The 144179-nt window shown below is 32.4% G+C and overlaps 5 protein-coding genes across 18 annotated transcripts in view; 2 read left to right on the plus strand and 3 right to left on the minus strand.

Moving 5' to 3' along the window:
* Nucleotides 1-6129: 6129 nt before the first annotated feature.
* LOC139512615 (small ribosomal subunit protein mS40-like) lies at nucleotides 6130-16212 on the minus strand. 2 transcript variants are annotated; one of them, XM_071300357.1, is made up of 6 exons: nucleotides 16105-16212; nucleotides 13196-13364; nucleotides 10670-10764; nucleotides 9367-9438; nucleotides 8521-8647; nucleotides 6130-6539 (listed from the first exon to the last, which is right to left on the minus strand). In XM_071300357.1, exons 1-6 carry the CDS (start codon nucleotides 16177-16179, stop codon nucleotides 6163-6165), a joined length of 915 nt encoding a protein of 304 aa, XP_071156458.1. In that variant the 5' UTR covers nucleotides 16180-16212; the 3' UTR covers nucleotides 6130-6162. The 2 variants fall into 2 exon arrangements, with proteins under 2 accessions (XP_071156458.1, XP_071156459.1); XM_071300358.1 differs by having other exon boundaries at nucleotides 13196-13358; nucleotides 16105-16208.
* Nucleotides 16213-20367: 4155 nt separating this feature from the next.
* Nucleotides 20368-45280, plus strand: LOC139512598 (serine/threonine-protein phosphatase 1 regulatory subunit 10-like). The gene is made up of 20 exons (XM_071300323.1): nucleotides 20368-20786; nucleotides 23799-23912; nucleotides 30856-30953; nucleotides 31288-31374; nucleotides 31610-31794; nucleotides 32451-32534; nucleotides 32782-33336; nucleotides 33610-33833; nucleotides 34335-34476; nucleotides 35999-36178; nucleotides 36536-36597; nucleotides 36942-36995; nucleotides 37322-37449; nucleotides 38020-38095; nucleotides 38770-38979; nucleotides 39434-39506; nucleotides 40244-40426; nucleotides 41367-41588; nucleotides 42362-43246; nucleotides 43701-45280. The coding sequence occupies exons 2-19, from the start codon at nucleotides 23910-23912 to the stop codon at nucleotides 42463-42465; spliced, it is 2670 nt and encodes an 889-aa protein (XP_071156424.1). The 5' UTR covers nucleotides 20368-20786; nucleotides 23799-23909; the 3' UTR covers nucleotides 42466-43246; nucleotides 43701-45280.
* A 2069-nt stretch (nucleotides 45281-47349) lies between these two features.
* Nucleotides 47350-101205, minus strand: LOC139512610 (axonemal dynein light chain domain-containing protein 1-like). Of its 12 annotated transcripts, none has more exons than XM_071300342.1 (28): nucleotides 101159-101205; nucleotides 94421-94509; nucleotides 93804-93982; nucleotides 93328-93428; nucleotides 92695-92803; nucleotides 85085-85170; nucleotides 84073-84129; nucleotides 83605-83713; nucleotides 82986-83060; nucleotides 82664-82758; nucleotides 82289-82381; nucleotides 81851-81917; nucleotides 81383-81541; nucleotides 80772-81040; nucleotides 75957-75971; nucleotides 73835-73916; nucleotides 73297-73479; nucleotides 72344-72395; nucleotides 65574-65790; nucleotides 62157-62250; nucleotides 61494-61684; nucleotides 58355-58441; nucleotides 52901-52997; nucleotides 52179-52367; nucleotides 50755-50796; nucleotides 50228-50377; nucleotides 48698-48807; nucleotides 47350-48215 (listed from the first exon to the last, which is right to left on the minus strand). In XM_071300342.1, exons 2-28 carry the CDS (start codon nucleotides 94491-94493, stop codon nucleotides 47924-47926), a joined length of 3273 nt encoding a protein of 1090 aa, XP_071156443.1. In that variant the 5' UTR covers nucleotides 94494-94509; nucleotides 101159-101205; the 3' UTR covers nucleotides 47350-47923. The 12 variants fall into 12 exon arrangements, with proteins under 12 accessions (XP_071156443.1, XP_071156442.1, XP_071156445.1 ...); XM_071300341.1 differs by lacking the exon at nucleotides 75957-75971 and adding an exon at nucleotides 79233-79253; XM_071300344.1 differs by lacking the exon at nucleotides 75957-75971 and adding an exon at nucleotides 79679-79705 and having other exon boundaries at nucleotides 65631-65790.
* Nucleotides 101183-110596, plus strand: LOC139512616 (surfeit locus protein 2-like). Its single transcript, XM_071300359.1, has 6 exons — nucleotides 101183-101337; nucleotides 104056-104207; nucleotides 105172-105275; nucleotides 108599-108751; nucleotides 109287-109489; nucleotides 110544-110596. The coding sequence occupies exons 1-6, from the start codon at nucleotides 101227-101229 to the stop codon at nucleotides 110577-110579; spliced, it is 759 nt and encodes a 252-aa protein (XP_071156460.1). The 5' UTR covers nucleotides 101183-101226; the 3' UTR covers nucleotides 110580-110596.
* A 9169-nt stretch (nucleotides 110597-119765) lies between these two features.
* LOC139512613 (mitochondrial-processing peptidase subunit alpha-like) overlaps nucleotides 119766-144179 on the minus strand; it is a 35696-nt gene continuing 11282 nt past the window's right edge. The window contains exons 7-12 of one of the 2 annotated variants that reach the window (XR_011662312.1): nucleotides 131085-131366; nucleotides 129151-129362; nucleotides 128330-128420; nucleotides 125591-126027; nucleotides 123746-125400; nucleotides 119766-119970 (exon numbers count right to left, since the gene is read on the minus strand). Coding sequence is in view for 1 of the 2 variants with exons in the window: in XM_071300355.1 (XP_071156456.1) it covers nucleotides 119801-119970; nucleotides 123746-123890; nucleotides 125965-126027; nucleotides 128330-128420; nucleotides 129151-129362; nucleotides 131085-131366 (963 nt within the window). In the remaining variant the exon portion in view is untranslated. The remainder of the gene's footprint in view (nucleotides 119971-123745; nucleotides 125401-125590; nucleotides 126028-128329; nucleotides 128421-129150; nucleotides 129363-131084; nucleotides 131367-144179) is intronic. The other variant, XM_071300355.1, reaches the window with a different exon arrangement.

The following is a 144179-nucleotide window of genomic DNA, read 5'->3' on the forward strand; positions in this document are numbered from 1 at the left end:
ATTTAAAACAAAACAAATAAAAAATGTGTTTCTTTGTTTAAAATTATTTTAGTTAGCAGTTAACAATTGCTTTAATGAACGTGTTTTCTCAGGAAATAAACTGGAATGGAGACACTCTAACTCATAAATTGAAGACAAGCTGACAACACCATGACAAAAACACGAAAAACAATATACCAAAACTATTGACCACCGGAAGAATTCCTTTTTTAAAATGTTTTCTTCTTCATATCTTGTATTTGCACAGATAAACTTTATAGTATTTTCCTTAATGTACAATACATGGTAATTAAGTTTCACTGAATTATGTACGCATACAAATTCGTAAAATTACTCATTTGCTCACTCACTGAAAAGGATGGAAAAAGTATTCCATATGTTGTACAGAACATCTACTTATTCAAAGATTGTAATTTTCAGCAATTAGTTTTTTGTGTTTTTTTTTGTTTTTTTTTTTATAATACTGTATAACTTAATAAAGTTTTAAATTGCCTACAATGTTTAAGTTTTTCTAATAATTTTTGCAGTTGTAAAAATATTGTTTTATTTTAAGAAAAGGCAAATTAACATCAACCCTTAAATGATTTTATGTTACCAAACAGAAAACTTTCAATAACCAATAAGTCAACAAATCTTATCAATATTCGCATGTTTACAGGATGTCTGGATGTTTAATAATTGTAATATTTTGTAACATCATTAGAATATCATTTATATCGAAAATATGACTCCACCTGCAGAAATAAATAAAGGCGTTATTTCCTTGCCAGTTTTTTTTCACAGATGTAGTATTTATAATAAAGTAAATGTCATCAAAAAAACCAATTCAGTTTGAAAGTTTTATTCCATCTGCAGTTCGTGTTAATTTACACCCACATTTGTAATTCAAACTGTATATCCAATAGGCTAATTAATAAGATGACGTGTTGTCTTTAGATTTCTGTTAAGAGTACAAAAGGCAAAGTTCATCGAGTACAAAAGGCAAAGTTCATCGAGTACAAATTTATATTAACATAGAGGGTTGAGTTAGAAAAAAAATTTAAACAAAAGTGAAGATTTCAATTGTGAACTTTTCATTTTACTGTAGCAGTATTCCAGCAGCGCCTGCATATGGAGTATATACATTTGTATATCCTATTTGATACGGTTTTACAGAGCTAGAAACTAATATCATGATTTCCTTGACCGAGGGATGCTGATAACAAGGAAGCTATAGAACTCGGAGTACAGAGCGATGAAGTTGCAATCGTCCATTCTAAAAATTTACGTACGCAATCACGAATTAGTTGACCGATATGGATTATACGTTTCACAGATGACGACAGATATGTTTCAATTGTCATAACAACAATCCTGTCCTCTTTTTCTCGAATGTCGAATCAATGGGTTTGTACTTACATAAGCAATAAGACGGATGCCACATGTGGAACAGGATACTATTACTGTTTTCTACCTCAGGAATAGATTACCTAAGCTTTATTTGGCAAAAATTTTATGAATTTTTGGTCCTCAATGCTCTTCAACCTCGTACTTTATTTGACATTTTTAACATTTTTTTATTCAAACGTCACTGATGAGTCTTTTGTAGACGAAACGCGCGTCTGCCGTAAATATTAAATTTCAATCCTGGTATATATGATGAGTTTATTTACAACACAGGGTCGATGCCACTGCTGGTGGAGATTTATTTCCCCGAAGGTATCACCAGCCCAGTAGTCAGCACTTCTGTGTTGACTTGAGTTATCATTGATATATTATGTTCATAATTATAAATTAACTGTTAACAAAACTTTCATTTTTTTAAATACTAAGGCTTTTCTACCTCAGGAATAGATTACCTTAGCTGTATTTGGCAAAACATTTATGAAGTTTTGGTCCTCAATACTCTTCAACTTCGTACTTTACTTAGCATTTTAAACATTTTTTGATTCAAGCGTCACTGATGAGTCTTTTGTAGACGAACGCGCGTCTGACGATCAATGCATTTGAATGGGGACATATAGTTGGAACACCCCCTGTTATTGGCCGATCAATGCATTTGAATGGAGACATATAGTTGGAACCCCCCCCTTTTTTTGTCCTGGGTTGGGACCCCCCCCCTTTAAATGGCTGGATACGCCCTTGCTGGTATCTATGATGAGTTTATTTACCCTACCGGAACATTTGTGGCATTTGTGATTCATCACGGTTTTTTGGTGGGAGTTGTATTGCTCAGTCTTCAGTGGTTTGTGTTGTGTGAGGAATACTGATATTTGTCTTCTTGTGTTTATCAATGGCATTGTCAAGATTGCTTTCGAGTTTTGCGAGTTATGGACTCCAGTCCGTCTGAATATAAGAATATCAAAAATACATTGAGTATACAATTATATATTATCAAATCAGAATTTCAGTAAAAAAAAATACCTTTAGACAAAAACCAGCAGTCAATTTCATCAATGAATGTTTGTACATCTCTCAATGTTTAATTAATTATGCTTTTTCTTGTCTTCGTACCTAGACATTGTTGTTTTAAACTATATTGAAACCACTGCAGTTTAGTATTTTTGTAACAAGAAAAGGTAATTTGAAAATTTGCCCCTTTTAATTTTCATCTGAAATTAAAATTCCATCTTCTTTTTCTTACCCTTTCGACTATATTTGTTTCTAATTAATAGTGAAAAAAGTTCTTAAGTTTCCCTCGATCTTTTTTTTTAAATCTTGGCAAATGAAGGATAAAATTGAATGGATACTTTCCAATTATCAAACACATAGCATTTACAGCAGAAATTATGCCATTATATATCTTATTACTATTGTTAATATTAAATCTGGCTTCTAGCTGTTTCAAAGCTGAGAATTTTTCAATCATCTGATACAGTGTCATTAGAATACACCTTTATTGAACATGTTGTTTTAAAATTAAATTGTAGTGCTGGCTAATTCTCTATTTTCATACTTTTGTTCATTCACGATGGACAGGACTTGACAAAAAATATTCCAACATTTACAACAATAATGTACCATGCATGGAAAACATCATGCCAACATCTATTTTACATATTATAGTTGATTTATGATAAATAGAACCATTACCACATCTTTATGTTATTTTAGTTTTTAAATTAGTTAAAATTAAAAATAGACTCAATTTATACATCAATCAAAACTGGCATACAGTTTCTAGAGAGCTATATCAATTAATTTGAGTATATATATCTCCTAATGATACGAAAGTGTGAGATGTTTTTATTGTAAAGTTAAAGTCATTCTTTCAAAAGTCTTATGGATACCATCATAAATTGATTGGGCGTTATGAAATGGTTCATTCTCAGACGCAAGGGTTTTATAAAATTTATGTTTTCTGCACAATTTGTTTGTGAACTACCGGTATTGTGTCTCTTAACATTTTTTGTTTGTCGTGGTAATAATGATGAACGTCTTTCGTGACTTTTAATTGGTATCATGTTATATTAGATAATTTTAATATTTGATAGGGATAATTGAGCATGTAAAAACGAATCTTGTTTAAATAGCAGTCTGGCTAAGAATCATGCAAAATGATGAAATAGTGATACACACTGTATCACAGAAATCAACAATACTTTTTGTGTTGAAAGGTCTTGATAAGTAAGAAATAAATTTGTAATATTAAACCATTGAACACATAGACGGATAACAATTGCTTGTTTATTTTTAGCAAGTATTAGTAATTCCGATTGAGTGTGCTATTCTGATCACTGATTTTTTTTCCTTACGCTATTCCTGTTATTGAAGGTGAGTACTTCATTGTACATTGCAGATATGGTCCTTTTACAGTTATAAAGTAGTTTATTGCTCAACATCATTAGTGCTCTGCACAAAACAGACTTGAAATTTTGAACAATTCCTGCAGATATTTTGACAGTGAAATCTCTGTATATGATACAGGTGTTTCTAAGTATATACATGGCATTAACAGACTTTGACTTTCACTTTTCAAATCCAACAGTAATACTGAGCATAGATCATTTTAAGACCTTGATATTAAAGTGTCATGGAATTTAATCTCCATACTAAAAGTAGTAAACATCCACTCCTTATAAATATTGTCTTTTCTTATTTAAATGTGATGGTAACCTTTACTTCACCTTGGAAATTGTACTTTTTCATAGTTTTGATATGCACATGTTAGTAGTTTTGTTTGAGAATTCAATAGCTGTAATATTTTCCTTATCAATTTTTTTCCTAAAATTAAATTTAACAATTAATTTTTCAAAAACTAGTAAAGTTGAATGAAAATTAAATGATTTCCACCTGCATATTATAACCATTTTTTTATTTGCAAGACTTATCTAAGATAAAATGTATTTAAGAACCTGATGTTCAGTGGTTGTCATTTGTTGATGTGGTTCATAAGTGTCTCCTTTCTTGTTTTTTCTTACATAGATTAGAGTCATCAGACCATTGGTTTTCTTGTTTGAATGGTTTTACACTAGTAATTTTTGGACCCTTGATAGCTGGCTGTTTGGTTTGTGGCAAGGCTCTGTGTTGAAGACTGCACTTTAACCTATAATGGTTTACTTTTACATATTGTGACTTGGATGGAGAGTTGTCTCAATGGTACTCATACCACATCTTATTACAACTATTTATTAATTGTTAGTTGCAAAACAAACGAAAAACTTAATAGATCTTTGTGCAATATATCATTATTAATATACAAAACCCATTCATTATTCCAAGTATTCACTCAAGGTAAGCATGAAGCTAGTCTGACAGCATGAAATTGAGAATGGAAATGGGGAATGTGTCAAAGAGACAACAACCAAACCATAAACAACAGCTGAAGGCCATCAATGGGTCTTCAATGCAGCCAGAAATTCCCGCACCAAGAGGAGTCCTTCAGCTGGCCCCTAAACAAATATTTTACTAGTTCAGTGATAATGGACGTATATTCATGAGCCAGATGTAATAAGAGGCCAGATTTGAATCGTCTTAAGTTAGTTTTTTTTTCAAGCAGTCTCTGAACCATAAAAACAAGATCAAGGACAATAGACTTCTGACAGACCGAAACTTTATAAAAGAAGGTTTCTGCTTAAAAGGAATGTGGAGTCTTTGTCTTCTTCCTTCTAAAAATTAAAGTTTGAGACAGATAGTTTACATTGCCATCACCAGATGGTAATACCTATATCTTGTATACTGCAACTTTCCTCTTTGTCTCAGCCGGGACAAAAACTTCTGGAAATTCAGAAATTACTACCATGTTTTTATTATTGCAGAAAATCCACATTTTAATTTTTGTATATGAATTAAACGGGAATTTTCTCAATATCACAACAATTTAAATTGCATTTTAGTCTAAAAAAGCAAAATCACAATAATAGATGCATCAATAATTTCTGAATTTACAGCAAGTTCTCAACTCTGTATGGCAAAGGAGTAGGCGCATTAAGGCCTGGTTTTGGACCAAGAAAATAAAATGTTTGATAACTTTTTCAAATTGGCACATAATCTTTAGAATTGCATAGGGTCAAGAAATATAAATGAAAAACATTAAGATACTTATGTGAGGACGTCACAATTACGTCATAATATGTACTGTTTTCACAAAAACGATAAAGTTCAGAATTTATGCAGTTTTCCATCTTTATTTCTGTTGTGGAAACATCGTGCGCAGCCAAGAAACAACAAAATAATTTAACTGAAGCTTTATTATTACTATTGACAAAATCTCACCAAATATAAAGTTGTTTCTTGGGTGCGCACATACTTTTCCAATCGAAAATATACTGAAAAATTTGATGAAAAACAAGAAAAATCACAAAATTTTACAAAATATGCAAATTAAGGCATGATTTGTTGCCATGATAACTTGTTCAATGTCAAAAACTGTTTTGTTTTTCTGAATTCCTTCTACCTGAGATACTTTTCAGTAATTTAAAAATATGTATGATAACTTTTAAATTTGCAGTAAATTTTGGGCCAAATAAGGGCCTTATTGCCCCTACTCCTTTCAACTTTGACTATTTGTATAAACCCTTATAGTTTTTACATTCTCAGAATTTATATTTTAGCTTTTCAAGTTCTTGGACTATAAAATGTATCCATAACATTAAATTTTACTCTCAACAAATATATCAATAACATTAAAAGACATCAAAAGACTGAAAAGAAATTGGATTATTTTAATGAATTAATCATATGTTAGCTAGGTTGATCTTCTGATTTATCTTTAGTGTCATTAGGAGGTCCAGAATCTTCTGATTTGTCTGAATCTGAGCTGGAATCCGAGTCAGATTCTGATCCTGAATCTGAAGAATCAGAAGAAGAATCTGATTGGTCTTCATCATCTGCCAATTTCTTTTGTTCATTATTCCTATCTTCTGAATCTTCAGAAGCAGCCATGTTACTTTCTACTGATGATGAAATATCTACTGGGGAGGCCATTGCATCCTCCAAGGTATCCATATCTGTACTTGTTGAATTAGACAAAAGTTTAGATTTCTCTTCTGATTCTTTTGCTAGATTATGGTATTCACTATAGTCATAATGTCTTTGTTTAAGGGGCATCTGTATAAAACCTGAAAAATAAATATTGGCGCACAAAAATTTTATAAACATATAAGAAACAATGACCTTTCAATCAAAAATTTGGGATAGGTTGAGGTAAAGTGGTGAACAAAACGAAACAGGGTATAGCACTATTGCACAAAGTTCATTTATTTTCAGTCATTTTGAAAGATTACAATTTGTTTCAGAAAAATGTTTGTACCAATGTCATCAGGTCTTTCAGGTGAGCTATTCTTTTATATTGCAACTAGATATTTCATCAAATCATATTTACAACTTATATTTTACATTTTTATTCAAACATAAAACATTTATCACATCAATTTTTCTTAAGAACTTAACATTTATCCTTTAGTTTCTGCATAAAGCAGGTTTTACAGTCTGGGAAAACATATGTTAGTTAAAATTGGCTTTGAACAAGCTTTTAATAAATGTGTACTTTGTGTCTTTTTGTCTTCTCTTTGGTTGCTGTAAAATCTAATGATTTAAACCCTTTCTAACTGATTTTTTAGGAGTTATTCTTATGTTGTGCAATAAAAAACAATTTCCCTGTTTAGAGTACGGTTGATATGAACATGTTTGACGCTACTTAATGTGTCTGTTCCAATTAGAGAGCCAATAATTCAAAGGTTGTTGTTGGTTGCTTTTATTGTTTTTAGTCCAAATTTCTTTATGAATGTTTAATATTGTCAAGCTGGGGCCTGATCTACTTTTTATAGCTGACTATATATATGCATAGGTTTTCCTCATTTTTGAAAGCTTTACAGTAACCCAGTTATTCCGATGCTTATCCCTTGGTACTTGGTGATTTTTTGTCTGATTGGGAATCATACCAAATCTCAACATTTTGATATTGACCTCATTTCAAGTGATCCTGTATGTTTGTGGATTAATTAAGTAGCTTGGAAATTATGAATTATAGGTAGTAAATGTTTTAGAAGGCACCATAATATTAGCCCATGTTCATGAAAACAATTGCTTTTCAATTTTGTTTTATAAAAAATGAAACCATTTGAATAAAAATGTATACAATTCCATGCGATCATGGTGGTGTTTTCCTTCAAAACTGTACAGCATTTTCAAGTGTTTTATAAAAAGGGGTCAAAAGTTAAATTTGTATTATTTCATACAAAATTTCATTTGAGTCAAATGTAAAATTAGTTAAAATATCTACTGTGGATTCATTTTTATCTGTGGAATACCAATTTTCGTAGGTTTCATGGGTCACAGCGAAGAATAATCCCGAGAAATGTGTATGGAGTCTGATGTTTATTTCCGGTTATGTTATGCAGTTCTAGTATAGTGTTGACTAGCGATAAACATGGTAACATAACACGCGTTTTTTATTGAAAGAAGATACAAGTATTTCAATTAAATCAATAATAAATATATCGAATATCAGTGATACTTTACTTTTTAAAACAGATTAAAACTGTTCATGGAAAATAACTGCAAGTTATTAATTACCGTGCCTCAGTTTGGTTTACTAGTGATTAAAAATCAATATGATTAAGTACGGGGATATAGTTTATGACAGGAACATTTTTTTCACACCTTTTACTTACATGATTGTTCATTATATCGTGATTAGGGAAATGAGCTTTTTGAAGTTTTGAATGCCTTATACAATTCCGACAATAATTTATAATTTATAAAACAAACAAATAATTAGGTGTTTCTGTCCATTATTGTAATAGTTTTCAATGAACACTTTAACCTAGAATGACCAAGCGAGGATTTTGACAATTCAAAACTTTTTCAATGAATACCTTCTTTTTTGTTTGCTTTATTAGTGATCAAACCAAGGAGGTTATATGACTTCCTAAATCAAAAAGATATCCACAAATTATGTATCTGAATTTTTTTTGTTTTACGTATACCCGAAACGTCTTTTTTCCTCTGTCCACGAAAAATTGATAACCACGAAAATAAATGAATCCACAGTATTTATAATGACTTTTCAAGTCAGATATATTGATTGAGATGATTTACCATAGTCTATAGCCTTTAATCTTTGTATCTGTAATTCCTTCAATCTTTGTTGACAAACTCCGGTCTTTAATGAAGGCAAAACATCACCAGTAAATGGATTTAAAAATTGTCTCAGTAATTTAATATTCTACAATAAAAAGACTTTTCACATTAGCTCTATATTCCGGTTATTAATAAAACACATGTTTTTGTTCAAAAACTCTTGATATAAGTTGAACTGTATTAGAAAAAATCATCATAGTCATACACGTGTCAAGTTCAATCTCATCAAAAGGTTTAAAACATTAATTGAAGTAATTTTCAACTATTTCCCTATACATATATTCCAAAACTGCTCTTCATCTTCATATACATCTTACAATAATTTCCAATGCCAAATAAAGTTGACCTATTGCTTATAGTATCTGAGAAACAGACCTCACCAGGAAAACATAACAATGAATCGGAATAGCTTATTAAACTCATTTATAAATCAAAGCATCCTAGTGAAATTTGAATCAAGTAGGATAACCTGTACTTTAGTTCCATCGCGAGAGCAGAGTAGTTAATCAATTTATCTTAAGTAGTAAATCGATTAATATGCACATAAGTTGACTGACTAACAGGTGGACAGGTTGAACCTAGAAAGGTCGACAAGTGTTTTTTTTTTTAAACTGTGATTTGTTTTCATTTGACCATGGGTTGTGCATTTATATTCATATTTTACCTTCCCTGTTGCTTGGAATCAAACTATTGAATTTAAATGCCCAACCCATGGTTAAATGAAAACAAATCTACAGCTGCCATCAATTATTTCTTAATGTAAAATATATATCTACATAATTGGTGCCAGTAATTTTGACTTACTCTATAATCCACAGTTAAGTATTCATCTCGACAAAGAGGACATGGACTTGCTAAACCAATTTTTCCTTGTCTCTGAAATAAAACCTCTCAATTAGTCTGGCTTAACATTAAAACAATAATCAAACAATTCCATAAATCAGATGCAAAACTTCAATATGTTTATAATCTACCTGTCAGACTGTGCAGCTTAAAAGCTGTCGGAGTCGATTACACAAAATAGATGCTGTATTTTGATAGTTTTGCTTAAAATCATAGTTCAATAGTCTGAAAAAGTGAATAAAAGAGACAGCTAACTTTTATTTAAATTGTAAAATTCATCTTAAAAATGCATCTATGTCATCAGATTGTCTAAACTACATCAAATTTAGCACCTAGTTTTAGTTGTGATTGTGTCAGAAAGATTTGTCGCATTTAAAACCATTTTTATAAGTAAACATACATTGCAAATTCTTCAAGAACTGATCATGCTTAATTTTGAGATTAGTTATATGTATATACAATTTAAGCCATTGTAAGCTATGGTTTCAAGTTGCAAAATATAGCATATAAATTTAAAACAGGGTTTAAAAAAATCTTTCCCCTCTGACTCTGTTTTTAAGATAGCAGTTTAATAACCTATTTCTGATTTCATGTACTTGTAAAAGACAGTGTTTTAGTTATACCACTGATAACCTTTATGCATGTTTTTAGAAATGATTCCATTCATTATGCAGTGGAAACTAACATTGCATTGTATACTTCAATTCTGCACAAAGGAAGATAATTCAAATTTTGTATATTACTTGAACAATTTCATCATTAATATTAGAAGAACGGATTCAAGATTCATGCACCATGCACAATTTATGTAATTTTCCTGACAAGCATGGCAATACACATACACATCATTTTGTAACTTGAATATCTGCGTATACATTTCACTGATATTAAAGTGTATTGATATATTGATAGATGGGATGTTTAGAATGTTGTGCTCAGTGTAATACTTTAATCCCAAAAGCAGTGATCAAGTCTTGAAAATTGATAACTATCATGCAATCCACATAAGGGTTTTGATTGGAAAAATACAATCTACAATGTATATCCCAAAAACAAAGATAACCCATTTGAAAATAAAGAAATAACTTTCTTTTCAAAATTTGATACCAGACATTATCTCTTAAACATAACATTTCTTCTGGCAAAGACAATGAAGTAACTTTAAATGAAGTCATCAATTTTTTTTATATGAAAATGTGATTAACTGATTTGAAGTTTGGTTATTTTCCAAACTGTTTCACAACCATATAACTTAGTTACGTACAATACATTTCTCTCTTGTTTCAGGTGCCATATTTCCTTTAAAGTTTCTTCTGTAATGTTTCCAAACAACATCATCACCATAAGTCTTTTTGTAAGCTAAAAAGAAAAACATTTTATGATAAGGGGACAGAGAAATATCCAGAGGCTTCAAAATGTGTAATAGATGTTCTAGTAGAATGTACTTCTTAAATGTCCTGTCCCCAATCTAACATACTAATGAGGTCAAAAAGGCTTGTACATGTATTGACATGAAAAAGGAGGAGTTTAAAATTAATGCTCCATCTTTGTCTTAAGTTTTTTTGTTGATCATCATGAATTTCAAGCTTAATTGTATTGTATCAATGCACATACTGAATAACAATCACCAAATATAGCTAGCAACGATAATCATACATTTTTGTCATACATTATTTTATATTTTTTTTGAATGGGAAAATCAAACTAAAAGGTCTTAAGAGCCTGTGTCGCTCACCTTGGTCTATGTGCATATTAAACAAAAGACACAGATGAATTAATGACAAAATTGTGTTTTGGTGATGGTAATGTGTTTGTAGATCTGATTTTACTGAACATTCTTGCTACTTACAATTATCTCTACCTATAATGAACTTGGCCCATTAGTTACAGAGGAAACTATTTTGTTAAAATTTATAAAAAATTTACAAAATTTATGAAAAATGTTAAAAATTGACTGTAAAGCCCTCAAGGGCAATAACTCCTTAAGGGGTCAACTGACTATTTTGGTCATTCTGACTTATTTGTAGATCTTACTTTGCTGAACATTATTGCTGTTTACAGTTTATCTCTATCTATAATAATATTCAAGATAATAACCAACCAGGTGCTCTGCAAGGCGCAGCTTTATACGACCCAGTGGTCAAACCCTGAACAGTTGGGGCAAATTTGGACACAATATTCAAGCTTGATAACGTCTGAATTTTGATTGTGATCAAATTTTTGACATAATATAGGTTTTTGCCACAAAATTAATGTGGTTCAAGATCTAACACATCTATTGCACAATACTGTGCAATTGAATATTTCTTATTGAAACTTTTCAAAATATGAAATTTGAAAAATGTTGAAAAAAAAAAAAATCCCTTACAAAAAATGGTAAACTGAGATCCCCCCCAATTTATTGAACCCCCCCCCCCCCCCCCCTTGGAGCAATAACCCTTAAACTCAATCCCATGCTTTCCTTTGTAATATTGAACCTTGTAGTTTGATTTCAGAGAGATCCATACACTTAAACACAAGTTATTGTCATGATTGTTTGGAAACTAGAAACATGCTTCTTTTTGGCCCTTTTTTGGCCCTTAATTCCTACATATTTTGGGCAATTAACCCAAAACTTAATCCAAGCCTCCCCTTTGTTATATGGTACATTGTGGTACAATTTTAGAGCGATCCATGCAATTACACACAAGGTATTGTCTGGAAACTAGAAAAATGCTTGTTTTGGCCCCTTTTTGGCCCTTAATTCCTAAACTTTGGCCCCATAACCCCTTAAATGAATCCAAACCTTCTACTTGTGATTTTAAACATTGTAGTATACTTTCAGAGCAATTGAAATACTGGTAAACAAGTTATTATCCTGAAACTAGAAAAATGCTTGTTTTGGCCCCTTTTGGGCCCTTACATGTAATTCCTAAATGGTTCGGACCATCATCCCCAAAATAAATCCCAACCTTCCTTTTGTGGCATTGAACCTTCTGAAAAAATTTCATTAAGATCTATTCACTTAAACTAAAGTTATTATCCGGAAACCAAAGTGTCTTCGGACGATGACGCAGACGACGACATCATACCATTATACGAACCCAAAATTTTTTTGGGGTCGTATAAAAACGGCAAAATTTCCTTAAAACTGCCAATTCAGGGGCAGCAACCCAACAACCTGTTGTCCGATTCCTCTCCTGAAAATTTCAGGGCAGATAGATCTTGACTTGATAAACAATTTAAACCCATGTCAGATTTGCTCTAAATGCTCTGGGTTTCAGAGTTATAATCATAAAATCTACATTTTACCCCTATGTTCTATTTTTAGCCATAGCGGCCATCTTGTTGGTTTGCCGGGTCACAGGACATATTTTTTTTAACTGAAAACCCAAAAGAAGATTGTAGCCAAGTTTGGTTAAATTTGGCCCAGTAGGTTCAGAGGAGAAGATTTTTGTAAAAGTTAATGACGATGGACGACTGGCGACGACGAATGCCAAGTGATGAGAAAAGCTCACTTGGCCTTTTAGGCCAGGTGAGCTAAAAACAATCAGCTCCAGCTATGCAGAACCTTTAATGATCCTACCACTTTGCATAATTGATATGACTGTGTTGGTTCATGCACATTTATTGTTAAAGTTGTATTGTTCCTGAATATGGCAGAAACATAATTCACTAGTTTAAGTGGATGTCAAACATTAATCAATCAATGAAAATCTAATTAATTTGCATTTTTAAAGCTACATTTATTGGAAAAAATTTCTATTCTGATTTTTCTAATTTATTCCATAATTAATCTAGCGTAACTTACAATCACTTTCTAAATATCTGATACTTGTATCCCATGATTCCTGTATGTATGGCCGTTTCTCATGAGCAATAACAGTATTATCTTCTTCTTCAAAAACTTTTTCACCCCTACGTATGAAACATAGCCTGCCAGTGATGCTAAGATTTCTTGACTGAACTACATTCTGAAACTACACAAATAAACTTTTCTTCAGATACAAATAGTAAAGTTATCCAGAAACATTAAAGCACTTCTGTCTTTAAATTGCTTCAGCTCATTTGATTTTCATAAAACAAAGTACATTGTAGTTGCTATGCAGTAAACCATACAAAATTTAATCTTACTTTATCCAATCATTAAGTTTATAAAATTGTCAGCACAAAGGCATATCTGGGCACATGCAGTGTTGTAAAACAAACCTCCAATCAATGATGATCATGACATGTATTAAAGTAAGGCATTTTAATTTGAAAGGACGATGATCATATTATTAACTTCAGCATAGAGTATATCTGTTTGCAGGCATTTCTTGTTTCCTATATGTTGGAAAAATATTTGTCTATACATGAGTAAAACCATGACTGGCATGAGACTAATCTCTTGTATATATTTTAATCATATCTAGCAAAAGATACTCATCTATGACAGTACATGCAGTATGTGTTAGTGTTTCTTTATCAGTGATTGCTTTCTCATTGATGTTGATCCCAAAGATCAACCTTTAGTTCTCAAATCCCTTTATGAGCAATAATGTTCATAATTATGGGTAACATACAATGTACATGACATGGTCTTTCCCTTATACTTCATTTTAAGTTTTAGGGTTGATTCAGTTTTTTTGTAAAGAAGCACCATTGGTGACTAGCCAGGTTAATTATAATAAAATGTAAAAGAAATTGAAACAGAAATAAAACGCTTTGCTGACATCAGCCTGATACTACCTCAGGGGTTGAACCCTGAACAGGTGTGGCAAATTCGGACACAATATATATTCAAGCTTGATTCTATCTGAATTTGGATTGTGATCAAATTTTTTACATAGTATAGGTTTCTGACACAAAATAAATGTCAAGATCTTACAAATTTATTGCACAATACTGTGCCCTTAAAGATTCTTTTTGAAAAATTTTAAATATTTGAACCCCTTAAAAAAATTGGAAACCCCCAAACTTTTTGAATCCCCCCTTGGAGCAATTACCCCCACACTCAAACCAAGCCTTTTCTTTGAAGTATGGAACCTTGTAGTAAGATTTCACAGAGATCCATATTCTTAAAATGTTAAGTACCAGTTATTGTCTGGAACTAGAAAAATGCTTGTTTTTGGCCCCTTATTCCCACATGAATTGGGCAATTACCCCCAAACTCAATCCCAGCCTTCCTTTTGTGATATGGAACCTTGCTTTACAATGTAAGAGAGATTCATACACTTAAAAATGTACACACAAGTCCTGATCCAGAAATCCTGGGCTTAAAAGCACAAAATCCTGAGGTCCCCAATTTAAATAAATATAAATCCCGACATCCAAAAATTCGAAGAAAAAAAATCCTGGATCCAGAAAGGGTCTATCCAAAAATCCAGAGCTTAAACACCTGATCCTGGAGTCCTGATAAAGGTCCTATCCCCCCTCATTCATATTAACATGGAAAACCAAAAAATTCTCAAACCTTCAGTTTTTAATTGCTGATGTGGCCTTGAACTTTTAGAAAGAGATATTGTCACTTAAAGTTTTAGAACAAAAAAGAAATTATCTCTATTTCAAAGCAATTAACCCTTTCACCGATTGCTGCCCAGAGAGAAGCTACTCTGAGACGATGGCTTCCCTGGCTACTATAACTCAAGTGGGAGATCTTCATAATAAATGTCAATAAAAACTTGTTTGTAGTTATTTGCGTATTTATTTCATTCACTAACACCATGTTCACAGTTTTGTTCATGTTTTGATAATTTTTTCTTCATAATTAAAATATTCAAATTTTCTAATTTTCGATATTATCTAGGTGAAATTCTCAAAATTCTGCTCTTAGATCCCAAATCGTAATTTTTAAACCCAAAACGGCAAAATTTGGAAATTTCTTATGAGGCTGTACAAATTCCTCACACTGAACGATGTCCATTCCAAGTGTTTTGTACATAAAACAACATTTTACGTCAAAAAAGTATACTAGTTTGGCTTCAATTCTTCCATATTCTTTCAAAAAAAATGTTCCCTCATTTCAAATTCTCGTAAATTCCGTAAATTTCGTCTGATTTTGACACGGTTTTCAACAAACGGAAGCGCCATGTTTACACTTTCATCCGGGTATTCATCAAAGAAAGATAACTCATGTTTGCAATGTTTTGAGCGGGAAACATAAAAGATGTATTCCGATCCCGGTAAAACGGGACTCATCGTCAGCTGTCTGAAGCGTGAATCCCGGTAAACCGGGACTCATCGGCGAAAGGGTTAAAGCATGATTAAACAATTGTTCAAACCATAACTTTCAAAAGGGATGCGAACAAATCAAGTGTGAGAGTGTGTGGGTGTGAACTTGAAAGGAAGCAAACAGATTTCTCACAAACTGGCCCCGATTCAGGATTGCCTGAAGACGTGAAGGGGTGCAACATTCAGATAACCATGACATTGATATTAATAACATTAGGTTTAAAATTTCAGACATGTCATTTCAATAAATTAGAAGATATGGAGCCAGGATAGAATGTTTGCCACACCTGACAATGTGTGGCCGTTACTTCTTTAGATCTTAGTGACTGTATGATATTTGATATTTATGTCAAAATGAATAATGAGAACCATTCCTCTATTTACTATAAAGGGGGTCCTCTAACAGTCTAAGTCTAATGTTTGGCTATTAATGTCTATTGCCATGTATTTAAGCGGTTATGTTATTGTCTCAGCACAATTAGACATTTGCATAAAAAGTGAGGTAACCTCTGAACAGTGTGCACTGTAAACAAAACTCCTACAGAACTTCGATATCTGCTTCAGTCGAAATAATTTGTCCATGTTGACTGTATCTGGTATCTGTCCGTTTTGAAAGTATCGGTAACCAGTTCTTCATATTTATTTGGACATTTCGTACTTAATTAAATTTTGTCCTTTTAAACAGACGCCCTAAATAAGACAAAGCCGGACTTATGAGTTCGAATCGAGTATGTTAAAAAATAAAGTTAAAAAAAATGTTACTATTACAGATTTTTCAACATGTTGAATGTTTGTGTAGTACTGATATGGAAGATGAAGACCGTGCAGGGAAAATATGCACAGACACCGGCATAGTTATCAATATGATTTAAAATGCAGATCCTGTGTCCATGCTCATTTAGCTTAATTTTACAAAGCATCTGATAAAAAGTAGTTTCCCTAGCATGCAAACACTAGAGATGTGAGTTCAAACCTCGTACATGACAGGTGCGTTCGACTCTGGTCTTAAATTTAAGGCCGGATTACCCGTCCAGTTTTCCGGTCAAATGTGATAAAATCTTTCCACCCGCACAATATATATATATAGTCAAGAGTGCAAGGTGGCGTTTAACAACAATCAATCAATCAATCAGATAAAGGATGACAACATTGGAATACATAAATATATACTTTATTACCAGCATAATTAAGCTTCACATATTTGTAACTGACAAAAAATAAGTTATAATTGCAATAACACATCATGTAGAGAATGCTAATATTTTTTTGTAAAATACTGTCCCTAATTTCAAAATCCAATATACTTTTTATTTCCCCTCAAAAGTCAATTACTTTACATTTTGTACACTAAGCAACTATATCAGTTTTAATCCGCTCGGCAAAAGTCAATTGCTTTACATTTTGTACACTAAGCAACTATATCAGTTTTAATCCGCTCGGTTTATACCAGTAGTAAATTGCTTTATAAACTTTGCCCGCAATGTCCCTTCATGCCAAACACACAAGGAGAGCAGTTGTGTAGTCCCACTGTAGTTAGCGCATCGGACAACAAACACAAAGGTCCCTGGTTCGATCACCATTTCGGGGAGAAATTTTCAGAGACTGAATTTTCGGCTCTCCCGCTTGACAACATTTGCGAGTATGATCTTTAGAAACGATGATAGTCCGTCGGAATGTGACGATATTATTATTATTATTATTATTATTATACAATATTTATATAGCGCATTATATAATTTGAAAAATTACCCTAAGCGCTTAACATGAATAAACAAAAAATAAGATACATAAGGTAAAAGCAAAATATACAATCACATAAATACAATTTCTGAGCAGTGGCGTGTAAAATGAAAACATTGATTGTCGGTTAAATAGAATAATATAAAAGAATGTACAACCCACACAAAAAATATCAAAAATTTAAAATTAATCAAAATGAAAGAAAAGTAAAAAGTTTCAAAAAAATAAAAATGAGTTAAGAAAAATTTAAAATTTCCTCTGTATAAATTTAAAATAATGATTATCATTAAACCACAGTGACTCAAGTATTAAAAATTATTAAGTAAAAGTTCACAATACAATCAACTGGTAAAACAAATTGTTCATAAATTTCAAAATTTACAAAAAATCAATGAAAGCACTTCGGAAAAAATATGTCTTAAGATCCTTTTTAAAAACGCCAACAGATTGTTCATTTCGTAAGGATGAAGGTAAGCTGTTCCAAAGAGTTGGTGCGGCAATATCGAACCGTCGTTCACCATAGCGTTTTGTCCTAACATCGTTTGGTAGTCGTAACAGCATGCTTTTCTCCGATCGCAAGGCTCTACCAGGTTTGTAATGTTCAACTAATTCCTGTAGGTATGATGGTGCCTTGCCATGAATTGCTTTAAAGTTTGTACTGACAACGAAAATGAACCGGTAACCAGTGCAATGAAATGAGAACAGGTGTTATTGAATCGTATTTTCTCTTGCGCGTTATTAGCCGTGCTGCTGTATTTTGCACACGCTGTAGTTTTGTTATTACACAGCTATTTGTTCCGTATAACAGCGCATTACCATAATCTAGTCGTGATGTAACGAGTGAGCACACTAGAGTCTTACATGCCTCATCTGTAATCAGGGATCTAATGCGACCAATATTTCGTATCTGATGAAAACATGCTTTTGTCGTTGCACTAGCTTGTTGTTCCATACTGAGTGTTTTGTCAAAATAAAATCCAAGATTTTTCACACAAGAAGCATCAGTCAATATAGTTCCATCGAATGTTAGTTGGAAACTGGATAGTTGCTTTAGTTGTTGTTTTGGTGCAAACACAATTAATTCGGTTTTGTCTTGGTTTAATTTAAGCATGTTGATACTCATCCATGCACTGATATCCGACAAACAGTTCTCAAGACGATTGGAGAGGTCCGACCAGTCTCCAAGAGGTTTAATGACTTGATACACTTGCGTGTCGTCAGCGTATGAATGGTAAGACATCCCATGTTGCCTGCAAATTTCTCCGAGTGGTTTGGCAAACATACAGAAAAGTTTTGGTCCCAACACAGAGCCTTGTGGTACACCAAAGCCGAGTCTGATATCATCCGATTGTACCGATCCGATAGAAACACGCTGAGTTCTAAATGGCTAACCCGTGTTAAAAGAGAACAATATTTCTTGCACGTAAAAGACAACCTTGTAGATTTTGAAAAAGAACATATCAGAAGTCCATTACTCTATTAATTATTCTAAAACCAGTCAGTTGGCATACGGATTATGTTCTTCACTGATATAGTATATGATGGCATGATACTTAACCCCTAACAGGAGGGATTATGCTTGATATTCATATGATGAATATCAGTTTAATTGAGGTCAGGAGTTGGCATGTCAGCAACTGCTAGTAGTCCTTTGTTAATTTGTGCATCATTGTTATTTTGTTTAGTTTCTTTTGTTACCTATTCTTTTTTATTTTTGCTTGTTTTTTTTTTTTTGGGGGGGGGGCTGTATTTTTTTAATAATAATATCTCTATGCGAATGCAAGATCGGAGCAAAGTTTTAAGCAAATGTGATGACATGATTAATCATATAATGGCGGATTTAAAAAAAAGTTGAAGCAAACAAAGTTGAACTGTTCACCTAATGCAGCAACATTACCCGGTTCCTACCTTCGTACTACAAGAGTTGCAGTGATCTATCTATATTTTTTGGCATATCTATCGGTTTTTCTATATTTGTTTAAAGATTGCATTTTTCACGCCCAACCCCTCACGGCATCATTAGGCAAAATCCTGAATCCGTCTTCATAGAGTATCAACTTGATAAACGTCGATCGAGAAGCACCGGTTAGCTTTTAAAATGCACATGACTCAAACTTGTTATGCATATGATAAAAATAAATATAGCACCCCAAAAAGAAAGCATGGATTCATTGGTCTGACTGGAAGTTGTTGCATTTTTCTTACATTATAAATTTAAACTAAAAATTATAAACTTATTCTGCTATTACTATAGTCAAATACGAACAAACATTTTCACTTTGGACATTTTGCGATGTCGGTATCATCTTGAAAGAAATGTAAATTAAATGATACGGTTGTGCAAATGCAGCAGTCCTTAAAAATTAAGGAACGACGTTGTAGGGGACGAAGTTGCCATAGATTCTAACAGGCGATTCCATTCTTTTATCAGAAAGTGGGTGCATTCACTGACTATTTCGTTTCTATAAATTGTAACTGTGAATAAAGCTATTTGATTTTTATGGTTAAAACTACCGATGTTATGGATGTAATGCGGAAAATACCATATATATAAAAGTAATAATAAAACACAACTGTTGAACAATATATTTCAGTTGCTCATATTTACAAGCTTCTCTTCCCTAATAAAACTATCAATGGAAGCTACCATATTATGGAGCTAGCAAGTCTGCAAAAAACAATGTTCAAACATCCAATATCATATTTATGCATATATCCGAGTAAGTTTCTAATGACCAAAATCATTAAACTGGGCATGCATTTACATGTTTAATTAAAATTTGTGTTTTATTATGCATGACCCATATTCCTTATCCGGAACAAAGAACCGAAAGGTGGTTTTTCAGTTTCGTAATTTTGTGAAAAGTAACCTTTACGTATATTGACACATATAATCTACTATTTCATTAGAAATTGAAACAAAAGCATCATTCAGAATAAATGTTATGTATTCCTAACTGTAAAAAACGTAGTATATATCAAAACATTTCACGATATTTAACCCCATAAAGTTCTCTGCAACCAAGGCCTATCTCTGACGTCACAATCTACCTGCCAACTGTCACATTCGAGCGCAGTTTGCAGATATGAGCTTTGAAACATAGTAGTTAAATATTTTACCAAAATTTTGATTTTTGCAAACTGTTAAGATTATAATTTCTTGCTTTAACGATTTACAACGCATAAAGGATCAGCATACGATACTTCAAAAGGAATAATCTACCGTTTATATCCTAAAACAGATCAGCATTTTTTTCTTGGCGAGGCTGTTATAACTCGCCACCGTTGACAGTTTACAGATTTTTTCTTTCATCTCGAACTCTACAAACCACTTATAAGTGGAACGTGATAATTCCACCTCTATCAGGGTTTTCATGGTAGATTTTAGGGGTTGTGACAGGGCTGAAATAAAGCTCGTGGACACCAGGAACAACACCATATTTATAAATGTAAGTTTAATCTTTGAAATATTGGAAATATAAGTTGTATTCATGTGTGTAAGCGTATGAAAGGTGTACATATTGAACTATATTTCGCCATAAATGGGTTTTGAGAGGAGAAAATGGTCGGTAAAAAAATCTCAACAATGATTCAAAATGGCGACCGATAGAATTCGAAACGAACTACTATATTTAGATTTAGTCACGTGACCACAATAAACAACAACACGTGTTCTTATAACGAAACTAACTTTGCAAAAGTTATGAGACACACAATTATTTGTTAATTATGCAATATATAACATAATCTGATATCTTTATTAAAACCATTATGATCTTCAAAGACAAAGTATATATAAAGATCAAAAATAGTTTTAGAGTGAAAGAAATTTGATTGTTGAAAAAGGGAGCCAGAGGTGATCAGAGGTAATGCAAGTCATTGGTCCATTATTAGCAAACAAATCAAAAGTTTTAATTATAATACATAGAAACCATAGATTAAGCAACACCTAGCCCAAATTCAGGTTCTTTTGAAGGGTCAGTACCTAGTGACACCTATACAGTGATATTTATAATTAAAATGCATTCAGTGATGATGCTTCCACTATCAAATTTAGCCCATAACTTACATCACCAAACATGGAAGTTCCAGGACAAGGATTAGGAATTAGTTAGACCATACTTTATTTGGTGGAGACCAAACTAACATAAAAAAACACTGAAAAACTAACAATTAAATCCCTATGATACATTGATAAATGTATGTTACATGTAGATGATTGTGAATGATGTACAAAAAATGTATGATCAGACAATTTTGACAGATGTAAAAATCCAGTATAAAATGGAAAAAGTGACCATGGAAATTTATCCTTTTAATAAATAAATTAAAACATAATATACACAATGTTTTTATTCATCAAATTAGGGCCCAAGGAAGGCATGTAACACACAAACAATAACATGTCACATTGAAAATCTAAGGCTTTTGAGTTAAATGCCACATCAGGGAAACTGACATGATGTTATAGATATATTAATATATGCAACTAAAGGGTTTTAAATGTTATGATGTTTTTACTATTTTCACTAAAATACAGCTGTCTCAGCATGAACTTTATTTGTTGAGGATTTGTAAGTGTACAAAATTAATAAATGTAATATGTATGTACATCGTGGGTTGAAATTATTTGTGGTTTTATTTCTGTGTTTATTTGTTTAAAAGAGTGATACTAAAGTACATCATGACATTGTATTAGTACAAATTTAAGAAATGTATTTAAATTCCTGTTAACATGGTTACGGCAATCTTATTTTCATGTACATGTATAAATTCTTTAATGTAATATATATTAAAGCTTTTTATTTTCATGGAAACTCAGAATTGTAAACCAAGGTTTAGAAATAATCCAACTATAAAGGGCAATCCATGAACCTACACTTTTCTTCTTCTAGGGCACATGGGAGGTTTGTTTTCCCTGATAATTTCTAAAAGGTAGCTTGTGGGTAGAGGCTGAATAAAAATGAATAAAATTTGCTAAGAAGTAGCTTAGTTATATTGTGCTTTTTTTTTTGTTAATTGTCAGATTTTCTTTATTTTCATTTTCCATAACATATCTGATGAAAAACATATAGGCATTGTCAGATGAAGCAGCTACATTTCATTGAAATTTGATATCTAGATGATAGATGATGTCTTTTCCAAAGATGCATTCACCCACTAGAGACCTTGAATTAAATAGTTATATATTGGATTGATGGTTCTGTACATTTTCATAAAGTCCTTTTTATAAATAAAAAAAAAATTGGGTATTCTAAATGTTGCTTGGTATGTATAGTATTGCCCACAGCAGTGGTGGATCCAGGGGGAGGGTTCCCCCCTTCGTCATTGGTTGGGAACTCCCCTTTTTTAAAGGGCTGGATCCGCCACTGCCACATGCTATGTTGACATGGGTGTGTCTCATCCTAATTTGAATCCTTACTCAAATTGAACAGCACATTTTGCTTGCTTATTGAATATCAAACACTGAAGAACTGAGACCAAACTAACCACCCCCACCACCCTAAAAAAAATAATGATACATGTATATACATTTGTAAAAAGGATAATTGCCAAAGTTTTAATTTTAACTAATGTTTTCCTAATTTTTACATTTATTCTAATTAATGTAAGAACCTTTAGTATATAATTAGCTTGTTTTGCTGTAGCTCATTTGATAAAACCTGTGACATTTGGCTTGTTCCTTTTTTTTCTCAATACTTTCTTGATTTTTATCAAAAAGTTCATCATATCCTTGGCTTAGTTGAGGTAGATAATAAACAGGCATACATTTATGCTCAATGCCAAAAATGGTGCAATACAAAAAACAGAACTACATAACAGCCCAAAAGGATAACATTGAAAAGGAAATGTTATTCAAGTTTTGGTTATTGTTTAAAAGACGACTTTAGCTACAATCTACAACATTTTGAAACTAAATATCAAAAGTTAAGAAGTAACCAAATCTTATGAATTGTGGCTATATATTATTAATTAAGCATCAGCTTCTACGTACATGTAGATACATGTACAAGAAGATGTGGTATGAGTGCCAATGAGACGACTCTCCATCCAAGTTACAATTTGTAAAAGTAAACCATTATGAAAAATTATAAAACCAAAGTATAGTTTTCAACAAGGAGCCTTGACTCACACCAAAAAGCAAGCTATACAGGGTGCTAAAAAATTGTTGTAAAACCATTACAACTTTGACTAATCTATAGAAAAAATCAGAAGTGAGAAACACGTATAAACCACATCAACAAAGGACAACTATTGAACATCTGACATGTGTAGGTACATGTATTGAACATTATTTGTCATTGTTTGTGGATTCAACAGAAATTTTGTTTATCTTGTGTCTTTATCTATGTGAACATGGTCATATATGTCATGTATGTATAATAAGATATGTTGAACACTTATATCACAGGATTAAAAACTGATTGTTTTGGTGATTATTTCTTCTGTTTTCATTTCAGATAATAAAGAAAAGTACCCAAATGAAAGACCAGTTAACCTTACAGAACTCTTTCGCCGTTTAAACCAGAACTACTTAAATTTTGACATAAATCAAAATTTATATAGATAAAATGGTAATGCTTTTATCAAGGCATAGAAAAAATGCTTTGTAATTTTCAGATAATGTTCATGGCATACAACTTAGAGGGATGATAATTTTAGAAAGCACACATAACCGGAGATGAATCAAGAATTAAATTACACCACCAATATTAGCGATAGTTATGACATCTGATCATCTTTTTTAGAACTTGCTGGGGCTAAGGGACATCAGAGGACAACCCATACTGAAAACATTAAAATTTCTTAACACATCATCTAAGGGCACCAAGTATCTGACTGGAAATACAGATTTATCTTCTTAAAAAAAATTCCTCTGTAGTACAAAAGTTGATTGGTGCAGTCATTGATTGATCACATGTCTGTCCCCCAAAAAATCAATATCGAAACTGAATTAAAACACAGGCCTAAAATAAAAAAATAAAAATGGTATCATAATACATCAAAACAATTTCTTTCACACTATTATAATTATAGAAAATGTTAATAACTGAAATGGGGTTTTGCAAAATCTGAAGGTTTTTAAATGGAACTCTTAATTTTAAATTGAAAAGGTGTTTTTTTGTTTAAAGAAATTTTGATCAACTAGGGTACGTTTTTTCTGGCAATGATGCTAACAAAGTATCAGTGTGTGATTGGATGAGTTTAAGGGGAACATAGTTGTAGGTCAATGATATTAAGAGAAACTTTTGAAAAGTTTTTGTTTAGATTGGTTTATACTATGAAATCACTTGATAAGACACCAATATTTTGTAATGGAGTTGCATAAGCAAATGGCATTTTTAATTCCAAAGGGATTTTTGGCCTTGCATTTTCAGTCGTGATTCATTGACTTTCTTTTTTGCTTATTAATTCTGAAAAAAGTGTTTTCTAAACCATCTTATGTACAAAAAACTGAACATTTGATGCCTGTCATTGCTTTTTTTTTTTGTTTAAAGGTTTTCTGTACTTTTGATTTAAATATATTTTTTTTTAAATTGTCAACAATGAATGAGTAACTGATATAAAAAAGAGATAGTTTTACAGCAAATTCAAAAATATCTAATAGTGTGGCAAAGCATGACCAAGATGATCTTCTATTCGTTTGTATTTTGTGCCTTCATTTTAAAAAAAGATTACTTATGAACAGTCCTGTAAATATAATGGATGTTTTCATATAGATCTATTCAAACTTTTTTTTAAAGAAATATCTATTCTCACTAGACATAATATAATTCCAAACATCATTTACAGCTGGTAGTCAACTATTTGGATCGGATGATCAACACATTTATCGTCATTCATGAGTTATTGGTAAAATGGGGTAACATTGAACCTTTAAAAAATTCTTCAATGTTTCTTTTGACCATAACAAATTTTATCAGTTTTTCTCAATTTGAAAGCTGAAACTTTTTACGACTGCAAAAAATTTTGCGGTCGTATATTGGTATTACGTTGCCCGAAGACGGATGGTTTGCGGATAATAACTTTAGTATAAGTAAATAGAAATCAATAATATTTTAACACAATGTTTATAACCACAAAAGGAAGCTTGGGATTGATTTTGGGGGTTATGGTCCCTAAGTTTTAGGAATTAGTGGCCCAAAGGCGCCCAAAACAAGCATTTATCTAGTGTCAGGACAACTTTAGTATAAGTAAATAGAAATCAATAAAATTTTATCACAATGTTTATAACCTTTAAAGGAAGCTTGGGATTGATTTTGGGGGTCATGGTCCATAAGGTTTAGGAATTAGAGGCCCAAAGGGGCCCAAAACAAGCATTTGTCTAGTGTCAGGACAATAAGTTTTGTATAAGTATTTCAATTGTTCTGAAATTGTACCACAATGTTAAATACTATAAGTAGAAGGTTAAGATATATTTTAAGGGTTATGGGGCAAACAGTCTAGGAAAAAAGGGGCCAAAAACAAGCATTTTTGTAGTTTCAAGACAATAAATTGGAGTTATCTTTCTTTGTCTAGAATGGTTGTTGAATCACCTAAAACCAATACTTTATGAAATCTTCTTTGAAATTTGGAGTTATCTTTCTTTGTCCTGAATAGTAGTTAAATCAACTTAAGTCAATGCTATATACAATATACTATGCAATATTCACTTCACTACCAACTGATAGATTAAAGCAATCTTTACCATTCAGTGATTACAAGCACTTTGATTACCATTCTAGAGTTATGCCCCTTTACAAGTGGAAAAATTGAAGAATTTTTTAGTTTCTGTTCTCTCAACTCAAGTTTGTCTTAACTAAATTTAAAGAAATGTGTATATAATGCTTATTAACTCTAAACTCAGTTTAAGTTTTTGGCTGCTTCACTTTTACAGTTCTAAAGTTGTGTCCCTTTATAACGTTATATGCTAGAGGGGGCATCGTCTGTGTCCAAAGACATTCCCCTATTATTTTTTTAGAAGTACCTATTAATTAATATTAATTTTAACCATGACTGACATTTTATATTTTAATATTTTATGATGTATCTAAATGAGTAGTTATTGTTGCAAACCAGGGGCGGATCCAGCCATTTTAAAAAGGGGGGGGGGGGTTCCAATTACATGTCCCCATTCAAATGCATTGATCGTCCAAAAAAAAGGGGGGGTTCCAGCCCCCAGAACCCCCCCTCTAGATCTGCGCCTGCAAACTCCATTAGTATTTAAATTAAGATCATTTTTGGAATAAAGGAAAGGGGGAGGTGGGAAAAAAAATTGGGGGGTCAATTTTTCTCATTTGAGATTTCAGAAATTAAAAAGAAAATTTCTTCAAATATTTTTGTTTTGAGAGGATTAATATCAACAGCATAGTGAATTGCTCAAAAGCAAAAAAAAATTTAAGTTCATTAGACCACAGTCATTCTGTTTCAGAAACCTATGCTGTGTCAACTATTTAATCACAATCCAAATTCAGAGCTGTATCCAGCTTGAATGTTCAGGGTTCGACCTCTGCGGTCGTATAAAGCTGTGCCCTGCGGAGCATCTGGTTCCAGGATGCTACCCTGCCAAAATTGAACCATTTCTTAGATAGCTGTGACCGAAGATAGAGACAAAATAGTCCTATACAATCACAGATCCTGTGCCAAAACTACTTATAAGGATCTAACAATGTGCTGCTCTACTTTGTTCTATAGACTTTCAGGATCCTCTGAATTTGTAGTAATGATTCACTTAATCAAAAATTTGAAGGCTGAATTTTCATTGGCTGATGTAATAATTACCAGAACCTTATAAGCAAAGCAGGGACATATGCTTTGTGTTTTAACCAGAATGGGTCATATAGAGTAAGACTGCATATCTAATGGTAGGGCCTTGTTGTTTTAAAGTCTGATTCAGCACCATTGCATGTATGGCCATTAAGCCAGCAACTATCAACCCAGAGTCAGATTTTTTTTTGGGGGGGGGGGGGGGGGGGGGGAGGTTTGGTTGCTTATATAGGGAATCACTGAAGCATGACCGGAGTGGGTCCCCACTTAAGAAAATTCCTGGATCTGCCACTGCAATTCATTATTGATAAAAAGGAATCCAGTAATTTATTTTTGATGGATGAATATGATGGCAACAAAATCTCAATTTTGATGAGTCACTTTTGAGTTTGAAAAAAAGTAAATGCAAAAAGATCAGAACAATTCTTTAATGGAACAGGCTAGACACTGAAAATAATTGGATTTGGCATAGAAACAAGGTGAGTGGTAAAGGCTCTCTTGTTCCTTCAGATTTTTTGGCTCACCTGGCATTGACATCACTTTGCATCTGTTCTCATTTTTCCTTCATTTTTCTGAAAGATTTGACAAACCTCTCATTGGATTGAATCTATATGATGTTTAAATTCAAGTTTTTGACTACCATCTAGGATGATCAACCAACATATCCACTAGCTATGATAAAGCTTGGGTGTCTTAAGTCTAGTTTTTGGCTAATATCTCGCACAAATTGCAGCAATAAGAGACCAACTTACAGGGTAAAAAAGTTCAGCACAATAAGTTTATTTCTACCCAGAAAAATATCTTGACCCAAAGTGTGTTGTTTTATTTTAAGCGGTTAATAAAGATTATCAGTAAATTTCAAAATTTTCAGCATGGTACAGTCTATCTGCCAGTAAGATCTATAGACACAAATGGAGTTATCTATCCACCAAATCTAAGTTGGCAGTTGTCTCAGATTTTTTTTTAGAGCTAGGTTAGAAATGGGAAATGCAAAAATGATCAGCAGGACAAGAGTCTGTTCTAAAAAAATCTAAAATTTACCTGTTATTGAATTTTCACTGAAATGACAAATTTTTACTTTTTTGTCAATTTGTGTCTGTTATCTTAAACACTATATGGGCTGAATTAAAAATGACAAGCAACACGAACAATAATTAGTATGTGCAATGGTTCCCATTAGCAGGAATGGCTCTTTTGACCAGGTGAGCTTGATAACTTTTTTAATGCAAAATTATTCTTTCAAAATTTTGATAACTGGAAAAAATAGATAAATCAAACTAAATGCCCAAATTGAAATTGCTGGTTCCACACCATTTGGTTCATAGAGTTTACTACTTTGGATTATCTCCCCTTGGCTGTAACAAATTCATTTCCATAGGCAGATCCAGGGGGGCCCAGGACACCCCCCCCCCCCCTTTCGTGGGAAAAATTTGGTTGATTATATAGGGAATCATCATCAGTCAGCGGCCCCATCCTTAGGAAAAGTTCTGGATCTGCCACTGATTTCTCAGCTTAAAGGCCCATAGCTCTATATTTTTCAATAGAAATATGTAGAAAGAAATAATTTTATCTTGACAATTATTTATTTTTTTCAAAATAAAAGTATGAATGATGGCAGTATAATATGCAGATACATGATAAAGAGGTAGGTGACAAGCAAGTTTGTATGCCATGAACATTATCAACATTATTGATAGAATTATTAAAAAAGCATTGTTAGGATAATGTCATTTTATAAGGATGAACTGCAAACACATATGTAGTGTTGTGTTCCAAAGGTAAAGTATTGACAGTTTATTAAATAAGAAAAAAAGAAGATGACACAATGAGATGCAGAGGATATAATCCCTTTAATTTTAAATACTTGATGTGGACTGGTAACTGTACATGTAGATATAAAAATGAGACTTGCATTTACTGTACTTTCTTCTCACAAAATTTTAAAATTTTTTAGCCAATATTGGAACTCAGTGAAAATGGAAGTCTCATTTGGAAAAAAATATATGAAAAAAAAAGCAGACATATCTCTATAAGCTATCTGGGATAAAGATAGCAAAATAATCACATGTACCATTAAATCTAAAAAATATATGTAATTTAGGGTCAAATGAGCTATATTTTTGGGTTATTTCAACAAGGCAAATTGAGTCGAGATTTAAGAGACTTGCAGTAAATTGGACCAGAAGATTAAATTTAAACATGGGATTTATAGCTGAAGGTCCAGGCTGTTTCAATTCTATCTAATATCGCACAAAAAAAGTTGGTGAGGAAAAAGAATGGTGGCTTGCCTGCATCCATAGAAATAATACATACATAGATCTTTTTTCAATTTAAGGTTTGCATGGAGGATTTTTTTTTTGTTGATAAAATGATACTGGAGGGTATAATAACTTTCTTTATGTGAAAGTCAAAATTATCTGAAAAGTAAGAGTTGGCCAAGCAGATGCAGGATGAAGGAAATTAAGGCTCTGATTTTATTAATAAAATGAGTAATTATTGCAATTGAGGCTAAAAGAGCATATCAATGATGGACTATATTTGGGTACTTGTGTTATTTTATTTCGGATCTGCAGAACAAAGTTTCCAAATAAGACCGAATAGATCATTTGATGGGTTAAATGAGAGAACCAATATAAATTGAAAGTAATTCTATATGGGAATGTTAAATTTATATTTTACACTATAAGGAATGTTTTAATGACCAGTTGGTTTAATTATCGCTTTTATATCTGACCATACTCCATACTCCCCTTCTAAGCACAGCTGACCTTTTAGTATGGTAACCACATTTAAAGTGAGAATGACTCAAGAGCTTGCAACTACATAGTTGTTCTATTGCTATTCTAGATACAAGTCTTTGGCTAGCATGCAGGCCGTTATCGTAAACAATGAAGGGGTGGGTTGATTTATTGACATGGAGAAAGCTGGGTTCCATGTATCTTGCAAATAGAAATAGGACTACAAACTTCATTAAATGCCTAACAAAAAAGGCAATTCTCCAACTCAAATGTCACAATTAGCATAGGAGGATCCTTGATGTGGAAAATTTGGTTGATTATAAAGGGAATCACGGGAGCTTTCCCCCCCGTAATGGAAAGTTCTGAATCGTCCACTGAATATCTTGGGAGTTGACTTGTTTTAAGAAAGATTTTAAACTTAATTAATGCAGAATATTTTATCCGATTTGAGATGTGCCTTTTGCAATTGTTAATAAAACACAAAAATAAATAGGAATAACCAAAAATAACAGTACATTAAATAACACAACACTATCATTAGGGAAAAAAGACTCCTAAACAATACAAATTATTGTGCATATAGACCTAAGCCTCTTCAACCCTAGTCTATTAAGACCATATTTCATTATATAAAATCTGCAACTAGCAGGAAAATTGTAGATAGTTGTTGAGTATTGCCTCTCGGTGAAAGCATAGAAAAAATCTGAAACAGGATTCCTTACCAAAACATATTTGATAATTAAGTCTGTGGTTATTAATTTCACGCTCATTGTTCAAAGGAAACCAAAAGACTTGTACAATTAAAAAACTATGATTAATGGGATATAGTTACTTCTTGTATCAGTGTTATTTTGTAGTGTTTCCAACCAAACTACAACATGAATGATGTAATATTGTCCATTGGAGTTTTTATAGACACAGGTACCTCATTGAAATGATTCATTAACTAGATCAATTTTTTTCAACAGATTATGTTTAGAGATTTTAAAATATGTTTAGTCAATAGAATTTTAACATATTTGTTTCTTTTCAGCCTCCTATAGATCCACTACAATTATTGAGAGCATTAGCAACTCTTCTGACCTCAGAAGGTGGAATCAAAGGTCCTGCTGAATCCACACGGATTTGTGGGTAGGTTATTTGGTTTTATTAATTATTCTATCCATGATGTCATTCTGATTATTCAGAATATGTAAAATACAAGTTTAAACCAAAGCCTATACTTCAAAATAAGTTTCATGCAAGACTGCCTTTCAAACCTTCTTTGAGTATAACTGTGCTCACTAACTAAGGAAAAAGTGTGATTCAAAAGGCAGTCTTTTAAAAGAGTTAAACTAATTGTTTTCAGCATTTCAAATGTGTTAACTGAAATAAATGTGGACAAAGCAATTTGGTTTAAAATGCAATAGAAAATCATGTTCTCACCTTTAAAAACTAGAATATCATAAACAATGTTTATTTACAGGTTGATGAAAGAGGCATCAAAGTTGGTCAGTAGATGTATTTATATTAACATTTTGAAAGCCACACAATCCCAGGAAGCTTTGGAGAAGTAAGTTTTTGCATCATTATTTATTGTACAGAAAAGGAATTAGAAGAGCTTTGATAATTTTTATGTCTTTCAGTATAATATAAAAGAGCATTAATTATATTTTTGTTGTTTCCCAGCAAATAGTGCTATTGAATAATTATGTTAGTTGAATGTTGAGGATTATTGTGTGAAAAGGTAGATGTTTTATTCTTATACATGTAACAATTGTTTAAGATTTATTTTCCATTCTTTACAGATTCATTGAAGATGGGGGATGGGATGTATTGAATCTTTGGCTGTCAGATTTTAAAGAAATTGACAATCCACAGCTGTTAACAGAAATATTGAAAGTTTACAAAGACCTTCCTGTTACTGTAGATTTACTGAAAAAAAATAGTGCTGCAAAAACAATCAAACAACTTGGAAAGTCAGACCACGAAGGTAAAGAATTTATTTATAGAAGTTATTTACACTTTGTTAGGTTATTTATGATTGCAGTATACTAGGCTGACGTTAGCTAAAACCCAAGTTCAAATGTTTTTAGCTCAAATACGAGGTAAAATATAAAAATTCTGAAATGTGGTGTAATTGCAAATGAGACAACTCTCCACAAGTATCCTTATGACATAGAAGTTAACAAAAAGATCACTGTACTGGATTCAACAAGAAGCAAAAGCAATAGCACATTGTAAGCTATAAAAGGCTTTGAAATGACAAATGTAAAGCAATTCCAACAAGTAAACAAACGACCTGATTAGTGTGATATACAGCAACAAACCACTGAATATCAGTCCCACGACTTGGTACAAACCTTTATTTGTTTTTAGAAAAAAATATTTGAAGCTCACTTTTGAAAAGTGATGTTGAAATGGAGTTCTGTTAATATCAAGTGAAATACTTATCTGATCTCACTTATAAAAATGCTTCCTATTGTGACACTAGGCTGATATTTTACAGTGTCACTATGTAAAAAACCCTAATAATATGTACTTATCAAAGGGTACAGTTAAACTGCAAATAAGTGTAGATTGTATATCTAATCCATCTTTTTGCTTTTATGTACCATTTATGTAAAAAGAAAAATGATTATTTTGTAGGTATCAAAATTTTGTCAACCGAAATAGTTGATAAATGGATGAAAAAAGTGAGAGAACGAAGTATAGCAGAAGGTACAGATGGTGGTAAGTTAACCCAGCTCTTGACTATTTAATATTGTCTGAAACTTGCTTAATTTTATCTGTAGAATTAGTTGGTATTGATAGCAGGTTTTTTTATTTGTTTAAAAAAATGATTTCAAGTCTGAATTTAGTATTTTGATATGTACATGTATATGTTAAGCTTTTTGGGTTAATAGATTTCACTTACTTGTGATCAGTATTTGCATATTTTTTTTAATTACAGTTATAGTCGTATTCATTATACTTTTAGATAAAGCAAAGAAAAAGAAAAGTAGTAAAGATTCAAAGGAAGAAAAGAAAGACAAAGAGAAAAGTAAATCAGACAGTAAAAGTAGATCTGAAGATTCTAAAAATAAATCTGATGTGTCTAAAAGTAAATCTGAAAAATCAGATAAAGTGAAAGTTGAAAATGAAGAATCAGAAATAGTAAAAGGAAGAGTAATAGAAACTCCAGGAAATGGATTAAAAATTCACATCAAGTTAGAACGAAGTGATAACGAGAAAAAAGACTCTAGTGATAGTAAAAAGAGGGCATCAACAATGAAACGTCTTCCTGGTCGGTTTAGATCAACTGGCCTTGAAGAGGAACTTGTATTGCCACAGAAAAAAATAAACAATGCTGAACCTAGTTCAAAACGACCAGGTTCTGACCAAAAACCAAAAGATGAAGAACCACCTGAAAAGAAGTCACGACTTCAAATTTCTACATCCCTAGCTGCTACAGCAACCACCAGTACATCTATATCATCACCAACCAATACATCACCAACTGATTTAAAGGCCATTCCAAATGCCAAAGGCAAAGGTAGGTAGAATATATATACAAAATTACAAAACCAATAAAAGTTACCTAGAAAAAAATCAAAGGCGGAGATCTATATTACCATTCTTTGTCATGTAGCCAAATTCTGTAATAAAAAAAAAAATATTGTTATATATCTCTTCATAAGTAAATTAGAATAAATGAAGTGAAATTATATTTTTTCATAATCACATTAAATCTCTTTGTTTTTGCCATTCATCAAAATGCAGGAAAGTTTTATTGACTTCAATATTAAATAAAACAATTTGTATACAGGTCATGAAATCCATGAAAGTAGTATATTTATGGACATGATAACTAGAGGCTCTACAGAAAGACAACCAGGACCTATGAGAAGGAAGAAAAAACTGCCTTCAGTCAATGGAAACTCTACCATTACCCCTGTCAAGTCTACTCCGACATCAACAACACCAACGACGCCCACAACACCACCATCTCCAGCAACTGTTACAGCGAGATCTCTACCTTCAGTTCCTTCAGTAATACAATTATCTATGTACACATACACTTATCAACTCTTTAAAGGTCTATCTGAAGAGAAGTCTGTCCTTCAGAAAACAGTTTCATCTGATATAAAAGAGGATTGTATGGTAATCCAAGCACTTACCAGAGGCCACTTCCTCTTTAAGGTCATATTATCTGTGCTATAATGTGGTCTTAAGAATGACACTGTCTATAAATGCCTCAATAAAAATTGGTTAAATTGTTATACCGAGATACACAAAGTAATGAATTAAAATAAAATAAATGTAATATCAGGTTGTTCATGAATTAATGTAAAATTTGTAAAGATATTTTCTCTGGTGTTTCAATTCAAAACTAAGATAACAGATTCATATTTTCATATTTTAAAAAAGAATGTTCAGGAAAAAAAATCTTTATCTACCAACACTATGATTTTATGGCACTGACTAACATTTTTTTTGTTCATGGACTTAAGTGCCTTATATCTGAATCCTTACAACTAGTTGTTGTTTCAGTTTTACAAAGATACTTTAGAAGAAAATAATGATGAAACAGAGAAATCATCAGAAAAAGAGAAAAGTCCTTCCCCGACAGAAGAAATAGAAAATAAAGAAACACCTCAAGATGTAGAAATGAAAGAACCTTCCGAAGATGGAGGTAAGACATGTTGATATCATACAGTACATTTACTTATTTCACAGTAAGGTGTCAGTTTTATCTATCTTACATATACATTATTTGGTCATTCCTCACGAATGTAGTGTTTCCTGTACATGTAAGAAATAAACAATGAAATTTGAATATGATATATGATTTTTATGCCCCATTTATGGGCATTATGTTTTCAGGTCTGTGTGTTCGTCCGTCAGTCTGTCCCATTTCAGGTTAAAGTTTTTGGTCGAGGTAGTTTTTGATGAAGTTGAAGTCCAATCAACTTGAAACTTAGTATACATGTTTCCTATGATATGATCTTTCTAATTTTAATGCCAAATTAGGGTTATTACCCCATTTTTATCAGTCCACTGAACATAGAAAATGATAGTGCGGATTGGGCATCCGTGTACTGGGGACACATTCTTGTTTCATTTGATATAACAAATATAAAAAAAAGTTATGAATAAATATTAATGTTACTAGAACACACCCGTGATATCGCGGATCCGTGACTGAATTAAAGTATATAACTATGCGCAAGCCTTATCTTAGTATTAGTACTGTCATCTGATAAAGTCATGCCGATTATAAGATACACAATTTTCTCTGCTTTCAAATCTTTCTGTTTGAACCCGTCGAACTGGAACTTATCAATTATTGGTAATATTAATTATTTGGAAAACAAAAGGTCCTGGAATGGAGTATTTTTTAATCAACAGCATTGTCCTATATTAGTTATAAATAAAGTTGAATTCTTTGATTCGCTGTTTTACGTCATGCCCGCTAACAAATTGAAACTTATTTTTAGTCCAGATTTTTAGTATTCGTATTGTTATCTTAGAAAGTCTTACGGATTAAAATACTATAATAGGTAACAATTTGACAATTTAGTAGTGTCAACCCTGTGATTATGACCCGTGTATATAGCATATTAATCCTGAATACACCGTTTGGTGGTGCGCCTGTCAGATGCGGAACATACAGATAAGGTAATAGGTAACAGGTGATTATACTATTGGTATCGGTATCGGACTCAACCCGGAACTTCCTAATTATTGGCAATATTAATTTACGTAGAAAACAAAAGGGCCTGGAGTGGTGTAATTTTTAATCTACACCTTTGTACTATATTAGTTGTATATAAAGTTGAATTCTTTGATTCTTCGTTTTTACGTGATGACGGCTGACAAATTGGACCTCGTAATTTTAGTATTATAGATGCTTGTATATATTTGTATACATATATATGATTTATTGTCATAGAAAAAGTTATATTGTGTCATTTTGTTGACATCTATCAAACAGTCGGAATCAGCTTACCAGTTTACTCATAAGAAAAATCAGAGAAGTTCTACTTAAGATGATAATTTTTGGTAATTGGTTAATTTGTATTTATATTTTATGATGATGATGATTCATTTATTTCTAATGATTATTTTGATTTACAATTTCAAAGGGACATTGGGGACTTTTATGTTACATTTGTAATAAAATGTAGTTATCATATAATTTTTATTTTATTTAGGAGAATCTAACAATAGTGAAGAGAAAACTGAAGAAAATATATCTGAAGATCCCAACGCACCAAAAGGTCTTCTTACAAATGGGGTAAAAAAAAAGAATAAAAAACGAAAGAATGTAACTTGGATTGAGGAACCCAAACTAAGGACTTATCATTATTTTGCACTAGATGAAACAGAAAGAGGTATGTTTATTTATAAAGACAAAATGCAATAATGTTCTTTTTTATGCCCAACCTAATGCAGCTATGATTTTGTTCTTTCTTTAAGTTAAGATGAAGAATATGACGGGTTTGGGAATTGAGTCACAAAACTTTGAAACACAGCTTGTACAATTTCTGTTTAGCCATCATTCTCACAAAACATAGATGGAAAATATTTAAGAAATTGTCTCATAGAATATTTATTGGACCAAGTTAGAAATTTAATTTTTTTTTGAAATAAACTTATAATGAATAGAAATTTAATATATATATATCAAAATACAGAATACAATTTTATCAAACTATTGTCATTTATTCATATTTTTTTTTATATTGCAGTGAATGTGAACCGAGTGGACTTTGATCAAATGAAGAAGCAAGAAATGTTATTGGACAGAAAGGTATGTATTTTAATAACAGTATAGTTGTTTCTTATCACCCTTTGGTTTACTACACGTATGTACTAGTACTTCTGTGAATCTTATTATTTTTGCTTTGGCTTTTTTTTTCTGCTTTTAACTATTAATTCAAGTTTGATTCTTTCAGTTCAAGTTTTATTCTAGCATTATTATAAGAATATATTCTGAAGTAAATATCTCTTGGTGAAGTATAAGGGCTAGAAATATCATGGAAAGAAAGCAAAGAGAGAGAAAATTTGCAACATACGTTATATTTACAACTTTTTTTTTTGTACTAAAGTTGTGGTTGTATAATTGAAGAAACTATTATCTTGTTCTGTTTAAAGGCAATGGAGTCTGCCAAGAGATTGACCCATGATAAAATGGCTGAACAAATTCCTGTAAGTATTTTAACATAAAAAATGTACATTATTAGTTGTTCAAACGTTAACTCAAAATGGAGACATTTACGGAGAATATGTGTAAAAATTAAATACCCATGGACTACCATGAAAAAATGACTTGAGAAGATCAAATCACATATTGCACAGAGAACCTTGAATTCGGTACATTTTTGTCTATTGCTCATAAAGATATTTGATTTTTAAAGTTTCCACACAATTCAGATTTACTTATTTTGTAAAAATATTGTAGTGTGATGAATTTGATCCACAGTTCCAGGGAATATTTTTTGAATGTTATCAACTAAAGTTTTGTATATTTTTAGTGGAGACGACCACCTGTAATAGAAGGGTTACCTCCAGGTATTGAAAACGGGGCAAACAGTGTGGAGAAAGACATTCAACGTGAGAGGGAACTGGTTGTACTGCAGGCTCTTTTCTTTAATAAGGATATGTAAGTATGGGTTAATGAATTCATTGAAATGAGACTTAAATAAGATCATGTTAATCAGATATTTGAAATATTTTAAACAAGTCCTACAAATACCTAATGAGCGCTAAATCCTCTAATAATGAAATATGAATCTTTCTTTTTTCCCAGTGTTATTATTTCAGAGTGAAAAAAAGAGTAGAATTTTGTTTACATGTCATTACTATCCGTGTCACACAATTTATTAGACCCTTCCAAACAGTGGTGGTGGTTTTTGAGAATATATTCATGTTGGATTCACCTGTCTTTCAGAATATAAAAAATGATTGTAATTGTTTTCTTGCAAGAAAAATAAATTTAAAAATAAAAATAAAATAGCTAAATTGACAGTAAATTCTTTTGAAAACTAAATTATCTGAGTTATTTCCCCTTAGAAAACAAATTTTGTCTGTCCATGTGCCATGCAAACAAATCTTCCCACAGGACTAAACATAAATTCAGGAAACTTTACATAGTTGTTGAACATTACTGGAAGATGTTGTAATCATAAATTTTACATCAGAAAGTTACATTTGTAAAATATTTATATTTTAGGTTACCAGATAGTCCAGCAGAACCTGACCTTGAACCTTTTGAACCATCAGATCCTAAGTTCATACCTTTAGAAGATGTAAGTAAAGTTATTTCATTGTCAAATTTATTCAGTTCTGATATTTTAATGTGTTTAATTATCCGCTTTGAAAAAAGGGGGGTATACTGTTTTACCTCTGTCTGTCCTTCCATCAGTCAGTCCGTCCGTCCCATGAATATTTTTCGTCGCATTTTTCTCAGGAACTACAATACAAGGATTTCTGAAATTTGGTTTCAGGATTTAAATAAGTCTGCTACACCGTTTGATGCCTTTTCAGATTCATCACTCAACAACTTCCTGTTTACCGAACACTTGCATATTTTTACACTATTAAAATTATCCACTTGCGGCGGGGGTATCATCATTTAGCAGTAGCTCACAGTTTCACTTGTTTGATACAAGATCATTTTACAAAATTGGGAGAAAACATTAAATTTACATCTGATTAAGTCATGATAGGCACACATGGTTAATTTCCAAGTGAAGATTAAACTATGGATTTCTTTAGTACGACTCCACATACTCATGAACTTATTATTTACACAAAAATACATGAACTTATTATTTACACAAAAATACATGAACTTATTATTTACACAAAAATACATGAACTTATTATTTACATAAAAACACATCCATGTGTAAATATTTGGTAATAGGCATCTCATAATAACAAAAGTCTAACTTGTTCATGTTGTGATATTAAATTGTAGGAATCATCAGGAGAGGACAACAATGTATACAATCATGAGCAATATCATTCACATGACATGACAAAATCATCACTGCCACCACCAAGCCAACAACAAACCACCAATCCAGCCACTTTACCTCCAGAATTAATCAATATGATAACATCCCTACAGCAAGGACACCAGCCTGACTTAATGGCAAATATCCAGAATGTTTTAGCTTCTGTAATGGTAGGTATTCTTCCTTATATTCTGTTTAAATGAAAAATCAGTTGGTGCAAATACGTGTAAAAACCGATTGTTCTATTCTGTGATGCTTTTCCAAATAATTGCTTATCAACATCCTGTTCACCTGATACTTATAGTGTGGTATTTGCTCACAGTTCATCTTGTTTACAATAATAACTCCCTTGTTGTATGATTATGCTTACTGGACAGATAATGAAAGATAAAGAATATCATGAAGGAACAGGCAGATGCTTGCTAATAGATGACTTGTTTCTAACATGTGAAGCCTATGACACTTGAAATAAGCTTTCACCTTGATCAACCAGATCAACTGCTGTAATGAATCATCAGTCCTTTGTTTCTTGTTTATTTATTCATCTATTAGATATTTTGTGCATCCTTTTTTTAGTCAATATTATTCAGAAAAAACTGACAAAGTTCTGCATTGTATTTTTAGGGAAGCATGGGCAACCAGTCACAGGAAATGTATGATAAAGTTCGGGAATTACTACTGCCATTACAAAATCAAGGTACGACTTTTCACACACCGACATAAAGAACATGTACATTATTTTAACCTTACTTTAAAAGACATGCATTTTGTGCTGTTTCAGATACATTTCAATTAAATGGTTTATTTATATTATTCCACTGTAGGTAAATATTCTTAGGGAAATCAATATTTGATTGATAGAAACTAGACAATGTGACATTAAACAAAACTTCATATTACCCTCTGAACTATCCATCAGTGTCATAAAATTCTTTGAATTTTACAGACAAAACTATTGGAATTAAAAAAAATATTAACCCCAGACTGTATCTTAATTTTAACTGCAAAAAAGAAAATCAGTCACCTTCTCATAAAAAATACATAATGGGAAAAAAAATAAGATCTGAATAATGTCTCTTGATTATAAAAAAGCTTTTGTCCAATTTTGACATAATTCTATGAAGGGTTGACAAAGTTATTGATGTTTGTCCAAGTTTCATACAATTTTATGAAGGATTGATAAAAGTAATTGATGTTTGTCCAAGTGTTGTACAATTCATTGCAGGATTGACAAAGTTATTGATGTCTTATAAAACTTAAACCACAGACTGAATCATAATGTTTACTATGCCACAGCGGATAGAAAAATGTTGCAGGCTAAACAAAAATTTATAATCATGGTTCAAATTTTGTTGAATATATACAAATTAATCTCTCAATAATAGATGCTACAGTTGTTATGTTTCCTGCTAATCCAAATCTGCTTTGTTATAGGTCTTATACCAGATATGATGAATATGCAAATGGGACCAGGAATGGGTCCACGTCCAAGACTGGGTCTTCTTGGCCAGGCACCACCAGGTTTTATTCCTGGACCAGGAATGCAGGTTGCACCACCTCCAGGCATGCAAGGTCCACCACCAAATATGCAAGGACCGCCAAGATTTCCTCCACCAGGTAGGTTACTAAGATTGTTAATGTAGTAAATTTTTATTGAAGTTGTTTTGATTTTTAGCTCACCTGGCCCGAAGGGCAAAGTGAGCTTTTCCCATCACTTTGCGTCCGTCGTCGTTAACTTTTACAAAAATCTTCTCCTCTGAAACTACTGGGCCAAATTAAACCAAACTTGTCCACAATCATCATTGGGGTATCTAGTTAAAAAAATGTGTCCAATGACCCGGTCAACCAACCAAGATGGCCGCCATGGCTAAAAATAGAACATAGGGGTAAAATGCAGTTTTTGGCTTATAACTCAAAAACCAAAGCATTTAGAGCAAATCTGACATGGGGTAAAATTGTTTATCAGGTCAAGATCTATCTGCCCTGAAATTTTCAGATGAATCGGACAACCTGTTGTTGGGTTGCTGCCCCTGAATCGGTAATTTTAAGGAAATTTTGCTGTTTTTGGTTATTATCTTGAATATTATTATAGATAGAGAGATAAACTGTAAACAGCAATAATGTTCAGCAAAGTAAGATTTACAAATAAGTCACCATGACTGAAATGGTCAATTGACCCACTAAGGAGTTATTGTCCTTTATAGTCATTTTTTAACAATTTTCATAAAATTTGTAAATTTTTATTAACATTTTCCACTGAAACTACTGGGCCAAGTTCATTATAGATAGAGATAATTGTAAGCAGCAAGACTGTTTAGTAAAGTAAGATGTACAAACACATCACCATCACCAAAACACAATTTTGTCATGAATCCATAAGCTTCCTTTGTTTAATATTCACATAGACCAAGGTGAGCGACACAGGCTCTTTAGAGCCTCTAGTTGTTAAAGTGAAATCTTGAACACAGTAATACTATTATGAAAAAAGGAGATTTGTAGTTAGATGGAATTTAAATGAGTACAGAGTGTTTAATCATCTTTTTATGCTTATTTTCAGGACCTGTTGTCCAAGGTGAAGAATGGAATGAAAATATGATGGGCGGACCAATGGCAGGTCGAGGAAGAGGAGGTATGCCAATGAGGGGAGGTGGAGGCAGAATGCCTATGCCAGGACCACCCAATCAAGGACCACCAATGGGACCAATGCAAGGAGGCCCTATGCAGGGACCTCCACCTCAAATGAGAGGAGGTGGGAATCAAAGAGGAGGTAGAATGAGAGGTAAGTTGGTACACAATTCTCAGTTGTTGACATTAATGCACTTCTACTGTGTATATTAAACCCTACATTGTCTGGCGTTGATCTGCTAATTACAAAGACAAATTTATTAAAAATGTCCTTTTCTGTTTCTTGATTCTGTTGAGAGTTTTGATAATACTTAAATTACAGTTTACCATCTTGCTTTGGAAGTTAACTTTTCTCTTCACAGTCTGGATGAAAGCAAATTACATGTTTGTAAATATTTCATCACTGGAGAAACAGTATTTGTACAATATAAGAAAATATATAATTTTACCAGCTAATTAACAGGAGAAAAGATTGGTGAGCTTGGATTTTCTTCATGTTTCTTTATACAAGTCACAACTGAAGTTTATATTTTCCAACATTTTAAATATATTACATATTTAAATTGCTATCCACAGTTTATAATTAAGAAAGTGAATAGTTTAATATGATTCCTTCTTTTACAAAAGTACCAAAAGCTGTATTTTGTTGCTAGATGAAATTTAAAAATTCCATTTTGCAAAAGGCAAAGCCCTTAACTGTGACTGTCCCTGAATGTTTCATGTTTTCCCAATGACTGAGAAATTTAAATGTACGTGTTATGTATTGTGATAAGAAAATTGCAATGTTGTAGGGAAATTGTACAACAAAGATGAAGGAAAGTGATTGCATTAACTATAAATAATCATTGTGTTTTGTTTCAAAATATTTATTCAAACAAACTTCAGACACCTTTATGTTATTATTATTATTCAAAATTTTGTTTTCAGGACCAACAAACAGAGATATATGTAGACATTTTGCAGCAGGAGGTTGTCGTCGTGGAAACACATGTTCATTCTTACATCCAGGAGTTAATGGGCCACCCTTATAGCAGAAATTAAATGCAATCTCACTTGAAATCAGCTTGAAATCAGCTTTAAATCAAACCTGTTATTCTACAGGATACAATAAAACCTGAGATTAGATGCAGGATAACCCTCCAGTGGAATATTATGAGACTGGGTCCCTAGGTCTAATCAAAGAGACCAGGATGGATCTCCATAACTGGAGGGGAAAAAAAGTTGTACTGTGTACAGATGTTATCCATTACGAGACAATCTACAATAAAAAAAAACTATTCCACCTTCATATGAAGTCAATCTAATTGCTGATTATGAGGGAGAAAACTTAGTGCTTCCATTAATGATTGTGTTCATGTACAAGTTGTGAATTTTACTAATACTGACGTGTTCAGATAAACAGATCTAGTCACCCATTAGGAGTGTAACAATAGACAAAAAACCTAACATAGTTAAATGGCTGTGCAGTGTTGATGATTGTTATGATAGAATTTGAATGATGACTGTTTTGGGATAATGTTATAGATATTTGAGTGATGTATGTGTAAAACCATAATATTTTCATAGTAACTTACAGTAATGTCAGCACAGATGTATTTTTGTTTTGTGAAATGTCAAAACTGCCATGCAAATTCAAAGTATAAAGTCTAAAATCAAGAACTTGATAAATATTCTGCTATTATCTTGAAATCATTGTTGTTTGGTTGTGAAGAATTTTTTTTAAGAATTTTTCATCTTTATGTTTGTCAAAATTTATGTCTAGTTCTAGATTAAATATCTGAAAAAGGGGAAAACAAGATTTCATATCATTAGGTCCGAGACCACAATTATTTTGTAGTGCATTTCTTTTAAAACATAAATGAAAATAAAAAAATCCCACCTGCGCTTTCTCAAAGAAACTTTTACAGTGTGTTGTACTACTTTTGGGACAAATTATATCAAAATTATAGAAAACTTCATCGGCTCTAACTCAAAATATCGACAATTTTATGTTTAGGGCATCTTGAAATCTTTTGACAGCTTCCGAAGTGCTAATTTTAAACCTTTTTCAGTTGGACCAAATCACTACTTTCCTTTAAAATTCTGGACCCAAATTTCTTTACAGTGTAATTTCACCCCCCTACTTGCAATTTGAGGCATTAAACATGGAGAAATAAATTTGGAAGGGGTATAAAAATTAATGGCAAGTAACCCACTGTCAACACTAGGGACTATATTTGTGAACAACGAAAATCAAGGGACGACAATTGTGGTCTCGGACCATTAGGAAAAATTTCAAGATACTAACGATAACAGGAAAATTAAAAGTAAATTTTAGGAGGGATACTGCAAAAAATATCATTACCTAATGCAAACTGAATTGTATTTTATAGTTTACTTATACATGTTATATCAAAATTAATGAAATTTCATTAATTTTGCAGAAAAAGACATTTGTAATGAATAGGATTCGGTACATGATAAATGAGTGGAAAGATCATGTTTTGGTATTTTACTCTCAAAAATTAGAAAATTCTATTTAAACTGTAACTAGTACAATCCAGTTGCCAGCAGAGAACATTGCTGCTAATTAATAAATGTACATTTGGAGCATAAGTATAAGCTATACACATGGTTGCCAAGGAAGGCTCCAAAAAGATGCATCAGATCTGCAATTTTGCCAAAGAGCTATATTTTTATTTTTGTTATGCATTCATACCTGTTACTTTAAGAAATCGTGTATAAATAACAAACATTTATATATTTTATTGTACATAAAACTGATATTGACAGTGCTATTTATACATTTCAGCATGTTTTGTGTTTACTTGTTGGTTTTCTCCTATTTTCTGCCTCTCTGTATTTCAATTAACAGGTACATTTTATAAATACTATGTTTGAACTGTATTCTAACTGTAAAAGCCTACAATACTCCAGTAATGTGACAAGAAATCCTTGTAAAGTTAAAAGTATAGTATGCTGAGTAAATGTTTTTATGTGTGTTTCTGAGGGATGTGACTACATTTTTTACTCAAATGGGTGTGATAAATATCCTAGGTATTGGGGGAGGCCAGGTTGAGATCTCATAAACATGTTTAACCCTGCTGCATTTGCGCCTGTCCCAAGTCGGGAGCCTCTGGCCTTTGTTAGTCTTGTATTATTTTTAATTTTAGTTTCTTGTGTACAATTTGGAGTTGAGTATGGCGTTCATTATCACTGAACTAGTATATATATTTGTTTAGGGGCCAGCTGAAGGACGCCTCCAGGTGCAGGAATTTCTCACTACATTGAAGACCTGTTGGTGACCTTCTGCTGTTGTCTGTTCTATGGTCGGGTTGTTGTCTCTTTGACACATTCCCCATTTCCATTCTCAATTTGACTTTTGATTAGTTAACACATGGCTAACAGTCCCCCTTGTTGATTAGAGTGTGATTGTCTACTAACCTAATACACATTGTTTAGTGCTAAATTCTTTTGTATGTTTGGATGACTTAAATATCTGAATAACAGTAAAAATGCATGAGTAAATTACGTTGTTGTGAGAAAGTTTAAGTGACAATTTTTCTGCTTTCATAAGTGGACAGAAATTGTTTGATAAACCTATGTGTCATTGAACTTGTGTCTGATTTGTGTATTAGTATGAGAGATTATGAATGTGTCTACCTGTTATTAGTGATAATACCCACTGACTGTACAAATGAATGGCTTTAAGCATGTACTTACATTGATCAGACTTGTGATAATTCCATGTAATGGGATCTTGTAGTTTATACATAGTATTGTTATATACATTCTCTTACTTATTTTAGAGAGTGCTCTACATGTATACAAGGTAATTTTTTAAGAAAATTAAAAAATATAATTATTTAGATGATTTTGTTTTCATGTTGCCAAATACCTTACTCCTATAATCCTCCTAGATGTTATCCTGCAAACCATTTAAAAAACATGCTCAACATTGTAGAACAAATTCAAGTCCAGATTCCTTATAGTATCAAAGAAATAGACCAAACCACAAAAAATTTAATATTGTTCATGAACCATGAAAAAAATGTCTCGGTCAAAAAAAACCTGCCAGACAGACATGAACACCTTACAATCATACCATACACCAAATAAAGCTGATCTATTTCTTATAGAATCTGGCAAACTGACCAAACCACTTAACATTTAAGCAATGAACCATGAAAATGAGGCCCAGGTCAGATGAAAGCTACTCCATCAAATCATTATCAACTCATTGCTTAGAGTATCCAAGAAACAGACATGATTATGAAAACTTAACATTGGTCAATGACCAAATAAGTTGAATTATTTATTTTGTATATGATAAACAGACAGAAACATGAATACTTAACATTGACCTGTGAACCTTGAAAATGAGTGCAAGGTCATATGAAACTTGTCTGCCAAACATATTCATCTAACAATCAATCCATACACCGAATATAGTGGCCACATTGTTTATTTTATCTGAGAAATAGACAAAAGGCATCTGTACACAATATATCAATCATCCAGCTCTTCTAGATTCTAAAATATATAGCTTCAAACAAATAGTTCAAGCCTTTGCCACTGCCAATGTCATATTCTTCAACATTCATGGCATACACAATGAAATTAAAAGAATAATATGTCCATGGGACACGGATGTCTCCATCTTGTAAACATGCAAGAATCAATATACTAACTAAGACCTACTGACACATAAATACCAATAAGAGTGCACACGTTCAAATGTCTTGCCTGCTTTGCTTATGATTGAATTTATGCTGGAAGTCTGTAATATGAAGATTCTACTACAAGTATCACATAATCTTAACGTTCTCAACAAAACATGAAAATGAAGTCAGTTATATGACCATGTTAGACAGACATGTTCACCTAACAATCATTCCATAATCAAATTAATTGGTCCTATTGCTTATAGTACATGAGAAACAAACCAAACCACAAAATATCAATATTGACTAATGAACCATGAAAATGAGGTCAATGTAACATGAACCTTTCCAGACAGACATGTACACCATCATTCCTTAACCCATTCCTCCATGGATTTTTTTTTAATATACTGGATTTGTATAGGATTTTTTTCAGTTAAAAAAAATCATCAGTTTTAAAGTGTTAATGCATTGTGAAAACCAATATTTCATCAATGAAATTCAAGTCAGATAATTCTCATGAATATCCTTTTCATATTGGATACAATTTTTTTTAAGTCTGATGCAGACATTTTGTAGTCAAAGCGCTTCAACTGATGTAATATACAGGCTTCATTATGGAGTAAAGGGGGGTGGCGTCAAAAGGCGTCATTATGGAGGAAAGGGATATATATACATTAGACTTGTTTATATAGTAACTGATATACTGACATTACCACAAAAACCAATCATTGAGCAATGAACCATGAAAATGAGCTCAAGGTTATGTGAAGCCTCCCAGACATACATGTGCACCTTACAATCATTCCATACACAAAATATAATTAACCTATTGCTTAAAGTAACTCTTGTACTGACAACCACAAAAACCTATTACTGACCAATGAACAATGAAAAAGAGGTCAAGGTAATTTGAAACCTCATATACACATTTAATCATTCTATACACCAAATATAGTGGCCCCAATGCTTATATATAGTATATGAGAAAAAGACCAAACCACAAAAACTTAACATTGTCCAATGAACCATGAAATTGAAATCAAAGGTTAGATGAAACCTGCCAGTCGGCAGACCAAGTATTAAATCATTCCCTTTCCATAGAAGCCAAGAAAAATTAGACATAAATTTCTTTCAGACAGACTGACAGCAAGTTGGGTGGTTGCTTGACCTGCTTTTGCCTATGGTCACACAGGTTAAAAATAAACACCAACAGTATAAAATGGCAATAATTCTTCTCATTCTGCTAAAAATAATCAGTCAAACAAAATGTTGTCAAAAAGATATTTATTAAATACATAAATCAATCATCATAAAATAAGTAAAACTTGTATCACAGTCATTTTATAATTTTAAATAAAAATAATTGTACAAATATAAGTTTAACAAACTCTTTCAGCTCTTTTCTTATGTAACAACCATCAGCAGTAAAATTTAGATTGCAAAAAAAAAAATAAACAAGAAAAATACATCTTCATTTCTGATAATAAAAAAAGTACTTGGACGGAATAAGGTTTATTAAAAATCACAATGAAATTGTAAAAAATAGTATGATAAAACAGACAATTTGTTTTTAAAACTATCATACTTTGTTAATCAATACATTTTGAAATATGACTTGAATATCCACAATAAATGCTACAGATACCAGGATATTTGTACAAATTTTCACCCTAAGATACCTACATATATTATTTTCTCATACCTAACAAATACCTCAATGTCAAGAATTAACTTGAAAATTTCATTCCAGTGTATAAGGTTTAAAATCCATAAATTTATTGTGTGCCAAATAAAACTATGTAACTTTTAAAATGTGACATACAGTTTGTTTTTCATTCATAAATTACTTCTTCCTAGATTTACTTGACTTGGAACTAGATTTAGATGCTGTTGACTCCGGCCTCTTTTTGTCCTCCTTAGCATCAGATTTCTCCTTACTAGGTGTTTTAGGTGGAGACACAGATTCTACCTTCTGTGGAGTACTTACAGCACTCTCCTCTGTTGGTACAGCTTCACCCTGTTCTATTTTAGCCAGACGTTTTTCTAACTCACGCAACTTCTCCTGACTAGCTGCTAATTCAACTTCCAAGTTGGCTGATCTTTCTTCTGATTCTTGAGCCCTTTGTTCTGTGGCTCTGTAAAAAGTATAGTAAAATATCATGCATTTATCTCTACCTTTTAATAGTCTTAATTTTTCATGGAATGCTTTTTCTCATTTTTGTTATAATTTTACATTTCTAGTCAAATTGTGAAGATTAATAGATATAAGTGAAGTTGAAGAATAGCTCATCATTTTAGAATGACAAAACAGCAAACAAGTATATGGATTCAGTTCAAATATTATCATGTCACATGGACATACTGATTTTGTCAACAGAACAAACAGAGAAAAAAAATCAATGTACGATAACTCGACTATTTCATGTGTCAACATGATTTTGAGGAATCTAAAAAATGGTGTTTTTTTTTACAATTAACTCCTAATATTATTACAGTTTCCTCTTTTATTTCAACCTTGATGGCATTTCATGATAGTAATGTGGATATTATCTTAACTTTTTTCTTTGGTAAATTGTATACAAGTACTTTAACAATATTCTAATGATCTAATAATTACATCAATTGGCTCTGTAGTGAGTCGACAGCAGACAAAGCCTCAAAAGATTTCTGTGGATCAGGGGCACCAGGAATTCTCTCAAGCACTGCAGCTGTTGATTGGGGAGGTGGCTGTAAAGACAAATATCAATAGTAATTAGAGAATATTGTAAATTCAGACATTATTACATGCATTTATTATTGCAATTTTGTGATTTTAGACTAAAATGCGATTATAACTTTTATGTTATTAGGAAAAATCCTGTTTAATTCATATACAAAATTTCATAATGCAAGTTTGATTTATTGCGATTGTAACCCTGTCGCATTTTTCCAATAATGAAACCATAGCAATAATTTTTGAATTTATAGTAAACTGTGGATTCATTAATATTTGTTGGATACCAATTTTTTTATATTTCGTGGGTACAGTTGTACCACAAAATTAAATGTTCCAACAAATGACAAATTTTCTATAGGCTTGTATGCAGACCTCAGCAAAACAACGAAATTAAATATCCACGAACTTACAAGTTTACCTTTATCCACGAAAATTGGTACCCACGAAAATAAATGAATCCACAGTATCTGTCATTTATAAAGAAGAGTTTCCATCAGAACCTTTCAATAGTTTTACTCACAATATATATTTGTAAAACAGAGTATCGACACATTTCAAGAAATTCAAATTGAAATACTACTTTCTGGTAAAATTACCAAAATATCAGATCTAAAATAATACTTAACAACAAATGTAACATTGTTTACTGTGCCAGTTTTAATTAACTTCAGAAATGTATTGATATTGGCCATTCAATCTTCACTGTGTTAGTGTGAAGAATAACGTGTGTAATGGTGATGACCTACTCACTCATTTGCTATTGTTCTAACGAAGGTTGTTCTATAACAATTCCATTGCTTTATGTTTAGTTAAATTTCATTAGTCAGTGTTGGAAATAAAATATTCAAGATGTTTACTATTAACCTCTTCCATAACATCTTCAGTATGAATTTCTTCACAGACAAATTAATTCTGTAATTGTGATACAATTTTTTACCTAGATTATGATGCATGTAATTGTAATATAATTCAAAGTTATTTTAGCCTTGTCTCCTTAAGGATGTACTTAGGTGAGGGTTCGTGAAATTCAAAAAATCAAGAATTTAAAATTGATACTTGTCTGAAGAGTATTAGTTAAGGAACAAAATAAGTTAAAAATATTGATAGATCATGGGGCTTCTTTTTGAGATATTTGATTTAAAAAATATGGCAGGAAAAAGCTGACTCGAATTTTACCTTATATTTTCATTGGTATAATTATGGTCTTAAATCAAAAAAAAAAAATTAAAAATCTGCTTAAATTTTGGCAAATGACCTGTTAAGAGCTATTGAGTCTTATATGAAAAGATAAATGGGTGTTATTTGGCAAAATATTTTACATTGTATTGTATGGGGAAAAAAACAAGGTCCAAACATTTGACACAAATTCCAAAACTTCACCTAAGTACATCCTTAAATGTAGATATAAATTGTTATATGACGTATACATACAGCATCTGTACTATGTTCCAATGTCTGTTTATGTGTATTGTCATCACGACCTATGACCTCCATCATGTCTTCTATCTTTTCTGGTGGTGCTTGTTGTTGTTGTTGTTGTTGGACAGGTTCAGGTGGAGGAGCAGAAGGTTGTACTGGTTCCTTGTAAGATAAAAGATAAAAGAAAATACATAATAAAATCCCTTAATTTCACATTTTTTTAGATTTGATATAATATCAATATTTTAAGTAATTAATGTACTAATGAAGACCAAAAATTAAAGCATGAATCTTTTGCTTCAGATTATAAGATGATATGCTATACAAACCTTTAATATAACAGAAATTTTTGTTTACTTGTACATAGGTTATCAACTTTGTCCTCAAGCCAGAGGTCAATATTTAATTTTTCAATTTTGAGATATAATGTTGTTTATTTATACAGCATTAACAGTCAGTATTTACATCAACACACTTGCAATAAAGTTTCAATCACTAAATCTATTAATGTACTTCTTAAGTGGACACATTTTACATACCTTTTTCTCTTCTGTATCTGTTGGACTGACAGTTTCTCTAGGCTGAAAATAAACACACATAGCTAATGGATTATCAAAGTACTTTATAATGCATTTTTAAAAATCATTCCTTATGTTTTCAAAATTAATATGGAAAAACTCACTTTATCAGATTCCATAGGCTGTGCATGAAGTTTTGATAAGTTTATATAACCATAAATTTATGCATTTACTTTCATTAAAATAAACATCACAATATAAACTAGAGGCTCTCAAGAGCCTGTGTCACTCACCTTGGTCTATGTGCATATTAAACAATGGACACAGATAAATTCATGAAAAAATTGTGTTTTGATGATAGTGATGTGTTTGTAGATCTTATTTTACTGAACATTCTTGTTGCTACAATTATCTCTATGTATAGTGAACTTGGCACAGTAAATACAGTGGAAAATATTTTGTAAAAATTCACAAAAATTTACAAAAAAATATGAAAATTGTTAAAAATTGACTATAAAGGACAATAACTCCTTATAATAATATGCAAGATAATAACCAAAATTGGCAAAATTTTCTTAAAATTACTAATTCGGGGGTAGCAACCCAACAATGGGTTGTCTGATTTATCTGAAAATTTCAGGGCAGATAGATCTTGACCTGATAAACAATTCACCCCATGTCAGATTTGGTCTAAATTCTTTGGTTTCAGATACTTAAGCCAAAATCTACATTTAACCCCTATGTTCTATTTTTAGCCATGGTGGCCATCTTTGTTTTTTTAACTAGATACCCCAATGATGATTGTTGCCAAGTTAAGTTAAATTTGGCCCAGTAGTTTCAGAGGAGAAGATTTTTTTAAAAGATCACTAAAATTATAGAAAAATTGTTAAAATTGACTATAAAGGGCAATAACTTCTTAAGGGATCAACTGACAATTTTGGTCATGTCGACTTATTTGTGAACTTTCTTTGCTGAACATTATTGCTGCTTACAGTTTAAACCTATCTATAATAATATTCAAGATAATAACCAAAAAAAATTACCAATAAAGGGTTAGCAACCCAACAACAGGTTGTCCGATTCATCTGAAAATTTCAGGGCAGATAGATCTTGACTTGATAAACAATTTTAACCCCATGTCAGATTTGCTCTAAATGCTTTGGTTTCAGAGTTATAAGCCAAAATCTATATTTTACCCATGTTCTATTTTTAGCCATGGTGGCCATCTTGGTTGGTTGGCTGGGTCACCGGACACACTTTTTAAACCCGATACCCTAATGATGATTGTGGCCAAGTTTGGTTTAATTTGGCCCAGTAGTTTCAGAGGAGAAGATTTTTGTAAAAGTTAAAGAAGCCGGACGACACCGGACACAAAGTGATGAGAAAAGCTCACTTGGCCCCTCGGGCCAGGTGAGCCAAAAATGATCTGCAAAGGAGTTATCTACCTTTGTAGTAACCTCAGTTTTAATTTTTTCTTGATCATGGTAGGATTTATAATCATCTTGTGAATCCTTGCGCTTTTCTGGCACATTGTCATCCAGAGATACTGGGCGAGGGAACAAAGTATCAAGTGGTTCCTCTAAAAGCTGACTCGTCAAAATCTTGGCTGTATTTATCCAATCTTTACACTCACGCTAAAATAAGAATTATCATTTAATTAAATTAAGCTCTTGTTCTTATAGTTAGTAATAATTTATACATTTGTAACAACAAAGTTTTATATCTATCTAATAAAGACAAACTTTTTTGTGGTGTAATTGTAACTCTCCCTAGTATAAATGTAATAACTATAAGAGAAGCTGTAAAGTTTGACTAAATGAGGTTCATCTCTGTAAAAGAATATGAAGTTGTTTCTTGGAAGTACTCAGAAATTTTCAGTTTAACAGCTAGAGAAAAACTATAAAAGAACATGAAATATCAAGAAAATTCTTTATGTGAGTGATTGGGTTGCTTAACAAAATTAATGTTGTAGATATTTATCCAGCAATAAGCAGTTGAGCTAGAGAAGTACTACACCTCAGGTTTTGAATATTCATAAAACATGACCAAGTATTATCTAATCTATAATTAGTCCATTCATGTTCAGGATTATTTTTGAGTTCATGTTCAGGATTATCTTACCCTTAGTCCATTCATATCTTTCAGTTCATGTTCAAGATTATCTTACCCTAAGTCCATTCATATCTTTCAGTTCATGTTCAGGGTTATCCTCATTGTTATTCCTTCTTTGTTCTGTATTTTCCATAACAATTCCTGTACAGCACCTGATAAAATCAAAGTTATCTCCCATTTTACAAATGACTTGAAATCAATTGATTTGAGCATGAATTAATTTTTCACAATTAAAAAAGGTGAGTTTAAGACAAAACAGTCAAATTCAAAAAATCAAATATAATTACATGTTTTATATGGACATTCAAAATTTACAGAGTTATCTTTTTGTCAATAAAAACTAGAGGCTCTAAAGAGCCTGTGTCGCTCACCTTGGTCTATGTGAATATTAAACAAAGGAAGCAGATGGATTCATGACAAATTGTGTTTTGGTGATGGTGATGTGTTTGTACGTCTTACTTTACTGAACATTCTTGCTGCTTACAGTTATCTCTATCTATAATGAACTTGGCCCAGTAGTTTCAGTGGAAAATGTTAGTAAAAATTTACAAATTTTATAAAAATTGTTAAAAATTGACTATAAAGGACAATAACTCGTTAGGGGGTCAATTGACCATTTCAGTCATGTTGACTTATTTGTAAATCTTACTTTGCTTACATTATTGCTGTTCAAAGTTTATCTATATCTATAATAATATTCAAGATAATAACCCAAAACAGTAAAATTTCCTTAAAATTACCAATTTAGAGGCAGCAACCCAACAACGGGTCGTCCGATTCATCTGAAAATTTTAGGGCAGATAGATTTTGACCTGATTAACAATTTTACCCATTGTCAGATTTGCTCTAAATGCTTTGGTTTTTGAGTTATAAGCCAACAAGAGTGCACACGCTGAAATGTCTCGCCTTCTATATTATGTTGATAGTCTTAAGTATAAAGTTAAGCTTTATAACAACTGTCACATAAACTTAACATTAACCAAGATAACTAAACAAAGACCAATGAACCTTGAAAATGAGGTCAAGGTCAGATGAACCATACCAGGCAGACATGTACAGCTAACAATGCTTCTATACAACATATATAGTTGACCTATTTCTTATAGTTTAAGAAAAATAGACCAAAACACAAAAACTTAACACAGTGCAATGAACCGTGAAAATGAGGTCACGGTCAAATAAAACCTGCGCGACTGACATAAAGATCATAAAATATCACCAAATATAGTTGACCTATAGTATATAGTATTAGATAAAAAAACAAAAACTCAAAAACTTAACATTGACCACTGAACCATGAAAATGAGGTGAAGGTCACATGACATCTGCCCGCTAGACATGTACACCTTACAATCATTCCATACAACAAATATAGTAGACCTATTGCATATAGTATGAGAAAAACAGACCAAAACACAAAAATTTAACTATAACCACTGAACCATGAAAATGAGGTCAAGGTCAGATGACACCTGCCAGTTGGACATGTACACCTTACAGTCCTTCCATACACCGAATATACTAGCCCTATTGCTTATAGTATCTGAGATATGGACTTGACCACCAAAACTTAACCTTGTTCACTGATCCATGAAATGAGGTCGAGGTCAAGTGAAAACTGTCTGACAGACATGAGGACCTTGCAAGGTACGCACATATGAAATATAGTTATCCTATTACTTATAATAAAAGAGAATTCAACATTACAAAAAATTTGAACTTTTTTTTCAAGTGGTCACTGAACCATGAAAATGAGGTCAAGGACATTGGACATGTGACTGACGGAAACTTTGTAACATGAGGCATCTATATACAAAGTATGAAGCATCCAGGTCTTCCATCTTCTAAAATATAAAGCTTTTAAGAAGTTAGCTAACACCGCCGCCGCCGCCGGATCACTATCCCTATGTCGAGCTTTCTGCAACAAAAGTTGCAGGCTCGACAAAAACTGCATTTTACCCCTATGTTCTATTTTTAGCCATGGCAGCCATCTTGGTTGGATGGCTGGGTCATCGGACACATTTTTTAAACTAGATACCCCAAAGATGATTGTGGCCAAGTTTGGATTAATTTGGCCCAGTAGTTTCAGAGGAGAAGATTTTTGTAAAAGATTACTAAGATTTACGAAAAATGGTTAAAAATTGACTATAAAGGGCAATAACTCCTAAAGGGGTCAACTGACCATTTCGGTCATGTTGACTTATTTGTAAATCTTACTTTGCTGAACATTATTGCTGTTTACAGTTTATCTCTATCTATAATAATATTCAAGATAATAACCAAAAACAGTAAAATTTCCTTAAAATTACCATTTTAGGGGCAACAACCCAACAACGGGTTGTCCGATTCATCTGAAAATTTCAGGGCAGATAGATCTTGACCTGATAAACAATTTTACCTATGTCAGATTTGCTCTAAATGCTTTGGTTTTTGAGTTATAAGCCAAAAACTGCATTTTACCCCTATGTTCTATTTTTAGCCATGGCGGCCATCTTGGTTGGTTGGCCGGGTCACCGGACACAATTTTTAAACTAGATACCCCAATGATGATTGTGGCCAAGTTTGGTTTAATTTGGCCCAGTAGTTTCAGAGGAGAAGATTTTTGGGCCAGGTGAGCTAAAAATGAAGTAACTTTTGTCAATAAAGATAATAAAGTAACTTTTGTCAATAAAAATAATAAAGTAACTTTTGTCAATAAAGATAATTAAGTTAAGTCTTAAGTTAACAACTGAGATACTCAGATAGGATAAAACACAAAAAAGCTTACACTGAAAGATAACTTAAATGTAGTAAATTATAAAGTACCTAAAATAAATTAAAACCAGAACCCTCCCATAGCGGAACTAACACCCCATACCACATTGACCTTATCTTACTGACAAATAACCTTCCCAAAATGAATCAGCAAACTTAGTTAGACTTAATTTGGTTAACCTATGTAAAGAACAGTTATGCCCCAAACACAAATGCACAGTACATAAATCAGGATGATCAAATGTTTTACTGTCATATGGGTCAATATCAAAACAAAAATTTAAACATAAATATTTTCTTTTTGGAATATTGACAGAAGCAAAATAAAACAGGAATGTGTCACCAGAACACGGATGCCCCACTCCCACTATCATTTTCTATGTTTAGTGGACCGTGAAATTGGGTTCAGAACTCTAATTTGGCATTAAAATTAGAAAGATCATATCATAAGGAACATATATACTAAGTTTCAGGTTGATTGGACTTTAACTTCATCAAAAACTACCTGGACCAAAAACTTTAACCTGAAGCTGGACAGACAAACGAACGAACAAATGGACGAACGGACAGACAAACGGACACACAGACCAGAAAACATAATGCCCCTCTACTATCGTAGGTGGGGCATAAAAAATATTAAAGAAACATTTTTTGAGCTAGTTGCGTATTGTCATCCATTGTAAAGTTGTAAGTTTGGTGTCTCATGCTTTTCTAATGCAACAAATATTCAAAACAGAGAAAATCAAGGATTTTACAAGATAAACTAAATTTTTCATGGTATGTTGCCATGTGAACACCTATCATGTAATTTTTTTTCATATTTTTTCGAATATTGACCTTAGTCAAGTTATTTTTGTAAATAACAAGAGTGCAGACACTGAAATGTCTCACCTTCTTTACTAATCATTGATATTATGTTGATACTCCTAAATATAAAGCTTTATTACGACTGTCACATAAACTTAACATGAACCATGAAAATGAGGTCAAGGTCAGTTGAACCATATGCCAGGCAGACATGTACAGCTAACAATGCTTCCATACAACAAATATAGTTGACCTATTGCTTATAGTTTAAGAAAATATACCAAAACACAAAAACTTAACACTGAGCAATGAACCTTGAAAACCAGGTCAAGGTCAAATAAAACCTGCACGACTGACATATAGATCATTAAATATTTCCCTACACCAAATATAGTTGACCTATGACATATAGTATTAGATAAAAAGACCAAAACTCAAAAACTTAACTTTGACCACTGAACCATGAAAATGAGGTCAAGGTCAGATGACATCTGCCCGTTAGACATGTACACTTTACAATCATTCCATACAACAAATATAGTAAACCTATTGCATAAAGTATGAGAAAAACAGACCAAAACACAAAAACTTAACTATAACCACTGAACCATGAAAATGAGGTCAAGGTCAGATGACATCTGCCCGCTAGACATGTACACCTTACAATCATTCCATACAACAAATATAGTACACCTATTGCATAAAGTATGAGAAAAACAGACCAAAACACAAAAACTTAACTATAACCACTGAACCATGAAAATGAGGTCAAGGTCAGATGACATCTGCCCGCTAGACATGTACACCTTACAATCATTCCATACAACAAATATAGTAAACCTATTGCATAAAGTATGAGAAAAACAGACCAAAACACAAAAACTTAACTATAACCACTGAACCATGAAAATGAGGTCAAGGTCAGATGACATCTGCCCGCTAGACATGTACACCTTACAATCATTCCATACAACAAATATAGTAAACCTATTGCATAAAGTATGAGAAAAACAGACCAAAACACAAAAACTTAACTATAACCACTGAACCATGAAAATGAGGTCAAGGTCAGATGACATCTGCCCGCTAGACATGTACACCTTACAATCATTCCATACAACAAATATAGTAAACCTATTGCATAAAGTATGAGAAAAACAGACCAAAACACAAAAACTTAACTATAACCACTGAACCATGAAAATGAGGTCAAGGTCAGATGACACCTGCCAGTTGGACATGTACACCTTACAGTCCTTCCATACACCAAATATACTAGACCTATTGCTTATAGTATCTGAGATATGGACTTGACCACCAAAACTTAACCTTGTTCACTGATCCATGAAATGAGGTTGAGGTCAACTGAAAACTGTCTGACGGGCATGAGGACCTTGCAAGGTACGCACATACTAAATATAGTTATCCTATTACTTACAGTAAGAGAGAATTTAACATTACAAAAAATCTGAACTTTTTTTTCAAGTGGTCACTGAACCATGAAAATGAGGTCAAGGACAATGGACATGTGACTGACGGAAACTTCGTAACATGAGGCATCTATATACAAAATATGAAGCATCCAGGTCTTCCACCTTCTAAAATATATAGCTTTTAAGAAGTGAGCTAACACCGCCGCCACCGCCGGATCACTATCCCTATGTCGAGCTTTCTGCAACAAAAGTTGCAGGCTCGACAAAAATCATGAAAAGCAAAATTTAAATTTGGACTAAATATTGAGTAAAATATGTGCTTTCCATACAATAGTGGGACATGAGATATTTCTATCCAATCATGTCTTGTCTTAAAATAGTATGTGTGATAAGGTTCATCATAATTTTGATGATTGTGATATGAAACAAATAGAGAATAAATTATATGCAGAAAGTCAGTAGGTAAATTGTAAAAAAAATGACTTCATATTTACCTTTCTAAACAAAACACTTACTCTTCAGCATACTCGTCAGCATACTCTTTAGCCATAGCATATAATAAGTCTACTTTATCAATTTCAAACAAAGTGCGTCCTACTAATCTACAAATGGTGCACAAGACAAGGTTAGTAAAACTGTGCCCCTACACTTGAGAAATAATTGTTCTAATTTGAAATATATATTAGGCAGAAAATCTCTTGAATGGATATGTACATGCAACAGTTGTTATTATTAATATTATTTCTTTCTCAAGTTTTGAGGGGCACATTTGGTGCAAGAATGAAACATATACAGTAAACATGAATATTATTACATGACAGTTATTTTTTGTTGACTTTTACTCTTCATAATCAGACATGTATAATCCATCAGATATGTAACCAGATGCTCCGCAGGGCGCAGCTTTATACGACCGCAGAGGTTGAACCCTGAACGGTTGGGGCAAGTATGGACACAACATTCAAGCTGGATTCAGCTCTAAATTTGGATTGTGATTAAATAGTTGACACAGCATAGGTTTCTGACACAGAATGAATGTGGTCTAATGAACTTAAAAAAAATGTTTGCCTTTGAGCAATTCACTTTGCTGTTGAATATTAATCCTCTCAAAAAAATGTTTGAAGAAATTTTCTTTTTATTTATGAAATCTGAAATGAAAAAAATTGACCCTCCAATTTTTTTTTCACATCCCCCTTTCCCTTATTTCAAAACTGATCTCAATTCAAATTTCTAATGAAGTTTGCAACAATAACTACTCATTTAAATACATCATAAAATATTAAAATGTAAAAAAAGTGCTTGTTATCACTGAATGGTAAAGATTGTTTTAATCTATCAGTTGGTAGTAAAAGTGAATATACATTGTATATTGTATAAAACAATGATTTAAGTTGATTCAACTACTATTCTGGACAAAGAAAGATAACTCCAATTGAAATCCAATTGGAATTTCTTGCTATTGCACAATATTGTGCAATTAGATATTTCTTGCTATTGTGGAATACTGTGCAATTGAAAATATTTGCTATTGCACAATACTGTGCAATTGAAGATTTCTTGCTATTGCACAATACTGTGCAATTGAAGATTTCTTGCTATTGCTGAATACTGTGCAATTGAAAATTTCTTGCTATTGCACAATACTTAATATAATAATTTTGGATCCTGATTTGGACCAACTTGAAAACTGGGCCCATAATCAAAAATCTAAGTACATGTTTAGATTCAGCATATCAAAGAGGCCCAAGAATTCAATTTTTGTTAAAATCAAACTTAGTTTAATTTTGGACCCTTTGGACGTTAATGTAAACCAATTTTAAAACGGGACCAAAAATTAAGAATCAAGATACACAGTTAGATTTGGTATATCAAAGAACCCCAATTATTCAATTTTTGATGAAATCAAACAAAGTTTAATTTTGGACCCTGATTTGGACCAACTTGAAAACTGGGCCAATAATAAAAAATCTAAGTACATTTTTAGATTCAGCATATCAAAGAACCCCAAGGATTCAATTTTTGTTAAAATCAAACTAAGTTTAATTTTGGACCCTTTGGACCTTAATGTAGACCAATTTGAAAACAGGACCAAAAATTAAGAATCTACATACACAGTTAGATTCGGCATATCAAAGAACCCCAATTATTCAATTTTTGATGAAATCAAACAAAGTTTAATTTTGGACCCTGATTTGGACCAACTTGAAAACTGGGCCAATAATAAAAAATCTAAGTACATTTTTAGATTCAGCATATCAAAGAACCCCAAGGATTCAATTTTTGTTAAAATCAAACTAAGTTTAATTTTGGACCCTTTGGACCTTAATGTAGACCAATTTGAAAACGGGACCAAAAATTAAGAATCTACATACACAGTTAGATTCGGCATATCAAAGAACCCCAATTATTCAATTTTTGATAAAATCAAACAAAGTTTAAATCTGGACCCTTTGGGCCCTTTATTCCTAAAGTGTTGGGACCAAAACTCCCAAAATCAATACCAACCTTCCTTTTATGGTCATAAACCTTGTGTTTAAATTTCATAGATTTCTATTTACTTATACTAAAGTTATGGTGCGAAAACCAAGAAAAATGCTTATTTGGGTCCCTTTTTTGCCCCTAATTCCTAAACTGTTGGGACCTAAACTCCCAAAATCAATACCAACCTTCCTTTTGTGGTCATAAACATTGTGTTTAAATTTCACTGATTTCTATTTACTTAAACTAAAGTTATTGTGCGAAAACCAAGAATAATGCTTATTTGGGCCCTTTTTTGGCCCCTAATTCCTAAACTGTTGGAACCAAAACTCCCAAAATCAATCCCAACCTTTCTTTTGTGGTCATAAACCTTACGTCAAAATTTCATAGATTTCTATTTACTTAAACTAAAGTTATAGTGCGAAAACCAAGAAAATGCTTATTTGGGCCCTTTTTGGCCCCTAATTCCTAAAATGTTGGGACTAAAACTCCCAAAATCAATTCCAACCTTCCTTTTGTGGTCATAAATTTTGTGTTAAAATTTCATAGATTTCTATTCACTTTTACTAAAGTTAGAGTGCGAAAACTAAAAGTATTCGGACGACGACGACGACGACGCAGACGACGACGCCAACGTGATAGCAATATACGACGAAAAATTTTTCAAATTTTGCGGTCGTATAAAAACGTAATAAAGTGAATAAATAACAATTTTACAAAAATATTCATGTTTACATTTTGATGTCAGAGATTGCAGTGATATTAAAATGACTTCACATGAAATGAGTGGCTTTAGTACAGTAAATAGTTAGATGTGCACAAGCTAAAAGCAAAAGATATCCCCAAAACAAGTATGTATAATTTCAAGCAAAAAAAAAATCTTCTAAAAGTAAAAATAGAAATTGTCTGTATTTATATATGTTATAATCTTTGCTAATTAAACAGAGCAAGCTACAGAACACTAGACAGAAGTAGCAAGATATATATCTACATACAAATTCTTGTCTGACATTTTTTGAAATCAAATTATGAGATATTCAACCATTAAACTTTAAATTAAGTGAAAAAAGGTTAGTATTTTTTATAAGAATGAACAAGCATGATTGTTACAAAAAAGGTCAGAACAAGAAGAAATAATCACACATATATGCCAGACCACAGCAAAAAAAATCTTACACTGCAACATATCTGGAGAAATCTTCTAACTGCTCTATCAAAACTTTTATATTGGAATGTAGTTCATTAAGTGGTAAACTAGCAATGAGTGCCATCTCTGCTGCTTCCTTAGAGTTACCCTCCAGGTCGGGAGCTAATCGTAATAACATCTGAACCATCCATAGAACCATTTCAGAATGATATTGAGATACCTGCATAAATTTAGAAAATAATCAGCAATAAAATTCTACAAATTAAATAAGAATAAATTTCCTTTTAATTACTACAAGTTACTTACCAAAGATTTATTATTTTTTCGTAGTATACCAATTTTCATGGTTTTTGGTGGGTATAGGAAAACCATGAATTTAAAACATTAACAAAGTACAAATTTTTATAGGCTTGATAGCAGACTTTTTGAAATACAGTTTAACCTGCCTAATCTGAAACCTGAGTATTCCAACATCCTGCATTTACCAACACATTTTCATGGTCCCAAAATATGCCTATTCTTGCATAAAAAACCTGAGTATACAGACACCCTGCTTAATCCATCATTTTTGTTCTGGTCCCCCAGTGTGTCCAATTCAAAACAAGTTACACTGTACCCAAAAATTAAATATCCTTAAAATGACAATGCAATTTGTCTGAAAAAAAAAATGATTTTGATTGAACTCTGCATACCTGTTCTACTAGCAAGGCATCCTCACTGTCAATATAGTTTGTAGCTGATGACGCCCACTTCTGTACTTTTTTCACTGTCTGTGTAATATCAATGCTGTTGAAGGAAATTCAAACATATAAACATAATGAAATATATTTTTTAAAGACATATAGAAAGTTTATACATTCAAATAATTGTATAACCATATGAAGAATTACTTTGCTTGAAATCTTTTACATTTACTGAATAACTAACAAATATTGTGCACGATCATTATCATTTAATTCAAAACCATTACAAACAGCTAGAACTATTAGAGAAAGAATAAAGAATGATCATTAACCAAATAAAATAATAGTACTGAGCTAGATAATATTTCATACTACTGAGAAATCAAATATATCTTAAAACTAAATATTAAAATACAAACATCTTGTTATATACAACCTTTATATGCATACTCTGCTTTATTCCAAGCAGTTTTAAAAAAAAAGAATGTCATCGGTCTTTTTTTGGTATTTTGAATAATAAAACAAGAATGTGTCCACAGTACACGGATGCCCCACTCACACTATCATTTTCTATGTTTAAAGGACTGTGAAATTGGAATAAATTCTCTAATTTGGCATTAAAATTAGAATGATCTTATCAAAGGGAACATGTATACTAAGTTTCAAGTTGATTGGACTTCTACTTTATCAAAAACTAACTTGACCAAAAACTTTAACCTGAAATTTGCACTATTATTTTCTATGTTCAGTGAACCGTAATATTGGGGTCAAAACTCTAATTTGGCATTTAAATTAGAAAGATCATATCATAGGGCACATGTATACTAAGTTTCAAGTTGATTGGACTTCAACTTCATCAAAAACTACCTTGACCAAAAACTTTAACCTGAAGCCAAAAACTTTAACCTGAAATTTGCACTATCATTTTCTATATTCAGTGAACCGTAAAATTGGGGTCAAAACTCTAATTTGGCATTTAAATTAGAAAGATCATATCATAGGGCACATGTATACTAAGTTTCAAGTTGATTGGACTTCAACTTCATCAAAAACTACCTTGACCAAAAACTTTAACCTGAAATTTGCACTATCATTTTCTATGTTCAGTGAACCGTAAAATTGGGGTCAAAACTCTAATTTGGCATTTAAATTAGAAAGATCATATCATAGGGCACATGTATACTAAGTTTCAAGTTGATTGGACTTCAACTTCATCAAAAACTACCTTGACCAAAAACTTTAACCTGAAGCCAAAAACTTTAACCTGAAATTTGCACTATCATTTTCTATGTTCAGTGAACCGTAAAATTGGGGTCAAAACTCTAATTTGGCATTTAAATTAGAAAGATCATATCATAGGGCACATGTATACTAAGTTTCAAGTTGATTGGACTTCAACTTCATCAAAAACTACCTTGACCAAAAACTTTAACCTGAAGCCAAAAACTTTAACCTGAAATTTGCACTATCATTTTCTATGTTCAGTGAACCGTAAAATTGGGGTCAAAACTCTAATTTGGCATTTAAATTAGAAAGATCATATCATAGGGCACATGTATACTAAGTTTCAAGTTGATTGGACTTCAACTTCATCAAAAACTACCTTGACCAAAAACTTTAACCTGAAGCCAAAAACTTTAACCTGAAATTTGCACTATCATTTTCTATGTTCAGTGAACCGTAAAATTGGGGTCAAAACTCTAATTTGGCATTTAAATTAGAAAGATCATATCATAGGGCACATGTATACTAAGTTTCAAGTTGATTGGACTTCAACTTCATCAAAAACTACTTTGACCAAAAACTTTAACCTGAAGCCAAAAACTTTAACCTGAAATTTGCACTATCATTTTCTATGTTCAGTGAACCGTAAAATTGGGGTCAAAACTCTAATTTGGCATTTAAATTAGAAAGATCATATCATAAGGAACATGTGTACTAAGTTTCAAGTTGATTGGACTTCAACTTCATCAAAAACTACCTTGACCAAAAACTTTAACCTGAAGCGGGACAGACGGACGAACGAACGAACGAACGAACAGACGGACGGACGAACGGACGCACAGACCAGAAAACATAATGCCCCTCTACTATCGTAGGTGGGGCATAAAAAGGACCAACAAAGAAAATTTCTTTCTGAATGAATTATCATATTATTTTTTTATTTCAATATTTATAATATAGAGGATTGATTTTTCTTTGAAGATTGTTTCCTTAATTATATAGTATTTGTTATCAAAAATTTGATGTTAGAATATCAAGACATCAATTGAGATATTTTGTACAACACTTGGACATTTATTTTTTTCTATTTTGCTTGGATAAAACCAGAGACTGCACACAAGATTTAAGTGAAAGTGAGGCTGTAAATATTTTGTAGACATACATATCCAATATATTCTAGAAATAAATATATATCATGAAATTTTTTTTTTTTTAAATGAAGTAACCGGTATTTCTTTTTTTAAAGTTTTTAAAATTTATTTTTTCCAATTCTTAAAAATCTATCCTGACAATATTATATGATCTTTTTATATTCATAGCATGTATTGATACTTAATCACCATTTCTATTACATTAAGTGTTCAAAAAGGACATTAATGCATCACTTTTATAAAATGATTTTAATAGTTTTGAGTATCCATTCCATTAATATTTCTGTTATAGCAAACATAGGTACGGTCTATATAGATGTTTTTAACACAACTAATTCTCAATCATTTTATTACATCTGTCTTTAATTTAAATACTCACAGTCTTCTGGTTCTAGTATTAAAGTGAATGAAAACAAGTAACCACTGGTAACATAAAATCATGTGACCACCGTATACAGTGCAACACATGTATCATCTGGGGTAAACCCTTTCTATTTTAAGAAATTGTAAGATTTATAAAAAGAAATACATTTACATAGACTACAAACTCTGCTTACATAAGAACAGTGATAAACAAAGCATTGTGAGAGAATTAAATGATTATAGTGAAAACTGTGTATCAAATAATATAAAGTATATAAATCAGTGATAATCATTAGAAAATACGATGCTTTAAGCAATTATACTATTAGTTATTAAATATATTGGTAATATTGTTAAGATATAGTAATATTACCAAGGTTAAAATTCCTTTTCTGTGTTAAGAAAGCAGTGTCTTATGAGTTTTTCTCATATTTATGCTGTTAGCCAATCTTTTAGTTTGTGGAAATGCAGTATAGGATCAGTTGTGACAAAGAATCTTGATTAAATGTGTTAACAAGCAACGTGAACCAACGTTAACAGAAAATTAACTTCCAATGCAAAGTTATTGATTAACAATGTGTTAAAAAGCAATGTGAACCAATATTACTGAAAACAAAATTCTGAAAAGCATAAAATTTGTTAATTTAAAAGCAATTGTGAATTGAACAGCCATCACTTCACTCGATACCTTGTGTGAAGTCTTCCTTTCTCTCTATCTTCCTCTTTCTGGGTGGTTCCTACATACTCTACAGCTTCATCTATCCCGACCAACCAATCTTCCATCATTTGGACAAGACTTCCCCATTCATTATCATTGATTGACAAGGCTCCATTTAAATGGGAGGTAAGCTTCATATCCCAAGTCTCTAGACCATTAGCCAGATGTATCACCCGTGAGGCTACACCTAAAACACAACAAATAGGTATGAGGAATTTACAAGGGATTATATAACTTAAATGAGTGGTAAGCTTCATATCCCACGTCTCTAGACCATTAGCCAGAAGTATCACTCATGAGGCTTCACCATCAACACAACAAGCAGGTAGGAGGAATAAAAAGTGATTATATAACTCAATCTCATCCCTTTGTATTTTATACGAGATATAATACTATATTTTTTTTAGTTTTGTTCTAAATGTTAGAAGTTTATGCCTTAATGCCAATACATAAGACAAAATTCAAAATAATATAAATACTGTACTGGCATTCGGCACCATATAAAAAAAACAGCCAAAATTATTACCGAACAAATATTTGTTTTTAACAACATACCTTTCCACAACTGAATTACAGAATTAGGGTACAACAGCTGTTTTAAAGTTATAGACCGTTTGTATCATTGATATGAAAACAAGAATGTGTCCTCAGTACACGAATGCCCCACTCGCACTATCATTTTCCATGTTCAGTGGACCGTGAAATTGGGGTAAAAACTCTACTTTGGCATTAAAATTAGAAAGATCATATCATAGGGAACATGTGTACTAAGTTTGAAGTCGATTGGACTTCAACTTCATCAAAAACTACCTTGACCAAAAACTTTAACCTGGAGCAGGACAGACGGACGAACAGACGGACGGACGGACGGACGGACGGACGAACGGACGCACAGACCAGAAAACATAATGCCCCTCTACTATCGTAGGTGGGGCATAATAAGTGCAGTACAAATAACTACATTTAATTCATTAATAATATTTCTCAATTTTTCATAACACTAATTCATTTTATCATTTTCAGGCATGGCTTCAAAATTTTAAGAAATTAAGCTTGCTATCTTATAAAAAGTCATATGTGCATAAACAGTGCAAATTGATGTGTCCATAGTACTATTACTTTCAATTTTAATTGCCAGAAAATATATGGTTGCAAATTTGGAATTGCTTAGTATAAGTCAATTGGTCTAGTTTGAAGGGTTATTACAATACTACTTTGAGAAAATTAATTTATTTGAAGTGCTTTGCCTTTGTGTATATATTGGCATGAAATGACAAAATGGTGCTAGGGAAATCTGTAAAATAAAAAAATCACATTTCTAATACATCTTATGTGCATATCCTACCTCTTGGATACTCAATTATTTCTTTTGATTCAAAGAACTTTCCTAGCATACAATTGATATAAAAAATGCTAAACAAAACTTTTTACAAATGATTCAATAATATGAAAATGTTAAAAAAAAAATCAGGCAAAATGCTGAAATCAATAAAAAACAAGAATGTGTCCAAACTACACGGATGCCCCACTCCCACTATCATTTTCCATGTTCAATGGACCGTGAAATTGGATAAAAAATATAATTAGGCATTAAAATTAGAAAGATAATATCATAGGGAACATTTGTACTAAGTTTCAAGTTGATTGGACTTCAACTTCATCAAAAACTACCTTGACCAAAAACTTTAACCTGAAACATGCACTTTCATTTTCTATGTTCAGTGGACCGTGAAATTGGGGTCAAAAGTTTAATTTGGCTTTAAAATTAGAAAGATCATATCATAAGGAACATGTGTACTAAGTTTCAAGTTGATTGGACTTCAACTTCATCAATCAAAGCGCGAAAGTGCTGTAAAGGCAGTTAATTACAGATTGTGTGTATTTCTAGTCCAGTTATATCATTATCTTCCATAGAACAGAGGTGGTTTGTAGTATTTAAGATTTAGAGTTCTCTTGTACCTAGTTCACCTATATCTATAGTCTACTGTTTACAGTATATTTTCTGTACCTCGCCATGAAATGCATTTTTAAGACATAAGAACTTTTCCTTTTTAATGTAAATAAAACTATTTTTAATTATTGATTATATACACATATTCAATTACTCCTATCCTATGAAAAATAATTCACAAAGATTGACTAGTCTCCGTTCTGTGTGTATTGCTAGAACATCAAGTAACATAATGGTTAATGTACATAGTAACATGTCAACTCTTTTGAAGACAGAACTTTTTTAAAATTCTCCCTCCAAGCAAAATTATTTTTCAGTATAAACATGATAAAGTTATCTACCTGTATTAATGACCTAGAGACTCTCAAGAGCCTGTGTCGCTCACCTTGGACGGTCTATGTGCATATTAAACAACAGACACATATTAAATGACAAAATTGTGTTTTTGATGATGGGGATGTGTTTGTAGATCTTTCTTTACTGAACATTCTTGGTGCTACAATTATCTCTATCTATAATAAACATGGCCCAGTATTTACAGTTGAAAATATTTTTTTTAAAATTAACAAAAAATACAAAAATTTATGAAAATTGTTAAAAATTGACTATAAAGGGCAATAACTCTTTAAGGGGTCAACTTAAAATTTTGGTCATATTGACTTATTTGTAGATCTTACTTTGCAGAACATTATTGCTGTTTACAGTTTATCTCTATCTATAATAATATTTAAGATAATAACCAAACTCTGCAAAATTTCCTTCAAATTACTAATTTGGGGGCAGCAATCCATCAACGGGTTGTCAGATTTGTCTGAAAATTCCTGGGCAGATAGATCTTCACTGAAGAGACAATTTCACCCTTGTCAGATTTGCTCTAAATGCTTTGGTTTCAGAGTTATAAGCCAAAATCTACATTTTACCAGTATGTTCTATTTTTGGCCATAGTGGCCATCTCGGTTGGTTGACCGGATCTAACCACACATTTTTAAAATTAGATACCGCAATGATGATTTTGGCTAAGTTTGGTTAAATTTGGCACAGTAGTTTCAGGGAAGATTTTTTGTAAAAGTTTATGGACGACGAAACCAAGTGATGAGTCAGGTCAGGTGAGCTAAAAAGGAGTGTTTAATCAAGGTAACAATGACATCTGGTGGCCATAAAAGCTGTCTCATTAGCATTTTAACCACTTCCCATATTTGCTTTTAAGACAATAGAAGAAAATTATTCAATGCAAAAACAAAACTTACTTGTAAAAATGAAATTCTCTTTACAGTATGAGTTTTTCTCTTTGTTGGAGATTGTACAGTAGTACAGTCCTGTAACTGCTTATACCCATTTCTTATCCCCTTTAGTTTGATAAACTCACAGAATATCATATATTTACATTGTGCCACATCTCCTTATTTTTATATGCATTACAATAACATGAACAATTGTAATTCAAATCTATAAATCAAAGCAAAATGAGTTTCACTACTTTCATTCATGCATCCTTTGGAAAAATATAAGTTCTAAAATGACACAATATATGTTTATTTATATAAAAATAATATTTAGTTTTCGACTCTTAACAGGTATAAACAAGAATGTGTCCCCAGTACACGAATGCCCCACTCGCACTATCATTTTCCATGTTCAGTGGACCGTGACATTGGGGTAAAAACTCTAATTTGGCATTAAAATTAAAAAGATCATATCATAGGGAACATGTGTACCAAGTTTGAAGTCGATTGGACTTCAACTTCATCAAAAACTACCTTGACCAAAAACTTTAACCTGAAGAGGGACAGACGGACGGACGAACAGACGAACAGACGAACGGACACACAGACCAGAAAACATAATGCCCCCTACTATCGTAGGTGGGGCATAAAAATGCACAGCTGTGTCATGATTTGTGAAATCTGTGCTGAAAACATAGGCATTTATGGTGTTTGAGTAATTCCATCTGTGAAGCTCAACATTAGCTCGTCAGTTGGTGGTGGACAGTTATAAATCTTTCCTGCAGGATGAATGTACATCTGTTCAGGAAAACCAATTTCACAAATCAAAACTTTCCTCTAGATTTCTCCTACAATATTCATCCAGTTTAGTTCTTTTGATTTAACGGGACACCGTCCTGATTTTTAATTTTGTAAACCATTCAGTCTCTTGGTTACAAATGGTGCATGAAAATAGGATGGGAATGCATGGCAGTAGACAAGTCTCTATAAAGTGGGTATGTGCCCTGAAAAAAGTTTTATAACATTAGCTTTTTTGAAACTTGTGAAAGATTTGTGCAACACACATACCTAAATAACTATAACATAGGTGGAGAGCATCATTCATGTCAATGTTTTGTTCCTGTTTACATTGTCATTGATATTTGTCAAGAAAGCCCGAGGCATAGCTCATGAATTCTTAATTGTCATTACAACCGAAATTTACATAATTACTGCTAAAATAATTATCAGTATAATATATCTCTTGTAGAAAAACCATACAATTGTAGTATTAACCAAAAAATGTCAAACAGATGATATTGAATCGTAATCCCAAAAGTTATGACGTCTTGAATTCACCCCCCTTTTTATTCTAAAACGATAATTGCGGTTGCAAACAGACTTTGGTTTACTTGCATGGCGATTATATAAATAACAGTATATATTTCTTAAAGAAAATAAAGTTTTACCATGAATAGTTTCCTGAACGTAGTCGTTTTCAGTAAAATGTGCCTTGCAAACAACAGCTGATTGATATGGGTTCTACGATTGCATCGCACATGACAATCTACGTTTGAGCCATGGCGTTGATCCAACTTTTCCTTCTTATTAAGTCATTTAGAAATGCAAGTCCTCCTCTTAAATGACACTCAGGTACACACCAACAAGGACTAGGCATCGTTAATTGTGTGATTGTTTTGCAGTGCAAAAACGGAAGTTAAGGACGGAACAGACTGGTCTCACTAATAAGAGACAAGAAGAATTTTAGAGACAAACAGCGACAAGAAGTTTAATTTAGTGACGAAGCGACAATAACTAACAAGGGACAAGCGAATCGTAATTCTCTCACGAGGCTATTCTCATTTGATGTGATAGGGTGAAGCTACACCTATCAAATATGTCCCTATGAAAAAGAAGAATTTCACTGTTAGAAAGGAAATGATATTGCATGGTTTTGATTCAATAAATTCTTTAACCCTTTCCTCCATTGAAATTTTTTTTTTGCATACTTGATTTGCATAGGATTTTTTTAATAAAATGCTGAACATATGCTTTAAAGTATTAAGGCATTGCGAAAAACAACTATTTCATTAAATAAATTTAAGTCGGATATTCCTATGATATTCCTTTTCATATTGGATACAAATTTTATTAAGTCAACTGCAGACACTTTGTAGTCAAAGTGTTTTAACTGAGGTACTACACAGGCGTCAAAAGGCGTCATTATGGAGTAAGGGGGGTGGCGTCAAAAGGCGTCATTATGGAGGAAAGGGTTAAAAGGAAATTGATTTTTTTTTGTTTTGATGGCCAATTTTTAGCGTGTGCATAAAATATATTTTTTTTTTATATCTAATAAAAACTAATCCCTTTCTTCTTAATAAAAACATATTTTTATCTATCAATGTACAGTAATATAGAAAATGTTTTATAACCGCCCCTATAATAAAAAATAATGCATGTTTTTTTAAATATCTATGGGGAATAAGTTGTTGCAATGACATTTTTTTTATTTATGTATAGTCGCTATATAGTCTTCTTGACGCTTCTTCTCGCTAAATTAATTATATTGTCGCTTCTTATCGCTATTTTAATTTTATTGTCGCTTCTTGTCACTTTTTGACGCTTCTTGTCTTTAATTAGTGGAACCCTATTCAGGAACGATAATTTCATATTTTACATAACCGAGACCGAAACAACTATAACGTCATACGGCTTCACGTACAGAAATACTTTAAATTGTATATTATGCAATAAAATTCACGATCAGTCGACTTTTAATTATAATATCATGTTATATCAACGAGTGAAATGATTTTAAAATATCTTTAGATCGCAAATAGTACTCGAAATTGAACGGACCTCTTTCCACACGGAATTCGAATAATGATAGTTTGTAATCAGATTGACTGCTTATAATGCAAAAGACACATTAATAAACAGATTTTTAAAACAAACAATACACACTAATCGTTTCTTTATTTCCCAATGTAAATGAAAGGAACAAAAACCAATACATACCACAAAAAGTAGAGGAGAAATTTAAACATTTCCGGATCTATTTCTTGCAAAATGACCCCCAGCAAAGATTTGCGTAAGGAAAGATGAACCCCATGACTTGAAAGTCAGGCCTTAAAGCACTGCCTTTAAAAACTACCTTGACCAAAAACTTTAACCTGAAGCGGGACAGACGGACGAACGAACAGACGAACGAACGAACGAACAGACGGACGGACGAACGAACGAACGGACGCACAGACCAGAAAACATAATGCCCCTCTACTATCGTAGGTGGGGCATAAAAAATTGTTTGTTTATAATAATTGGTTTTAATATATGTAAAATTGAAGATCATTGGATCAGTAAAACAACAAATCTGTTTCTCCTCTCTGCATAAAAGGGATGAAAAAATCAAAGATTTTTTTTTTTAATTTTCCTTTTCAAAAAGAATTAAATTCATAATAAAAAGAACTAAATTCATTATTAAAAGCAATAATTTCCTGATATATCCATAAATTATCCAAAATAAACATAAAATATTTACATCCTTACAAATTCCAACAGAAATAGCACTAAATATGATAACATACCATTTTCCCCTGTAATTCTGTTGTCAAACTGATGAAGAAGATTTTCAACTTCCTGAAATATACATTAAAAGTCTAATTACCATATCTTTGTACTAACAGTTTTGGTTTTCATAATATATATTATATCAATGGGTTTCCCCCCCCCCTAGTGTATGTAAATTCATTCATTTTCCATTGATATTAAAACTTTAGTCCTTTATAAGTTACAAATGCACTCTCACTAAATATATACTTATGTTAGCCATATTCTAACAGACTTAAAGGAGTAGGTTCAGTAAGACCCCTTTTTGGCCTCAAAATATAGCAGTTTTAGAAAACTGTGAAAATGTAATCGTTTAGATATTTATCGCAAAGTATAATGCTTCTGCTACATAAACATGGGCTGTTTTTGACAACACAATGCACATATATCGGGTACTAGCATCATTAAGTCATGCTAAATTACTGAAATCTTCACAATTGTAGCATTTTAGTTAAATTTTAGACGGTTTCCGTCTGAAATGAAAGTGGCCGCATTCGTGTTCATTCATGATATTGAAATGTAAGTTGTATTTGATGATAATACATGATATATATAAAGGTTGAGGATGAACACGGATGCGGCCACTTTCATTTTTGACAAAAACCATCTGAAAAGTGACGATTTTTGGCATATTTGATAGATTTTTCATATTTAAGCTTGAATCAGGGCGTTTTAAATGACTTATTAAGTTGAAATCTTCCACATTAAATAATTGAATCAATTGAAATAGACACTTAAGTGTTTAGAAAGTGTCTAAAATCTTTCGTTAGATGAACTTGAAAATTGAGGCCGAAATCGGCCCTTACCGGACCTACTCCTTTTATAAATATACATGTTTTTTTTCTAAATTGAGTAATTATATATTAATGGAAGATTTTGTTTTATCAGGATTATTTTAACTTATTTGACTTAATCACTGATACAATGTTACCTGGTTTAATGTGACCATTCTGTCTTGGTCTGGGTGGTTTTTGGTAGGATCTTTACGATGACGACCAAAGACTTTAAGAGCATTATCTGTCCATCCCTCCATCTGATATCTGATCAGTGTCAACTTGTCTTGTCCTTCTAGTAATGTCTCTCCACCATATTTCTCTGATTCCCTACTTAATAACTGAAGAAAAAAAAAACATTTGACAAAATCATGTAAAATTCTTTTGATTTATATTTATTCTGCATTACCTATATACGAACCTATTAAATTTCTCCTACAGGTGTAGATGGCACCACCATATTAACATGTTACAGGTAAAACAGTTAATGAAAATAATGTTATATCCTTTTTTCTATATAAAAGAATATTAAGCAGAGCTTGCCATTTGGTGTGAGCCTAGGCTCTATGTTGAAGGCCATACTTAGACCTATAATGGTTTACTTTTAACTAATTGTGACTTGGATGGAGAGTAGTCTCATTGACACTCATACCATATCTTCTTATATCTATTATAATTCGAACAACCAGAACCTACCACTTCCCAGTTCTTCATATCAATAAGGAAAAGTTTCAACTTCTCATCATCTGGTGGTCTCCTAAACTGTCCTTCAGCATTGCTGTAATTATACAATTAAAGTTATTAAAGTACTTAAACATAACATTAACATCTATGCCATTGATCTTCATAAAAGATTGGTACATGTATAACAATACCACTAAGATAGTATTAAATACATAAAATCACTGATTTCTTAGGACAGTTAACAAAAAATAGTTGGATAATTTCTTTAGAATATGAAATAATAAATATTTTGCTACTCAATAATTTAAACATAATAATCATTACACATTACAACTGTGTGAAAATATAACATTGCTTTTTGGGGGAATTTTCAAATTATGTAAATAATACAACTTAAAGCAATCCCTATAATCATATCCATAATGATAATTCAGTATGCCATTACAAATTAAGTACACTGTCATCTTATAACACTAAAGCATGGCCAGATCGTACACTACATACAATGCAAAATTACAATAAAAAAAAAAATCATGCCACAACAACTGGATCAGGATGTAACTGCTTGGAATTTTCTCTTTTCTTAGCCACAACATACAAGCCATGGGATAATTTAGGGTTAGACATTCAAATCAAAAAATTTGTAAAGATTCCTCAGAACCCAGTGTCTCGCCTTCTTTTGCTGTTAATCGTAGGCTCAACAAAAAAAAAAGGAGAAAAATCAATCAAAATATTCCTCTTGATACTATCTTTTGATTTTGATAAGAAGCTTCTGTCCAAGTTTGGTAAAAATCCAGGATAGTTTATGAATCTGTTAAATGTTTTAAAATATTTGTGGACGCCACAGATGATGACTATGACGCCGACAGAATGTAGGATTGCTATGTCTCGCATTTTCGACTAAAGACTAAAGTCGAAGGCTCAACAAAAATTGAGCACTGATTCCTTAACTATTTCACAGAAATAAACACTTTCTAACAAAGTTAATAATTAACAGACAGACCAGAAAACATAATTTATAATGGTGTAGGCTAGGCATTTAAAAATCACCTTTTTATGTAACCTGTGTCTAGTTTTACCCATGCAGTGAGTTCACATGCATACATGTGCTTCAAGTGTACCATTACATATATATATTTATATAAGTTTATGGTATGTGACTGATTTACACATGCAGGTCTTTGAAAAATCTTTAAACAAAATTATTATCAAAGATTAAATACCTCTTTGTTTTTAAATGTAATGTTATAAATAAAAAATGTGGACATCATGATTAACTGAGGAAAAAAAGAAGCTTGTAAAAGTTGCTTTTGTTAATAAATTGAAGAAACAATTTTTTTTGTTTATTTTTTTGAATACTGAAGAAATGAAAAGAATAGAAATAAATGTTATAAGTTTTCTGGAAAAAAAGAAGATATCTAGTAAATAGAATTCTGAATTTTTTGTTATATTTTGATTTAGTGGTCAGCTGAGAGTCTGTAACCATTGAGAATCTAATTCTATATTACTAAAGGTCTAGGCCATATCACCAAGGTGAAAGTCAAGTTATATGTTGACTGATGTTGAAGTGTAGACATTAAAGACTGAAGCAGATTCTTCACCTTGCATTTCATATACATATATAATCTACGAAAGGTACATATCACAAGAATCAACGAAATAAAAAATGGAAACTTTCAGCTGTAAAATTCAATTCTATGATAATTAACACAAAATAACAGTTAACCATAAATTAATGAAATTATGCATATAATTGAGAACAAATTTGCAATATGGAGTGACCATTACAATGATAAATTTAGTTTTGCTAGTAATCTACCACAAGATGTACCAGTACATGCATGTATCCAGGTACATGGACATTTAGAATTTACAGTTAATTAAACTAAATAGACAGTTTAAAGTCATTGTTTCTAAAATTCTTCTTTCAAAATTTGATTCTATCTAGATCTGTAATTCATCATATATGTTTATGGAAAACAAGATCATAACCTGCAAATTCCATATCTTGACAACAGTAGCTATAAAGTAACCCTTTCACCCCTAAATGACAACTATGGTATATTCTGGACAAAGGGAAGCTATTCCATTCTAGCAGTGAAAGGGGTACATGTTGACCTTGAACCATTCTTACCTCTTTCTTATTGCTCTACAAACAAAGCAGTAAAATAAAAGATTTTTTTTTTCATACACAAATCTATAAGAAGATCAATGATGATAAAGCAATGACACTGACTGTAATAATGATATAAAGGCCTTCACCTTGTAAATGATAAACAGTACCTCCATGTTTATTTACTTTGACCAAACAGTATGGATATCTTTACATGATGTTCTGTTGTAAATAAAAATACTTATCGACCCCAATAAAGAATGAAATAAAGAATTTATGACTGTCAGTGATTTCTGGCAAATAATTAACATTAAACATAAAACTCCTATCAAATTTCTTTCAAAAGTTCAAAAGTTCTTATTTTACAAAGAAGAACAAAACAATCTTTGAAATTAGAACAACAATAAATTAAAACTTTATTTTATACAAACTTCAATGGTGCTTGTATTCTGTTATCTCATATTGTATTTTCTTGTAGTGTTCTATTGTATTTTCTTGTAGTCTCTTATATATTTCTTGTACTTTCATAGTGGGAATATTATTTCTGTAGTTTCAGAAGAAGGTTGTGTAATTTTTTGTTTGTGTAACTGTTGAGGGATCCTGATATGGCAAATCTCAATTAAAGTCAGCATAGCAATATAGTAGCTATAGCCCACATAAATGAGCATAAAAGACCAAATAATTGCTCCAAAACAAACTACATCCAAGGCAAATATAAGAGGTTTCTGTGTGTAAACCAAAACAGTCTCAGCAAATCATACTGGCTTAAAGCAGAAAGACAGTTAGAATTAATAATAATATATTTATCAAAAATCAATTAATTTTGGTCCTTGAGAAACACTCTGCATACCAATGGAATTTTGAGTTCCTGTCTGAGCAAGTCAGCCTCAACCTTCAGTGTAAACAAGAACCTATCTGCCCAACAATCACCAGCCAGGGAATGTGAAGCGAGGGTTCTCCACTTAGGTGATGAGACTAGGCGTCTCATCAGCAGCCAGGTATTGCAAGGTCTGCATTGGGGATAGCCCATGTACTAGTAGAGTAGCAGGGGTCTATCAAACTGGCACTGGAATAAATTTGATAAAATTTGTCCCCGAAATACTTGGGGATGAATGAAATTTTAGAAATGACCAATGATAAAATTCCATTAAGGAAAAACTGAAATAAAGAAAAATATATTTCACTAGTTAAAGCTGAGTTGTTTCTCTAGTCATGAAACAATACTGAAGGTGTTAGGAAGGGGAAGGTGGGAGGTAAATGGAATAATAGCACTGTAAACTCCATCAACTTGTCAGGCCGCTATGAACCAAGAAACTGATTATACAAAGACCATGCATATGGCTTTACACACAGATTGGGTACATCTAACATACAGGGGGAGGAGACTGACCGTACTGACCCTCAAATAATATACTAATTATTGTGTAATATGTATGAACATGGAAGTATTATATTGACAGGAACTACTACGACCCGACTTCAAACGTTTCATCTGCGATGCTGCTACAAATTTAATGACATGTTAATAAGCATGAAACAAGGCATGTTATTTACATACCGGCGTGTGGTGCCCTACAATATTGTCATTCTCGGTTGCTTCGGGATTACGGAAATAAACGAAGAAATCGAAAGTTGTGATAAATTCTTAGGAAACAGATATCAGCAATTCTCGGCAGATTCCGTTACCTAACTGTGCCGATTGAGTGATTGATTGATCAATGCGAGTCATCATTAATTCTATAGAAAAACACATTGACGATGGAAATTTGTACCAAATTTATTGAAAATAAATGCCCCATTTTTATTGATTTATTTTTTTCGGTAGAAATTGCACTATATGTAATATATATCGCAAGTTGTGATTATATAATAACTACTGTTTACTCCATTGAGTGGCACACATTTCCTGCATATTTAAGACGATTGTAAATGATCGTTCTGATAAAATCAAAAGATCAAAAAGATTTTTAATAAATGTAGGAATTATTAAGCTTCGCTCTAAATCCAGAGTAAGATCATTGGTTGGTATATACAAATGTCCAGCTGAACCCAGATGTGTTGAAATATTTTTTAGCACTGCAACTCAAGGATTTGTATAGTGACATTATACAAATACTTGTGCGACTGTTCAATAATATATACCAGTATCATTTGGACGGTTTCATTTGGTCGGATAATGATAACATATTTTAGGGGACAGAAATGTATTATATAAATATCTATATAATGTAGTTAGATCTCTGTTTTCTTCTGCTGTATTTTGTTGATTGGTACTTGCTCGATTAATTTTCGTATTGTTAACTGGAAATTTCTACTTTCCAGGATTATCCAGTAACTTAACCATATATATTACTCTAAACTTCACAGTTTTAATATTTATCAAATAAATTTAATGTTAACCGGCGGTAACCGGAACACACCTTAATCGCGATTTAAACTTCACCCACAAACTAATAAAATAATGTCACTCACTATTTCAAATCGTTGTAGAATAATTAATTCTGGGCCGATTTTCATTTTTTATGCATCAGTCGATTTGTTTAAATAAGTTGTTTACGAATAAAGGTCTACCGACGCAATTGAAATAAGTACAGGTGTTTTCCGACAGGTAATATTGTTAAGCTGTCTAGATTAAAACCACATGATTGATAAGAAGTATCTCTGGTCAATTTATGACCGCGGCATCGCAGATAGTCACAAAAGAAATTAACGACAGCGTACTAATTAGACAGTTTCCATATCTTTTCTACAGGGCTACACGGGTTATAAATAAATGCTAATTAATCGTTGTAGTTCCTGTCAATATAATACTTCCATGGTATGAAAGAGTATCATATCCTGCTTTTCCTCTGCTACAGTGATTGTTTGTGAAATGTATCTGATTAAGAAAAGATTAGTGTGCCTCCTTGTGAGATTCCAGTTGTACATGTAACTTCAAAGTGTCAAATGTTAGACAAATTAACCTCAAGATATAACAAGTGGTCTGTGTATGTTAATTAATTGCATCCATGAAGTCAGCATCTTTATCATAAAATTAATTACTTGTAAACTGAAAAGGCTTTTCTGTTTGTATAAACAATACTTATATTAAATATATATTCAATATATATTAGTCTGAATTTTTTTTTCAATTTGTAGACTTTAAGTTCAGAGATTTTGTATGTATGATTAAAGTAAATAGATCATGGAGTTAGAATTTGCCACATAGAAACAATCATTAATAAACTCTCTTTTAAAGCTCTTTGATTAAGAGACAAAACAAGAAAAAAATCAGCCCTTTTTCATCAGCAATCTTACTCATCATCAAAAAGTGTTCCACTGAAACAGAAATTTGGTAAATAGTTGCTTTTATTTTAATTGCTATGAAGGTACTACTGAAAATTTTAAAAAATGTTATCGCTATTGTAATTTTGCAACATATGTATTCAGCATCTGAAAGTAAATTGTTACATTGAGTCATTTTACATGTAAACTTACAAAATCCTGAAAAAAATTAAGTAAACAAAGATTAAAATAATATTTAAAACAAACACAACTGGAAGTGTTCCAAATGACTCGCATGCATATATCTATCAAAATCAAGGCTAATCTGAAATAGTTCTTGAATGTCCCTATAGCTTTATAGTATAGCAAATGTATAGCAATGCTATGGTGTAAACAATTTTTATGTCAAAAACAGAAAATTTGAAAGGTAATTGCAACAAAATCAAATGAATGAATAAATCAATAGATAAACTTCTCACTAGTAATCAAATTCTACTTCATCTCCACTGAAAGAATAAAGTCATTTGTCTTCAATTAACAAATTCTTATAAATGGAACTAGTTTGAAAGCAGTTATATGAACTATAATCTAAACTGTATCATCCCATGTTCAAGTCAAGATATACAGTAGATCTGAAGATCTTTCAAGAAAAAGGAACTCTCAAACTGAGCTTATCTCAATGGTCAAATAAAACTCTGTTTGATGCATGAAATGAATCATATACATAATAGTTTCAGTCTACATATAATTAAGAAGATGTTGTGCAATTGCCAATGAGACAACTCTTTACAAGAGACCAAAATGACACAGAAATTAACAATTAAAGGTCATTGTACGGCCTTCAACAATGAGCAAAGCCCATACTGCATAGTCAGCCTGAAATGACAAATGTGAAACAATTCAAACGAGAAAACTAACAAGTATATGTGTGAAATTTCTGAGATAAACATTTAATCACACAACTTAAATGACCATTGGAGAATAAAGTAAGGTCAATGACATATGGTATCTGTAAGACAGACATACTCTCTGCCAAACCAATCTACATACTAAATATTGACAAGCAGGAAGTAGTTTCATGGCAGAACAGAAAATCCCTTACAACATACAAGTCTACATTATTAAACTCTAGTCAAATGGTCCGCATTACTTTCCATACAAATTCATTTAGTAAGTATAATCAAATTATTACTATTTACCAGAAATAAGGAGCAGAACAGGCAGATGTGAAATCAGCTTACACAATTTCAATACAAAATATAAAATCATTTCTAAGCACATCAGCAGAGTAATATGTCATGAAATGTTTCAGTTCAGACAAATTATTAAACAAATAGACATAAAAGAGGAGATCTATAAACTTCCGATCTACAAGTGGGGAACATTGCAACAAACATTGCATTAAAATTTCTTGGAAAAAAGAGTGACTAAAATAAAAAAAAAAGTTAATTAAAAAATCTGCTCTTTAATGACAATGACAATTAATAAAAAAAAAGAAAAAGATAAGGGTCAAATCACATGTCAAAAGAGGAAAACTTTTTATATTCACCACACAGATAATGACCTACTTACAAACAAATTTTTCGAATTTCATTCATCCAATGATCCACATTTCCTCTAATTGATTTGATGTTGTTCTTCATCTCAACCTCTCTCTGATTTTGTACGGTTTTAAACTCCTCTACCAGATCACGCCACCTTTCTACATGACCTTGAAGGTTTGTGAGAACCTGGGTGTCTCTGTCACTCAAAAGGATAGTAAAATGAGTGGATAGTTTAACCCAGGCTTTCTCACTTACATGTAGTCTCTTAGCTGTTGTAAGGTTAGCTTCCTCTGTCACCTAATAAATGTGAGAAAATAGTTTTCACTGAATAAAGTCTCATAATAAGATACACTTGAAGTAAATGACATTCATCAATTAAAAAATACATTTAGATTTTTTCTTTATATAAAACTGTCTTCGTTATCACAGGGAATTTATTACAGAATAAAGTTATACTGTACTGTAGCAAGCTGTCATTATTCATTTTTACCTAGTGTCATTACACTTGGATAATCTATCTCAGTATTTGGTCAAGAAGTATTTCAGGATACCTTAAAGTGTGATAGACAAACAGACAGAATGGAGGAAACAAATTGTTCATCTGACACATCAATGTATTTAAGAAATAAACCAATATACCTTTAATGCTAAGCTGTAAGCTGCATTACTCCATAATTCTCTTTCATCAGTTAACATGCTGACTTGTTTTTCTAGCCTCCTCCTTTGTAACTCATACAATCCATGATATTCTGATAATAGTGAAGCATTCTTCTGTGCCTCGGACAATGCTTCCTTAAGCTAAAATAATATTTACATAGATGATATATATATAGAATATATGTGCATTAAAACTATGATTAAGGAAAATAACTCAATATTTATTAACCAGTCAGATATAATCCAAGTCAAAAGCATATTGGTAGGTATATGTTAAATTGTTTCTTGTTGTTAGAACATTCTTTACAGAGATCATTGTTTGCCTGTTCATTTATGTGGGGTTTTGTGTAGTTATGCCCGTAAGCCCTTTTACTGTTAATGTATGAGTGCTGGTAGAATGCATGCATCCTCCTTTATATATTAAGGATAAATCCTAGGTGAAATACTTACATCTTCCTGTGCTTGTTTGGCTTCTTTTGTTACTTTCTTGTCATGTTCTTTGACAGCAGATAACTCACTGAAAAATTTCAATCAATCTTAATCTGTCTGAACTACTTTTGATAAACACTTAATTATTTCAGAATCAAATCTTTTCTATATAATAATATAACATGAAGTTAAATGATGTTTTCATTTTGGTCAAAATACATCAGGAATAAGCAAAACTCCATATTGTTGAGTTGAAATCAAAAGGAGCTTACAAAGTACAAACTCTTACATACGACCTCAAAGAAAATACAGCTTTCTCTCTAAAATCATCTACACTTAAATTTCGAACTATAGATTTTAAATTCCTTTTCTATTATCATAATATAAAACCTTTTGTTTTTAGAAAAGAATGGTTTTTAACCTTATAAATTTTCAGAAGGTTTTATAAAAACCCTTTACCTTGTTAATATACCAATAGTGGATTTAAATCTCATCAGTTCTTCTGTCAATCTCCTGTCTAAAGCTCTCTGTGCAATCACCTCCTCATGTAAACTGAAATATCAAAATATTTAAAGATTGATATAAACATTCTACAATAAAGTCAGTCACAATATCTTTCATCAAATTTTTTTATCTTTATATAATTGCCAAAGAAAAATTACAATAAAAAAAACCCGATTTTTGTGTATAAAAGAAATCTTCCTTCATAAATATATGATTGAAATATCGAAGGAATGCTATAAGGACCTTTCACTGTCTTTTTTCTAACAATGTGTCATATCTTTTCTCTGTCAAGATAAAAGCTTGTTTTCCAAGTGAGACAACACTACTTACCTCATTATCTGTTTTGGTACATTATTAATCAAGTCTCTGTACTTATTTCTGACTTCAGACAAAAGTTCTCCTCTTTCTGCACATTCTATGGTTGTCTACAAATACATTTTTTGTCTGTTATATTTCTAAAGAAATACCATTAAAATTTCTTTGTAAATAAATTATTGTTTCAACTTTATAAATGTGCTTATTGTTGTCATTCAAAATTTGAACCTTTTACTTATATTTGATATGTTTATTAAAAGTTGAACAAGGTTATATTCTAATAATTGTATTTTTCTAAATCAGCTGACATTAAAATGACATCTTTATTTATACATACCTGTCGTATCAACTCTGAAAAAATTGTATCAAAGATGGACTGTTCCTTTTTGATCAGTTCTAACAAATTATGTATCTAAAAAATATATATGACATCACATAAATATTCCTTTGTTGATACCATGAGCTGATTCATAATGACCATGCAATCTAATCTAATACATTTTTTGAATTATGTCTCTCTTATTCATACTGTACACTGCAGAAGAAAAAAAAGTTTACAGATTTGTTTGGTGTAATTGAACTAGTATATCAACATATATAAATCATTAAGTTCATATATTGGCTGAGATTATACAATATTAGGTAAGAGATCATATTTTCAGTTTTTTCCTGTTGACATTAAAAAGTTTATCTATTAAAATCAAATCTTTATGCTATATATGGAACTACTATTATAGTTTTTTTTTTTAAGATTTAGTTAATGACTGTGTCTTACACCAGACAATATTAGGAGCTGCAAGTCCTGACATTGCTTAAATTGAAAGCTTTCGGTTCACTATTAGAGACAAAAAGAGCTTAACCCTATAAAATATTTCCATTTTGTAGTTTTTCATTTTTTTTCTGTTGTGTAAATCAACCCAATATTTCACTTTTTAAATGCATGGTAATGTGCATACCTGGGTAGGACCTTTCACTTCAACTTCTGTTTCTGTAATTCCTAACTTTATCATCATTTTATTAAATGTTTTCTTTAGTTGTATAACTTCATAGCGACTTGTGGGTTTCCTGTAAATCAATAGCAGGAACAAAACTGTACAAAATCTTACAGGATACAAACATTTTATCAACCAATCTTAGTCTATCAAAAAAAAGTTATTAATTTTTTAAGTCATTGCTTCAAGTACTAACAAAATATATAATCATTTTATAAGAATAACTTCCTGTGAGCATATTCTGTTTAAATGAAGGAAAATTGCATTTGTTTTGATATACTAATGATTAAAATCTGTAATTACAACAAGAGGATTTTAAATCCATCAAAATCATAATATTGTTGCTGCTGAATCAATTGATAATGATATACTTATCATGAAGTACTCAATAGTATTGTCTGATTAGACAAAATCAAATAATTTAAGACTTACATCGAGGGAAACAGCACCAAATGTTTCTCATGATCCTGTATCTGTGTACTGTACTTGCTAAAATAAAATGAAAAACTCATAAGTTTATTTCATAAATGACATTTATTAATATAAATGTACTGAATTTAACCCTAAACTTGGTTTTTATAGCTGATTCTCATATATTAAGAAATTTTATCCCCTTTCCTTCATGAAGTGATATTTCAATGGGGTCAGCATATCTGTCTCAATCTCAATCACAAATAAATATCTTAAATAGTAAATTTTATAAGTATAAGAAACAATTTTAATGAATAATGTTTAGTTGTTTTAACTATTGATCATTGATTGTATAAAGTTTTATACTGTTAGTGTCTCATAAGTCAGTATTTATGGCTGGATATTGATTGTTTTATGTGTAAAAATTATAATTGTTGTATATGTTTTATGACAATCAATATGTGACACTTTCATAAACAAATTTATTTAAAAAAAAAAATTTAATTTAATAGTTCTAGACTTTTTGACTTAATCTTCAGAGATTTATTACAATCACACTTTTCTACTTCATGAAGTATTCTTTTGAAATAAAAGTGCATTAATTTCTAAACTTTCAGGAACATAACATAGAATATCTTGAAACTCTTAAAATAATTCTGTAGTACCTTTGTTTTAGCATTGTGTCTAACGCTTTTTTTTGAGATCTCAATGTCATACAATATGAATTAATTTTGACCTCATTTAAAAAAATTAATCTGTTTATAGTGGCTTAAATCTACATACACAAATTGTAAATATCCAGAAGTTTTCAAGAAAGGCATGGCTAACAGAATTTTGGTAACTTTTCTGCATTTGTTTTAATCTTGAAGTAGCAATGGGACAAATAAAATATAATGATTTTATTCTTATTTATTAAACATTATTCCTAGCTATGAAATAATACGATCTAAGTAAGATAGTTTTTAAAACTCAGTTGTGAAAATTTTTGTTGTCCTTCCTTTGCATAATGTTTCTATTAAAATTCTGTACTTACTCTTCATGAAACTCTAACCCCATCACACCTTTGTTCTTCACAATGTGATATTCCTCTGGTATTAAGGTATCTGGTAACTGTAATGGCTGCAGAACAAATTTGATATAATTTATGATTTAGTAAATCAAATAATTCAATCTCAATTTATTTTTTAATATTTTTGTTTTATTTCTCTGAAAAGACCAATGGATATAGCATAATATAGTTTTTCAGTTCATTAAACCTAAGTCCATCCCTAATTCAATATATTTAGATTTTTTTTATATTTCTCTATCTCTTAAGTTCATTTGAATACCTAAAATTCTTTATTTTCTATGCAACCATTCATAACTGCATAATTTATGAAGCCTTTTATTCTTAATCTGGTATTTTGCATAATGCTGAATCAGGGTATAAGTTATTAAAAACTATGCTCTGTAATGGCAGGCTAGTATCATGGGATACACCAGGGCTCACACTACTTCAGAATTATAAGGAGAAGTGACTTCTCTTTTTGAAACTGATAGGGAGAAGTGGTGAGATTTGAAAGAGAAGTGCTCATTCGCGCGGTGCGCTACAATGTTTGGATTTTACTTTAGTATAAAGGGTCATATGTAAATAATATTCTTTTTATATTATTCAATTCATATCCAAGTATACAATTAAAGTAACATTTCAAATTAAAAGTTTTACTAAGGTTCTTGTGAGAAACTACCAACTAAATATTTAATATCTAGCACTAAAAAAAAAAAAAAATATTTTAAAAAATGTAAAGAAAGTATAATATATCAATTACAATTTAATTCAAATCTATCTTGTGTATGAAATTCAGTGTTTCTCATCAAAAAAATATAAAAGTTATTAAGCTGGGCCATAATATAATTAATAGTCTCAGAGTTAAGTAACTTTGAAACAATCCATAAAAGATATAGGGAATTATATACACCAATCAATTAGATGTAACCAAAAGTCTCTTAATGCGTGTGGAATATGTAATTTTTCCTTTTGGGATTGTTCAGGACTGTGTTCATTAGACGTTCGCGGTACCGCTATGTATGTATTGTAACGTCACGCTACTTATGACGTTGAGATTTATGTACAAGATGAGTTTAGAATCATTACAAGTAGAAACAGCTAGTATTTCTTATTGTGCCTAACAAGTCTTATAATACCACTCTAAGATATTGGTGCCGTGACCAGGATGAGTTCCAAACTACGTTCGATACGTGCAGGACACAGAAGTGTTATTTCCCGACTTTTGAAGAAATTTGAGGACATCCGAGACGACGGAGATGAGCCCGTGAACACTGAAGAGTTAACTAAAATTGTGAACAATCTGTTGAAGAAACAAGAGACACTACAAAAATTAAATGAGGACATTCTAGAAAATCTTGATGAAGGAGAAGTAGAAGCCGAGATCGTCGATTCAGATGAGTATGCTTACACATTAGATGGAAAAATAACGCAAATACAAAAGCTCATTCTTGTCAATACATCCGCACTCAATACAAATGCAAAAGATTTCGTCAGTTATAGCGGCCCTTCTCATTCCGCCCCTGCTCAGCCCGCTCATGATCAACAAAGTTATGCTCAGTCCGCTCATGATCAACAAAGTTATGCTCAACCCGCTCATGATCAACAAAGTTATGCTCAACCCGGGAGATACACTAAACAGAATACATGTAATTCAAACTTCCGTGAACCGGAAACTCAGTTTTCACGTAGTAACACTATAGTAAATGAGTACAACAAGTTGCCCAAATTGAATCTCCCTACCTTTGATGGTAATATTATGCAGTGGCAGTCATTTTGGGATTCATACGAGACATCCGTTCACGAAAACACTACTCTTGGAAATGTTCAGAAATTTAATTATTTGAAGTCACTACTCCATGATGAGGCATTGAAAACCGTCACAGGGTTTGCGCTTTGACATGCAAATTATGAGAAAGCTATTTCTTTACTGCAAGAAAGATATGGACAATCGCATGTAATAAGACAGAAGTATATGCAAGCACTAGTTGATATACCAGCCCCTAAATACACGATATCTAGCATGAAAAACTACTACGATGAAATTGAGATGCACATTAGAGGTTTGGAGTCATTAGGTCAAAGTGAAGACACATATGGAGCGTTTTTAGTGCCCATTATTATGAACAAACTACCCGGTGAAATCCGCAGAAATCTTGCCAGACAATATAGATCTACAGATTTACAACTGAATGAATTACGCCGTGGAATTTTCGATGAACTTTATATTATGGATGCAGGAAAAACTTCAGAACAGTTAGAACCCCCTACAGCTACAGCCGCCTTTCTGACAAATACAAATTCTAGTAATCGAAATAGAGGTAACAAGAATACAAACGCAAGTAACACTAAACCCAAGCCACACTGTGCGTACTGTAAGGAGCCACACTCGTCTGTTAATTGCACTAAAGTATCTGATTACAATGGCCGAATGTCAATCGTGAAAAAAGACCACTTATGCTTTAACTTTCTAGGACACCATAGCTTATCCGCATGTAAATCTACAAAAACTTGCAACAAGTGTCACAAACGTCATCACACCAGCATTTGCAAAGACAATGTTAAAACAAATGAAGACAACAAACCAACAGGGGATGTAAGCGTAGGCACAATTCAACACAACGGGGAGGAACCAGACATTATTTTACACTCACAATCGCCAGATCGTGTACTTTTGAAGACAGCAATTAACCCAGTAAGTGCAGAACATGAAATACTTGATGCAAAAATATTGTTTGATGAAGGCGCACAGCGGTCATTTATCACAGAGGAATTAGCCGAGAAATTGAAACTCAAGCCTACTGGAACTGAAAGCGTTAACCTATCCGGATTTGGAGACAATACAAATAGTACTAAACTTCGCCATTTGAGAACAGGATTGGTATATCTCATAACTACAGATGGTAAACTGCCGATTCGAGTCTTGATCGTTCCAGAGATCGCAGCACCGATGAGAATCTATGTACGCCAAGCAGCAAAACTTACATATTTGTCAGGAATCAAATTAGCTCACCCAGTAACAGCAGATGAAAACTTTGAAATTTCTATTCTAATTGGAGCTGATTACTTCTGGTCAATTGTTCAGAATGATATTATCTGAGGCGAAGGACCGACAGCTGTTCAATCAAAAATCGGATACTTGTTGTCTGGAACGCTACATTCACACAACTCTGACACAGATGGATACAAGAGAGCTTCAATGATGAACGTGATGATCGCAACAAAAACCGATGAGTACGACTTGGAGAAATTTTGGAAAATAGAGTCACTGGCCACCGAGAAAATTGACACCACAAAGTTAGAAGAACAGATAGATATTCAAAAGACTTATGAAGAGAAACAAATTCGTTACCATGACAACAGATATTTTGTAACGTTACCATGGAAAGAGGATCACCCTACGTTACCGACAAATAAAGCCATTGCACAACGAAGGACGGAAAATGTAATAAGAAGACTAAGCAAAGAACCCAAACTACTTGAAAAATATGGAGAAATAATGGCAGAGCAGGAGAAAAGGGGCTTCATAGAAAAAGTGGATACTACTAACGAGACCGATGAAACTAGCAAAATACACTATATTCCGCATCATGCTGTGAGAAAAGATTCAACTACAACACCAATTAGGGTCGTATACGACTGCAGTTGTAAAGCAACACCAGAATCGCCTAGTCTTAATGATTGTTTGATGACTACTCCACCCAATTTAAATGACTTAGTCGGCATTCTTTTAAGATTTCGTTTACACCAATTTGCCGTTACTACTGATATAGAGAAGGCGTTCTTGAACGTTGGATTAGAGACACAGGATAGAGATGTCACACGTTTCTTTTGGTTCGAAACACCAACAGACCCATCAACTCCACTATCAACTTACCGATTTAAGTCTGTATTATTTGGAGCCACTTCATCGCCATTCATACTGAATTCTGTTCTACAAAAACACTTGAGAGAGAACCGTTGTGAATATACTGACACTTTAATGAAATATTTGTATGTTGATAATATACTGTCGAGTTTTCCTACAGAGAGTGCATTACTGAAATATTTTGATACAGCAAGAGACTTATTCACTAGAGCAGGATTTAACTTGCGCTCATGGGCTTCAAATTCTCAACTTTTGCGAGACCGCGCAAATTCACACAACGTATTAGACAAAGATGAACTCATAAAAGTGCTTGGATTGAGATGGAACACTTGTAACGACACACTTACTTTCGCCAAACCGGAATACACCGATATTGAAGATACACGTCTGACAAAACAACGATTTTAAGACAATCGTCGAAAATCTATGATCCACTCGGACTTATTGGTCCAGTTACTGTGCGTAGTAAGATTCTTATGCAGACTTTGTGGGAGAAAGGATTAAATTGGGATGAACCTCTTACATCTGAAATTACAACAGAATGGAAGTGTGTACTACAAGATATTAATGAATGTTCACATTTGGAGATTAATAGACCGTATTTCAAAGAAAAATCAGACAATGTAGAATTACATGTTTTTACGGATGCAAGCTTGAAAGCCTATGGTGCATGCGCATATTTAGTCAGTGGAAAAGAAACCGTACTTATCATGTCAAAGAATCGAGTGGCACCTCTTAAACAGTTAACAATCCCGAAGTTAGAACTCAGTGCAGCTTTGATAGGCGCAAGACTCGTCAAGCATTTGAAATCATACTTGGATGTTACAAGCGTCACATTATGGAGTGACAGTCAGATAACTTTGTGTTGGCTTACTACTGAGAAACAATTACCCGTTTTCGTTAGTAATCGAGTGAAGGAAATTAACGAAATTACTCAAGAATACCAATGGAAGTACTGTCCGACAGATTCAAATCCGGCAGATATGCTATCGAGAGGAGTAACTGCAATGAAATTCTTAAAATTGGATCTTTGGATGAAAGGACCCGAATGGCTCACTGACAAATCAAACTGGCCACAGTGGAAGAATAAAGAATCACACATTCTTAGCACTACAATTGAGCAAGGACAATCAACTAGTGAACCGCAACAGAAAATCAGATCTTATGAAGGAATAAGTAACATTATGGATATAGAACGCTACAGCTCATACCAAAAACTTTTGCGTATAACAGCATACATGTACCGATTCATAAACAACTGTAGAAATAATGACAAACTAACAGGAAATCTTAGTGTCAATGAAATTCAGACTGCTTCGACTTCATGGATCCGAGATTCGCAACTGCGTAAATACCCGGATGTTATTGAGAGTTTTAACAACAAATCAGAGAAAAATGCGCTAGTGAAGCAACTTAGATTGTACATAGACAAAATGAACATTATCCGTTGTAGCGGGAGAATTAACAATGCACCTATTGATGAATCAGCTAAATTTCCAGTACTAATACCGAACAAAGACAGACTTTGTAAATTAATTGTTATGGATGCACACGCAAGGAATTTTCACTCTGGATTAGAAAGTACAGTGACATTTATTCGCCAGTCTTACTGGATTCCGTCGATTCGACAATGTGTGAAATCAATACTCCGTAATTGCCTTACTTGACGTAAAATTACAGGAAGACCCTATCTTACACCCGAACCACCACCACTGCCGTCCGACAGACTTAATGATTCACCATCGTTTACCGTAACCGGTGTCGACTTCACAGGAGCATTGAATGTGAGAACAAAAAGCAACAGTATTAGTAAAGCATATATTTGTCTATTCACCTGCGCTAACACTAGAGCTGTACATTTGGAAATCGTTGAAGACCTTACAGAACAAACATTCATTCTAGCGTTTAGGAGATTCACCAGCCGCAAATCGTTACCAAAAATCATGATGTCTGACAATTGTATAACATATACCGCAGCAGCGAAGGAAATTGAAATGCTTACAAAATCTACTACTATTCAGGAACAACTCAACATATATGGAACTCAGTGGAAATTTATTCCGAAGCGTGCACCATGGTATGGTGGTTGGTGGGAGCGATTGATCGGCTTGACCAAGAATTGCATAAAGAAAGTGTTAGGACGAGCACTAGTTACTTTTAGAGTGCTAGAGACAATTGTGACCGAGATAGAGGCTATATTAAATGATCGTCCGTTAACCCACGTATCAACGGACCTTACCGATGATGAACCGCTTACACCGTCTCATCTTCTCTATGGAAGACGGATTAAAACTTTACCGTATTCAGGAACAAATAATTTCAACAGTGAGGAGAACGTACAAAACTTAACACATTACACAGCAAATAGACAATCTAGTGTTCAAAAACGCATTATTCACGACTTCTGGAACAGATGGTGACGAGAATATCTCACTTCACTCAGGGAACAACATAGAAACACCGGAAATAACACCCAAATCATTAAAGTGGGCGACATTGTACAGATTCATGATGATACCCCAAGGACAGTGTGGAATATAGCGATTATCGTTAAGTTAGTTTATGGGAGAGATGGACTTTGTAGGTCTGCCATTTTACGCACTAAAAATGGTACGACATCTAGACCGATAAGTAAGCTATATCCAATTGAACTCTTATCAACAGATAATCCGTGTGATTCTAGTGACAATACTATTACTTCAACTAGAAAAGCAAAAACTGATGCCAAGGAGAAATTCAAAAGTTGGATTCAACCGTTCCGTAAAACATAAAGACTGTTTAAGTGTAATTAGTTAAAGTTTTATTTCATTTGAGAGACAATAGTTATTTCATTTTAAGAATTTTTCTTTATTTATTACTTAAATTATCATTCGCGGGCCCCCAGGATGTTCAGGACTGTGTTCATTAGACGTTCGCGGTACCGCTATGTATGTATTGTAACGTCACGCTACTTATGACGTTGAGATTTATGTACAAGATGAGTTTAGAATCATTACAAGTAGAAACAGCTAGTATTTCTTATTGTGCCTAACAAGTCTTATAATACCACTCTAAGATAGGGATCAATATTCTTCTGTCAGCTGTTCCATCCGTGTGTCCGCAGTAATTATTGTGGAAGTACGGATTTCGGTCATTGCTGGTCCGGTTCAGATCCGTAGTTTAGAAATCGGTTAACAATGGCTGACTAATGCAGCCGCTGATGTTATGTTGATGTATGTCCTATAAGTTAGAGTTTATTATTCCCCCTTATTAAAATGAATCTTCACACGTTTAATATCAATGAGGTTAATACATTACACATAGATATAGGAAGATGTGGTGTGAGTGCCAATGAGACAACTCTCCATACAAATAACAATTTAAAAAGTAAACCATTATAGGTTAAAGTACGGCCTTCAACACGGAGCCTTAGCTCACACCGAACAACAAGCTATAAAGGGCCCCAAAATTACTAGTGTAAAACCATTCAAACGGGAAAGCCAACGGTCTAATCTATATAAACAAAACGAGAAACGAGAAACACGTATATATTACATAAACAAACGACAACTACTGTACATCAGATTCCTGACTTAGGACAGGTGCAAACATTTGCAGCGGGATTAAACGTTTTAATGGATCCAAACCTTCTCCCTTTTTCTGAAACAATAGCATAACATCACAACAAAGAAAAACATACGATAAAATATCAATTGGCAGACTTAACTCAATCAAAAAATGTATGTATTACCTTTTTCTGTTTATCTATTATTTCTTTCCTGACAGCACTTTTATCAATTTTATCAGGTCTTTCTAAGTTGGCAGTATCATTGGGGACATCATACAGGAAAGATATATCTCTGGAAATATATATGAAGTTTTATATGGTTCATAGTTATGTATTCAAATTTGTTGAAAATCTAAGTTTGACTGCTTTTAGCAAAACCATGAAACTAAAAGTAAGAATCAGGCAGTGGTTAATGCACATGTAGGATGAAAATAAAACTGCAAAATTTATATTGAAACTTATTCAGAATTTTTATAGTTAGAATGTATATACAATATTTCCTCTTATTTATTAAGCTGTCACATTGAGACATATGTAAGATAAGTTTGGCAAGCAGTTAGGGTGGATTTTCATTCATACTAACACTTGCTCTTTACTCTGGTGATTGGTTTTGTTCTAAACGACATACAAGTTGTTTAAAACTATTATTTATAAATATAAATGGAAAACTGAAAAGGTAAATATTTAATTTTAAAAGGACAGAATCATGAAATGCTGGACATATGGGTAAAACTATATGTGTCAGTCATTTATTGGCAGAACATAAAAATATGGAATTTAAAAAGGACATTTCACTTAATAGTAAGATATACATACTGTCCTGCACCACATATACATGGTGGATTTTCTGTCAGATGCTTAAAACGTTCTCTTCTTTTATGGTTCCATACTCCATTTGGTGGAGGTCTTGGGTAGGACTGTAGTGATAATATAAAAGGTTCACTATCTTTCAAACCTTTTTAAATTTCAACAATAAGTAATTTGACTTCTATCTTTTAACTGATTTTAACTCAAAACTTTACATGTCAAGATTTCCTGAGTAATTAATATATATATAAATATGTTATAGAATTTATAAAATTTACAAAAATTAGCAACCTTTGTTCAATAAACTATATATGTTCTTATCCTTGAATGATCAGCATACTAAATCCTTGACTCTCTACTTAATTGACAAAAATTAATACAATTATTACCTTATTTTTTGTAAATGCCTATTTATATGAATCATTTATCTTAGACATAACAGTTTTTTTTTTATTAATGTCAGAGGGTTTATTATTCATACATACTATTGAGGTATTAAGGTTCCTTGTTCTTGAAGGAGGTCCCAGCTGATCTTTAACAGGAGGTGGTTGTGTGAGAGCAAACAAAACATCTTCAGGTATAAAATCACTCATTAAACTAGTTGGGAGAGGTTTGTTTCTATCAATTCCATGGCCACTGGATTTCAAATCTGGCAACTGCTTATCTGTAAATTTTATTCAAAAATAATTATATATAAAGCACAATAATTTTACATTTAAAACAAGGCAAGATAGTTTTAATAACATATAAAAATGCAATGCACAATAATTATGACCAAGACATTATTATCAAATTAAATAGTGGTAGAAAAATAGGCAAAGAGGAGGCATGTGCACATATAAACTGCTTTGCACTGACCACAATTTGTTTGTGTCTGTTCCAAGTAAGGCTATCTAGACCATGTGCTGTTTTTTATTGTCTCTTTGTTTGTACATGTAGGCTTTTTAGAAGTCTGGTGTGTGTGGCTTAAGCCTTATGTGTCTAATGTTAATGTACTGTATATAATTCATGGTCTTCATGGTCTTATTATAAAGCAATCATTTAATGATTAAACCCAATCACTGAATGTCTTAAAGATGTATATAATACATTTGTAACTTACCTTCAGTAGCCACCAGAGCTTTACTGTCTGTCCCATGAAGGGCAGGAGCATTTGGAGCTACAGAAGTACTCATGTTTCACACTTCTTTCCTAAATGTAAAAATACATTATCTACATGTATTAAAAAGCTACGAATATGGTATATCAATGCATGAGTCAGCATGACACATATAAATCACAGCATACATTTTGTACATGTAGCTGTAAAATTATAATGTAATATGATTATGGGAATCCCCAGCAATGTAGGTATGGCCTCCAGTTAAACTGGGGGGTCTATCAGAATTAAGGTACATGTAATAAAGGAAAAATATTCAAAAATTTAAATTATAAATTTCTGAATCTGTTCTAAAAAGAAATTTTATATAAACAATTCTGAAACATTGTTTGCCTTTCTATCCTAGAATATTATTTGCCAGTTCACTTTCGTGAAATATCAGTTTTCAAATTTTAAATGTGTTATTTCATTTGCACTAGTACCAAGAATGGGGTTACACTTTTAAAGTAATCAACAGTAATGTAAAAAATTGAAATTTTCAATTACATGTCAGTGGCAGATCAAGACATTTTCATAAGGGGGACCCACTGACTGCCTAAGACTTAAAGAGGGGGCACACTCCAGATTCAGTAAAGGTACCAAGAGTTGCTATCCATAGTAAGTCTAGTACTAGAATATGGTGTCTTCATTTGGGGAACCCATTTACCATCAAAGAAATGGATAACATAGTAAGCAATGCATACATAAAAGAGAAGCGGTTTTATTTTAACCCATCCAAAAGTGAGTTATGTAGGTCTTCTTTTGATTTGGCGTTAGGTCTACTTATGCTCATACACATTCGCCCGCTAGGTCTGTTTGCACCCAATTTTTATTCAAATTCCAGTTGAATTCTTTGATATTTTATATTTGTATATGCCATAAAAAATAATATTTTTCTGAATAATAATAAGACAATTGTTATATGAAGTGTTGTTTTTTTGTTTTTTTTTTTGATAATGATGAATTATTAAATTTTATTTATGTATGATTACTGCTATTTATACACAGCTAAAATAAAGTGAAAGGGGGTGAATGTGAAAGGGTGCGAACATGTTTTGGGGTGAATGGATCCAAATTCTTTTAATTCAAATTTCCCTCCACATAGAGCTCTACTAAAATAACTCTTAATAACCATTGACCTATAACTACAAACACACCTTGTTGCCCAAAAATCTGTGCAACTTGAACTTCAACTATTGATGTGCCAAAAACTAATCATCAGCCAGCTGATGTTTTACTGTATAAACATATTAACACTTCTTGTATTCAGCTGTATTTTGTTTCTGATTGACCTTAGATCTGCTCTGAATCACCTTTTGGTGTCAAACAACAATCACCTTTTAATTGTGAGTTGTCAAATTAGTTCTGGAAATCTCCGAATTCGGTAACATTAATGAATTCAGTAACAGTTACCGAATTCATTAACTGAACCATTAACGAATTCTGTAACTTCAGAATTTATTTGGTTTTGACATTTATAAATAAAATAAGGGAATGTTAAGGATTTTGGAACATTTGATAACGGTTTTCATCAACCCATAGACAAATCATTAATGGTAGATAGATTTTAATTTTACCAAGCAGAATTCTAGAAATTTGTCTATAGTTCAGTCTGAAATTGTTTCCAGCATGCCATTTTTTAATCATAAATGCCAAAACCAAATAAACACTGAAGTTTTCGAAATCTTTAATGGTTCAGTTATTGAATTCGGTAACTACAGTTACCAAATTTGTTAACGTTACCGAATTCAGAGATTTCCAGAACTGAAATGTTTTCAATTATGATGTCAAAGTTTACGGAAACCTGTGTTCTTTTACAAAATGCCAGACAAATTTGCATACAAGTGTAAATACATCTATTATTGAATATAAAAAAGAAGAAGCAGAACCCTATAAAACAAAAGAATAGGAATTCCTACACTGAATCCTATGAATGTCTACAGTTATGCAACAAAACTTCAGGATACCGAAGATGACCATTTCGGCTCTTAAGATGTTTTGGCCATACAACATGATTAAATACCAAATATCTTTTCTTGCTTTTCGTGACGTCAGGACGAGATTCAATATGGCCCAACAAAATAGGCAGAGAATGTATACATATGGAATAATTATAAGATAATAGTGTGTAGGAAATGAATATTCAAACATAAACAGGTACGTCATATCCTAGAAAAATATCTAACGAAACGAACTATTTATATTGACAAGCTTTGCATTAATTATAAACAATAAATTTTTGGGAAATAAGTGCGACCTGAACCTGGGTCGCAATTCCCAACGTTTTGAAATAGGAAAAATCCGTAGCTCTATGGTCCACAAATAGTCAAATAATAACATAAGGATCTAAGAGCTACGGTTCCACAGCAAGCATTTTTTATATGTGATAAATATTGTGACTGTATTTATGCAAATGTTTATATACATAACGTGACGGTACCCAAATTGCACCTATTTTGACAGTTTTTTCATCTACGTTTTTTTATGATGAAGACAAAAATGTCCATTCTGTGTTTATTTTGTAGCCCTAGTATCCTTCTTTATTATAAAGGTACACCAATTTGATTTTTATTCCATATGGAATCATAGAAAAATTGGTCTAAACTGACCTCCAAACCATCAATGATTCTGAAATTAGGAGTACCCAAATTGCTTTCATGCTTAAATTCACATAGTCAAAAAGTCTAATAACAGAGCTTTTGTTTAATTTCTTTAAATATTTTGAACAATTGGATATTAGTCCATGCTTACTCTTCATTATTTTTTAAATGGATACTTGTAACATATTGTATTTGCTCATTTTAAAAAGATGACGTTTTGATGACGTCGCATGGCGATGTTTCAGTACATTTTGCATTTTACATTTTGCATTTTCAGTAAATACTTCATCTGTTGATAGATACTGTGAACGTTTTGTGCATATCTAAATAGTTTTACCTATGTTGAAAGATGTGCTTAGTATCAAATCATAAAAAAACAAATTGTTTAGTCTCTAGAAAATCTTGTAAGATTTTCGCTGCTAGTTTTGCTAAATAGGTGCAATTTGGGTACTCGCTGCAATTTGGGAACCGTTACGTTATGTACATAGGTTTTTTTGGGGAGTTCTATGAGAGGGGGTAGGAGGGGTCTGTATCCTAGGACTGTAATCCGGGGCTTAAAAATACGAAATCCTGAGGTCCCAATTTTTTATAAATTTAAATCCTGACATTCCGAAATCTGAAAAAAAAGAATTCCCGGATCCTGATAGGGTCAATCCCAAAATCCGGTATCAGGTCCGTTCGCGCCCAATATACTTTCGCACCCTACACGTTCGCACCTCGCACCAAGGTCCATTCGCACTCTACACGTTCGCGCCCAATTTTAATTCAAATTCCAGTTGAATAATTGGAAAATCATGATTGTTGTTTTTAATTGGTTTCGTGTAAATACTGAATTTATTTATAGCTTGGTTTGAGTAAAAGATTGAAGATTTTAAACTTGTAAAACACAAAAGATAATTTATTAATTGTTTTTAACAGCTTGGTACCTTTGATCTGAAACTATGAAACAATAAAATATAGCAAAAAAATTAATACACTACAGTGCTCTAGCTAGAAATCAAAAGGGGCAGGGTGCCAGTGGAGGGCAGGGCACTTTTTATGATAAGACAAGGCACTGCTCATTTTTTTGTCTACGTTTCTGTGTGTATCACGAGTTAACGAATCTCTTTTTTTTTTTAAATAAAGATGCTTTTCAACTATAGTCTTTATTTCATTGTTTGTGTAGTTATGAATGACATCTTCATCAACATATTATGTTTTTACAGTTTAACTTCACTCTACCCATTATCAAAGAATATGTGGGTTTTTTTTTATCTATATAGGAATTATAGCTATTAGTACATCATTTATCTGAAACTGAGAGCATTACTTATTTAACAATGTTTAGAACATGGATTGCTAAAAGTATAATTATCAAGTAGAAATTGCAATATATACTTTTTAATATGTTCAAAGACAGTTAATATCTTTAAGGTAACATTATTATGTTATTATATATTCAATTGGTAATTTATTCCTTTTTTTGATACCAGATAATATTTTTAGAGCACAAATTTGTAATAAGCTAAAACAGGGGAAGTAACTCCAAAATCAATTTCCACCACGTTTGGGTTAATTAAAAACTGCGCTTGTCGCTAACAAGTTGAGATGGAAGGCATTTCTGTAAAGGCATAGTTTTATTTTGATGACTTAAATTCAATTCTAAAGTCATGAAAGTCTTCATTTATATACCTCTTCCACAAGCTAAACACACTCGCTGACACATTCATCAAAAGTATGACAAAAAGATACATTGTCCTAATTAAATTACCTAGTTATTTTAACCCTTTAACCCCCAATCCCGCCTGTAGGCGTGATGGCGACAACCATTCTTTGATGGCCCGTATGACCCTCCATACTTTTTTTGAACTGCCCCAGCTGAACTGTCATGATAGCAGGGACTTCAACCAAGTAGTTCATGGTCCATCAACTCTTCTCAGATGTCTGTTCATGAAAATATGGCACTTTGAAAGCCGTTTAAGAGTTCAAAATCGGAAAAACAGGAAAAGTAGCCAAAATCCGGTGGGGGTGGGCATCTTTTGATGGCCACTACGTAACTGGAAGTGACTGTTGGCAAAAACTATTATCATATATGCATGCATAGGTGGTATAGGAACACGACGAGGTATACTATGGCCAATAGGAATCTAGTCTGTAAAATATAGGTCACCGTTTTGTCAAAAATCCATAAAAACGGACATTTAGGCAGACCTGACTTGACAATAATAATTCCCAAGCAAGACACTGAAGTCCAATATACTCCCAGCTAGCATGAATGGACTACTGTAACTATAGGGTAATACTTGAATGACAAAAAAACACAGTCGTGTCAGTGTTCACCTCTCAAGGTCGTTTTGAAATCGGAAAATAGACGGAAAATCACCATTTTTCACTGGGGGTGGGTTCAAACCAGACTTGGGGTAATTGTAATTGTAATCGTTAATCAGCTGTAATTGATTACAATTTTTCAAGTAATCAGTGTAATCATTAATCAGCCAAAAATCTGATTACATGTAATTTAATTTAATCAATTACTTTTCAAAATACCCTGTAATCATGATTACTTTTTGATTACATTCTGATTACAATGAAAAAAATCTAAAATTGTGTTTTTGGTCATTAAATGAACCTCTTTGTTCATATTTGATAAATTTTTAACATACTAAAATGGTTTGGTTACTTTAAGCTTGTCTACTTCAGTAAAAAATAAACTGTTACAGTATTGAAAAGTCATCATTAGCCTAAGCAGAGACATATAATACAATTATATACCTTTTATCTTGGTAAAAGATATTGTACATACATGTATAGTCATCGTTTAATAATGATCTTCATATTAATATTTGATTATAACTGTTATATATTCAAGTAATACTTTTCTTTAACCCTGAATTATAATCTTTTGTTAATATTTGTGATTTTTTTCAACTTTGAATTGACAGGTAGGAGACTAATTAAGGTTTGTTTTTATTGCAATTACCAATTGAGTATAGCTGTAGGGAAATATATATGATAAAAGATAAATCAGACATGAAAATTTATCTAATTAGCACAAACTAAATTAAAAGTTGGACAAATATGTTGTTTGAACTTTTTTTTGTATTTGGACTGGATGTGTAAAATGCAATGGTTTTTAGTACTTTAATACATATTGTTTACAATTTGATTAAACATTTCTATTAAAATTTGACATAGTTTTAACTGGTACAAATGTAACTTTATTTCATCCATATTTAAACTTCCATAAACTGCAACTTGGAATACATATAAATTATGAAAGAGGTCAGAAGACAAACAAAAAAACTCTTGATTATGATATATCTTAATTAAATTTAATTCAAAATAATTTAGAGAACATTGGTGATAAAGTGTAATGTATATATATGTAGTGAAATTTGGTGTTTATTTATAAATAGATGACGTTTAATTTGAAGTTATCATTTTATAATTGAACCAAATAAAATACGTTCTCAAAAATGCTATAGTTATATTAAACGTTTATTCATCCACATCATTCAAAATGTTTTGTTTTTAAATTCATTGTAATCAGATGTAATCATGATTTCTTTGCCAATGTAATCATTAATTTAATCAGATACTTTCAGAAATGATGTAATCATTAATTTAATTTAATCGTACAAATGACAAAGTAATTGTAATTTAATCAATTACATTGAAAGTAATCGGACCCATCTCTGGTTCAAACCCACGAGAAAATATGGTGGGTGCGAACGTGAATGGGCGCGAACGGACCCGGATTCCCAAAATCCTGAGTTTAAAAACACCCAATGCAGGAGTCCTGATAAAGGTCCTAGCCCCTCAGAGGCTCTTCTATGGCTATGTATAAACCAGGAATATCCTTCTTCTTCTTTGTATACGCATCCTATAGACAGGAACAGCTCTAATGATATTAGAGTATATGAGGGTAATTTTGTGGATAATTTTTTTTTGTTATCCATTTTGGACAGTTGCAGTATTGAAATGCAGTGAAAACTTTTGATGGGATGATATCAAAGATAGTTTTATAATTCATGTTGTTAGTTTTGTTCATGAACAATTAAATTTCATTGCAGACAGGTTTGTTTGTTTCTGTATGAAATGCACAAACTTAAATAAAACCTACTTATGCCGCCATTTTGATTTACATGTTGTCAAGGAAAACGGAAGCGGAAGTTATGATTGAAATTAAAGATGTCAGCCTCCATGAAAACGAATTTGAACATGAGCAAGATAGTTTCTGACGATTTGAGAATCATTTTAGACAAATACAACACATTCACAATTCTCGAAAATAGGGAAAAAGTAAACAGAATATTTTTTTGTTAATTTCTCCCAATAGGGATATAGAAACACTTGAAAAAGACATCGTCAATGATAGAAACAGAAATTTCGACCCTAACTGCCTCATTGGCCTAAGCCAAAGCCTAACCATTTAAAAAACTTCTTCAGTTATGCAACAAAACTTCAGGATACCGAAGATGACCATTTCGGCTCTTAAGACGTTTCGGCCATACAACAACTTCGGCCACAGTACCATTTCGGCCACAATTTTTCTTCAACACTTTATAATTGTTTTATTTTTAAATAAGAGAAGATAAGAAAGTTTCATTTCATAGATAACCTATGTTTTGGAATTCAGATGTATTTATAAGAGTGCTTTTTACCCAATAGACATAATATGAGGCAGGCATTACCTGTGAATGGGGACGAAGTCTGTATGATTTTTTTTTTTTTTAATTCAAACATGTTTATATGGCTTATATGGGACAAAGTCCCCGAGTGGGTCTTTTCACCACCGCACACCACCGAACACCGCCGAACACCTGAAAAACAACCAACCACTAAGAAAAACTTTGATATTATACAATAAAACGATAAAATAAATTAAATTACATATAATTTAATCAATTTTACGATTTTTATGGGCATCATTTCTACATGTTTTATGTTACAATCGAAAATCAATACAAGAAAAAACGTCTCCGGATTCATCACTTTCTGGAATTGTGTGTTATAAAATTCAAATATATTCATAATCAGTAATCAGTTCAAGTATCCTGGATCTCTATTCATTGGTTATATTTTTATATGTTTCTCTTTTATTATTATTGGTACAACTATTTTAAAGAAGAGTTAGAAGAAGAAAAATGGAAAAAGTATATTTGAGGTGTCCATGAGGGTCAGCGGAGTTCAAAAAGTGGGGTGTTATAAGACTCTTCCTTTCTGTTTTCTGTAGATATTCGGACTTTAAATCTTCTTATTTGTTGAATTAATAACTTGAATATCATATTTAATTCACATTGATAACGATATAAGACAAAAATCATTAATGATAAACTTTTGGGGTGTTCAGTGGTGTTTGGCGGTGTGCGGTGGTGTTCGGTGGTGAAAAGACCTACCGCAAAGTCCCCTATAACACTTTGTCCCCTATAACAGTAGAAAAATCAATAAAAATAATAAAAAAAAAAAAAAAAAATCGGGGAATTTTTTTTTTTATGTCATGTTTTGGATTCCCGCTTGTGCCCGATATATATATTGAATGATTTTGAGTTCATTATACAATAAAAAAAAAACAGGATATTTTTGATTTTTCTACTGTTATAGGGATTAAAAATGAACTGGTATTGAGTTCCAATCCTATATTTTACTAGATTGATAAATATATATTTTATTAAAAATCTCATGCACACAAGACCGGAAAAAGGAAGTAGATTTCTGCGCAAATGCAGGGATTTAAAAAAGTCTGAAAAACAAAGTTAACGATTTTGAGTTAATTAGCATGATTAGTAGAATGAAAAAATTCGGGAAATTTTCCAGCTTTTTTTTTCTTCTTATTTTTCTACTGTTATTCACTTATTGGGGACTTTGTCCCCATATTAACACTTGTATGCAAATTTGTATACCATTATGTAAAATCGTACAAGTTCCTGCAATCTTTGACATCATAATTTGAAAAAAATGATTAAAAGGTTATTCGGAGCAAATAAATGGTCATTCGAAGACCCAATTCAGCTAAATACCAAAAGTGTAAATATAAAATACCTTTATTACACTACGAAATAATTTATTTCATACATGTGTATGCATGTACATGTATCATGTATATTATAACAATATTCTGTTGACCAAAAACAATTTTACACATGTGCCTCCATATTTTATGTATGTTGCTGTTATTTGATATAAAAAAAAGGGGGCGAAAAATACCGGAGGGACAGTCAAACTAATAAATCCACAAATAAACTGACAACGCCATGGTTAAAAAAGAAAAAGACAAACAGAAACCTAGTACACAAGACATGTACACAACATAGAAATCTAAAGACTAAGCAATTATTTTCTTATTCTAATTTTAACAAATCTTAAGCTTCTACTTGATTTTTGTTTGTTAAAAAAATGGTTGTTTTTCCAATTTTTGTATGTTCTATAAACTTGTTAAGATATGAGTTTCAAAAAAGTATTACAATTATGCAAAGATTGTTCTTAAATTCTTTTATGAAATTTTATAAATTCGGTTTTCTTCAATGAATACTTTTAAACACTATTCACGATATTCTACTTTCATGACTATGCATTATGTTTTAAACCCTTTCACGGCAAGTGTATCTACTACAAATATTTGTTAAAATACAATATTCCATTATACATGTATAAAAATGCAATATTATGCTCTATAATTGAGCATGGGAATCTATCAAATGGGGATTATGTCAAAGAGACAACAACCTGACCAAAGATGAATGTTTTTTTTTTAAATATGATATTCTACTATGAAGTTCAATGTTTTTGAATACATTAAATATTCTATTTATATAAAAAGAAGATGCGGTATGATTGCCAATGATAGACCAAATGACATAAAAAGTAACAATTACAGGTCACTACAATGAGCAAATCCCATGATAAATGTTTTTAAATACAATATTCTACTTATTTACTATGGATTTTTTTATATACAATATTCTACTTTGAATATTAATATGTTTACTACAACTTGATAACTTTTAATCTATATTTCAGATCAGATGTGAACTGTCAGGTCATGAAATGCCTTGTCGTCTAGATGCCCTAGAAAGTTACATTAAAGGAAAGAAATTTGAAAAACTTTTGGAAAAACATAATTATCAGTACGAGAAACAGCATCTTACAAAGAGTATAAAAAAGAGTAGGAGGTAGGACTTTTAATATTCTTATAGGATGTATTGAATACAATTTTAAACCAATATAAATAATGCAGAATAGACATTATCAATGGATTAGTATTACTGGTCAGTGGCGGATCCAGAACTTTTCCTAAGGGGGGGGCCGCTGACTGACCTAAGGGGGGGCCGCTCCAGTCATGCTTCAATGATTCCCTATATAATCAACCAAATTTTTCCCAAGAAAGGGGGGACCTGGGCCCCTGGGCCCCCAGGGCCCATCCTGGATCCGCCTATGCTGGTGTTGAAATTTGGATATGGTGTACTAATTTTTGAAACTCATGTTTACAGTATACCATCTTTTCTGTTTGATATTAAATTAATAATTAAGATTCATTTGGTTACATCATGTGATCTGTTTATTTGGCAATCGCCATGGCAGTCAACATCCATTGTTCGACCTGCTAGTCAAATGAATTTTGTAACCTGACTCTGGGTTACATGTTTAGATACACTTACATATTTTTTACATTGTACCAGTGGTAATGTCTCAAGTAAATTTCAAACAAAAAACTTTGTTTACGGTTGCATCTAGATGACCATGGATGACATCCTTCCAGAAAATAGTCACTCCGACCTATTGGTTTAGGATAATAATAAAGGATCTTTATAATGTTACATTACCAATGATTATGTAAATATAATATATATTGTTGTATACTAATATTAAAATGATTGCCAATGAGATAACTCTCCTCCAGAGACCAAATGACTAAGATTTAAGCAACTATTGTTAATTGTATGTCCTCCAAAATCCATTATATGGCATATTGTATAGTTATATACAACAATTTAACAAAATGTAAAAAAAATCAAGCATGAAAACCAGAATCATGATTTGGTTAATTATTTTTTTTAAACAAAATGCATCTTCAAGAAGTTGTCAGTTCCTGAATATTTTTTAATAATTTAATTTACATCTGTTCTTTTTTTTCAGCCATCAGTTATTTTGTACATTGACATATCGACATCTTAATAATACTCCACAACATATACAGAAACATCTTGACGGCAGAAGGTTCAAGAAAGCTTTACTCAGATGTAAGTTGTTCAAACTCTTTAGAAAACCAGCTGCTCTAACCTTGAAAAGCAATACATCATGTTTATGTACATGAACATATTTATTTTTCAATTTAGTTTAAAAGTCAAGAAATTGTCTGCTCAGTTAAAGAGGTAGAGCCACTTTGCCAGGATTTTTTTTTCATTCGATAAGATAGGTAAATCATGTTTTAAATAGCCCGCTACATGCTAATTATAGTACATGAAAATAAGTCGCATCATCTATTTTCATACCTTGAACAGGTATTCCTACAAAAACAGGGCCAAGACTATTGATTTTTTTAATATTGATTTTATTTTATTATCAACATCCTTTATGCAAGGTACCATACTATGTAACTTGTCAAGGAGCCAAATAATATCGAACAAATTCAAATCATGTTTTCTCGTTCTGAATATATGTATATCTGTATTTGTCCTCGTCTTTTAAGGTTTTATTGTCTATAAGATAAGATAAGATAATACATGTATATATTTTAACATCTTACATCAGTTGGTCATAGATCACCCTGTGTTACTAACACATGTTATATTGCCTTTTCTGGCATTTTAACAAATCGGCCCTTCATTGTGATACAGATGCAACAGCTCCTTGATGTTTAACCTACAATCACGATTTGTAGTGTAATTGATTTTGTTCTGTTGTTTTGTTTTATTTTCTGATGACTCAGGTACCGGTGCAGGGACGTTGGTAAAAATTTCAGTACTAGTTTCTACACAGTTTGTGAATTGGTGACAGAATTGCTGTTGACTGCATTTGTTACATATAATACCATGTTCAAATAAACAGCTGCGCCATGAGCGCATGATACGCCCGACGTCTTATGCAATAATCATAAATAGTTTATGAGAAAGTTTTAAGCCATAACCATATATTGTTTTAAAGACACGGCGGGACATGTAAAACCCCCCACCCTGTTTTTTTTTACAAAAACTAAATATTACCAAAATAAAATTTTGAATCAAAACCAAAAAGTATACAGATCTTTAGATTAATATATCAAAGAAGTGTGTAAAGTTTTAAGCAATAATCATAACTTATTTTTGAGATACGGCGCGACATGTAAAAAACCCTCCCCTGTTTTACAAAATACTCAATAACTCAAAAATAAAATTTTGAATAATCACCAAAAAGTATACAGATCTTTAGATTAATAGAACAAAGAAGTGTGTAAAGTTTTAAGCAATAATCATAAATCGTTTTTGAGATACGGCACAACATGTAAAAAAAAACCTCCCCCTTTTTTACAAAATACTAATAACTCAAAAATGAAATTTTGAATCATCACCAAAAAGTATACAGATATTGAGATTAATATAACAAAGACATGTGTAAAGTTTTAAGCAATAATCATAAATAGTTTTTGAGATATGGCGCGACATGTAAAAAAGCCTCCCCCTTTTTTACAAAATACTCAATAACTCAAAAATGAAATTTTGAATCATCACCAAAAAGTATACAGATATTGAGATTAATATAACTAAGAAGTGTTTAAAGTTTTAAGTCATAATCAAGAATCGTTTTGAGATACAGTGCGACATGTGAAAAAAAAACACCCCTGTTTTAGTTATAAAGTGCCGTATTAAACTAAAAAAGTTTAAATCTTATTTTCACCAAAAAGTATACAGATCATTTGACCATCATAAGAAACAACTATATTAAGTTTCATGAAATTTGGATAAGTCGTTCTCAAGTTACGGTGCGACATGTTTACGCCGGACAGACGGATAGACAGACGGACGGATGGACCGACACCGGACATTTGTATACCATAATACGTCCCGTCAAAATTTTGACGGGCGTATAAAAAGGTTTTGAAAAATTGTTTGTGTTGTTTTGAAACTTGTATACAATGGCCTTATTTTAAGTTATGTGTATATTGCACCCGCAACATTTGGGCTTCATTGCCTTATAATCAATTCTTGTGTTATTAGTTATGTACAGGCACCTACGTCAGTTTGACGGCAGTTGTTCCTTGAACATATGTAATAAATGTAAACACATGAATAGAAAGTAAGTCAAGAGTATGGACAGTCATAGGAATGCACACATAAGCAATACATTATTTTTTTCTTTAATACATGTAAAATGATATACTAGTAAACTATATAGTCAAAATTTACCAGAATGACTCTATGAATTAAGCAAACATCCGAAAAAATATGATAGAAACATTAAAATTTTATATAACAACACAAAAAATGCTAATTTTCTGAGTGAGATTCGAACCCTTTCTTCAAATCCATCTTTCATTAGTAGTTCTGAGGTCTACTGATTGAGCCACGGCGATGCTTAACCATATATTCTTTATTAAGGAGCTATATTGGTACAATTTAGCAATGTTACAATTTTTTCTTTAAAAAGTTGTTTTTTTATGTAATAAGGACACACTAAACCTATTTCATTTATGAGGGAAAAGTAGTATAAATTACAACAGTCATAAAAAACATAACTTTTTTTTGGTTTGAAATGTCCTTCTGTGGGTATTCCCTGTTTATCCCACCTAAAAACACCCGAAATTCTGCAAATTGGACTTTCATCCTTTTTGAGGGTTAAATTAACTTTTGATCACACATACCATAATATATGTAAATCGAGTTATTGATCTGACAAAAAGCATTTTTTTCGGAACATTTACACATTTCTCAGATACATGAACCATAATTATAATAAAAAGAGTTAATCCCATTTTTCGATCAAACTGACTTCTGAGTAACTGGCAAACCACAGAATAAACATGTTAAATGTGAATTGAAAATTAGATTATACGAGTTTGTTATATACTATGTTCCTAATTTTGTCATTTTTTCTTAAGGGAGACGGATTTATATAAGTTTTTCTTGTTTCCGAATCCCTGTATTTATATTGTATATTTATATTTCATGCACTTTTTGAATAAATATTGTTTAAACTAAAAAGCATTTTTTATTTTTTGTTTTTATAGGAAATTTTATTCTGTCGGCACTTTTTGAAAGTGGCACCTCTGTGGAAAAAATTTCCGGCAATTTGGCCCTACCTCTTACAAATTATACAATTTATTAAAAGAAAGCACAGCAATTCAAATAAACTTGATTAAGGATCTTTCTCAACTAAAGCACAATACATCTTATGGCTATTTGTTCCCTACTATTGTACATCTACAGAGTTTCCGTAAAATATTTACGTCACAGGAAAAAATGTAAAATGTCAGAAGACACAAGAATGACGTCAATAATTCAAGTTCCACAAATTCTTGGGTCAAGTGTTGCAGATTCCCACATAGCAATAAGGTAAATATAACTATTGTTTTTTTGTCTCTAAACAGGGCAAGAATGTCAAAAGACCGGTGAAACTTACAAACCTCTCTGCAGACCAAAACAGAAACAGAATCTATCAGAAACAGAAATGATGTCAGATGCAGATGACAGTAACCATGGTGATAAAGATGACAAGGAAGACTTCAGTGACCTTTACCCAGGTATGTACACATATTTTAAGAATATAAAATAAAAAAAAACACATTAAAAATCAAACATTGTTTCTGTTAGCGCTTTAACGGCATCTCCTACAGTTCATCAGACAGAATTGTTATCATTAGTAGTAATGACTTGTGATGTTACCAAAAAGTAATGTCATTTTTTGTGTTTTATATTTTTTAACTATATTGTCTGTACAAAGGACTTACTATTTATCTAAATATATTTATAATAAAGTAAAAGTCTAAAAAGAGAAGAAAATAGCCTAAGGCCACCAATGGATCTTCAATTCAGCGAGGTAGGGTTCAGATGGCCCCTTAAATGTATACTAGTTTAGCAAAATGGACGCCACATTTCACTCCAAAACATACAAATGAACCAAATTATAAAAAACACACACACACAAGACTAACAAAGGCTGGAATATATATAATGTTTGATCAGACACAGTTGAAAATCATTTCAAATATGTTTTTAAAATGCACCATGTTGAGAGTAATGAATATCTAGAAAACTGAGTGATTACTTGCTCTTTAGCTGAGGATTTTGAAGAAGATGAAAGTGATGTCCAATCAGGCAGTGACAGTAGCCTTGATAATGATGAAGGTCAAAGGTTGAATGCCTCCACGACACAAGAAAATAAGTCAGACTCAGATTATGAATTTGGTGACATAGAAGATGAAAAAAGAACAGTCAAAGATGTCTCATTGAAACAACCACTAAAGAAAAGAAAAATCAAAGTTAGTATTTTATGGATATTGCAAATTCATCCATTATTATGAGGTTATGATTAATAAAACTAGGTTAGTATTGTGATAATAAGAACTCTTATTGTGTTATCTAATACATATATCTGTATTCAGCTTTTCTTGAAATCAGAATAATTTATCTGAAATTTTTGTTGGTTATGTAAAAAAAAGCAATAGTTTCTTAGTTTACTGTACTACTTCTTTAATAAAGATTTTATGGAATACAAAACATCGTGCAGTTGGAAAGTATAAGTTCTTACAAAGGTAAGATATGTCACCTATGATAAAAGTACCAGTCAAAAAAGAATTTCTTGTTGCCGAAATGATCCTTATTGATTGAAATCATTATTGCATGATGTAAAAGCCCAAAAGTTATCAGCAAAAGAAAATCTTCAAAGCTATTCTATTGACACCTAATTTGGAGTTAATTGAGGAATATATTTTTGCTAGAGTTCTAAATGGTAAACATTGCATTAATGTGAAAACTTAATAATAAACATTTACTATATTGTATTAATCATTGAAAGGAAATATTTTGAACTTGAACTATAAAAATGTATCTTCTATAGTCCATAATTGATTTTGGTTCAACTACAATTATATTAGGACAAAGGAAAATAAATCTAAAATCTATATATTGCCTTTCTTTGCTATTTTTAGAACAGATAGAACCATGCACAATTTGTGTTATTTTCGAAATGTTTTTTGTGAAAATTGTGGCTATACACAAGCACATCATTTTGTTATTTTAAAAATATCTGATTATATATTTCATTGATAAATTACTTGACATGTACGCGAATAAGATGTAAATATTGTTCACCTCAATGACTGTTTTATGCTGTCAAAAGTAGGGATGACATCTTATATAGATTCAAGTCAGTACCATAAGAGTCTGATAACATCTTATCTAGCTATCAAGCCAGTCCAATTAGAGTTAAAAGACATCTTATATAGCTATAAAGCCAATCCCATTAGAGTTTTGACTGCATGAATGTATTAATGTGAACCCAAAAAATACTTAATTATTTTTTTTCTGTTGTAGAACAAAGAAAATAAACAGAAGAAGATGAAGACTTAATAAATACTTAAAATTTATATCATGATTATTCATTATTTGTATATGAGATATTTTGAGAAAGTGTTGAAGGTTGACAATTCCGTTGATGACTACATATTACACTTTTTTTGTCTAAAGCTTTATATTTCATGGGATAGAAGTCCTGGATGCTTCATACCTTGTTTGCCTTTTGTTAAAGTTTCTGCCTATCATATGTCCTTGGCCTCCTTTTTGTCAAGCCTGCAACTTTTGTTGCAGAAAGCTAGACATAGAGATAGTGATTTGGCCGTGGCAGTGGCGTTAGCTAACTTTTTAAAAGCTTTATATTTTAGCAGGTGGAAGATCTGGATGCTTCATACTTTGTATATAGATGCCTTATGTTATGATGTTGTTGTAAACGTAGAATTCCGAGCGTTCATAAATTTATAACTTAACACCATCTTTGTAGAAAATAACAGTCACGATTTATTCACACTATATGTATATACAGACGTTACATAAAATACAAAACACACAGCATACACTCCAACAGTACAAACATTCAGCCATCTTGTTCATCAGGCAACCATCTCCCCTTCCACGTCACTGTCACACAACGTCAAAAATACGGGAAACAACGTTAACAGTGTTTTGCGACATTACGGACATGAAGACAAAGTCACATTCACAACACTACTCCCTCTTTTCAAGAATATTTCGTCCTCGAAATAAAAGATAATCAAGACAAATTGCGCTTTCGTGTTTTCCAGTTCATCTCAGGTAACATTGACGATCCACAGGAGCAAACATCACGTGTATAACTGTTTTCATAGATGTTACTATCTCGAAATTGGGTGAACCCATTTCCACGTACAAGTTCTTTATATGTGAAGTCCTTTCCATATACTGGTCTCGATAATCTAGTATATGTTGAAACTCTAGGTTTGTCATAATTTTTTTCATCATCCTTTTTTAGAAATATCAAACTGTACGTCACTTTGATCAATGGCTGTCCATTTTCGGACGCTAACTATCTCTACCTCACCAGAGGGTATCGTCTGTTGTTCAACGTTTGGACTTCCAAAGTTAGTTGTCATTAGATTAGAAACTTTTGCAACTGCAATCTCAGTTGCCGCAACAATTTCATTAAGCTCCTCATATTTCAATTCAACCTTTCTAACGATAACAACCTCTGTTTCACCAGTAACCACTGTCTGCTTTTCAACGCGCGGAAGTTCCAAGATAGCTATCTCTTCGTCTAAAACTTTCGCAACTTCAAATTCAGTTGCCTCAATAACATCACAAAATTCCTCATGTTTCAATTCATATGACTCAGCGATGTAATAAACAGACTGTTCGATCGGATAAACGAAATTATTACGTACATTTAATTTACCAACAGTATAATTCTCTTTTCCCAATTTCTGGTTACTATTATATAAACTAATGTCGCTTTGCATATCAACGTCAGTATTTTCAGAAACTTTATTCCTCCGAATATCATGCTCTGTGAAATTCATATTACGCTTATTGCCTATTTCAAAATGTTTCTCAAAGTTACTGTCTTCAGTGCAACGCAATTTTTCTACGGACTTTAAAGATTGTCTACAATGTTCCTGCCACAATATTTCTTTGATTAGTTCACTAACTGTTGACGGTTCTTTAGTCAGAACTCTATATCCAATGTTCCCATCAGGATATCCATATATAGCATACTCAGTAATCAGCTTCACTAATAAATCTTCGTTCACACCAGGGAACGATTTCCGAACATTTATCTCAGTTCTACATACGTACTCTTGAACGCTTTCACTTGTAAGCATAGTTATATTTTTCAATTTCATTCTACAAATCTGAGCAGTCTCAATATCACCAAATCGACTTTTCAATGTAGAATACAAGACAGATACATTATAAAGATCTCTGTGTGGTAAATACGACACATATTCTAAAGCTTTACCTCTCAGTGAAGTAACCAAATAAAAAGCCATATCACTAGATGACCAATTAAAACGTTCAGCAAAGATAGAAAATTTCATCCAGAAACCTTCAAAAAGTTCAGTACCGTCAAACTCTGGTAAGTCACACCAGCTCATGGTTAATATATCAAAATGCTGACAAATATAAGTTATAGACATACATAAAACAACAATTATTTATAGATACACGTGACAATGTTGATTTCTTTCAAATTTGCACCTTAGATTATCATTTTATCCTTGATGCTAACACCGAACAAAAAATGTTTAATTAATTTCCGTCCACCTTTGCCGATTAAATACTTCTCTGTGAATTATTTGGTCGAATCTGTTTTAATTCCAATATCACTTTTAAAATGATGAATCTTCGTATTCCAGTGCCGTATCGTCCTTCTGTTGTAATGCATACATTTGGTCACAATCGTATTGTCAAATAAACTTGTTTACGGTACCTTCATTGTTTAATTTCATATTTCCTCCCCTCTTTAAAAGCATTCCGTCTGTATAAAAATATAAATCATCTGTTTGCGTAGATCCGTTTCTGTTTGCTGCCACCAATGTTGTAAACGTAGAATTCCGAGCGTTCATAAATTTATAACTTAACACCATCTTTGTAGAAAATAACAGTCACGATTTATTCACACTATATGTATATACAGACGTTACATAAAATACAAAACACACAGCATACACTCCAACAGTACAAACATTCAGCCATCTTGTTCATCAGGCAACCATCTCCCCTTCCACGTCACTGTCACACAACGTCAAAAATACGGGAAACAACGTTAACAGTGTTTTGCGACATTACGGACATGAAGACAAAGTCACATTCACAACAATGTCCTTAACCTCATTTTCATGGTTCAGTGACTACTTGAAAAAATAGTTAAGACTTTTTGTAATGTTAAATTCTCTCTTATTATAAGTAATAGGATAACTATATTTGGTATGTGTGTACCTTGCAAGGTCCCTATACTTGTCAGAAAGTTTTCATTTGAATTCAACCTCATTTCATGTATCAGTGAACAAGGTTAAGTTTTGGTGGTCCATATCTCAGATTCTATAAGCAATAGGTCTACTAGTATAATCAGTGTATTGAAGGACTGTAAGGTGTACATGTCCAACTTGCAGGTGTCATCTGACCTTGACCTCATTTTCATGGTTCAGTGGTTATAGTTGAGCTTTTATGTTTTGGTCTGTTTTTATACGACCGCAAAATTTGAAAAAATTTTCGTCGTATATTGCTATCACGTTGGCGTCGTCGTCGTCGTCTGCGTCGTCCGAATACTTTTAGTTTTCGCACTCTAACTTTAGTAAAAGTGAATGGAAATCTATGAAATTTTAACACAAGGTTTATAACCACAAAAGGAAGGTTGGGATTGATTTTGGGAGTTTTGGTCCCAACATTTTAGGAATTAGGGGCAAAAAAGGGCCCAAATAAGCATTTTCTTGGTTTTCGCACCATATCTTTAGTATATGTAAATAGAAATCTATGAAATTTAAACACAAGGTTTATGACCATAAAAGAACGGTTGGGATTGATTTTGGGAGTTTTGGTTTCAACAGTTTAGGAATTAGGGGCCAAAAAAGGGCCCAAATAAGCATTATTCTTGGTTTTCACACAATAACTTTAGTTTAAGTAAATAGAAATCAATGAAACTTAAACACAATGTTAATGACTACAAAAGGAAGGTTGGTATTGATTTTGGGAGTTTAGGTCCCAACAGTTTAGGAATTAGGGGCCAAAAAGGGACCCAAATAAGCATTTTTCTTGGTTTTCGCACCATAACGTTAGTATAAGTAAATAGAAATCTATTTTGGTCCCAACATAATAAGGGGCCCAAAGGGTCCAAAATTAGACTTTGTTTGATTTCATCAAAATTGAATAATTGGGGTTCTTTGATATGCCGAATCTAACTGTCATGACTGTGTATGTAGATTCTTAACTTTTGGTCCCGTTTTCAAATTGGTCTACATTAAGGTCCAAAGGGTCCAAAATTAAACTTAGTAGTTTTTGACAAAAAATGAATCAGTTAGGTTCTTTGATATGCTGAATCTAAAAATGTACTTAGATTCTTGATTATTGGCCCAGTTTTCAAGTTGGTCCAAATTGGGGTCCAAAATTAAACTTTGTTTGATTTCATCAAAAATTGAATAAATGGGGTTCTTTGATATACCAAATCTAACTGTGTATGTAGATTCTTCATTTTTGGTCCTGTTTTTAAATTGGTCTACACTAAAGTCCAAAGGGTCCAAAATTAAACTTAGTCTGATTTTAACAAAAATTGAAATCTTGGGGTTCTTTGATATGCTGAATCCAAAAATGTACTTAGATTTTTTATTATGGACCCAGTTTTCAAGTTGGTCCAAATCAGGATCTAAAATTATTATATTAAGTATTGTGCAATAGCAAGTCTTTTCAATTGCACAGTATTGCGCAATGGCAAGAAATATCTAATTGCACAATATTGTGAAATAGCAAATTTTTTTTTAATTAGAGTTATCTTTCTTTGTCCAGAATAGTAAGCAAGAAATATCTAATTGCAAAATATTGTGCAATAGCAAGATTTTTTTTTAATTGGAGTTATCTTTCTTTGTCCAGAATCAACTTAAATCTTTGTTATATACAATATACAATGTATATTCACTTTTTACTACCAACTGATAAATTAAAATAATCTTTACCATTCAGTGATAACAAGCAGTTTTTTTACATCTTAATATTTTATGATGTATTTAAATGAGTAGTTATTGTTGCAAACTCCATTAGAAATTTTAATTGAGATTAGTTTTGGAATAAGGGAAAGGGGGATGTGATTAAAAAAATTGTGTTCAATTTTTCTCATTTGAAATTTCATAAATAAAAAAGAAAATTTCTTCAAACATTTTTTTGAGAGGATTAATATTCAACAGCATAGTGAATTGCTCTAAGAGAAAACAAAAATTTTAAGTTCATTAGAACACATTCGTTCTGTGTCAGAAACCTATGCTGTGTCAACTATTTAATCACAATCCAAATTTAGAGCTGAATCCAGCTTGAATGTTGTTTCCATACTTGCCCCAACCGTTCAGGGTTCAACCTCTGCGGTCGTATAAAGCTACGCCCTGCGGAGCATCTGGTTCTTATTTATACTGTATGCAATAGGTCTACTGTATTTGGTGTATGAAATGATTGTAAGGTGTACATGTCTAGCTAGCAAGTGTCATCTGACCTTGACCTCATTTTCGTGGTTCAGTGGTTATATTTAAGTTTTTATACGACCGCAAAAATTTTAATTTTTTGGTCGTATATTGCTATCACGTTGGCGTCGTCTGCGTTGTTGTCGTTCGAATACTTTTAGTTTTCACACTCTAACTTTAGTAAAAGTGAATAGAAATCAATGAAATTTTAACACAAGGTTTATGACCACAAAAGGAAGGTTGGGATTGATTTTGGGAGTTTTGGTTCCAACAGTTTAGGAATTAAGGGCCAAAAAAGGGCCCAAATAAGCATTATTCTTGGTTTTTCGCACCATATCTTTAGTATATGTAAATAGAAATCTATGAAATTTAAACACAAGGTTTATGACCATAAAAGGAAGGTTGGGTTTGATTTTGGGAGTTTTGGTCCTAACAGTTTAGGAATAAGGGGCCCAAAGGGTCCAAAATTGAACTTTGTGTGATTTCATCAAAAATTGAATAATTGGGGTTCTTTGATATGCCGAATCTAACTATGTATGTAGATTCTTTATTTTTGGTCCCGTTTTCAAATTGGTCTACATTAAGGTCCAAAGGGTCCAAAATTAAACTAAGTTTGATTTCAACAAAAATTGAATCCTTGAGGTTCTTTGATATGCTGAATTTAAAAATGTACTTAGATTTTTAATTATTGGCCTAGTTTTCAAGTTGGTCCAAATGGGGGTCCAAAATTAAACTTTGTTTGATTTCATCAAAAATTGAATAAATGGGTTCTTTGATATGCCAAATCTAACTGTGTATGTAGATTCTTAATTTTTGGTCCAGTTTTCAAATTGGTCTACATTAAGGTCCAAAGGGTCCAAAATTAAACTAAGTTTGATTTTAACAAAAATTAAATTCTTGGGCTTATTTGATATGCTTTATCTAAATATGTACTTTGATTTTTGATTATGGGCCCAGTTTTCAAGTTGGTCCAAATAAGGATTCCATATCAAGTATTGTGCAATAGCAAGAAATTTTCAATTGCACAGTATTGCACAATAGCAAGAAATATCTAATTGCACAATATTGTGCAATAGCAATTAATTTTCAGTTGGAGTTATCTTTCTTTGTATAGAATAGTAGTTGATAATATATGTTGGAAATTTGCCAGACATGACTATGATGTGATTTTCTATTTTTATTTGCCAATAACTTTATGTAAATAACTTCATTGGAAATTTGCCAATTAAAATGTCGCTGATGAAGCTTTTTTTCCTTATCTTATCTAAAATGTTTTTAGATAGTGTATGTTGGACATTTGCCAGACATGACTATGATGTCATTTTCTATTTTTATTTGCCAATAACTTTATGTAAGTAACTTCATTGGAAATTTGCCAATATAAAATGTTGCTGATGAAGTTTTTTTTATTGTTTTATACAATAAACAATGTATATTCACTTTTACTACCAACCAATCTTTTTGGTCTGTTTTTCTTATTCTGTATTCAATAGGTCTACTATATTTGGTGTATTGAATGATTTTAAGATGTATATTTCTAGCTGGCAGGTGTTATTTGACCTTGACCTCATCTTCATGGTTCATTGCCCAGTGTTAAGTTTTTATATTTTGGTCTGTTTTTCTTAAATTATAAGCAATAGGTCAACTATATTTGTTGTATGGAAGAATTGTTAGCTGTACATATTAAAAAGATGATGTGGTATGATTGCGAATCAGATAACTGTCCACAAGAGACCAAAATGACACAGAAATTAACAACTATAGGTCACCGTTTGGCCTTCAACAATGAGCAAAGCCCATACCGCAAAGTCAGCTATAAAAGGCCACGAAATGACAATATAAAATGATTCAAACAAGAAAACTAACGGCCTTATTTATATAAACTAGAGGCTCTCATGAGCCTGTCTCACTAATCTGTAATTACTCATGCTTTGGAAATCATGTAAAATAAGGTTAACATTATAATTAATAGTATTAAATATTGGAAATTATTAGATACTATAAAGATATCTAAGATAATAACAAAAAAATGCAAAATTTCCGTAAAATTACAAACTCAGGGGCAGCAAACCAACAATTCGTCTGAAATCTGATACATTTTTTACCCCATGTAAGATTTGCTCTAAATGCTTTAGTTTCAGAGATATAAGCCAAAATCTGCATTTTACCCTTATGTTCTATTTTTAGCCATGTCGGCCATCTTGGTTGACAGGCGGGATCATCAGACATATTTTTTAAACTAAATACCCTAGTAATGATTGTGGCCAAGTTTGGTTATAGTTGGCCCAATAGTTTCAGAGAAGAAGATTTTTGTACAAGATTACAAACAAGAGGCTGTTACAAATCGGATTTATTAACATTTATTTGTGTCCTGGCAATATTACAAGAACCATAACTGATGAACGGTGAAAGTGAAAATCGTCAATATCAAATTTGACCTCCATTTTGTCATCAGTATCAACATATTAAAATTTGAAAAGCTTACGTTGAATAGTTCATGATTAAATGCAACAACATGAATGGAGACACCATTTTTTTTATCTTTAAAGAACCATAACTCCTGAACAGTAAAAGTCAAAATTTTAGGTCAGCAACCCAACAAAGGGTTGTCAGATTCGTCTGACAATTTGTGGGCAGATAGATCTTGACCTCATGAACATTTTACCCCTGTCAGATTTGTGCTAAATGCTTAAGTTTCGGATATAAGTCAAAAACTGCATTTTACCCCTATGATCTATTTTTAGCCATGTCAGCCATTTTGTTTGTTTTTTCGGGTCATCGGAAACACTTTTTAAACATGATACCCTAGTGATAATTGTGGCCAAGTTTGGTTAAATTTGGCCCCGTCGTTTCAGAGGAGAAGATTTTTGTAAAAGTTAACAGATGGGAACAAACGACGGCGGACGCCAAGGAATTAGAAAAGCTCACTTGGACCTATGGGCCAGGTGAGCTAAAAAAATGAAGCCTGGCATGGTTCATCTAACCTTCAGCTCATTTTCATGGTTCATTGGTCAATGTTTAGTTTTCTTGGTTAATGTTATGTTTATGTGACAGTTGTAATAAAGCTTTCTATTTAGGACTATCAACATAATATCAATGATTAGTAAAGAAGGCGAAACATTTCAGTGGGTGCACTCTTGTTCTTGGTCAAGTCTGTTTCTTAGAAACTGTAAGCAATAGGTTAACTATATTTAGTGTATTGAATGATTGTAAGGTGTACATGTATTTGTCCTTTCACTTTATATGACTTTGGCCTCATTTTCTTGGATCATGTTAAGTTTATGGGATAGTTGTAGTAAAGCTTTTAAATTTAGGACTATCAACTTAATATCAATGTTTAGTAAAGAAGGAGAGACATTTCAGCGTGTGCACTCTAGTTTTTAAGACGATAATGAACATTTTGATTGAATAGCTATGGCTGTTAAATTCAGTCCAACTTAAACAAGAGGCTGTCACAACGACAGCAAACCGGATTTATTAATATTTATTTGTGTCTTGGCAATATCACAAGAACCATTACTGATGAATGGTGAAAGTGAAAATCGTCAATATCAAATTGGACCTCCATTTTGTCATCAGTATTAACATCTTAAAATTTGAAAAGCTTAGATTGAATGGTTCATGAGTAAATGCAACAATGTGAATGGAAACGCCATTTTACAATCTTTCAAGAACCATAACTCCTGAACAGTAAAGGTCAAAATCGTCATTATTGACGTTGACCTCTAATTTGACATCAGTAACAACATATAAAAATTTGAAAAGCTTTGGTTGAACAGTTCATGAGTAAATGCATGGACACGACTGGAAACACCATTTTTCAATCTTTCAAGAATAACTCCTGAACAGTAAAAGTCAAAATCGCCATTATTGAACTTGACCTTCATTTAGTTGTCAGTAACAACATATTAAAATTTTAAAAGCTTTGATTGAACGGTTCATGAGTTAATGCACGGACAACATTTGATTGCTGCCCGACCGACCGACCGCCGTACATCCCCAAATCAACAACCGACATTTTTGTCACAAAAATCCAGTTAAAAAGAGTAATAGTATCAACAAAAAATACACAAATTCTGAATTTATTTGATTCACACATAACTACAGTCCTAGAAATGAAAATCTAGAACGTTTTCCATTCTTGCCGAGCAATGTATTCTGAATGTTTTCATAGTCAGGTAAATTAGCTAATGATCCAAGAGCAGATAATGACAGTTTACTTGTTAACATCCTTTCAGCTACTCTCTGTACATCTTGTGGTGTTACTTTTCCTGAAAAACAAATATAAGAATGAATGTTTCCAGTGTAGACGGGATGTTTATTGATTAATTGCTTGCTGTTCTCTTCCTCCAGTAAGACCTTACGATACTGAGCAGCATATTAGTGTTCCTCATTTAAGGGCATCCGATACAGTTTCAAGGGAGTTAACTCTTGGCGTGACGTTAAGCGTTCGAATTCCCGCAAAACGTCACTTTTTGCGGGACGTAATGCGTGTAATGTTCCGTAATAAGAAACGTAATGTGGAATTTTTATGCTCCAATTTCTTCTCCAATTTCTGTTTCTTTCTCCCGCATGCTAATTTCTACGCCATTAATATTAGTGCATTCGATTCTAACAGGATAATAGTCTAATAACATTATAAGAAATAAAACAAATTACTGTTTCTTTGAGATCTTCAACAAAATATCGTATAGTGAGCAATCTCAAGACGACTGACCCTTTTGTTGCATGTCAATTATCATTTTTATTATCATTCATCATCAATGATTGACATTTTATTACATCACAAGAAACCAATGATATTTTAAAACTAATACGGAAAATGTAGGTAAACGCCGCTAATATAAACAATGACACAACTTTTATAAAAGAACAAAGTTCTTATTTCTTCAACGTTGCACGTATTTTATCTAACAAAAGGCAATAGCCAACAATATGTTTATACATCCGTAAATATTTTGACGGGACATTATGGTATACAAATGCCCGCGACGGTCCGTCTGTCCGTCGTAAACATGGTACAGCATATTATTCAAAATCATAAGACGACGGGCGTATCATGCGCTCGTAGCGCAACTGTTTATTTTGGGTTTTTTAAATATTTTTTATAAATATATTAGAGAAATGACGGAATGACAGTAAATACAATGCAATTTCCAATATAATCAATATTTCCGAATGGCATAACTCTTTTAAAGAATAGTTGATATGCAGTGATTTTCGAGCGTGTCTATACGATATCAGTTTTACAGAAAGTTAACAAGAATTGTACACTTGAAAAATGTGATTACCCAGAAGGACCGGAAGAACAGACAGAGGAATGGACGTGCGATATTTTATGTACGCGTTATACGGTGAAAAAAATAATTTATGTGCTACAATTTATGTACAAAAAAAGAAGTTCCGTTTGCAGGATAATGCTGAGTTCACACGTAATTCGAATTAATTCGATTCGCATTACATGCAACTAATTCGAATTAGTTTAATTCGCATTCAAAATGTTTTACGTACTAACGTAAATTCTAATTCGCGTTTAATTTGATTTACTGTCCAAACAACGTTAACTTTTAATTCATATCAACAAAACCGGATTTCTCAGTGATTAAAACGTGAATAAAAGGATTTAAAGGATTATTTGTAATGAAACAGCAGCCCAAAACAAAATAAATCTAGAGGTCAACATACGGTATGAAAAAATTCGTAAGGGTTCCACGGAACCCAATGTCTCGCCTACTTTTGCTGTTAATTGCAGACTCAACAAAAATGAGGAAAAACATCAATAAAAATTTCCCTCTCGATACTGTCGTTTGATTGAAAGAAGCTTCCAAGTTTGGTAAAAAATCCAGGATAGTTTATGAATCTAATAAATGTTTTATAAACTTTAACTGCAGACTGTATGCAATGTTAACTGGAAGAAAAACTAAGTCCATTTATAAGTAAAATACGGAAAAAGTGAATTTTTTTTTCACAAAATTTACTTCTGAATAATATCTTATGATCAGAAACAAGCTTATGTCTAAGTTTGGTAGAAATCCAGGATAGTTTAAGAACATTATAAAAATTTTAAAAACTTAAACCACAGAGTGAATGTTTTGTTTCTGGCCAAAAAAATAAGTCCATTTATAAGTAAAATACGGAAAAGTGGAAATTTATTTTTACAAAATTTTCTTCTTGATACTATCTTATGATCATAAACAAGCTTCTGTCCAAATCAAGGATAGTTTATGAAAGTTATTAAAATTTTAAAAACTTTAACCACAGAGTGAATGTAATGTTTCCTCGCAGAAAAACTAAGTCCATTTATAAGTAAAATACGGAAAAAATGGAATTTTATTTTTACAAAATTTACTTCTGGATACTTTCTTATGATCATAAACAAGCTTCTGTCCAAGTTTGGTAGAAATTCAGTATAGTTTAAGAAAGTTATCAAAATTTCAAAAACTTTAACCACAGAGTGAATATTTGTGGACGCCGCCGACGACGAGGCCGACGACGACGGAATGTAGGATCGCTTAGTCTCGCTTTTTCGACTAAAGTCGAAGGCTCGACAATAATATACGAGTGTGTACAGTAAATGTACCTGTATGCATGTCAAGTTCTAAATTGCCGAGTATTTAATTTTAAAAGCCGTAAAAATTATCAACAGTCCGTAATAACTTTTCTTGAGATGTTTATTTCACACTTAGACCACAAACAGAGAGAGGGATTTGTTATTCACATGATTTTATTTCCAGAAACAATATTACCAATTTATAGATAGTAATTTACACATCTCACAAGCAATATTTATACATCTGAAAAATGTCTCCGGTCATTTACAGAGATAACGTCGAAATTGTCTGCCAACGACGTCGTGCACTTTAGCGCTAACGTTGAGGTTGCAAAGGGGGGACGCATTTTTTAGGATAAATCGCGTTTATCATGGAATCAAGCACGGTGACCTATATTTGGGATTTGGGATTTGGAGAAAGAATGACAAAATGCAATTTATGCAGAAAAATCATAAAAATGACATTTTCAGAAACAGTTTATTTTTATTTTTTTAGGTTTAAAAAAATACCACTTTGAGCAGCTGGTCCGCAATGACAAGCAAGGCTTAAATAATTGTATAGTTATTCATGTAGTGATTTATTTTTTTCCTTTTTGTCACTTATCACAGCTTCAGATTGAACCCGATCTTAATAATTTACGACGAAACATATCTGCTCCAAATTTTTTTTAACATTGCCTAATTTTTTTTACAAAATTGCACAAATCCCCAATTTTTAGCCTCAATTTTCTCGAAAACAAGCACGGTGACCTATGTTTTATTTTGTGTTTTATTTTATATCTCGCCAAGACCTACAACATATTACAAATTTATAAAAATGACATTTAATCGAGAAACTGTATCAGATGCCCTTAAAGATTATTTTATCTTTAAGCTTCTCCCTTAATATTTTATATGATATTTGTCATAAAAGTCCCAAGTCTCGAGTCTGTTATTCAGTGGTTGTCATTTGCTGCTGTGTTACATATTTGCTTTTCTTTATTATTTTGTACATAAATTATGCTGTTAGTTTTCATTTTTTATTGTATTACATTTGTCATTTGGAGGCCTTTTATAGCAGACTATGTGGTTTGTGCTTTGCTCAGTATTGAAGGCTGTACGATGACCTATAGTTGTTACTTTCTGTGTTATTCAGTCTCTTGTGGAGAGTTTCCAATCATACCACATCAAATCAATATAAACAGAAAAGGCTTAGTTCATGGTTTGGAATTATAACCCCCGAAATTTAGTAGCAACTAGCAAATACACAATTTTATGTCATCAAGAAAAATCTGTATAACCTTGCTTGAAATCTGTCAAGGTGTTGTGGATTAACCAACTGATATACCCTTATGCATTTCTCATAATGACATTTAAAAAAAAAGGGGGGGATAATGCAGTTGTGAAAGTAGTTAACAAAGTCATGAATATTCATACAAGAAAAATGTAGTTTCTCTTTTAAGATTATACAATACTATATACAGTATATATGTAATTTAAAATAGCAATTATATTACCTATTAAATCGTAGAAATATTCTGGCTGCTTTCTGTGTCCACTAGATAATACTTGTCGTCCAACATCTTCAAATATGACAGGTCGAGATTCCAAATTCATTAACAACATAGACTGTAGTTGTGTCTTGGCTCTTTGTAGTTCTATCTGCTCATAGAAAAAACATAGGGTTGATCAAGTGTGAATAAATCATATAATGAACCTTCATTTATATGATGTCAGAATATTCCAATACTTGTGACCATTACTGTGCTTATGCTATAGGCATTGCCCTTTCACAATACCAAATAATTTAATTTTGGATGCGTCGTGCCTTCTGATTGGTTGATGGAGTTTTGTTTATAAGCTCATAGACATAATTTTGTTTTGTGATTGTGACATCATCAACGGTTTTTTATGATTTACTCCAATTTGAAATGGAATTTTGAATTAAATTATAAGGAATTACTGTAATATTTTTTTCTGTTTATTTGAGTGTGCACCACATTTTTTATGTTATTTCTTCATAGACAAAAAAATATTAGTCATTCCTTAATTGCCATAATATTTTACCAAAATTGCAGTTTGAATTCCTCTTTACAACTGATCAACTGGTAAAACAGTGTAGTAATCAACTTGTTGTCATTTATTGTTGTATCTCATATTTGTTAATCAATTTTTGTTTGATATAGTTTGATCTTGTATTGTACCATTGTCCCATGTTAGGGCAGGGTTGCCACATTCTGTATTTCACAAGTTAAGAGCCTGTAATTTGGTGGTTGTCGTTGGCTGCTGTATATCATATTTGCTTTTAATTCATTGTTTTGTACATATATCAATTCATTAGTTTTCATGTTTCAATTACATTTGTCGTTTAGGACCTTTATAGCAAACTTTGTGGTATGGTTTTTGCTCATTGTTGAATATCTTTTTGATATCTTTGCTATGTTTCTTTTCAGCTTGTTAAAATTTCTAACCAGTTCAACAGTTTGATTTGTTTAACAAATAGCAATTGGGTCAGTAATTTGAATAAAATGTAGTTAGATGAGAGAATCACTTATAATCAAATCCAGGTAAAGGAAGATAGGAGTTAAATCATTATTTCATGTGAAAATACTTAATTCTTAGGTATCAGATTACCTCCAATGGAATCTTATTGACCGCAGGATTTTACTTGACAAATTTTCAATGTTACATTTTTAATTCAAATTGATGTCTGTTTCATAGAAACATAGAAAACAGTTTAAAGACAAAAGTGTGAAAAAAGGCTAAATCATTACAATATGAATAAAAGTGAGGTGACTTAATGCAAATCAGGATTTAAAGGGGCAATTGTTTATATGAGGTATATAAAAAATCTAATATATTAATTTTGTTGCTCAATCATTAATGAAATGCAAAAAGTGAAATAATAATTCGCTTTTAGCAGCCAGTATGGTTCAATTTTGTCAAAATAAGCTAAAAAAACATTGATATAAATATGAATTATTCACTTGCAAGTGAATAGCGTTCTTTGTACCATATGATAAAGTAATATATCAAATTTGAAATGGGAAAAAAAAATGTTTGAATTTTTCCTTTAATTTTTGTACCCTCAAGCCTCCTTAAAATAAGAGCCAGCCACATTTTATCTAAATGATTTAGGCCATAAAAAAGAATAGGTTTGTTTGCCCAAACCCTACCTACCCAGAAAAAAGCTGCCTACTCAAATTCTTTTATTGTCCTGATTTGAAGAAGTTTTTTTTTTTTAATCAGATAGGCATGAAGACTAATAAACATCTGATACGTAGATTTCCTTTAAAAAAAAAGAAAAGAAAATCCCTAATTACCTACCCGCTGTCACAACCTTGGGTAGGGTTTGGGCAAACCAAAATATTTTTAATTGTGGCCTTACATGAAGCTGCACCTGTGTTGGTTTGTCTCATCTATCATGGAAATTCTTTTTCTCTGCTAAACCACCACATGTTAAAAGCATAATTTTGCATAAATTGTAAATCATTAATGGTGGAAAACTTTAATAAGTCATGGGTCAAACATGTCAAAGTTAGGGATATATGACAAATCACAATGAGTGTTATACAACCTTTATACATATACTGTACACAGATTATAGCAGCAGATAACTGCTAGCAGGCTTTATATTTCTGTTCCTAGTTTATTTCGTGTCCTCTGTTATCTTGTTAATAGTTTTATAGGTGTCTTACTTCTTTATGGTTGTGATGAATGCATTGTTTGCACTTACCTTATCTACAAATGATGTGGTATTTAATAATTCTCTGACAATAACTTCAACCAGATCAGATAACTGAAAAATACATCAATAACATTATCACAGCAATACTTAAAACATAAAAATAAGAAGATGTAGTATGATTGCCAATGATTAAAACTTAATCATAAAAATGTAGAGGGATAGCTATATAAACCCCATCAGCACTATAAATTTTTAAATAGTTTTACACGGAATATTGTCAACAGACCAAAAAAACTTAGTATTGTTAAAAACAATCTTGAAAATGAGGTTGAGGTCAGGTTTATGAAAGGCTGACAAATGCTCCTTATAATGATTCTAATAAATAAACAGAGTTGACCTATAACTTAAGGTGGATTTGGGGCCAGGGTCTTAATTGGCATCCATACAATTTTATAATAATTTGTCAAAATGTAGTTTTTTATCGTGTCAGATTTTGTATAGATTATGCAAGAAAAATACATTTTTTGTTTCTGATTAAATGTGAGAAGATAGCTCTTATAATATGTTTCCAGAAAAGAAAAAAAGGGGGTCACCAGACTTGTTTTCTTGCTACATATTGAAATCAGTAACTTCACAACACATTCTTTAATAAAAATTAATTTATCTGAATTATCTCCCCTACTGAGTTATCTCACCTTATGTGGTTAAATTAAAAAAAAAATAAGTGTTTTTTTAGAAAGCACAGCTGAAAATATGATAAAACATAGAGTGGGGTGCTCATTTTGTCCATATCTTTCCATGTTTTCTTCAGTTTATGTTCAGGTCTTTACATTTTTGAAGTATACTGATATTTCTATATGAAGATAACTTCAAATGCAAAATATTCTTAGCTTTAAAACGTGTTTGTTTTGAGAAAAATCATTTGAAATGCTGGATTAAAGGGTGTTTGAAATTTCCTGATGTTTTGTCAACAGGGGACACATATTCGCCGTTGTTACACATCTATTTAAAACCAAATAACTGCATCTTTAAACAATATTTATCAAATAAATTTCATTATAGATGAATAGCAGACATTTGAAAGGTGTAATAAAAAAAAAATTTAGGGCAATCAGTCAAAGAATTACTAAAGAAATACCTCTTTGAAATCGTTTTTATCATTCAGGAAATTGGCTGAAAATCGTTGTTCGTTTTACGGTCCTTTGTGGTAAGTGCTGAAATTTGGTCTCATTTTCAAAAATAATCATATTTGTTATAAAAATATAATTTCCCGGCATATTTCTTCAATTTCAACCATCCTTTGAAGTTTTAACACCTCAAAATCATAAAACGGCGAAATTGTGTCCACGGCGAATATGAGCGCCCCACTCTATATTTTTCTATATTAACCTGAAAAAGTCTTACTTATAAATTACATAGTACTCTCAAAATTGACACATTTCATTTAGGATCTAGACCAATGTTATCTGCAAACTTCAAAATACAAGATGGAGCAAGAAAACCCCAGCCACCTTAAAGTTTTAAAGAACTAGAGGCTCTTAAGAGCCTGAGTCGCTCACCTTGGTCTATGTGCATATAAACAAAAGACACAGATGGATAAACAACAAAATTGTGTGTTGGTGATGGTGATTTGTTTGTAGATCTTACTTTACTGAACATTCTTGCTACTTACAATTATTTCTATCTATTGTGAACTTTGCCCATTAGTTACAGAGGATAATATTTTGTTAAAATTTTATTGTAAAGGGAAATAACTCCTTAAGGGGTCTACTGACCAACTTGGTCATGTTGGCTTTAATATTTGTAGATCTTACTTTGATGAACATTAATGCTGTTCACAGTTTATCTCTATCTATAATAATATTCAAGATAATAACAAAAAGCGGCAAAATTTCCTTAAAATTACCAATTCAGGGGCAGCAACCCAACAAACGGTTGTCAGATTTGTCTGAAAATTTCAGGGCAGATAGATCTTGACTTGATTAACAATTTAACTTATGTCAGATTTGCTCTGAATGCTTTTGTTTCAGAGTTATAAGCCAAAATCTACATTTTACCCCCTATGTTCTACTTTTAGCCATAGCGGCCAGCTTGGTGGGTTGGCTGGGTCACCGGACACACTTTTTAAACAAAATACCCCAATTATGGTTGTGGCCAAGTTTGGTGAAATTTGGCCCAGTAGTTTCAGAGAAGAATTTTGTAAAAGTTAACGACGACATTAGACAGACGATGACCGACACCAAGTGATGAGAAAAGCTCACTTGGCCTTTTAGGCCAGGTTAGCTAAAAAGGCATAATGCAATATACACAGTCAAGGAGCTGTATTGTTGTCAAAAATGTATCAGCTTGAGTTAATTTTGTACAACTGTTGTTTTTGAAAGGATGATCAAGAGGATCTCTGAATCATTCTTACCTGGTCAGGATGTGAACTTGCATGAATACAAAATAATCCACTGTCATCATAGGCATGGTTATAACATGTGGCATTATGTATCCAATGGAATCTGCAAAAAATAAAACCAGAGTTGTCATTGAAATTTGGCAGAACACATGAAGGCTAACAAATGTTATGGTAAGTATTGTTTTTTGTATAGAGCAATGGAAGTTGGTTCTTAATATTGAAGACTTGATCTCTTTAATATGCCACTAGTCTGTATGCCTATGAGTGACACCACCCCATATGAGATTTACTGACCATGTATATCATATCAGGTCACTAGCACAATGTGTAACTAATAATATTTGGATTAAAATTTGGCAATATGCATTATATGGAATCTGTGAAAATTAAAATATGGTTTCTATTTTTCACTCCTAAATATGTACCTTTACATAAGAAGCACAATGACTGTACCAAGTTGTGATTTAGTCTTACATAGTCAGTCTAGTACAAAACAGGATTGATATTCTTATCACATTCACATGCTCTTGTCCTGAATGCGCATTTAATTTGTCACTAGATGCAAAACAGCCATCAATCATCATTCTCATACTGACAAATGGGTCAGTAGCTTTACACCATAGGTTATTTGGACTATAAAACCATGGTTCATCTTTTAGTCATGGCCATCTGATTGATGTACTTACTGGCATTGGAAAGCCCTCAGTAAACATGGTAAATGCCATCTTTTATCACTATATATATATATACATGATACAGGTTGTTATCTCTTTGACACATTCCCCTTTTCCATTCTCAATTTCATGAGTTTTGACCAGACATTTGTTACTTACCTGTTTAATACATTAAGATATAATCTTGTATACATTCCCTTTCCAGGACCCCCAGCAGAGAATGATCCACCACCGCCCATCATCATATTAAGTACACAAAAACTGATGAAATCATCATCTTTGTGCGAACAACTTTCCAGACCAATAACAATGTGTGCTAGTTCTGGCATTGGTGTTGGTCCTAAACTGACATTTGACAAATCTTTCTCAATCTGAAATGCATATATGAGTACATTTGTAATTATATTTTCTTAAGTACAGTAGTTTTTTGTGAGTACAAATGTATATATATTTTCCAATTTTTTAGTTGTTATTTCATGGTACAATGTACTTTGGTCTGAATTTCCAACTTGTTAGGCTTAAATTAAAATATTGTTTGTTTGCCCTTTACTGACCGACCCTATAAATTCGTTTCGCCTGAAAATCTTTTATTTGTATTTACCAGCATGATTTTATTTTATTTTATTTTTTCGTTCCTACCAAAAATCTTATATTTGTATTTCCCGCTCAAAACTTTTTTACCGAAATCCTCAGGTTTTATCTTTTACGTATAAGGTCTTGTCCGTTTGATATTACTTGAGCATTTGACATGAAAACTTGCATTTAGAGTTTCAAAGCATTTGTTTGAAATCGATGTTGAAAGCTTTGAAATAATGATAATATGACGAAAGTTACTCTTGTGTCTTTTTACTTGAAAAGCAAGGTTCGATCAAAAAAAGTTCGTCCAAAATTATCAACGTGTGTACAAAATATTTTGTAAACGGATGTTGTATTCTATATAGGGACGTTGATCTGTAGATCAGGATGATTAAGTTAACTATGCCTTCGACCAGCATTAATATATAATCTTTATCTGACATGAACCAAAGGTCTGTAAAATGGACAATATTTGGCAGTAAAATTGCTAGTTTTTCCATACAGATCATTTATAAATGCAATGTAAAATGCATGACAATTGAGTTTCAAGTCTTGTAGCATTTTTATTGGAAACACAGGCACACATGAAAATTGAAACACTCTAGGGACTTTTTCTACAAGTAGTGTATGTCTGCCCGGACATATTTTACCAGGATAAAGTTATCTCTTACAGAAAACTTTTAGGTCGAGGTAAGCGTACACAGTACGTAGTACAGAATATAAGTGAATGTTAAAACTCTTAAAAGTTCCAGGCATATAAACGTTGAAAATATGCTGCAAAGCCCTATACAATTATTTTGATATTTGAAAACAAAATAGGAGTGCATATGAATTAACTTCACATTCTACATGATGACTTCTTTTCAAAACTTCCTAGGACTATAATACTATTAGTCCCTGACTCCCAGAAACTTATTACCAAAAGCATACTCATATGATACTTAAGCAAAAGTAATACAAACAAAAATGACATCATGCAGACTTTGTTTCTATAAAATAAAATATTTTACCTACCTGCCTACCCTAAAAATGTACGGAGCTAAGTTATTTTTTGGAAATGAAAAATAAAATATTTTACATACCTACCTACCCTGTTTCAAAACATAGGGTCAGAAAAGGGCAAACAAACAATATTTTAATTTAGGCCTTATCATCAATTATATTTCAGTTGGTTGTGTAATCTATTGCCCAAACAGCAACTACAGATCTATCCTCCATAATTACATATACGAAACCATGTTTTCCAAATTTGATAATTTGTAATACTAAACAGTGCAAGTTAATATTTTGGTCAATAATTGAAATAACTATGTGACATTGACTATGTAAGAAATTGATGTTACTTGCCTTATAAATACTACTGGTTTCTTATACTACTAATTATGATTCATGAATTATGTGGAGAATGTGATAACAAACAAACAATTTTTATATACAAGCAAGTACTGAAATCTCTTCCATGAAAGATATATTTAATTCTGGTTCTAATATTCTCTGCCTCCCAACTGACTACTCACCAAAGCTTTTCCACCAGTGTACTGTGCCAAGGAATTATCAACAGACATTTTTTTATCTACTAAGTTCTCTTGTTCTAACCATATTGGTTTGTAATTTTTCACAAAATGTTCTTTAGCTAATTCCACCATTTGTTCATGATCCATCCCAACACCAGCTAGTACCATCCTTTCTGGTGTATGATAATTCTTCATATATGTGTATAAAATATTTTTTTCTATTTTATCAATGTTTTCTGGAGGACATCTGTGTGGTAATCCTAATGTATTACCTCTGTAAGCTGCCTGAATATATAAATATAACATGTAACTTAGTAATATGCGAATTATTTGTAGAAGATATATAGATTCAACTACTGCAACAAGTGTGTTACAATTTTTCTCCACTGGAGACAGTTTAATTTCAATATTTAAAGTGTGAGGCTTGCTGAGCTCTTTAAAAAGTTCAAAATTTTACTGTTACAGTGGAGAAATGAATTTATACAAGAATAACAGTGTTGACATCTGTTTCTCTAATGATTGTATCCTTCTTTTTCAAATCTTCTTCAAATGTGACATCATCCCAGTGCAGCTTGAAAGGATTACAAAAAAATTACTATCATTGGTAATATAAAGGTACTAAAAAAGTCTCTTTATTCATTTCAAAGTTTATAAAAGTATTATACAGTAAAAACCTGTATAAACAGGACTATGAAAAAGGGCCAGTTTGAACAGTGAGCGTGTTTATTCAGGTTTCCGTTTTGACTGGAAGAAAATGACTTGTGACATCCGAAATATTGCATGTAAAAGTTCTGTCAGATTGTAAACTACAAAAAATGTATAGACTGACAAATTAAAATACAAAACACAATAACTTAATAACTTTGTATAATCGTTGTTTTGAATCTCCATATTTATTGGCTGTAAAAATTTCAGAAACTGGGTGTGCCTAGAATTTAACAGAAATAATATTTCAACTGTGTTTTGCATATCCTCGTATGTGAAATAGACCTCGGTAGCATCAGTCTCCAACTTGTCAATTTCACTTTCACTTTGTTTTTCATTTGCATCACAATACTCACGTTGTTTGGATTGTAACACAAGAGATTCGTTTTACTTACATGATCGTTAATTTCCAACGTTAGTATGGCCGATTTGAAAGCCAGAATATTATCAAATGAAATTTCATCACGATCGAAACATTGTTGTACAGTTTACATTAAAATTGGGAATGGAAATGGGGAATGTGTCAAAGAGACAACAACCCGACCGTAGAAAAAACAGCAGAAAGTCACCAACATGTCTTCAATGTAGCGAGAAATTCCCGCACCCAGAGGCGTCCCTCAGCTGGCCCCTAAACAAATATATACTAGTTCAGTGATAATGAACGCCATACTAATTTCCAAATTGTACACAAGAAACTAAAATTAAAACAAGAAGTAATTGTAACAGGATGCTGTTACGAAGTCTCCCAAACAAAGCTCCCATAACTCGCCATTCATATGGTCCCATGTTCATTTGATTTGATTTTTTGTCCCATACAAGAATATATATGGTTTAGGGGTGGGGACATTGATCGTTTACAAGTTTTCAAACAAGAGGGGGTGGGGTGACCCCCTCGGGACTTCCCTTCTATATCATTTCATTTGTTTTATTGTCCCCTACAAGAATATATATGGTTTAGGGGTGGGGATCTGGACTGTTTACAAGATAATAGCACATTCTCAAATTGAACAGGGTGGGGGCGACCCCCCGGAACTTCCCTTTAATTTCATTTGATTAGCCTTATTGTCCCATACAAGAATATATATGGTTTAGGGGTGGGGATGTTGACCCTTTACAAATTTTCAAACAAGAGGGGGTGGGGTAACCCCCTAGGGACTTCCCTTTTATTTCATTTTATTTGTTTTATTGTCCCTTACAAGAATATATATGGTTTAGTGGTGGGGATGTTGACCGTTTACAAGTAAGACGGGGTGGGGGTGACCACCTCGGGACTTTTCTGTTATTTCATTTCATTTGTTTTATTGTCCCCTACAAGATTATAGATGGTTTAGGGGTGGGGATGTTGACCGTTTACAAGTTTTCAAACAAGAGGGGGTGGGGTGACTCCCTTGGGACTTCCCTTTTATTTCATTTCATTTGTTTTATTGTCCCCTACAAGAATATATATGGTTTAGGGGTGGGGATCTGGACCGTTTACAAGATAATAGTACATTCTCAAATTGAACGGGGTGGGTGTGACCCCCAGGAACTTCCATTTAATTTCATTTGATTAGTTTTATTGTCTCATACAAGAATAGATATGGTTTAGGGGTGGGGATGTTGACCGTTTACAAGTTTTCAAACAAGAGGGGGTGGGGTGAGCCCCTAGGGACATCACTTTTATTTCATTTCATTTGTTTTATTGTCCCCTACAAGAATATATATGGTTTAGGGGTGGGGATCTGGATTGTTTACAAGATTATAGCACATTCTCAAATTGAACGGGGTGGGGATGACCCCCGGGGACTTCCTTTTAATTTCATTTGATTTGTTTTATCGTCCCATTCAAGAATATATATGGTTTAGGGGTGGGGATCTGGACCGTTTACAAGATAAAAGCATATTCTCAAATTGAAGGGGGTGGGGATGACCCCCCAGGGACTCCCCCTATATTTCATGTGATTTGTTTTATTGTCCTATAATCATTTCTGAAGACTGCATGTATCTATCACTTAGTTTTCAAGTTATATTCATTTGAAAATTTTAAAAAATAAAATCCCATAGGGTTCTATAGTAAACCCCTCCCTCCTTTCTACCCCCCAAAAAACCCCTTAATAGACCCCAATGCACAAACGAAACATTGATGGCTCACCTAGACATGTTAGTCTAACATATTGTAAAATCCTAAGTAAATCTGACAAGCCGTTTAGGAGAACCGCTGCGGACAAGTTCATTTTTAAAGTGGCGGAAGAAGAGGAAGAAGCGGAAGAATAATAAAAATAACTAGATTTGCCATTGCAAGCAATAGCGGATGGCACCCTTCCCCCATTGCCAGGCGAGCGGCAGCAAACTAGAAGATTCCAAAGTCAAAGAGTACATCTACACATTCAAATTATCATTTTTGTAAAGTTTAATGAAGTTTGGATCATTTTGAAATTTTTGACATTTTTGATGTTTCCATGGTTACGTCGGCCATTTTGAAAATTCCATCTTCAAAAGTCAACTCTGCTTATGCCAATGACCATTTGTGTAAAGTTTAATCCAGTTTGCACCATTTTTATTTTTTTTGAATTTTTTTGACCTTTTAGCATTGTTTCCATGGCAACAACAGCTATTTTGGAAATTCCAACTGCAAATGCCACATCTTCCAATGTTGCTCATCGTTACTGTGAAGTTTCATGAAGTTTGGAGCATTTTGATATTTTTGAAATTTTTGGTGTGGTTCCCATGGCAACACAGTAGTTCCAATGAGTGCCAAAATCATCCAACACCTGTGTATAGTGGCCACCTACATGGTATTAAAATATAATGATTCTTAGCTCAAACATATTCAAACAGTTCACCAAAACCTAAAACTGTATTTTTTCACATTTGTTCCGTTTCCATGGAAACGGTAGCCATCTTGGACCATTCCATAGCAAGATGCACAACTTCATATGGGGGTCGTCATTATAGTAGAGTTCCATCAACATTGACCCATTTGATTCCGAGAACTAGCGTGGACAAAATGTGTGGAAGAAGATTAATAAAAATAATAAGAAAAAAAACTAGATTTGTAATTGCTAGCAATAACGGATGGCACCCTTCCCCTATTGCCAGGTGAGCGGCAGCCATTTTGAAAATTCCAAAGTCAAAAAGCGTATCTACAAATGTTTATCAACATTGTTGTAAAATTTCATAAAGTTTAGAGCAATTTGAAACTTTTGAAATTTTTGCTGTTTCCATGGTAACGGTTACCAATTCCAAAATTCCAAAGACAGGTGCCACTTTGAAACATGCCATGTTACATATCCATGTAGTGTGATTGAGTTTGACCTTCCCAGTTAACGGAGTATATGCTACTTTAAGGTTTTCCCATAGGGTTTAATGCTAAATGTATTTAGTTTCCATGGCAATCTAGTAGTTCCAAAGCTTCTCAAAATCCCCTAAAACTTGTATATAGTGGACACTAATAATATATAAAAATTAGGTGATTCTATGTTCATGCATACTCAAATTATTCACCAAAAACAAAGATTTTATTTTTCACATTTGTTCTGTTTCCATGGTAACGGTGGCCATCTTGAAAATGCCATACCCCGATTGCAAATCTGCACATGCTGGTTAACATTATGGTATAGTTCCATAACATTTGGTTCATCCAATTCCAAGATATAAGCTGGACAAAAAAAGTGGAAGAAAAATAATAAGAAAACTAGATTTGTAATTGCTAGCAATAACGGATGGCACCCTCGTCCCCCCATTGCCAGGCGAGCGGCAGCCATTTTTGGAAATTCCAAAGTCAAAGAAGGCATCTACCCTTGCAAGTTATCATTTTTGCAAAATTTCATTAAGTTTGAAGCATTTTGAAATTTTGGACAATTTTGCTGTTTCCATGGTTACGGCGGCCATTTTGGAAATTCCAACTTCAAAATGCAACTCCGCACATGTCAGTCACTATTCCTGTAAAGTTTCATCCAGTTTGCAGCACTTAATTTTTTTTGGAAATTTTGAACGTTTGTGCTGCAACCATGGTTACAGTAGATATTTCCAAAATTCTAAAAGCGTACATCTCATTGCCACATGTCATGTTATATATCAATACAGTTTCATTGACTTTGGTGCAGTACTCTCTGAGAAAATGCTGATTTTATGCATTTTTCCATAGGGTCAATGCAAAACTTGGCCCCAGTTTCCATGACAACGGCGGCCATTTTGAACTATCCATATATTGTCTTGACATCTTGGCATACTGGAGAACATTTTCATAAAGTTTCATCCAGTTGGATCTTATAACGAAAGAGTTAGAATTTTTGATATTTTAGCTGTTTCCATGGTAACGGCAGCCATTTTGAAAATTCCAAAGTCAAACTGGAAATCAGCACATGCCAGTTAACATTCCTGTGGAGTTTCTTCCAGTTTGGACCACTTTGATTTTTTTCGCATTTGTGCTGTTTCCATGGAAACGGCGGCCATCTTTTACCATTCCATAGCAAGGTGCACAACTTCAAATGGGGTTCCTCATTATAGTTGAGTTCCATAAACATTGGTCCGTTCAATTCTGTGAACTCGCGCGGACAAAATGTGTGGAAGAAAAATAAAAATAACTAGATTTGTAATTGCTAGCAATAACGGATGGCACCCTTCCCCCATTGCCAGGCGAGTGGCAGCCATTTTGAAAATTTCAAAGTCAAAGAGCGCTTTTACACATGTTTTTTAACATTGTTGTAAAATTTCAACTCGTTTGGAGCATTTTGAATTTTTTGAAATTTTTGCTGTTTCCATGGTAACAGTTACCATTTCCAAAATTCCAAAGACAGGTGCCACATTGGTACATGCCATGTTACATATCTATAAAGTTTCATTGGGATTGATGCTATATTCTTTAAGAAAATGTAGCTTTTATGTGTTTTCCCATACGGTCAATGTTAAACTTTCGCCCTGTTTCCATGACAATGGCGGCCATTTTGGAACCTCTTGATATTGCATGCACATCTAGGCATATCAGGTAACACTTCCACAAAGTTTCATCCACTTGGGTCTTATAATGAAGAATTTGGAATTTTGAAATTTTTTCACATTTTTGCAGTTTCCATGGAAACGGCAGCCATCTTGAACCCTTCCATGGTGCCTGCAACTCTTAACCTAAGGGTCCTTAATATAATAGAGTTCGGTCAACTTTGGTCCATTGGATATCGAGAAATCTCCTGGACAAAATGTGTGGAAGAAAAATAATAAAAATAATAATAAGAAAAAAAAAAGAAACGTAGAATAACAATACGTCACCCCAACTCCGTTGAGGGTGCCATAACTAGAATTGCTATTGCAAGCAATAGCGGATGTCACCCTTCCCCCAATTGCCACTAAGCGGCAGCCATCTCAAAATCGTTTAACAGTGAATGCACATATATGCATGGCAATACATCTTTCTGTAAATTTTCAGTACATTGAGAGCATTCTAAAAAATTTCACAATTCTCCTGTTTCCATGGCAACGGCAGCCATTTTGAAAATTTTGAAGTCATAAGTCTCATCTTTACTTGCCAGTTAACAATAATATCAAGTTTCATTAAGTTCAAAGCATTTAGAGAATTTTTGACTTTTTTGCAGTTTCCATGGCAACGGTGGCCATTTTGGAAATTCCAAAGTCAAAAGTATCATCCAGACTTGCCAGTCAACAATCATATTAAGTTTGATCGATTTAGGAGCATTTTGAAATTTTTGAAATATTTGGTCCTGTATCCATGGTAACAGAAGAGTTCCAATGATTGTCAAAATCATTCAAAAGCTGTATATAGTGGACAACTATATTGTGTAAAAATTTGATGATTTCAAGTTCTAGCATACCGAAATTATTCACCAAACCCTGAGGTTTTTAGAGCATTTTGACACTTATGCACTGTTTCCATGGTAACGGCAGACATTTTGGAAATTCTAACGCCAAATTACGCATCTACCAAAGTTGCTCATCGTTACTATGAAGTTTCAAAAAATTTGGAGCATTTTGAAATTTTTTAAATTTTTGGGGTAGTTTCCATGGCAACATAGTGGTTCCAATGATTGCCAATATCATCCAAAACCAATATATGGCTGGCACCTACATTGTGATAAAATATGATGATTCTGAGTTTAAGCATCTCTAAATTATTCACAAAACCAAAAACTGGAATTTTTCACAATTGTTCCGTTTCCATGGAAACGGCAGCCATTTTTTATGGTCTTAGACCCTACTGCAACCCGAAATTTTGTGTTCCTCCTTATAGTGAATTATCATTAAGATTGGTTCCATTTTACTCCAAAAAACCTGTCGGACAAAAAAAGGTGGAAGAATAATAATAATAACAAAGAAACATAAGAAAAGCAATATGTCACCCGACATTGTCGATCGGGTGACATAACTAGATTTGCGATTGCAAGCAATAGCGGATGGCACCCTTCCCCTATTGCCAGGTGAGCGGTAGCCATGGTAACGGCGGCCATTTTGGAAATTCCAAACTCAAAAGTCAAGTCTACATTAGCTGAGCAACATTTGTTACAAGTTTCAATAAATTTGAAGCATTTTGAATTTTTTTGTATTTTTGCTATTTCCATTGTAACGGCGGCCATTTTGAAAGTTCCAAGGTCAAACCCCCGCTGCAATTTTTTCCCTCCATAATCATATACAATCATATACCATTTAATGTCTCTAGAATAAATTAAACATTGATGTTCTAGAATGTTCTGTGAAAATTCACAGTTTTGACCTTTTTGCATTGTTTCCATGGTAACAACAGCAATTTTGGAAATTCCAACGCCAAATTCCACATCTTCCAATGTTGCTCATCGTTACTGTGAAGTTTCATCAAGTTTGGAACATTTTGAGATTTTTGAATTTTTTGGAGTAGTTTCCATGGCAACATAGTAGTTCCGATGAGTGCCAAAATCATCCAACACCTGTATATAGTGGGCACCTACATTGTATTAAAATATAATGATTCTGACTTAAAGCATATCCAAACAGTTCACCAAAACGAAAAACTGTATTTTTTCACATTTGTTCCGTTTCCATGGTAACTGCGGCCATCTTGAGAATGCCATATCCCGATTGCAAATCTGCACATGCTGGTCAACATTATGGTTAAGTTCCATTACCATTGGTTCATAAAATTCCAAGATATAAGCTGGACAAAAAAAAGTGGAAGAAAAAAAATAATAAGAAAAAAAGAAACGTAGAATAACAATATGTCACCCCAACTCCGTTGAGGGTGCCATAACTAGAATTGCCATTGCAAGCAATAGCGGATGTCACCCTTCCCCATTTGCCACTAGGCGGCAGCCATTTGAAAACAATTTAACAGTGAATGCAGATCTATGAATTGCGATATACCTTTCTATAAATTTTCAGTACATTTAGACCATTGTAAAAAGTTTCATATTTCTGCTGTTTCCATGGCAACAGCAGCCATTTTGAAAATTCCAAAGTAAAAAATCTCATCTATACATGCCAGCTAACAATAATATTAAGTTTCATTAAGTTTGGAGCATTTCGAAAATATTTGACATTTTTGCAGTTTCCATGGCAACGGTGGCCATTTTGGAAATTCCAACTTCAAAAGTCTCATGCAGTCTTGACAGTCAACAATCATATGAAGTTTCATTAATTTCGGAGCATTTTGAAATTTTTGAAATATTTGATCCTGTATCCATGGTAACATAGTAGTTCCAATGATTGTCAAAATCATTCAAAACCTGGATATAGTGGACAACTATATTCCATTAAAATTTGAGGATTTTAAGTTCAAGCATTCCAAAGTTATTCACCAAACCCTGAAGTTTTTGGACCATTTTGACCTTTTTGCATTGTTTCCATGGAAACGGCAGACATTTTGGAAATTCCAACGCCAAATTCTACATCTACCAAAGTTGCTCATCGTTATGCTAAAGTTTCAAAAAATTTAGAGCATTTTCATATTTTTGAAATTTTTGGTGTAGTTTCCATGGCAACATAGTAGTTCCAATGATTGCCAAAATCATCCAAAACCAGTATATGGGTGGCACCTCCATTGTATCAAAATATAATGATTCTGAGTTTAAGCGTCTCCAAATTATTCACAAAAACCAAAAAGTGGAATTTTTCACAATTGTTCCGTTTCCATGGAAACGGCAGCCATTTTTTATGGTCTTAGACCCTACTGCAACCCGGAATTTTGTGTTCCCTATTATACTTAACTATCATTAAGATTGGTTCCATTGGCTCTGAGAAAAGTGGCGGACAAAATAGTTTAAAGAATAATAATAATAACAAAGAAACAGAGGAAAAGCAATATGTCACCCGACATTGTCGATCGGGTGACATAACTAGAATTGCCATTGCAAGCAATAGCGGATGTCACCCTTCCCCTATTGCCACTAAGCGGCAGCAATTTGACAACATTTTAACAGTAAATGCAGATCAACGTATTGCGATATATCTTTCTGTAAATTTTCAGGACATTTTGAGTATTGTCAAAAGTTTTACATTTCTTCTGTTTCCATGGCAACGGCAGCCATTTTGAAAATTCCGAAGTCAAAAGTCTCATCTATACATGCCAGTTAACAATAATATTAAGTTTCATTAAGTTTGGAGCATTTTGAAAATATTTGACATTTCTGCAGTTTCCATGGCAACGGTGGCCATTTTGGAAATTCCAACTTCAAAAGTCTCATGCAGACTAGACAGTCAACAAATATATTAAGTTTCATCAAGTTTGGAGCATTTTGAAATTTTAGACATTTTTGACATTTTGTCTGGTTTCTATGGTAACAGATACCATTCCAAATTTCTAATGGCAGATACCACATTGGTACATGGGAGGGAACATACCAGCAGAGTTTCAATGGATTTGACCTACCATTTTAAGGAAGTAAATGCCACTTTTTAAGGTTTTTTAAAGCGTTTTGACCATTTTTGCCTTGTTTCCATGGTAACACAAGACATTTTCGAAATTCCAACGCCAAATTGCACATCTTCCAATGTTGCTCATCATTACTGTGAAGTTTCATTAAATTTGGAGCATTTTGATATTTTGGAAATTTTTGGTGTAGTATCCATGACAACATAGTAGTTCCAATGAATGCCAAAAATCATCCAAAACAAGTATATGCCCAGCACCTACATTGTTTCAAAATATAATGATTCTAAGTTAAAGCATCTCCAAATAATTCCCAAAAACCAAAAAGTGGAATTTTTCACATTTGTTCGGTTTCCATGGTAACGGCAGCCATTTTTAATGGTCCTATGACCTACTGCAACCCGAAATTTTGTGTTCCTCATTATAGTTGACTATCACTAAGATTGGTTCCATTGCCTTCAAAAAATCTGCCGGACAAAAATCATTGGAAGAATAAGAATAATAATAACAAAGAAACGGAGGAAAAGCAATATGTCACCCGACATTGTCGATCGGGTGACATAATAAGAAAAAAAAGAAACGTAGAATAACAATATGTCACCCCAACTCCGTTGAGGGTGCCATAACTAGATTTGTAATTGCTAGCAATAACGGATGGCACCCTCGTCCCCCCATTGCCAGGCAAGCGGCAGCCATTTTAAAAATTTCAAAGTCAAAGAGTGCATCTACACCTGCAAGTCATCATTTTTGTAAAATTTCATTAAGTTTGGAGCATTTTGAAATTTTGGACAATTTTGCTGTTTCCATGGTTACGGCGGCCATTTTGGAAATTCCAACTTCAAAATGCAACTCCGCACATGTCAGTCACTATTCCTGTAAAGTTTCATCCAGTTTGAAGCATTTTTTTTTTTTTTTGGAAATTTTGAACGTTTGTGCTGCAACCATGGTTACAGTAGATAATTCCAAAATTCTAAAAGCGTACATCTCTTTGCCACATGTCATGTTATATATCAATACAGTTTCATTTAATTTGGTGCACTACTCTCTGAAAAAATGCTGATTTTATGCATTTTTCCATAGGGTCAATGCAAAACTTGGCCCCAGTTTCCATGACAACGGCGGCCATTTTGAACTATCCAAATATTGTCTTGACATCTTGGCATACTGGAGAACATTTTCATAAAGTTTCATCCAGTTGGATGTTATGACGAAAGAGTTAGAATTTTTGATATTTGAGCTGTTTCCATGGTAACGGCAGCCATTTTGGAAATTCCAAAGTCAAACTGCAAATCATCTCATGCCAGTTACCATTCCTGTGGAGTTTCTTCCAGTTTGGAACACTTTGAATATTTTCGGATTTTTGCAGTTTCCATGGAAACGGCAGCCATCTTGACCATTCCAAAGTCAGGTGCACAACTTCATATGCTGGTCCACATTATGGTATAGATCCATCAACATTGGTCCATACAATTCCGAGAAACTGGGTGGACAAAAAGTGTTGAAGAAGAATAATAAAAACTAGAATTGCTATTGCAAGCAATAGCGGATGTCACCCTTCCCCCAATTGCCACTAAGCGGCAGCCATCTCAAAATCGTTTAACAGTGAATGCACATATATGCATGGCAATACATCTTTCTGTAAATTTTCAGTACATTGAGAGCATTCTAAAAAATTTCACAATTCTCCTGTTTCCATGGCAACGGCAGCCATTTTGAAAATTTTGAAGTCATAAGTCTCATCTTTACTTGCCAGTTAACAATAATATCAAGTTTCATTAAGTTCAAAGCATTTAGAGAATTTTTGACTTTTTTGCAGTTTCCATGGCAACGGTGGCCATTTTGGAAATTCCAAAGTCAAAAGTATCATCCAGACTTGCCAGTCAACAATCATATTAAGTTTGATCGATTTAGGAGCATTTTGAAATTTTTGAAATATTTGGTCCTGTATCCATGGTAACAGAAGAGTTCCAATGATTGTCAAAATCATTCAAAAGCTGTATATAGTGGACAACTATATTGTGTAAAAATTTGATGATTTCAAGTTCTAGCATACCGAAATTATTCACCAAACCCTGAGGTTTTTAGAGCATTTTGACACTTATGCACTGTTTCCATGGTAACGGCAGACATTTTGGAAATTCTAACGCCAAATTACGCATCTACCAAAGTTGCTCATCGTTACTATGAAGTTTCAAAAAATTTGGAGCATTTTGAAATTTTTTAAATTTTTGGGGTAGTTTCCATGGCAACATAGTGGTTCCAATGATTGCCAATATCATCCAAAACCAATATATGGCTGGCACCTACATTGTGATAAAATATGATGATTCTGAGTTTAAGCATCTCTAAATTATTCACAAAACCAAAAACTGGAATTTTTCACAATTGTTCCGTTTCCATGGAAACGGCAGCCATTTTTTATGGTCTTAGACCCTACTGCAACCCGAAATTTTGTGTTCCTCCTTATAGTGAATTATCATTAAGATTGGTTCCATTTTACTCCAAAAAACCTGTCGGACAAAAAAAGGTGGAAGAATAATAATAATAACAAAGAAACATAAGAAAAGCAATATGTCACCCGACATTGTCGATCGGGTGACATAATAAGGAAAAAAAGAAACGTACAATAACAATACGTCACCCCAACTCCGTTGAGGGTGCCATAAATAAGAACTGACCAAAAACAATAAGTCTCCAAACTTTGTTTGGGAGACTTAATAATACAAGGCTTACAAAGGCCAGAGGCTCCTGACCGTTGGACAGGCGCTAAAATGCGGCGGGGTTAAACATGTTTATGAGATCTCAACCCTCCCCCTATACCTCTAGCCAATGTATCTGCACATTGATTGTTGTCATCCGGGTGTTCTCATTATCAGGGTCATTCGTTTAGAGGTTCATAACAGGGAACACAGGATTTAGAAAAAGACAATGTAAATTTCAAACTCCGCGATTTGAAAAAAAATATTTAAGTTCCAACGTAAGTTCAATCCGAGATAAATTTGGTGTGTCTTTTAGATTAATTAACACGTTTATAGTGTTTTAATAAATAATACAGCTCAGTACTGTCCGATTGTAAGTTCACAGTTTAACACCTGGCTAATTGATTATCCTGAAAAGTCATATTGTGTAAACAAATATGTTTTCATTAAACCCATTGCATATCGATCATTAAAAATTAATTAGACAAGCTGGTTCCGACAGGTAATAATTGATGTAATCAAGAGTATTGGGACTGCATCATAAGACTTGAATTTGGAATACACAGGGTCCAGCTTATAAAGGGTATTTTAACAAAGACTTTGAAGGGACTTTAATTTTTGGCCGGAATGAACAGGAAACCAGTTTATTTAGGGTCGGGTTTACTCAGGTTTCACTGTACATTATTTGTATATTCTATTTTAAAGTTGTTTTATTACTTTCCATCATGCCATGATCATATGTGATTGTATTTTGTATGTATTTACCTCTTGTTTCACATGTTAATGTGACAAAGTATTTTTAAATAAAGCGTATTGTATTGTATAGTATCAAGCATGGTCACCTTTCTTCATGACGTCACAATAGAC

Source organism: Mytilus edulis, chromosome 2 (genome assembly GCF_963676685.1).
Source record: "Mytilus edulis chromosome 2, xbMytEdul2.2, whole genome shotgun sequence".
Lineage (NCBI taxonomy): Eukaryota > Metazoa > Mollusca > Bivalvia > Mytilida > Mytilidae > Mytilus > Mytilus edulis.

Bases quoted from the DNA above. Each gene is read 5' to 3' on its own strand.
- LOC139512615 (XM_071300357.1), bottom strand. From the start codon at position 16,179: ATGGACAAATTATTTCGACTGAAGCAGATATCGAAGTTCTGTAGGAGT. The intron at 10,765-13,195 runs GTAAGTTACGCT...TTTTCTTTTTAG, and splicing joins CAGATATTTAGAAAGTGATT to CTTACAAAAAGACTTATGGT. The intron at 9,439-10,669 runs GTACGTAACTAA...GTTTTATTTCAG, and splicing joins AAACAAGAGAGAAATGTATT to AGACAAGGAAAAATTGGTTT.
- LOC139512598 (XM_071300323.1), top strand. The intron at 33,834-34,334 runs GTAATACAATTA...TTGTTGTTTCAG, and splicing joins CTCTACCTTCAGTTCCTTCA to TTTTACAAAGATACTTTAGA. The intron at 37,450-38,019 runs GTAAGTATGGGT...TTTATATTTTAG, and splicing joins CTTTTCTTTAATAAGGATAT to GTTACCAGATAGTCCAGCAG.
- LOC139512610 (XM_071300340.1), bottom strand. From the start codon at position 94,493: ATGAGTACTTCTGTAGCTCCAAATGCTCCTGCCCTTCATGGGACAGAC. The intron at 65,791-72,343 runs GTATGTTATCAT...GTTGTGTTTTAG, and splicing joins CAGAATTACAGGGGAAAATG to GTGTAGCCTCACGGGTGATA. The intron at 50,378-50,754 runs GTATGTAAAATG...TTATCTTACAAG, and splicing joins CAGATACAGAAGAGAAAAAG to GAACCAGTACAACCTTCTGC.
- LOC139512616 (XM_071300359.1), top strand. From the start codon at position 101,227: ATGTCAGCCTCCATGAAAACGAATTTGAACATGAGCAAGATAGTTTCT. The intron at 105,276-108,598 runs GTAAGTTGTTCA...GTCTCTAAACAG, and splicing joins CAAGAAAGCTTTACTCAGAT to GGCAAGAATGTCAAAAGACC. The intron at 109,490-110,543 runs GTTAGTATTTTA...TTTCTGTTGTAG, and splicing joins TAAAGAAAAGAAAAATCAAA to AACAAAGAAAATAAACAGAA.